The sequence below is a fragment of the Physcomitrium patens genome, chromosome 3, assembly GCF_059467195.1.
Source record: "Physcomitrium patens ecotype Gransden chromosome 3, ASM5946719v1, whole genome shotgun sequence".
Taxonomy (NCBI): domain Eukaryota; kingdom Viridiplantae; phylum Streptophyta; class Bryopsida; order Funariales; family Funariaceae; genus Physcomitrium; species Physcomitrium patens.
In genome coordinates, this window is record NC_143412.1 from 17,161,734 (window position 1) to 17,305,912 (window position 144,179).

General features: G+C 31.1%; 5 protein-coding genes and 4 long non-coding RNA genes across 20 annotated transcripts; 4 read left to right on the forward strand and 5 right to left on the reverse strand.

Moving 5' to 3' along the window:
- Positions 1-16,051: 16,051 nt before the first annotated feature.
- Positions 16,052-18,132, forward strand: LOC112280649 (uncharacterized). Its single transcript, XR_012217061.2, has 2 exons — positions 16,052-16,882; positions 17,577-18,132. It is a non-coding gene; the product is annotated as an uncharacterized LOC112280649 (long non-coding RNA).
- A 7,886-nt stretch (positions 18,133-26,018) lies between these two features.
- LOC112280415 (transcription factor TCP22) lies at positions 26,019-29,598 on the reverse strand. 4 transcript variants are annotated; one of them, XM_024515883.3, is made up of 3 exons: positions 28,733-29,598; positions 27,207-28,494; positions 26,019-26,900 (listed from the first exon to the last, which is right to left on the reverse strand). In XM_024515883.3, the coding sequence occupies exons 2-3, from the start codon at positions 28,366-28,368 to the stop codon at positions 26,854-26,856; spliced, it is 1,209 nt and encodes a 402-aa protein (XP_024371651.2). In that variant the 5' UTR covers positions 28,369-28,494; positions 28,733-29,598; the 3' UTR covers positions 26,019-26,853. The 4 variants fall into 4 exon arrangements, with proteins under 4 accessions (XP_024371651.2, XP_090105178.1, XP_024371647.2 ...); XM_090249052.1 differs by having other exon boundaries at positions 27,102-28,494; XM_024515879.3 differs by having other exon boundaries at positions 26,019-28,494; positions 28,733-29,597.
- Positions 29,599-52,554: 22,956 nt separating this feature from the next.
- LOC112280412 (LRR receptor kinase BAK1) lies at positions 52,555-59,489 on the reverse strand. Of its 2 annotated transcripts, none has more exons than XM_024515874.3 (13): positions 58,810-59,489; positions 57,482-57,620; positions 57,159-57,230; positions 56,711-56,854; positions 56,367-56,438; positions 55,963-56,034; positions 55,687-55,778; positions 55,374-55,484; positions 54,707-54,924; positions 54,170-54,296; positions 53,475-53,866; positions 53,186-53,278; positions 52,555-52,895 (listed from the first exon to the last, which is right to left on the reverse strand). In XM_024515874.3, the coding sequence occupies exons 1-13, from the start codon at positions 58,895-58,897 to the stop codon at positions 52,671-52,673; spliced, it is 1,845 nt and encodes a 614-aa protein (XP_024371642.1). In that variant the 5' UTR covers positions 58,898-59,489; the 3' UTR covers positions 52,555-52,670. The 2 variants fall into 2 exon arrangements, with proteins under 2 accessions (XP_024371642.1, XP_024371644.1); XM_024515876.3 differs by having other exon boundaries at positions 54,707-54,921; positions 58,810-59,342.
- A 1,922-nt stretch (positions 59,490-61,411) lies between these two features.
- On the reverse strand, positions 61,412-63,930 carry LOC112279652 (uncharacterized). The gene is made up of 2 exons (XR_002969088.3): positions 63,798-63,930; positions 61,412-63,688 (listed from the first exon to the last, which is right to left on the reverse strand). It is a non-coding gene; the product is annotated as an uncharacterized LOC112279652 (long non-coding RNA).
- On the forward strand, positions 63,108-65,213 carry LOC112279651 (uncharacterized). 2 transcript variants are annotated; one of them, XR_016502195.1, is made up of 5 exons: positions 63,108-63,208; positions 63,345-63,458; positions 63,563-64,115; positions 64,326-64,420; positions 64,533-65,213. It is a non-coding gene; the product is annotated as an uncharacterized LOC112279651 (long non-coding RNA). The 2 variants fall into 2 exon arrangements; XR_002969087.3 differs by having other exon boundaries at positions 63,345-64,115.
- Positions 65,214-81,557: 16,344 nt separating this feature from the next.
- On the reverse strand, positions 81,558-84,018 carry LOC149989536 (uncharacterized). Of its 3 annotated transcripts, none has more exons than XR_016502198.1 (4): positions 83,730-84,018; positions 83,070-83,460; positions 82,711-82,855; positions 81,558-82,362 (listed from the first exon to the last, which is right to left on the reverse strand). It is a non-coding gene; the product is annotated as an uncharacterized LOC149989536 (long non-coding RNA). The 3 variants fall into 3 exon arrangements; XR_016502197.1 differs by having other exon boundaries at positions 83,682-84,018; XR_016502196.1 differs by lacking the exon at positions 83,730-84,018 and having other exon boundaries at positions 81,558-81,693; positions 82,144-82,362; positions 83,070-83,675.
- A 13,757-nt stretch (positions 84,019-97,775) lies between these two features.
- On the forward strand, positions 97,776-99,407 carry LOC112279898 (uncharacterized). Its single transcript, XM_024514638.2, has one exon. The coding sequence runs from the start codon at positions 97,943-97,945 to the stop codon at positions 99,062-99,064; it is 1,122 nt and encodes a 373-aa protein (XP_024370406.1). The 5' UTR covers positions 97,776-97,942; the 3' UTR covers positions 99,065-99,407.
- A 204-nt stretch (positions 99,408-99,611) lies between these two features.
- Positions 99,612-104,429, reverse strand: LOC112279897 (pentatricopeptide repeat-containing protein At1g11290, chloroplastic). 5 transcript variants are annotated; one of them, XM_024514636.3, is made up of 4 exons: positions 104,287-104,421; positions 103,808-103,901; positions 103,350-103,579; positions 99,612-103,168 (listed from the first exon to the last, which is right to left on the reverse strand). In XM_024514636.3, the coding sequence occupies exons 3-4, from the start codon at positions 103,409-103,411 to the stop codon at positions 100,009-100,011; spliced, it is 3,222 nt and encodes a 1,073-aa protein (XP_024370404.1). In that variant the 5' UTR covers positions 103,412-103,579; positions 103,808-103,901; positions 104,287-104,421; the 3' UTR covers positions 99,612-100,008. The 5 variants fall into 5 exon arrangements, 4 of the variants coding, with proteins under 4 accessions (XP_024370404.1, XP_024370403.1, XP_024370402.1 ...); XR_002969158.3 differs by having other exon boundaries at positions 99,612-99,762; positions 99,903-103,168; positions 103,350-104,429; XM_024514635.3 differs by having other exon boundaries at positions 103,808-104,429.
- Positions 104,430-140,457: 36,028 nt separating this feature from the next.
- Positions 140,458-142,504, forward strand: LOC112279679 (putative pectinesterase 53). The gene is made up of 5 exons (XM_024514336.3): positions 140,458-140,900; positions 141,104-141,266; positions 141,406-141,612; positions 141,715-141,950; positions 142,065-142,504. Exons 1-5 carry the CDS (start codon positions 140,536-140,538, stop codon positions 142,210-142,212), a joined length of 1,119 nt encoding a protein of 372 aa, XP_024370104.1. The 5' UTR covers positions 140,458-140,535; the 3' UTR covers positions 142,213-142,504.
- The last annotated feature ends 1,675 nt before the right edge of the window (positions 142,505-144,179 follow it).

Sequence of the window (144,179 nt, forward strand, 5' to 3'; positions counted from 1 at the left end):
TTGGTTCCTCGAGCACTCTTAGTATAAATGGGTGCTCTCACCACCTAGGCAGTGTAGAGGCTCTCTTTCCAACTTGGATTCCTCTTTTGTTCATCTCTGAACTCTTTGGATGAATTTTTATTATTATTGAGGCGAGTCGCTACCCCTCCTCACGTTCTTTGTATGCCTTGCCTTCAATTTTCCATCAATTTCTCTCATAAAGTCACTTTAAAAATCTTGCACTTTCGGATACAAGTCGAAGAAGATCACTCCTCCTCGAGACTTACCTCAGCTATCGAATCCCTTAATTGAAGCCTGCCTCGCTTCACTACTCTTCTTTACCTAAAAGAAGTGGTTTGTAGTCACCCAATGAATAATCCGCTTAGGAAAAGCCAACCATTTAGGCCTAATTGCTCAAGGTCTTGTATCCGCTTCATATAAGCTTCACGAGAGTTACCTCTCATAAAGTCTCCTCGGACTGGAATCTTTTCAAAGTTGCTTTCCTGTTGAGAAATCCACACCACTTTTCCCTCTTCCTTTATATAGGTTTCCTCTGCGACCTTCTTCCTTCCTATTGAAGGAAAAATATCTTCATCTCCTTGGTACGCCACGAGGTTGTGCATGTTGGTTCACATCCATCAGTTCTTCAACTATTTCTATGTAGACCTTCTTTGTCTATATTGCCCAACTTTCTTATTGAAGGTCGTAACCAATCCTTGCACATGTCTCAAGTTTCGCTCATTAATCCACTGAAACTCATGTGGCAAATAACCTTTGAAAGTACATAGATATTGTACTCTCCTAACATCGGTTTATTTCTTATCAAGTATTGCCGATACTTGACCCATGGTTTGGTCCCATACCTCTTCTTGCGGTGGGATACGTGCTTTTTCTTTGTAAAAGCTTTTTTCTTTAGCCACAAATTTTTTGAGAATACTCACATGAAAAAACCAGATGCCACTTTAACCTTTCGAGGACATCTAACACATAGATATTTTTATATAGTATTCTCTCAACTAAGTAAGGCTCAGCCCATTTTTGGGTCCACTTTGGAGTAAGATGCATGGGGCACGTAAGGTTGTTTGTATTCAACCAAACTTATTCACCTCGCCTAAACTATACGTCTCTTCTATGCTTGTCGACTTGTTTCTTGTATTTACTCTGAGCTGCTACCAATCTCATTTTGGTAGTATCCATGATGGCTTCTCTTCGCACTACTCATTTTGTTCTATCTATTGAGTAAAATCTCAAAGTCAGCTTGTCCCTTTGTCTGATTTCAATCAAGTCAATTGGTTTAAGTGCCTCAAATCCGTGGGCTACTTGGAATGGTATACTACCTAAGGATTCATTTCGAGTCGTGTAATAACTAAACTCGGCTATGGACAGCCATTTGACCCAATCCTTGTGATCGCTTGCCACATAGTGCCTCAGATACATAGAAAGAATTCCATTAATTCTTTCAATCTGGTCGTCCCCTTGAGGGTATCATGTTGTTGTGAGAATCAACTTAGATCCTAACTTCCTCATTACGTGTTATCAAAACTATGTCATAAAACGGACGTCTTTGTCGCTTATGATCGAGGTTGGGACTCCATATAGGAAGATCTAAGAATCGAAGAAGAGACTCATCGTCAATTGCGGTGCTGTCTCCAACTCTTCTTTGGAGTCCTTCGGAAACATCTCTATTGCTGTGAATCTTGCTGTCTTACTGAACGTGTCCACTATGACTAAAATAGCGTTGGCTTTTCCACATCTTGGCAAGCCTGTTATAAAGTCTAATGAGATATCTCTATAAGGCATCGAAGGAATAGGTAGAGGTTTTAGTAACCCTACCTTAACTTGTGTTGAATATTTGTTCTTTTGGCACACCAAGCAACTCTTTACATATGCTTCAACATCCTCCTTCAATGATGGCAAGTAATATGAATGAGTCATATCTCTCAAAGTGATTTTCATGCCTCTGTGTCCCGAACATGGGGCATCATGAACTTCATACATCACTTTCCTTCTCCACTTACCAACTGAAATGTAGAGTCATGTTTGTTTGAACCAGATCAAACCATCTTTGATTGAAGAGACTCCCATAAGCTTTCTTTGCTCCTTGGTGGTTTTGGTATTAGAAAACACTTTCTTGATCTCCAGCGTACCCTCATCTATCTTATAGGCTTTTTTTATGCCTTAAAGAAGAAGACAATCGTCTTAATATACAATGGTATTGAGTGTCATGGTGTTATGTAACTTTGCTTCTAAGAACTCTTCTCACTTAGTGCATCTGGCACTAAGTTGTCTCTTCTTGGTTTGTGTATCAGTTCGACGTCCATCAAAATAATTACATCATACTACCTTAATTCTTTTGGAGATGCTTGCAATTTTGTCGTAAGGTATTTGAGAAAAATGTTGTCGGTGTATATCTTGATTGTTCTACTACCTAGGTAGTGTTTCCAAGTTTTCAAACAATGTACCACTGTGAACAACTCTTTCTCATGAGTTGGCTACCTCAATTGGCTACCATTCAATTTCTTACTCTCAAATGCAACGGGTCGTTGTTCTTGCATCAATACTCCCCTGATGGCAAAGTCACTCGCATCCATGTAAACTTCAAAATCTTTATCAAATTACGGATAGCACAACACCGAACTGGAAATCAATACTTCTTTAATTTCTTTGAATGATTTGTTACAATGAATGTCCCACTTAATGGACTTGTTTTCTTTCTTCGACAAATTTATAAAAGGTCCAGCGATTTTTGAGAAGTCCCTAATGAACTTCCAATAATAATTTTTTAGTCATAAGAAGGATCATACACCTTTCTACATTTTAGGTTTTTTTCAAGTCTAAATCGCTTGAATCTTTCTTCGATCCGGCTTAATTCCTTCTTTACTAATGATGTATCCAAGGAATTCCAATTCTTCTAAGTAGAAGACACTCTTCTCTTGATTTACATACAATTGATTTGTCTTAGTTTTATGAACACTGTTCGTAAGTATCTTTGATGCTCTTGTTCACTTTTCAAAAACACCAAAATGTCGTCAATGTATACGACTACAAACTCATCACTTTCTTCATTGAAAATCGAATTCATTAGTGTGGTAAAAGTTGTGGGTGCATTACATAAACCAAAGGGCATTACAACAAACTCGTAGGAACCATACCTTGTCCTACATGCTGTCTTTTCTATGTCCTTCTATACAATCCTTATTTGATAATATCGGCTCTTAAGATCAATCCTGCTGAAATATCTACTTTCACTTAGTCTATCGAGCAAGTCATCAACTCGTGGTAACAGGTAGTTTTTTTTCATAGTGATTTTGTTTAGAGCATGGTAATCAATACACATCCTCATTTTTCTATCCTTTTTGTTCACAAACAGGATTGGGGCTCCACACTTAATGTGCTCTCTAGCACTTTGAGATATAATTGAGGCTCCTATAGATGCAAGGCCACTTTAGTCTTTCATAAATTAATTCAAAATCTCACTTCTTTTAAAACATCTATATTATTTTTTAGAATCTACAACAACTCTATGATAGATCCAAAGAGTTATGTGTGAAGGTAACATTCATCCTTCAATTCAAATTATAAGATAGTCTTACATAAGAGTTACTTATAAATGGTACTATAAAGTAAAAGTAGCAAGAATAAGAACAAAAAAAAACACACACATACAAATACACACAAAACAAGTGAAACAAATATAATTAAGCAATTATATACTACAAAATTAATTACAATTTTTTTTTAGATTTTTATTTAATAAAAAATAAAAATAAAAAATAAAAAATAAAAAATAAAAAATAAAAAATATATTTTTAAATAGATAATTTTTTATCTTTTTATTGACATAAAAAAAATTCAAGTTACTATGAGTAAGTTATGATAGATTAAAGATAGAAGATAAATAATAAAAAAATTAAGTGAATAATTTTTACCTCAAAGATAATTTATTGAAGAAGTCAAGTATTCAAGTCTCACTAAGGCTCATAAGTAGTATAAATGGGTTGTTTAGAGAGGCCACAAGGCCTTAGTCATATCTTCCTATCTATATCTAAGGTGCTACCTTAGATATTAGGGACTTGTGCACCTTCATTTTTACAAGGACTATACTATCTGCTAGTCCTCCTATTTTCTACTAATAAAACTAATATTTTTGTATTTTTTACTTCTCTATGGTATTCAAAAATATCCAAGTAGCCTAGAAACCTTGTATGGCCTTCGAAACTTACTTCATTTCTTCATAATGGCTCTTAAGGTGACAAAACTCAATTTTACCAAGGTCTTAAAATCTTTTATAAAAATTCCTTAAAAAATTTAAATAAAATTTAAATAAATTCTAAAATATCATATAATATTTTTATAATAATAACATCTATTTGAAGCTATATTTTTTTATCTTGGTAATTTTTTATAGTTATAAGATAAATTTATATCTACTAAAAATCCTATTTTATATATAATTAATTAAAAAGACATGAAGTTCTCTTCATGCTTCTTCTAACTATTAATTAATCATTGATAGGATTTTTATAAATAATATATGTAGATAGAAAACTAATGAAGATATTGATTTTAATAATTAATCCTTTATACTTAATAATAAATAAAAATACTAAACTAACTAAGATAATTGCATCCAAGACTTACTAAGATTCCATTTTTATAACTTTTCTTCGAATAAGACTTTTGTAACTTATAAATACTTCTAAATTTTAATAAATAAGTAAATAGTCAAAAAAATCTTTCTAATCTTAATATTTATATGATTGAATAACTTAAAACTATATTTTTAACCAATCTACCAATTAAAATGCATTGATAGGACTTACACTATGATGTAGCATAAAAAGAAGCAACAAAAAGAGATTTTTAAAGACAAGTGTGGATCTTTAATTGAGAGAGAGATTTTGAAGTGTGAGTGTAAAATTCCACCCTTCAACTCAAATTACAAGATGGCCTCAATTAAGAGTTGCTTGTAATAGGTGGTGTGAAGTAGAAGTAACAAACAACAAGAACTAAAGAAGAATAACACAAAACAAGTAAAACAAGTGCAATCAAGCAATTGTACCCTACAAAACGAATCACAATCTATTCACTGGATTTTCATCCAATAAAAAGTAAAAAGTAAAAATTATATTTTTAGAAAGGTAATTTTTTAATCTTTTCAATGATATAAAAAACATGTAAATCCGATTTACTATGAGTAAGTTATGAAGGATTGAAAATAACAAGTAACAAATGGAAAGTGAAGTGAAAAATATTTTACCTCAAGGGTAACTTGTTAATAGATCAAGGGTTCGAACCTCACCAAGGCTCATATGTAGTGTATATGGGTTGCTTAAAGAGGCCTTGAGGCCTTATACTTATCTTCATACCTACATCCAAGGTGCTACAACCCATATGGGACTTGAGCACCTCCCTTCTTACTAGGACTATACTAACTGCTGGTCCTCCTATTTTCTACTAGTAGAATTAATATTTTTGTATTTTTGACTTCACCATGGTATTCAAAAACATCCAATTAGCCTAGAAATATTATGTAGCCTACAAACCTTGCTCCGTTTCTTCATAATGGCTCTCCAAGTGATAAAACTCGATTTTACCAAGGTCTTAAAAATTATCCTAAAAAATTCATAGAAAATTCTAAAAAAATTCTAAAAATTCCTATAATATTTTTTTAATTCTAATATCTATTTAAAGATATAATTTCCTATATTGATGATTTTTTTATAGTAATAAAAATTAATTTGAATCTACTAAAAATTCTAAATAATTTCTAAATAAATTCTAAAAATTCCTATAATGTTTCTATAATGCTAATAGCAATTTAAGGATATAATTTCCTATATTATTTATTTTTTATAGTGATAGAATAAATTTAAATCTACTATAAATTCTACTTTTTATATAAATAACTAAAAAGACATGAGGTTCTTTCTCATGCTTCTTTTAACTACTAACTAACATTTATAGTTTTTGTATAAGTAATACATATAGATATAAGATCAATATAAATATTGATTTTAGAAACTAATCCTTACTCCACAATAATAAGTAAAAATACTAAACCAACTAAAATAATTACCTCCAAGACTTACTAAGACTCCATTTCTTCTCCACTAATACTATTCTTCTTTCTTTAACATCTTCTAAGCACATCTTTACCTAATAATTTTAATTTTGGTACTCTACATGCATTCTTTTGTCCTAAAATAATTAGTGAGTTAATCTAATGACTCACATGAAGTACCAACACTTAAGCAAAAAATTATCTTTCCAATATAAGAGTATATATCCAAGAGAAGAAAGAGCCATCAATTCAATAATAATCTTTATAGCTTTGTACTGCAATGCCTTTCAAATGATACTATAATAATATCCATAAAAATTGTGGATTACAAATGATCAATCAAAACAACAATATGGAAGCTTTTCTAATACGAGGACAAAAATAGAAGGAGAAGAAGGCTTGACTATAGATTTTGTACAATTGTCAAATTCCAATGATAAAATGTAGCAATCATATAAGAAAAAAGATGAATTAGATACCATATCATCTCACTTATCTCTACCTTGTACATCACATTGCAACACTTTTAAGGAGACAGAAGGAAAAATAGGATACAACAAGGCCTAGTCCTATCAAAGAGCAGTAATAGAACAAGGCAACTAAATAAATCAGCAGGAAGAAAAAAACCTCAAATGACATCATCCAGCCGCCACCACCTCAAGAGCTTCAAACTCTTTCAATATAGAAGGTAAGAAAGAAAAAAATATATAAATATAAATATAAATATAAATACAAATAAAAATATAAATACAAATTAAGGTCTAAGCCGAATCTTTATTATAATAGCCATGCCTTGATGGTAGAGGCTAGAAATACTCAAATTCCAATACCTGACATTGAAAATCAAATAACAATATTTGATATTGATCAATAAGTGCCTTGTATCATCTCTGATATTGTATTTGTATCCATATCAATATTATATCTATACTATAGCTAATATTATATCTAATATAATATTCATTTTTATACCCAATAGGTTGTAATTCTACCATATAAAGATCATATATAGTTATATATAGACCTTCTCTAAATATTATATATATATATATATATATATATATATATATATATATATTATAAAATATTAGAATTATAAATATTTTAGATTTTTTTAATTATTTCTAATATACAAAAAAATAGCTATTTGATGCTTCTAAGATGCCTTCTACATAAGAAATTATACTAGATTTTTTATACTAATTATATTTATTTTATTAATAATATTTTTCTTATATCTAATTCCCTTCAATTAATCTTTACCTAACAAATGTAATGTCGACACTTACAATGTATTCTTTTGTTCTAAAATAATTAGTAAATCAACTTGATAATTCACACTATACCTATTTGAATAGTGAATAATATAGTGTAATGTTTAAATCAAAAAGTTATATAATTAAAAAAAATAAGTAGATCAACCCCACAATTAAATTCAAAAAGCCTTGTTACTACATATTTAAGGGAAGCTAGGATTAATATGTTGGAGAAGTTCAATGAAATAAGATCAAAATTTTAAGAATTTTTAAAATAAATCAAACTCTATGTAATACTACATCCTTTCCAATACATTGATGGATTCATTCAAGTTTGATTTATATGCACATTTCTATTTAGAAGTATTTTTTTTAATTTGTATATTTTTTAGAAAAAGATTTATAATTCTTTCATGATTTAATTTCAATCTTAAAAGTGTTTATGGCTATAGTTAGAGAAAGTGATCAAAAAAAGGTTATAGAGACCAAAATCTTATCTTTATAATAAAGATGATATTTTCATATTATAACATGACTACTATTAAATTAAATAAATAAAAATTAAAATAATATAAGTTATCTTATAGAAAATATTATCTTAGGTAAGTTGCTAATAGTCAAAGGATTGATTCTTGGTATATAGAAAGAGCATCCTATAGATATAGTAAAAATCCTAAACCTGGTCTTGGACGTTGTTAGATATTTTAGAATGATATTTTAAAAATACTAATATTATATTTCTTTACTAAGTTACATCATTGGTGCATTAATATTGTGCTTTCATATGCTTAAGTTCTTAAAAGATCTTCTTATAGTAATAAGAGATATTTTATAAGATTAAAAGAATTATGTGAGATTAAACGTGATTTAAGAGAGAAAATATTTATACAAGAAGTCTAAATAAAATACAAGACTTATGAAAAGTTTTTTGAGTGAAGTTGAAAGAGATTAAAAAGTAAAATCACTAATTTATTCATAAAAAAGGTATTTTAGGTTTGTAAAGTAGCAATACTTTCTTGTTGATTTTGAAAGCTCTATCTTTTCTTTTTTTGTATACTTCTTCCTTAGACATGGCTTCAAGTAAAGATGAGAGCTTGAGAGTGATTGAAAAATTTAGAAGTTATAATTTCTACCATTAGAAAAAAACAATGGAACTTTTATTGGCTTTATTGGATCTTTGGGACATTATTGATGAAAGTAAAGAGCTTCTAAGAAACAATAGTAATGTCATGGTGAAGAAAGAATGTAAACGTTGTGAAAGAAAGGCTTTTGAAATAATTACAACAAATACTGATGATGCCAATTTTTTACATGTAATTGCTTGCTATGGACCAATAAAAGCATAGAAGACTATTTATAATATCTATGATAGTAGAAACCTTACTAACATTCTATAGACAAGAAAGAAGTTCTTAATGGTAAAGATGGAAGAAAGAAATGACTTCATGGCTTAGTTCAATAAGATAAAAGCACTTAAAAATTAATTAATAGTTATTAATATGTCATTTGATGATAGAAAAATTATATTGATATTGCTCATGAATCTTTTGAAGTCCTACTACTACCTCATTGTGGCATTGGAATCTATTAACATAAAAGAATTTACTATGAATTATGTCACATCAAAACTTACTGGTAAAGTGACCAAGAAGAGAAGAAAAAAAAAAAAAACTTTATAGAGAAGATTTCGATCTATTTTTAAGATAAGGAAAAATTAGCTATTTTCACCAAGGTCATAATTTAAAAAGAAATGTAAAAAATTACTATATTTGTAAAAAAATATGTCACTTTTTAAAAAATTGCTACAAGACTAAGAAAAAAGATAGGAAGATTGTAAACATGCTCATTATAGTTTTAGTAGAAATGATTATACTTTCATGGCAAGTAAAGGAGCTTCTATGGCTGCCATGTCTAAGTGGATTATAGATTTGGAAGCTACTAAAAACATGATACTATATAAAAATTTATTTGACATTTATAAAGTAATTCCAGAAATAAAAGTTTGGTTGGAAGATAATACAAAAGTACAAGCCATTAGAATTGGCTCCATTATGGTGGAGATTATTGTAAAGAACCAGATCAAGAAAATCAAATTGAAAGAAGTCTTATATGTACTAAAAATGAAGAAAAATCTCCTTTCAATGAGCAAATTTGTATCATATGATTATAAGGTTCAATTTGACATGAATAGGTATTTTGTGAAGACATTAGGTAGACAATATATTGCCAAAGGCTTTAGAGATGGTAATATCTACTTCATCAATTGTAAGAAGGTCAATAGAGTTGAAGTAATTGTATTTATTAATTTTCCACTAGATCAAGTTAAGTTTAAAATTTGGTATCAAAAACTTATGAATGCTTAGAACATGAACGAGCTCCCATCCATGGTAAGTATCTTGGTCAATTCAACCATAATGCCATGATACTTACTTATAAAGGTTGTATCCAAGATAAACAACAAAAGACTTTATGTCTCAGTTGAGTTGCAACATATTTTAGCAAATTATTAGGAATTGTGCATTTTGATATTTGTAGACCAATGAAGACACTATTAATTGGAGGAGGAAGGTATTTTGTCACATTTATTGATGATTTTTTAAAAAAGATGTAGATTTATATATTTAAAGCTAAGAATGAGTGATTTCTAAGGTTTAAGGAATTTAAGGCACTTATGGAGAAGCAATATGAGTGCAAGATCAAAATGGTGTATATTAATGATGGTAGTGAATACATGTCAAAGTATTTTGATGAATTTTTAAAGATTCAAGGCATTGTAAGAAAAACCTCCATTCTTTATACTCTACAATAAAATAAAGCTATTAAAAGAAAAAACTATACTATTATAATAATGGAAAAGAATATATTTCATGTACAAAATCTTAGGCATGAATATTAGGCAAAAGCTATGATTACAGTAGTATATATAAGAAATAGTTGTCTTACAAGTGCACTCACATCAATGATTCTACAAGAAGCTTAGAGTAGCAAGAAATTTTGTGTTTCACATATGAAGATATTTAAATGCATTGCTTATGCAAAGATATCTAATTATATGAGGTTCAAACTTAATGCAAAAGGTACAAAATAAGTATTTTTTGGATATTATGAAGATACCAAGATATATAGGTTAATGTGTCTAGAAACCAAGAAAATTATCAAGAGCCGTAATGTGTAGTTTTTGAAACATAAAAGTGCTTATGAGTACTTAAAAATATATCTAAATCGAAATAATAGTATATTTGTAGATACATCTTAGAAGAATTATTCTTAATGCCATATTCCACATATCTTTACTTGAATCATATAAGACAATGAATATCTTGAAAAGAAGACAAATGCCACTTCTTCTTATAGAAGTGAATAATAATCAACAATTTGAGGTGGAAGAAGTCTTAAACTCAAGGTGGCACTTAAATAGGTTAAAATATCTTGTTCATTAGTACAAATATGATATTAATGCATGTACATGGAATTAATAAAGAATCTTATAAATAAAGCAAATAAAATTGATTTTTTTCATTGACGACATCTATCAAAATCAAGATAAAAAATAACACATCTTTACTATAAAAGAAACAAGATCTATATAAGATAGCATTCTATCTTTTATATTTTTTTATAATATTTGCGTATTTGTAGCATTAAAAAGATGGAAAATCAAAAACAACAAATTCAAATCAAGAGCTATCATTTGTTGATTTATTGAATAAAACATTAAGATTGTCATAGCCTTCAAGATGACATAATAGAAATAAAGATCTTTAAGAATGACATTTGATATCACAATTTTGGAAGAAACTCTCAATTTTTGGTGATTTTATTGGAGGTAGAAATGACTTTTGACAATATTTCAAATATTTTATTTGAAGAGAGTTATGAAGGCTTCAACAATGATTAAATAATAGGGTGGTCTTCCTACCTTGATATGAAATACTATTAATGGCTAAAAAGACTTATGAACCACCTTTAAAAGAAACAAAGATCAAAGTATATAAAAAATATAATTTGCTCCAACTTAGACTTCTTCAACATATGATGACTATTCCATATAAAATTAAATTCTAAAAGAGAAGATAATATCATAAACATATATATTTATCTAAATAAAAAATACTAAAAAGAAGGTAAATATAGATAGATTTGATATTATCTTATAATGTAGCTTCTTAAAAGCTTTATAGATATGTATTTGATTTTGTATATATTTATAGTTGATTGAAAGATTAGAAATTTAGCCAAGAAGTTGGCAATGTGTTATATGTATAGATAATTTGTAATATAAGAAAATAATATGGTGCACATATAAGAAACTTATTTTGCAAGATAAGACACATGTCATGCAAATTGAATATGTTTTGGAGGTCCTATAGAACGTCAATATGTAGCTCCTACTTAGATAATATATATAGAGGCAAGAATGAAGCCTTCTTTACTCTTGTCAACATCTTTCTAGTGCTTAGTTTTGTTTCAAGATTATTTAGTCTTCTTATCTTTAGCAATAGCCATTTGAGTTTAATATTATACCATCTTTGAGTGATTTTGTAATTTTTTGAGTGACACAAGAATTTATTGATTTTTTAGTTCTTTTTTAATAACACAATAGTGTATTGATCTTTTAGTTCTTTGTGATTCATGTCCTTGACATAAGATAGTGTGTTGTATAATTTTTGGCAAATATGATTTCCTGCTTTTAGTCTTAAATAAGTTGATTGAAGTGTTTGCAATATATGTGTATGTATGGATGTATGCAAATATGTATGTATGTATGGATGGATGTTTATATTTATATTTAAATATATAATAAGAATTAATATTATAAATATAATATATATATATATATTAATATTTATTATTTTTATTTAATATTTTATAGTTTTTATAGAGTATTGAAATATTAAAATAATACATTAAATAGATTAAATTTGATAATAAATTTCAAAGAATATTAAATTTGATTAATTCTAATTTAAAAATAATTTTATAATTATAATAATTATAATTTGTGAATTTAGTAAATCTAAAAATTAAAAATAAAGTAGAATAAAAAACTTATTATATGTTAATTGTGTAAGTATCAATTTAATATTTATTTGGACAACTTTGTTTAAATATAAAGAGAATATATTAATTTTTAAAAGGTGTTATGCTACTTCAATGTTGCAATATAGAGCCATCTTTGATGATGGTATAATTCTTTGTTAATTTTTCTTAAGTAGGTAGATAGATAGATAGATAGATAGATAGATAGATAGATAGATAGATAGATAGATAGATAACATTTAGTGATTTTCTTAATATAAGATATGTTTCTATGTATCTTCTTCTATGAAAGCATCATAAGATATAATTATGAATTTAATGTTTTATATCTTGTTAATGATATAGTGACTTTTTCAAGAAAGTAACTAATATTCATTTACACTAATTGGAATCAATATTTATATTAAAGAATTTGAAAGCTAATTCATTAAATGTTTAGAAGACAACTTCTAGCATTATTAAATTTTCTCTCTTTAAGGCAAAAAGCTAAATTTTGAGTTTACTTTTAAATATATTTCCAAAAATACTATTAGGTGGTATATCTAATAATTACAAATTTAGTTATAAAAATCAATATATTTTAACCCTATTTGTTTTATAACTCTCTTATAATAAATAAAAATATGTGGATTGCAATCATTGTTAAAATTATATATATTAATTTTAATTTAAGGTTATAATTCTTATTATAAATTAAATTGTTTTTTAATATTTTATATAAATAAATAAACAAAAGTTAAGTGTTTCACTACCACATCTTTAAAGTAACTGTTGTTGTGATGTAATATGACTATATAATGAAATTATAATCAAAATTAAATTTCTAATTAATATCTAATTATCTTAGTTCAATAATAATTCAAGGTATCTAAACATGGCTTTTATAAAAGCCTCTTAGGTTATTTTCTTATCTTAATAGTTAGTAAGTTGAAGGTTAATTAGTAATTTTATCTTCTAGTTGTAGAAACTCTTTTACTACCTTAAAAAGACCATAAATTGATTAAATCAGGTTAGAAGAAATAAATAATTAGTATAGTTGATATTAAGATTAAGTTGAGGGTAGGATTGGGCTAAAAAATCCTTAGGATAGGTTAGATTGATACTTGGGATCAACCATTTATGAGACAGGGTCGAAATCAGTCTTTTGGCCACTAAAATGACTGCCTAGGACAAAATAAGGGCATTTGAAGATCGAAGATTAGAATTTGAGACCTAGATTAGAGCTTGTTCTAGAAACATAAGGTTGGTTATGGTAGGATTTAGGAAGAGTTAGCAATTGTTATTGGAAGTCAAGATTTGTATTGGTAACTTGGGATTTATGTAATGAAATTAGGACTAGCACTCTTAGTTAGTTCGTAAAATTGGTGTCACATCTATAGTTCAAATTTTGACAATGCTTGGATAATTAGGTGTTCTAAGTGTATGTAAAATTTTGTGGTAATTCAATAGTGCAATTAGGAGATATATGGATTTTGGTACAAGAACATATCAAAAGTTAGCAATTTGAAATTGGATAGGATTTCTATAATATTTAGAGATCTACTAGACGGATCAAGGTGAAATTTGGCATAATATTGAAGGACTTGAAGATCAAGTTATGTACCAATTTTGAGTTGAAGTTAATAGTTGAAGAAGGAAAAATCACTGTTGGAACTTTTGCTTCACCTTTCAAATTGGTGGCCAAGTGACATCAATGTAGTTTTTGGAGGTTTTTTCACAATCTATAAGTTGGATTGGGCTGAAAATTCCTAAGCATATAGAAGATTCACACTGACAATTGCATGCAAAATTTCACATCAAGTGGATGGTCAGATTAGAAGTTACAGCTTGTCAAAGCTCACTCATTAGAGTTGGGGCTTAAAAGAAAAATTTAAATTGCTTAAATATGAAAGTAACAAGGTAATTGAAATTTATGTGTAATTGAAGCTACTAAGAAGAGTGTTTTTTAGCACTTTTGAATCAGAATTTGGATTATATTCTTCTCATATGGATAAAACCTATTAGGATTTCTTGGGTGTTTGTAAAACACAACCTCACCTTCCACAACTAGGTGCCCGGTGCATTCCCAAGCAAGACAACACGTAATACGACACCGTTGACAAGACTACACTTTAAAATTTACCAAATACATTTAAAAGATAATCCACCAATGTTAAATAATTCTTAACAAATAATAATGATTGTAAAATTCTGATATACAAATTCTGTAATTTTAAGTATAAGTATATTGCTCTAAGTATATCAGATTTTCCACTATTGCCAAGCTTCTCATTAATACAATATGACAGAAATTCAAGGAAGTAGGATTAACATCTGTCATGACGTGGGTTCGTAACTCATCACCACCACACAGTAGTGATCCTCGCTCATTGGGTAGTAGAATCTCTTGATCTCAGCGTCTGTTCTTCTGGGGTCCACTTCTTCATTATACACTTTATTGCTAGTATGCTCAATTGTGGCCACTACTATCACAGGGTTGTAAGAGTTGGGTTTCTCCTATGAAGTCCCTCTTCAGCGTTACTGACAATGTGCCACTCGTCGTTACCCTTCGTTTTTCGTACTTTTGAGGTTGTGCTCATTCTTGCGAGATCCATAAACATGAGCATGCATTCGATGTCATGCTTGGGATTTCTTGTGATCAGGGCGGTCTTCTTGAAGCTAGTATTAGTATTAGTGGTTTAAACAAATTTGACGTCTATTTGGTCTGTCTTTCTCAATTGGTACAACTTCTGTGTTTGTTAGGCTTCAGTCTCTATTGTACATCGACCTGAAGGATCGCAAATACCATAAAGCTGGAGTTGTAATAATCTCCTCAATATCCGCATAGTGCAGAGAGCGTTACCGTCGCTGTCACCTCAACGGAGTATTATCCTACAACCTGACTTCGAGCTCTGAGATAGGGTCACAATGTCAATCACGATGCTTGTTTTTAAAATCCAGGGCTTGGTTTGCAGTGAACGACGATTTCGACATAGTGTATATTTTTGATACAATCAAAATCACCGTTGGACACATACTATAACGGCCACTTCAGATGGCTATAAGATATGAGGAATGAGTCTAGATGCAGAATTCTCAGACAGGCGAGCCCTTCAGGGCTATTCGTTTTCTTTGTGGTACCGAGACGAAGGTGTATGATTTCAATATCTATAGGAGGTAGGTAAGTCTTTCAAGTCATTGTCCAGCAAACTACCATTATGATATTTGCGCCAAAGCACCAGGTATATACCTTGGAAGCATTTTAAACTTCCAATGCGAAGTCATGAATAACGCCCCTTCAGTAATTTTCTGGGAATTAGTTCATGAAGCACGCATGAAGAGAGTGCCACCGTATGCACTCTGATGTGTGCTCGAAGATTCTCTGCTACTTTCCTCACCTGATTCGCTCATAGTCCAAGAGAGGATTTCTGGAGATGACGTTCTTTTTGTATTCAGGAAAGGTCAAGCAGGGGTTTATGTGTAAGATTTGCGTGCAAAGTCTGGGTAAAAAGATTAGAAAAAGTTTTATTTGCCAATGAACAGAAGATTCCTCGGTCGTGCTTCCTACTGGACTCAGATGACTAAGATCCGCACGGTTTGGATTGCGGTGGGATTTTTTGGTACAACTGATGATAATTTATTCCCATTTAGGTTTTTTCCGTTTGGGCAGGGGTTCGATAGAGAACTAAGAGGATTGCCTTAGCTCTGACTCGACAGAATTTGACTGCACTGTTGGAGTAAGTTTCAATTTTCAGTTTTTTCGTAGAATTTGTGACCATATTTGAACTTTAAACAACTGGTCTGCATGATCTGTGATTTAGAAGCTGTCATGTAGTTAAAATAATTTGAATCACTAGATCAGTATGTGCTCTTTTTAAGGTTGCTTGTGGCAGGGAACAGTTGCGCTGTTGCTCTGGATTGAAACTCGGGTCGCTGTGAGGAGAGCCGAGTGTCCTAACCATGAAGGTTGCAAAGGAATCAAAAAAATTCTTCTCTTTTCTAATAAGTCCAATGGCTTCACACTACCCACAACTCTCACCAGCAGATTTCATAATTAAGAAGTTGACGCAATACTCAGTATTTCATCATGAACTCGAGATGGAGCAGGAATTGATTCTTGACAATCGTCAAAGTTGGAGCTGCGCTGTTGACTTGATGGAGAGCAAGTTTATTCGTGAAGTCCACAATCTCCATCCGCAAGCCCATTGTTCCTCTGATCCTGTAGTCTGTTTTCAACTGGTGACACATTAGTGTCCAACAAAGGTCATTGTGCAGCGTTGACGATCTGAGTCACATGACCCTTGTCTGCATGAGCTTAGATACAATTGTGTGCAGTGTGAGATTATAGTGAAAACTCACATGCTTCATAGGATATTCAAAACTGGGCTGTAGAGTTTAAGAGAATCGTCAAAGCTTAGTTATTTGCTGAAGCGAGACTTTAATGACACAGTAACTCGTGCGTTATGTGTGGCTTTCAGTCCAGAATTACGAGGAGGACGTTCACAAGTTGCTGATTGTTTATGAAGATTTTAGGGAAGTGCTGAGATGAGCATCCTGAATAAGGGTTTGTGCTTTCACATTTATGTTGGCGTTTTTTAGAGTAGGACGTTTTATCCATGTTAAATGCATTGGGCTTTACTACTCAAGGTGATCAATAAGCTCCAAGCATTAAGCTTATATACACTGCTCACGAAACCAAATAGGTAGTGGCTATTAATTGTCTAAGCAGCGCGGTTAGCTATTCATCCTAATATGACTGTCTTCGTATCCTGGACTAACTCTGTGACATGTGAGTTGTCATCGTTCTACTAATGACAAAGCAAGCGAAGAGGACAGTTCGCTTATTTCTAACAATCTCAATGTTACGCATGTCCGTTTCAGAAAGAGAGCGTGAATGTGGTATAGTGGGCCGTATTGCATCTCATTTGAAAGCTTACCCAATTCTTGTCTTCCCTGTGGCTCCGAAGGAGCTAATTGGATTGAAATTGGTCTACAACGCGTCTGTTCTCTCACGTTACATCACATGATTGCTCGCTGGTAGTCAACGCATTTAGGGGCTCTGGATTTCATATTTAATCTATATTATGTGAAAGTTCAGAGTGAAAGACAGAAGCTCAAAAATAATTCAGTTTATAATTTTGCAGAAACGGGTGACCAAATGTTACATTTCCTTCCTGAATTTAAATAGCACGGGTTGGAGTATTTACTACCTCACATACATACTTCGGCTTACTCGATTGTTTATCTTGTGCTGCCAGGGATAAGTCACGTGAATACATATCCTTTCCATGAAAATCGACATTAAGGAAAATTTGGGGTTCTTTTCCCCAGTTTTTTCACGAAGCTCTCTAAAGTTCTCCCTTGTGTGCCTGGCATCAAGGAAAATGTCGGCAAGTTTGCCAATCATCTGGTGTGGAAGTTCCGCAGACTTGCTTTTGTCTCCTGGTATCTTCTGTAGAAGAATTTTTTTCAACATAGAATACGTGCAACATTGAGTTTCTTGAAGAAACGTGCTGGAGCATAGAAGAGGAGCCAATTATGAAGAAGGATGAGACCTCCTCGGAAGAAAAATCTTCTTCAGTGTCGATTAAGCTCCGCGAGCAGCTTGTCTATACGTCGATGTCATCTAGATCCTGCTGGAAAAATGATGAGGTTTCTCACACGTAAGCTTTGTGGTATCCCTTAGTTGGTCATTATGCGTGGAACTTTGTCGTAGAGCAGAATACATTAGTTAGGACTGCGTGCTTTATGTGCAATATTGTGGAACAACGACCGCTGCTTGTAATACACATCATCGAATCACATGTTAGATGACTGGAAGTTTCAAAATAGGTTAGTTTATTTTAGGGTTGAATCAAGAGTTTGAGATTCCTTGCAGGTTCACAGGTTGGTGCTTAAGAAATTCTTAGTTCACCAATTACCTAAAGGTGAGCCTCTCATGGTTGGATATTGGGATTGGAGTAGCTGGGAGACGACGACTTGATTACGTACTGTGTGAAGTCGCAAACCACAAGAACTACGAACTTAAATTGTCTTCTGTACGTTACATTCTCTGTGCATACAACATTTGAACCTTGCACTGGCTCTTGTCAAATATGATGTGTGACGATCATTCGCAATTCTTGTTAAAACGGGATGTAGCTAAAATTGAGCACACATGGACATTTATCGACGTGGTCCTGGCCTTCATCTTCAGCGTGACCAGCTATTTCCACATCCTGAAACCATGCATCTGTTTGAGTAGAGTCAAGGCACTAGATCGTTGCTTCCGGAACGTCTCTGAGCTGTATTTTGGTCATCAACTTCCAGAAGCTTCAACACATGGATTGCATCAGAGGTTACGGCATACACGTTGTGCATAGTTCAATTCTCCCCAACATCGGAGCTTATATTCTGCATGATGACAATAGGTCGATTCACTGTGGAATGTAAAGCACATTCTAAAGGTCCGGAACAAGTCGGATTGCAAGTTAAGGTTTCATTTGTTGACTGACAGGTTGTTCTCACATTAGACCAAATGCTAGAAACCTGTCTGAAGGTCATCGCTAGAAATTACAATTAGAGAGAGAAGAAAAACAAAAATACAAAAATACGGATAAAGAAATACTTTTAAATCAATCAAATTGTTCGTATAAACAGTTGAGAGGTGTCAGGTTTCTGTGAGTTGCACAGTATCATTTATTCAATGCATTCGTGATGGAAGTTGATAGAACAGTTTCAACTGGACAGACAGTGAGTTTAAGAGTTTTGCAGATTAGAAGCGGTGTCAACAGAAATTGTTGCAGTTGTTGCTGTTATTCCTTGCTTCCTGAGTGCCATAAAAAGGCAGTTTAGTTGGATTGAGTAGATTTGAACTGTTGAATTGGGTTGTTGTCTACTTACTCACTGAATCGTGCTGTGTATCAATTTTTCTGCATGGCACCACTGTAAAATGGGTGCTTGAGTCCAGTGACCCTCAGGATGGTCGAGTTGTTGATTAATTGTCGGTGAGGCTAGTCAGTAAGGTTTTACCGACAAACAAAATATGTATACATTTCTGATGGAAAGTTGGACTGTATTGGTTGCATTCTTTCATCGTTAATTTCGATTGCATTTTGTTTTATTGCCATAATGCAAATGTAAATGTCTGTCAGTCAATATGTATATATATATATATATATATATATACACATACATATATACTAATTTAATATTTTACAACAATCATGCAGATTAGGAGAATAAATAGCTTTGGAGAATAAGTGTGTAGATATATAAATATAATAAAGTAATTAATTTTTTTAACAAAAATTGTGTTTAGTCCCACATATCTAATAACACACATTCAAATTTCAAATAGAATGTACAACTTTATTTAAAATAATTTCTTATACATAATAAATTTTCGGTTTTTAAAATCCTTTAAAAAAGTAAAGAACTAAAACCATTACTCACAACACTTCTCAAACCCAAATGTATGGTTTTCAAAAAAAAAAAAGAAAAAAAAAAAAAAAGAAAAAGAAAAAGCAGTATTCTGTGTACAGCTAAAACAAAGTCATGCACTTTGACAATCGCAAGTTAAACTTTTTTCTATTCCTTTTTTTTTTCTTTTTTTCTTTTTTTTCTTTTTGTGGCTTCAATGGTCGTCAACATGCCTATTCTAAGCACCTCAAAAATCTTCCAATAATGCAAATATACCATCCAATGATGCACATTCTTATTACCTAAAAATTCCATACATTAGATGGAAGTTAGATCAATATGGAATTTATTCGTTTCACACTTTAAGCTTTTCAACACATTCTTCTCTCTCTCTCTCTCTCTCTCTCTCTCTATATATATATATATATATATATATGATTACCCTTCTTCTTTCACCTACTTGCTTAGAAGACAAAGAGACAAGGAAAGATCCATATTCAGTCGAGAGAGAGGAGGGGGAATGCTTCCCAATAATAATGCATTATTATTCAAGGAAAGATCCATATGCAGCCCCTTGCCCATAAACTGATATATCATCCCATGTGGGTGCCCTAATTGATGGACGGAAGCATAAAAATAATGCAATGAACAAACAAACAAACAAACAAACAAACAAACAAATGCATGAACAACTAATAAGTGACTGAGGGAATGAATGCATGAACGAATGAAACTCTATTCTGTGTGGCATTTGTTGTATGGCAGTGGATTCTGTTTTGTTTTGTTTTGTTTTTAGTTTGTTTGTTAGCAGAATGATCATCATGGCTTAAAGCATGTGCATGATTGGGGTGGCATGGTGGGGCTCCTCCTTTGTTTCATTCAATCAATCAAGTGGGATCCACAGTCTGCGGAAACTGATTGAATGGAACTACCTCTCTCTCTCTCTCTCTCTCTCTCTATGACACATAGAGAGAGAAGAACTTTTCCTCACTCGGAATATGCTTCCCTGCCCAGCTCAGTGTATGTTTCCTGCCAAGCCAAGCACAAAATAAACAAATTTATGAATAAAACAAAATAAAATAAAGAATAAAAAGATACAGGGAGCCATATGGATCTCTATACAAAGAAGGTCTGGACAGCTACTATCCTGAGAGCCTAAAGGATGCCAAATTAAACTGTGTGCCAACCAATAAAAGTGCATAAAATCTACAAAACAAAAGAAAAGAAAAAGAAAAACACACAGAACAATAGACAGGAAGTGGATGGTGGATAAGAAAAGGGATGAGATTATTATCTTGGATTAGCCATGCACAGAGTTCAATTATAGAGAAGCCTTGATGCTAAAGTGTGTCTTCAAACAGCTTTAGCAAGTTTCAAACACCAAATGCACGCAGCCCACAAACAATTATCGTGCACCAACTCACTCACTGTGTGTGTGTGTGTGTGTGTGAGTGAGTGAGTGCACACACAATCAATCATGCATGCCCTGTCCACATCAGCCCTAATCTGAGGCCCTTTTTGTATTAAAGAAAAGAAAATTAATTTTTTTCTTCTTTTCATTTCTACACATGAAAGAATGCCAGGTCAAATGGTGGATGTGGCAGAGTTGGGCACAGTGGATAAATAGAGGTGGATTACATGAATGGCTGGCAGAATGAGTGAATAGTTGTGTGTGTATTTTACTAGAGCCCCCATTTCCTGTTATATCCCATTTAATGTAACAGCATTTTTTGTCCTTTGTTGTTGGAGACATGTGAGATAATCAAGGGTATACTTGTGGACAGTCATGAGTGTTCTTTTTCATGAAGCCTGGAGATTCTCATCTGCCACTTATGTTTGTGCACTAACAAGAGATTGTGTAATGAATGAATCACTAATGGGTGTGTGTGTGATAGTGTGCATGTGTATATATATGTGTGTGCACACATGTTCATGTATATATAAACAACAATGGAACCTTTCATAACCACAAATATATGTACATGTATGTGGGGTGAGATCATGCATGTACCTTTAATTATATTAATGAGTATATATATATATATATATGTATATATGTGCAAATTTATTTTTTGACAATCATAATTTCATAATTGGGAGGCTGAATCTACTTTGGTTGCTGCTGCTCATGTGCCAACAGCTTGTATCTAATATTTCACCCTTCTTTTCAGGCTTCACACTTCAATAATCCAATGCATTAATAATTTCGACAAATAGTTCTAGCCCATAATAATGAGAATAAATCATTGCTATGGTGTGACCATGTCTTTGCTTGACAACCCTCTTCCATTCATTGTTATTACATCATGCTAATGACATGGGCATGCACATACTCCCACCCCCCCCCTTCCATTCTTTTTGTTATTACTCTTGATATATTTTTAAACATTGAGGAAGTTAATTGAACAATATACCTGTGCTCAGAAGAGCAATTTTAATCATTAAATTGTGGTTGAAGCAAAAGTTGTTTCCAACTTCTAGCAAACCAATATATTAACAACTCATGTAGCAAATCAAGAGGGAGTAACATATATCTTTAAACATTTTAAGTACTTACATGCTACCATTATCATATTCAGGAGTGATACTTATAATTTAACAGATATGTATGCTTGTATGTATAAATGTAATATAAAAAAGGCATGCTAAAAGGATGGGCCAAAACCCCCAATTTATATATATATATATATATATATATATACCTACAATCTAAGTAATAAAATAAAAAACTTATAATCTATATACTCAGGGTGTTGCTTATGCCACCACAATTTGTCATCTATTACACGTCACCATAGTTTTTGCTACTCCCACCACAACTTATTCTTATTGGTTTTTCAAAAAAAAATTTATTAAAATTAAAATTAATATATTTTTATTGTATTTTTAAAAATATAAACAAAAAAAAACTAAAAACATATGTTGAATAAGTGACAAATTGTGGTGGCATTACTAATATTCTATGTTTAATATTGCACAAATTTGTAATAAAATACCACACATTTATATCAATCAATAATGCCTCTTAATTGCAAATAAAATAAGCAATCTTAATTATGTCATGAATTTCATAAGTATGGACAATATTTTGTTTTTTGGGAGACTAATTGATGCATATTCTCAGAGAAAAACAGATTAAAAACATTACAAATTAGAATAAGTAAATCAAACTATAATAACAGTATAAGAAATGAATGCTCATAAATAAAAATAGTTTTCTCCTTACCTGATTTGTACTATTTTAAAAATTTGTAAGTATTTGGCGTTTAAAAATGTTTTGAAATTTTCATATGACTCAATGTGTTTTTTGTTTTTTTTTTTTTTTTCTCTCAAAACTAACAATTTTCAATAGATTAAACATTTTTTATACAAATAAAGGGATCAACAAGGACAACAAACTACAAACTAAAATGCCTACATATACAAGTTCTAAATTTTGGTGCACTTAAATATTCATAAAAAAACATTTTTTCAATGGAATGATCAGTTTGATAACATCTATGTATGCATGTTAAAAAAATCTCACGGAATACCAATATTGTTTAGTACCATAATTTTTTGTTACTCTTTTAATAAGCACTTATCATTTGAAATATTGAAACTATTTATTGCTGTATTTTCATTGATATATATATATATATATATATATATACATACATACATACATGATAAGTGCTTGTCATGTATGTGTGTATATTTTCATTCCCCAGAAGGTTTTCATTCCCCAGAAGCATAAATCTTACAAACACACTTTCACGTATTTGAATTCGACCTGAAAGCAATCTAAAAGGATGAAAGCCATCCACATGGTCTTGGAAGTGCGATGTGGGATTAGGGTTTGCGAAGTCGAGGATTCCTACTTTGCACGTCGAGGCGGGCACGATAATTCGACGACGACCCATGTTTCTGATCCTCATTCATCGGGCACAAAAACTGCGGAGAGTCGCGCCGGATGGGGTTTTAAGAGCCACTGGGTTTAGTCATGAGGAATCTCAAACTCAGAGGAGAGTTCGCAGGGTTAATCAATGTTTCGTGGGATGCTTTCAAACAATTCTCTTTTTTGTCTCCTTTGTTTATGCTTGCTTGCGCAACTCACAGTACAGAGATGCAGTCGAGCAGCTTTTATGAGGGAATCATCCTTGTCACGCTTGTCATCACGTCGGCTGCTCAACAACTGCTCCAATAGTCCACGGCAACTTTTCAAAGCTGCTCATGTGAACAGAAGCAACAGGCAGTTGAAGTGCATGCTGAATTATTCTCCATGTTTCAGAGTGGTCGCCCACGGTTTAAGTTTGGAATACACTGTGGTTGAGCTTTCGGTAGATGGTTGATTGTAGGAACCTCCACCTAACGTTCAATGGCAGAAGAATTATGGGGTTCAAGAAGAGGGAGAAATTTTCCTTCTTGGTTGGAAGATCAGAAAGCTCCCAGGCTGGCTTCGGCACTCAGAGCCTGTGGCCTTGGACTTGGACTTGATCAGACTACTTTACAACGTATTCGAAAAATCTCTAGAATTATCCTACATACTTGAGGTTCTTACAGATACTCCTTTCTGACAATAATAGCACAGCCACTCTGTCGATCTCTTGACTTTGTCGCTGCTTCGAGATTCGATCGGAGGAATATTCATCACAAATGGAAAACCTTGTCCGCCGCACAAAAGCGAGGTAATTTAGAATAGAGATCCACCCATTGGTGCACGGAACTGCAGGGCGCCTCTTACATGCTACAGCCTGTTGAATTCAGGGCAGCCTGCATGGGTACCCCAAATCGACACCCAGTTGAACTGACAAGATAATCAGATGAATTCACTGTGTAGACATGAGCTTCACGGAGCAATTTGAAGTTAAGCTAACACTCCCTTATCAAGGTGAGACAAAGATGCACCGTAAGGGAAGCCTGCACATAGTGCGCTATGACTGGCGTCCCTGTAGATATGTCTGGAGAAAATGGATAAGCATTGTGTTAGGGCATATTCTGAGGCTATGGTAACTGAACGTTCAACTGGGGTTAGCTCCGGTGTGGAATTTAATGGGTTTAGGAAGAATGTAGTCAGGTCATCTGGTTTGAAGAACACCCCCTGTGTGATCATCATTGGAATCTGCAGTCTGATGGTCCAGTAGCAGTATCCAGGTGTAACTTTGGGAAGAGCCTCCTGCTGTTCTATCCCAGTTATAACTTAAAAGCTTAACGTTCTTACGATGACAATTTTTTGAGGAGTATAACTTAGGAGATTTTTTAAATTAAAATTAAAATCACAATATTTGGTGTTCTATGTTCGATAGAATCGTGGGTTTGAGAAGGTACTTGGGGGATTCTGTAACCGGAGGTCGGTGCTCCCCGAGCATTTTCCAGCAGGCCGCGTTTGTACTTTGCGGTGTGCAGTCGTGGTAGAATACTGAGCCAGATACCATGACGCTCTCTTATGGTAGACTCTAGCCCAGACACTAAATACTGAGCCAGGGCTTGTAGATGAGTTGAGCTCAATTTCACGCCCACGAAAAGCAAGTGCTGTGCCGTAAGTGTTGAAGCAGTGGCATTCCAGAGCAGGACCAGGAACGTCCATCGCATAACTCTTCACCTCGTTAGGTCTCCTGAAGGCAAATGAAATGAATATCTCTGAAGATCCCCCTGAATATAGAATAGCCGGTCATGTGAGTGTTATGACAGTACAATGTGAGAGTAGCATCTTGTAGTCGAACCGCGTGATCAGTAATCGGGCACAAATCAACCAAGGCACAAGCGCAAAAATATCATGTTAGTACTGTAACCTTAAGCTACATCAAATCTTGTGTGACCATAAGCAGACACTGCAAGGTTCAGTGCAAAAGCCATGACTAAGGAGAGAGTATTCCTCCCATTTCTGTCACGTAACACAGCGAAGTTAAGTCAAGAAGCAATATCATGCCAGACTTTCCAAACTGAAACAAGTTTCCTAAAAAATGCGATAATTATGGAATAGACACTTGAAGCGGCTTAGCAAGCACGGGAGAGAGCTGGGATGGGCACTCAGACTTGGACTAGTGTCGCCAGCCACCCAGCATGAACATGAAACCCTAGACGACTAGAGTGATAACAGAGGCATGTTGAGAGGCAACGTCAGAACACCAGGAATTTATTCTGACACTTTCAACATTCGCCCAACAACTGCCAGGACACGTTCAAGCTCCCGGTCTACAAGTGTGCATCGGACATTGGAATTAAATCGACAAGATCCAGAGGAAGAGGACCTGAACACAACCCGGACATGATAATAATACGAATAAGAATAATAGAGAAAAGGGACTGCAAGCAAAAAGGAAATTGAAAATCCAAGCGAACGTCCCTGAAGGGTGCGCACTGTTTTATAAGAAACAAACTCTACACAATACACAGTGGGCCAAGCAGGAAGAAAGGCTCATACTGGATGGGACAAGTACGCAAATCCCTGACCCCGGGGGGAGAGAATATTATTAAGTCCCGACAGCACCAACGGCTGCCGTGACGTAGACAAAGAATGACCCCTACTTGACACTAAGAGAACAACCTGTTTCAGCTATAAAGGTTTGGCTATCTTTTGGAACCTTTGGATCCGATGAATTATGGTTAATAAAAACACGGGGTCCTGGGGTGTGAGTGGGGGTAATGGATGCAGAACCCTGGTCACTCTGGAGCAGACCAGAGGCAGACGACCCAGCAGTGCGAGTTGCTACTGCAACCTCATCACCTTATTGTTTTTTCATTCCCTTTAATTGCACAGCAAAGGCGGGACTTCCATACGCAGGACTTCGAGTGTCGCTCTATTTCCAGATGTAGCACCATTGTACAGCAGCATCATGCATACCCCACATCTACTCTCTGCCATCATTTTTCTTGTTCGTTCAATACGTCAACCACGTGTGGCACCGACGGTCTATTTGGTACAATTCTCAATCTAAGAGACAAGAGAAAGTTGTCATTGTTACTCCTGATGACTGCCTCTGATTGTCTGCCCACGTGGTCCTCATAATTGTACTTCTCGCAGGGGAGAATGCTTGCCCGAAGCAAAACTTGCAGCCTCAGAAAGAAACTCCGCAGCTACTCCACACACGAGTCAGGAAAGTTATCATCATTGTCATCCTCACCATCATCATCATCCTCCTGTGGAGGAATCAGCTATTGCGAGCTGGTGTGATCGTCGCCGCTGTCGCCCTGTTGGTGCCCTGAGCCACCCATGGACTGATGATCAGGGGTCAAGTTGCGATAAGCATTCATTGCGGCCAGCATCCCTAAGTGCCCCTCACCACCACCACCACCAAGGCCTAACCCAGTGCCCGGCATCTGCTGACCCCCTTGCTGCAACAACATAGACCCAAGCGGCATATGATGACCCATATGACTGCCCTGAAGCTCTAGTCCCATACCTCCCTGAAGATTGATCCGCGGCATCAGTGCCACCCCACTAGGCAGCACTGACGCCGCCAATGGCACCATCGACTGTCCACTGCTGCTGGAAGTGGGTGCATTACCTTGACCACTCCCGCCACTGCCTCCCGGACCCAACTGAATCGACGTCCCCGCCGCTGCTGTCATTCGGTACTGTCCCGAGGCCGCAGGAAACGTCCAGATTTGTTGCTCAGACTGCCCCGGCATCACTCCTTGCGTCGCCCCTCCCTGCGATGCACTCATAGGCAACATCCATATCGTCCCCGGCATAGTTCCGCTACTAGACACGCCTGCACCTACGGGGGCCACGGCCCACATTGCTGCTGGCATCATGCTCGATGACCCTCCTCCTTGGTGCTGACCTTGCCCTACCTGCTGTTGCATGGATTGTCGAGCAGTTGTTCGCACAGGCCTAGCCGGCTGATCCGGATCCTCTTTCATCCGGCTCTGCAAGGGTCCGCCCCTTGGTCTCTTCCGCATCCTGCTATCTGAAGATTCCATTCCTTCTCCCACCTCAGACGGTCCCCCAACCAAGTCCTGGTGCTGGAACCCGGCCATCAGGTCGTGGCTCATCCCTGGGTCCCCATGCCCCAGGCTCATCCGCCGACTAACATCCATTACACGCTCGTCTGCACTCACCCCCCACTCACTCCTGCCCCGCTGGGCCTGTTCTTGCTGCATCCGACTCTGCATCTCTTCCGCTGTTGGTCCACCACCCGGCCCAGACAAGCCCAGACTACCATGCATTCCAGCTCTCCCAGCCGCTGCCACTGCCATGCTCGCGGAGCTTCGTATTGACCCCTGAATCGAGGATGCAATGGCAGGAATAGTTCCAGTTCCCGTCGCAGCAATAATGGCCTGCTCGGCTTTCTGTAGCAACCACTCAATTGTTTCACCGTCAGATTTGTGACCAAGCTCACGAGTGAGCTGAAAAATTCGCGCTGCGCATGTCGCGGGCATGCGAATGCGACGCCCACGCCCATCTACTTTGGTGTGTCTGTCTTTCGTCGAGGTTCGCTTGGGTGGAGGCTTTTTAGCGGGTGCAGCAGGCACCTGCTGTTGAGTTTGCTGTTGTTGGTGCTCTCCTGAGCCCCCGGGCATCGACATGCTACCCATACCACCCACGCCCCCACTAGATTGCCCCTCGCCGCCACCATACTCCTGTCCCATCCCTGCCATACCTAGCGCCGTGGACTCTACCTGCCCTCCTCCGCCTCCTACTCCCTGTCCTCCCATCGCCGCCATCGTTGCAGCCAGTGACTCGGCATTCAATTCTCCTTCCCTGCCGCTGCTAACGATTCTACTGGAGCGGCGGCTCCTACTCGCTTCTAATGATTTTGCACCAGCTGCGTCGTCAATTCCAACTCAGACCTTCACCAAACGCCCACGAGGATCCCTCTCAAAAACCACCGATGCAGTATGCAAAACTAGGGACTCACTTGCGGAGATCAGACCCCGCAACCCCATCTCAACAAATAAACACACACACACCCCCTCCCCCTCCCCAAACAAATATTTTATAACCCCACTTTCCCCACAGTCTCTCTTTATTTAACAATTGCTCGGCAGAATTGAAAATTTAAGGATATTCTAGCATACCATATCATACCTTGATATAACTTAGACACCTCTCCTGCGAATCGTCGTCACCAACTTGGTCACCAAGCCCATGATCTCCTCCTCCTCATCCTCATCCCGCCACCATCACTACTGTAACGTTCCTCTGATCCAACGCGAAACCAACCCAACCGAAACCCAACCCCGATTTGCTGGTTCCCCCTTTTCTTTTCCCCCAATATTTTTTCCTCTTCCTAGGCACCTCCCCTCACCCCTCACCTTTCACCAGCGATCATCTTCATGGTTACCGGACCTCTTTCCACCCAGCGTTCACGTCGCAATCCTCCCCCACGGAAACCAGAATAGCGCCATCTGCGCAAGAGAAAGCCCCCAGAATCTGTCATGGGTGGATCGCCCGAAGTCCCAGCCGCGGTTCAACTCATGCGCACGACCGCACCAGAAGTAGAACACACGAACGAGGCCAAGTAAAACCCACTCTTTGTATGCGCAGCCGAAGGATGGTGGTGGTTGTTCGGATCTAGACAAGCGCGAGGCCTGGGGATTGCAGCTGATAAAGATGCCGACGACGGTGTGCGTGAGCAGGGAGAGAGGGAAAGGGGTAGTGATGACAGCGTGTGAAGGGAGGGAAAAGAAAGACAAAAAAAAAAAAAAAAAAAAAAAAAAACACACACACACACACTCACACACACACTCACACACGCAGAATAAGAAGAAGAAGGTCGGGGAAGGAAGGGATTGCATAGAAAAGAGCCGGATGGATGCTGGTCGGGGAGGAGGAGGAGCGTGTGGCGGGTGATGCGGGCGCAGTCCCGAACACTGCGCGAGATCGAGAGAGAGCGAGAGAGGGAATCCTTCGCAAGAGTGCTTGTTTGCTTGCTTCGCGATCGCTGATCGACGGGCAGCGAGCGAGCTCCATTATTTAGAGGGGTTTCATTCTCCCCGCATCATCGGGCAGCAGGGGTCGGGGAACGAACGAGGTCAAAACTAATAATAATAAACCACTGAAATGGACGCATCGGGAGGGAAAGAAGCAAAAAAAAACACTGAAATTTCAAAAAAAAAAAAACATAAAGCCAGAAAGCCAGAAAGGAAAAGGAAAGGGTGGAGTAGGGTAGCGAATCAAAGCGTCGTCCGTCCCGTCCTGCTTATACTACTGCTACTTACTACCCACCCGTGTGTCACTGCTGCTGGGCTTCTGACGAGTGAGCCAAAGCCTGCACACACACACACCATTGGGGAGGGGAAAGGGGAGGGGGTGTGTGTTATCATTTATTATTGCTCTCTCTCTCGTTCTCTCTCTCGTTCCCCTTCCGTTCCCAAATCCCCCCCCCCCTCCACAAACACACACACATGCATAATACATTTGATCTTCTGTGGTAGCCAGCAGCCCAGCTTTCAGTTTACTCCTTTCCTCTCGTCTCGTCTCCTCTCTTCTATGAATATATTCATATCCTTCGTTTCTCTTCTTTACCCACCATTCTCAACTTTTCTGAACACTTGATATGGAATTGTATGAAATCTTTATTATTGTTATTCTTATTTTTTATTTTTTATTTGGATTTTAGAACATGTTAAAAGTAACTTATATTTGGGATTGAAGCAGTTTGTTTTTACATGAATCTATATTTGCTCTTGTTAGAAAAAAAATTGTTACTATGTAAATATAAATTAGTAAAATAAATAGATGAATAGCCTTCTGAAATGAATGAGAATAAAATGTGTTAATTATGTAAGTGGTCGTGTGAATATAGATGCTTTGATCTTTTATATTAGCTGGCAACTAAGTTTGATCAAATTAAATCTGATTTCATGTACTTTTTTATTTTTCAAATTAATTCGAATTCAATACCAATCTTACTTTGATTTTGGAATGCTAGATCGGAATAGATCTGTTAAGTTTTTGTTGATTCATAATGTTAAATTTGTACCTAGTTTCTGAATTATAAAAGCATGAAACAATTATTCACAAATAATTATTCTTTACATTGGCAATATATTTGTTATAAAAAGAAGTGAAGTTCAGCATAGTAATATTATATGGAGATACCATGGTTATAAGGTATTCTTTTCATTTTATGTGAATGCTATTATTCAAAAATATAAAATTTTGAATATCAAACAGAAAAAAAAAAGAAAAAAAAAAGAAAAAAAAAAGAAAAAAAAAATAGGGTTTAACATTAAAATTAAGAAGTATGTAGAGTATATGTTTCTATATTGAAATTATAATAAATTTAATCAGTTTCAGAAATGAATATACTTATGCAATATATTGTTTGTATACAAATTCTAAGTGTTTTCAGTGTTCTTTTTCATTCCTTTGACATGACATTCATTTGAATTGTGCAATTTTTTTAAGATATCACTTGGTTAAACTAAATAGATTAAAGTTGTAATATTTTCATATTTTACATACCAAAATAAGAAGGTCGGTTTGAAATAGATTAGTTTCAAAATTTGAAAAGTGCTATTAATATATTTGAAAATAAAATAAAACACATATTAGACACCTTAGAATATTTGTTGAATGCATATATTTTAAAAGTATATTTTAAACGTCTTGAGAGTAAAGATGTATGTACACACAAAATTAATCATAAGCTATACACGTTAGATATTTTTTACTACTATTATAATGAAAAATAATCAATAAGATACAAAGAGAAAGCCAAATGCAATGACAATCTGAAAACACTTTGCATTAGAAGATACAATTATTCAAAAAAAAAAAAAAAAAAAAAAAAAACGTGCATAGTTTCTAAAGAAATATCATTGAAAGTTTTAAGAAAATAATATAAAATATTATGCATATAAAGACATTACTATTAATGCCCAACCAACACAAATTCTAACTCCAGGCCTCATTTTAATTTTAAAATTCTATAAAACAATTACTCTGATATTCTTAGTTTAGGAATAGGAGTATTTAAAGTTCATTTATATGCTAAGCCTTTATCAATTATCATATGAATTCATAAATGCAAAAACTAAAAATTGTGGCCCTCACCCCAAACAATGAATCCAAACCTGGTTTCAACAGTTGATTAAGGCCATTACTTTTGATAATTATAATTTTTTTTCATTATTCACAAAAACTATGATTGAGGTCGACTGTTTGTTTGGAGTGTTTTTGTAAAAATTTAATTTTTGCCACCACAGTTTGCATCTATGGAGTATGGTATTACACCATAACTGTGTTACATGAATCTGTTTCTTGTATAATGTAATTGCTACATGATGGAATCATCAAATCTAATGTTTGACAGAAGATTGAACCGAGAAGCAGGGAAGATGCCGCAGATTCCATGCACTCAAAAATGCTAACTTGAAATAATGTTCCCAGGCATAATCCTGTGGAGGTATCACCAGATTCCACTCTTTTATACACAATAAGCAGCACAACTGTAGCCCGAATTCTTTCACCCCAAAACCACCACTACCCACAAAATAAAACAAACAAATAAATACAAATGATCGGCCTAGATTACAGCAACTCCTGCGTATCTGCGGAGAGAATTGGTCTTCTGAGTGTTTTGGAGTGTTTTTTTTTTTTTTTTTTTTTTTTTTTGTTGTTTTTTTCGAAAATTTAATAAAAACGAATGAAACGAGGGGTTATATTACAAGGGGTGAAGTGATGTCCAATGCAGGAAATGGTGTGGCTTCCTCTCTTGTCTCAGATCTCTCTCTCTCTCTGTCCCCCCCCTCGTGAGGGGCTGACGCTGGCAGAGCACGAGGAGAGCAGGCAGCCACTGTGGGGCATGAGGAACGGACCGGGTGACCCAAAAATCACGGGTGGGTCACATTGGCCACTTCCTCTCTCTCTCAGTGGGTCCAGCACTCACATTCTTTCTCTGTGTGGACGAATTCTGGGCGAAGAGGAGAAAGAGAAGAGAGTCACCTAAAAAACAAACAATACATGCCTCCCACCCCCCACCCCCACCCCCACCCCCTAAATCAGTCATGGGAACGCCACCCATAATTGTGGGCACTTCGTTCTCAAGCCGAGTTCCCCATTTCTCACATACTATTAATTCCCCACATTCCATGACACCAACAACAACAACACCCTATTTCTCCTCCCTCCTACATTGACAATGGCTCCGCCGACCCAACTCTTGAACTCCACACAGTTGGAAAACATCATTAAGAATGATTGGCGATAGGAAATTTTACCCTTCAGAAAGTGCCCAAATAATAAACCTTGACAATCCACATCCACTTTAATTAGGTGGAGAGATTTTTCCATTTGTTAAACACATGTTTCTAAAACAAGATGACATGAAACTGTTGGATTTACGTCAATTATATAAAAATAAAAACAAAAAGCATGCGTTGGTTGTTGTTGTTGTTGTTATTTCTTTCCTTTTCTTCTTCCGTGGGATTTTATTCGAGCTGAGTTGGCTTATCCACTTGTCATGTCGCGAGCCAATCGGGTTGCGCCAGGTCACTGGACAGCGGCGCATATATCCACGGTGGAGGGAAGGGGACCTCCCCTAAAGCCGTGAGGGGAACACCAGGGCTATTATTTGGAGTAGATGCAAAGGGGGGGGGGGTAGGGCTGGATATAGTCAAACCGGGAAGAGGAGGGAGGGCCAATCCAAGTGGACCCCTCGGAGTTGTGGGGGAATGCAGTGCTGGGTAGATCTCTCTTGACTCGTTCTTCATGCCGTGATTGCCTTCCTCTCCCCCTTTTTACCTTTACCCCTGGGTTAATAAAAGTAAACAAATAAATTACTATTATATATATATATATACATTTTACCTGGGTTCGGACCCTTTTCACACTACCAGAACAGAAACCCCTCTCGTCCTACTCCTAGTCCCCCCCCCTGCCTTCCCTCATTGAGAGATCATTTGGACCCCGTTGCTTTTTCTTTTCTTTTCTTTTTTTTAAAAAAAAAATCATGAGTCACTTTGCCAGTTGGACCTTGAAGAAATCTCAAGTAATTCCCTACAATTTTTAGTCTTTTTTTTATCTTTCCTTTCTTTCTCTCTGTGTAATTGGTGAATGTGCTAGAATAGTGTGCTTTTTTATCCTGAAAGACATGAATTGATAATAACTCAATTCTTGAAATAATAACTGTCTTTTTCATGATAAAGTTGCCAGCCATGAGAGAAAGAAACACAAACTTGAAAAATAAACAAGCGTAAACATGGAATTTTAAAAACGACAGATTAAGAATATACAACTATTCTTAAATTCAACAAAGTCATGCATTTAAACCTATATCTGGGATTTTTTATTTATTTATTTATTTTTATTTTCTCTTCCTTTATTTTTTGAAGCACATTTCAGTATTTTTGCTACAAGATACAAATCATGCTACATTCAAAATAAATAAATAAATAGTGTATATTTATTTTGATTTAGATAATCACAATTATAGCTAATTATTACTGTTACTTTTAGTGGGTATGTGCAAACATTGCAACATGATCAAAATCATGCTCAGAAACACACACTGTCATCACAGGAATGAAGTAAAAAAGCCAAAAGAAAGGGGACAGAAAAAGAAAAAGAAAAAGAACCATGTCAACAATATGAGTGGAGGAGCCAACACCATGAACACTTTGAGTAGGGGCTAGATTTGTTGGTGTTTTTTTATTATTGTTGTGTTGTGTTGTTTTTTCTTTTTGCTATCTCTTCTCCACTGTTTTTTTTTTAAATATAAATTTCTCTACAGGAGGGGAGGAGGGACTGTGAGCTCATTGCTGTTGCTACTGATGATGCTGCTGCTGTGTCATCATTCCCTTAGGGACTAGTGCCAATCAGTAATAATGGTTGTTGTTCAAAGTCATTAAGTCCCAAGTGCCAAAGTCACTTTGTTGTTGTGGTTGTGGCCCCAGCTTCATTACGAGTTGAGAGACAGGAAAGGGTTTTAGGGCTAGAAAATGGGCTTTCCTCTGGGTTTGAGCTTCATGGGTGCTGGCTGGGCACTGAGCCAAGCTTTGCGGGCATGGAGCAACAAAACCCACAACCTGCAATGCCTGCCCTCCTTTTTCTCTCCCTCTTTTAATTGGCACTGCAAGCTTTTTGAGTGAATCAGTGCAATGCCTACTCCAATCTATCTCTCTGTAAATATAGAAGAAAGAATTCTGTTTGTTAATATGTTTGTCCAGCTTCATCAATCATTGCATGTTGCCCTCAAAAAGCACTGGGTACTCAAAATTATATCTTGATCCTCGCTGCACTTCAACGCTTTTTGGGGCATACTGATTTCTATTTAATATTCTATTATTTATTAATCTTCTTAACCATGAGTTGCTCGTTCTATTATTGAATGTTTAATGTTTGATTAGGGATTTTGCAAAAACAAATCGATGATTTCAACCATAGAGTGCAACATTTGTAAATAGCATATATAATTTTTTTGACACGCGTACATACATGTTTCGAATCTGATATACTCTCCGTTTTGGAAATGACTAAAATAGATTCGAAACCAATGAATGATTACACTACCGCTTGTGATTGTCTAAACACTTGAATAATGTGTGCAATTATTATTATTATTATTATTATTGTTTAGACAGGTATGAGCAATGAGGCTCGCAGATCCTTGGCTTTCGTTTTTCTATCCATTTATTCAGGTTTCATTGTTGCAATTGTGATCATGATTGTGATTATTATTAGTATTACTATTATTATTACCACAAAAGCTCCCAAAGTTTGATCATGCTGTGTCAATTTCTCAGTTAGCAACTGTGAGTTTCTGCCAGGCCTTGAGTCAGAATGTAGATGTACTCAGAGTGATTGCTGCAGAAATTGCAGCTGTTATCAGACAAAGTATTGCTTTCTATTCTATGTGGAAACAGAAATACATATGTATGTATTTGTGTATTTTCCCCTACACATTTTTGGAAGTGTTTGAGCAATCTAAAAGAACAAACAAACAAATAAACAAACAAACAAACAAACAAGTTGATTACTCTTCAATAATGTCCCTGGGACAATTTAGAGAACCCAACTTGTGGGTGGTACATTGTGGGATGGGTTAGTATAGCCAGTGTTTGACCCGATGTGAGTCTCTTACTCTTTCTATGTATTCATTTACAATAAACAAACAGACAAACAAAAAATTGTTATTGTTATACATTGCACAATATCCATAATATATACACACACACACATGTATATATATATATATATATATATACATGTGTGTGTGTGTGTTTCTTTCAGTTTTTAAGGATCACAATTTTCTGTATATATTTTTGGTTGTGTGCTTGATTAGTCTCACAATCCAACTTAGGAAAAGTGTACATACTTCAGCATGTCATTTGTTGTACACAGTTTTGCCACCCACTAAAAATCTGATGATTTCGTTACACACATTGACCGTTACATTTACACACACATTCACACATGCATGTCTTGATGTGTTGGTGCACAATGAACTTGTAACAAAACATAATAAACTGTTATATCAATAAAGCAATATTTCAAAGCTTTTGGTCTTGACTCATTTACCTACAAAACCTTTGGAATAAAACACTAGATTATTTTAGGGTTCTTTTGGCACTATGTCAACTCCTGCTACTAATGCAAACTGTGCATCAGAATAACATACCATTGCTTGTTTGGGGGAATCAATACTGTGGTGGAGCCACACACAGATACCAATTGCTTGTTTATCCTGCAGTCTCAGTGAAGAGGCTTGAAGCTCACTCCTTTTGGTACTGTACAGAGCCTGTGGCTAGCTTCCTTCATCTGGTCACTCTAAACGGGTGGTGGTGGAAATAGAATAAAGAGTCATTTGAATCTGCCAATAACCCTAAAATGCTCCCCTTGGGTTGCTTCAATATTGTGCTGCTCAGCTCAGGGAGACATGGTCCATTCTTCTTTGCTTTTTAATTTCACAAAATGCCTGTGAGAGCCAGTCAAGCATTTCACAGAAGAATGGCTCTCATCCCACAACCCTAACTCCTTTTGGAGAGTGCAACCATGTTGTGAACTAACTAACTGATATGTATCTGTATAATTTAGAAGCCAAGGCAGCATGCCTAAGTTAGTAGCTTTGGATGGGTGAAGGACTGAATGGGCTTCTTTGATGTGCCCAGAGTGGGGTTTATTCTTATTATTATACAGGAGACAAAGGGGAACCTGAGGAGTTGACCTTGGACCCCACAAACTTGGTTGTGGGTGTGTTGGTCCCACTGAGATTGTTGAGGAAAAAGAAACAGATTGGGATCCTTTGTTACATTCCTGAGCATGTGTTTGATGTTTTGCAAATTCAGTGGATTAGCTCATGCTAGTTTCTTAGAAGTAAGAATGTGTGTATTATGATAATCCATGCAAGTATGTACTTCTAAATACTGGTAGCAAGGAGTTTTTGCATTTTGAATGTGTTCACTATGATCTCCACATCAATTGCACAAGGAAACTTCAAAATCTATTGACCAATGTCTATCCAATATTAAGCTAGTACAATCAAAATCATTGTTTGATGTATCAGTAGTGTTAAACTTTAATGTTATACTGCTGTCATAGAATAGCATCTCTATGATGCAGAAGAAGATGAATATAGATGAATTAATTCAGTTTTTTGTTGGGCAAGGCTGAAACTTCCAACCCTGCTTTTGCTGTGGGTTTGATGCCCAAGCCTGGTCTGCAAGCAATGCAGGCTCTGAGTGCTAAGTCTTGCCCACAAACAGAAGCCTTGAGAGAGTTTTCTTAAAGCTTACTTCAATTATCAGTCACAACCCCACCAAAATCATTTAGAGGGCGGTGCAAAGTAATCATGCCATGTCAGCAAAAATATTGTGAAAACGAAAGTTTTATTTATTAAATTTGGTGTCTCCACATATTAGACATTCAATTTTAGGTGTCTGTCTGTCTGTATGTGTATTTGTGTTTGTTCTGTTTTTTTTTGTTTTCACAAAGTCTAGTTTATCAAGCAGGAGGGGAGGGTATACAATTTTTTTATTTTGTGGCTGCCTCTGCATATGAGACAAAAGGGGTGAGAAAGAAAAAGAAAAGATAAAAAGATGAAGATACAAACAAAAATTCTATAGTTATCCAATTTTTTTCTACCTTTCTTCTATATTAACAAAAAGACATTTTAAAACTAAGAATTATTAATACACACACACACACACATACATATAAATATATATATATATATATATATATAAACTTTACATCACCAATTTAAACAAGTTTGCATCAAAATGTCTTCAAAACTTGAATAGTGAATGATAGTTGAAAGAGAAATAAATAAATATAAATATAAAAAATATATATTCATGCTAAGCAACACGTGTATCCACTGGAAAGAAAGGGAAGATAATTTTGCAAACATGGGTGGTGCTGACATAGCAAAGCAGGGCCCCAGTGGAAGGGAGAGAGTGAGGTGACTGACTTACTGACTGCCTGACTTGTCTGGTTTGCTTTGCTTGCTTGCCTGCCTGTATGTATTGTTTTGTTTTGTTTCATCCCCCCCTTTCCCCAGGCCATGTGACAACACTATTGGAATCAAGCTTACTGTCAGACCCATCAGCATAACATGCCTGGCTCATCCTCCTCTCCCTCCCTCCCTCCCTCCACAGTCATGCTCCATTATTATTATAATTATTCTTACTTATTACTTCTATTAATACTTCTACTACTACTACTACTACACTTGCTGTGTTGGATCTTTCTTCTCACCCATCAGGCCATGTCTCTCTCTTGCTCTCTCTCTGCTGGTCAGCTGGCCATAGATTCTCAATGTATACAGTCTGAGATAGACATGTTCTCACCAATATGAACCAGTACTCTTTTTTCAGTTTGTAAGAAGATTAATCATAATTAGAAGTAAATAAAAAAATGTGGAACTGGATATTATTATTTGTTCTGCATGATAAAAAGTTGATCAACTTGATTTCTGTATAGAGAATCAATGTGTGGTTTGGTCAATAGGTTCCTGTTGAATACCACCTTAAAACATGCAGTTTTACCTTCTTCATTTCATCACCTAATGAATATATATATATATATATATATATATATATATAATTGCAAATGTATTTGGGCACACATACTTGATTACTATTTCCTTTGATCTTTGTCGGGGAAAAGCTATGTAGGCATTCATACTTGTGTTCCAAGTGTACCAAAACTTGCAGAGAGGTGTTGGTTGGGGGCCCTCTTGCTCCAACAAAAAAAGCACACATACACACACATGTATATGTGTGTGTACAATCTCTTTCTCTATTTGTTTATAATGAAGAGAAGGAAGAAAAAAAACATAGACAAAGTCATGACTTGCTATCCAAGGTGCAAAGAAGAAGAAATCAACAGCCTCATTGAACTGCATCCTTCCTTGGTTGTGGCTTTCATGTATAGATATATATATATATATATATATATATATCTATACATTTTGACTGATTTTTTCCTAGATTCCATCATACCTTGAAAATTCTTGGTGGTAATCTTGATTCATGAGCATGAAAGCAACCAAAGATGCTTAACCATTCATCACTATTCCTTTTATTTATTTACAGGTTGTAATAGTTTCCAGTGAAGAGTTATCCTTCTGAAAAAGGTGGCAGATCCTAATGGTTTTGAGTCATTTACAGAAGATGTTCGTACCTAAGCTCTTTCAATGTGTATGTGTGTATATACATACACACACATATATATATATATATATATATATACATGTACACACATATACAGTCAAAATCTATCACAATCTTTTTTTAAATTGTGTTTGTAAGAACATTCATTCACATTAATACCATTCACCTGGTCATATGATCATATTTTACAGAACATGATACATTTTTTCACGTACTTTTATTTAAAATGGAATAATTAACATAAATATTCGAATTAAAAAAAGAAGAAGAATATGATGCATAGCATAATATTGGATTGGATTTGATTTTTTAATAAAAATTTAAAAATTACATGGTGATTGAAATCAAGTACTTTATTGATGCTCATATATATATATATATATATATGTAATTTCTCATAATTTAGTATGTGTCTTAAATGTTTTGAAGATACTAGAATTTTGCTTGTACTATTAATTCCAACTTTAAATTATACTATGCAATTTATCTTTATTTCAAAACTTTGATGGATAATTTCATTTATTTATTTTAGATATAATATTAAATAGAAATAAGACTTTTTTTTTAGTATTTTTTCCAATATAAATTAACATCATAGAGTATTGTGTTTGTAAGGACTATGGACATAAAATACATAATTTAAATAGTAGATTTTTATGAAATAAAATTACATGATTTCTAATATTTTAAATTTATTTTTCATTATAAAAATAATTAATAAATTTGTATTTTTATATTTGCTAATTTTTCTTCCCTTTCATACTACATTAATCAATTCTAAAACTAAAGTGGATTTTTTTGCTTAAACACAAAGAAAGAAACTAAAGATCTCTTTAAATTCACATCTATATGTGTTGATTACAAGTGTATTCATAATCATTTTTTATTTAAAATAAAAAACTCAAAATTACCACATATAAAAAATAATATATTAGAATTAGTTAAATATTCAAATATCATTCTAATAAAATTTTAAAATATTTTTGATATTGAATAAAATAAATAATTCTATTATTTAACTAATTCAATAGATTATATATATATATATATATATATATATATACATGGTTAATTTAATTTAATTTAATTTAATTTATTTTTTTATAAAATATATTAATAATTTTAAAGATATTTTTGTACTTAGAATATTTTAAAAATATTTTTAAGTATTTATATATATACTTTGAAAATAAAATTTCTATCTTAAAGAAATTTTTAGCATTATATTTAAAAAACATTCCTTAAATTTATATAAGATTTAGTATATATATTTTTTTAAAAGATAATTTTATGGTTTTAGTCTTATTTAAATTTATTATTTTTTACTCATTTCTAAAGATGACCTTCATAAATCTAATATTTAATATTTAAAAATTATTTTTTATCAAACATATATATATATATATATATATATATATATCTATATCTATAAATATACATATATATGATTTTATAAATGATTTTATAGCTATATACATAATTTTTAATATTTTAAATTCAAAATTATTAATAAAGATTATAATAAATGTTTTTTTTTTTTTTTTTTTTTTTTTTTTACTTACTAATATATTGATTTTTTTAAGTATGATGTATAATATCATATTATCAAAATTATATTCTGATAATTATATTTCAATAAAAATAAAAATTTGATATCTCAAAAATATACTTATTTTATTTTTTTATATTTTTTGTATAAATTTATTATTTTAATAATTAAAAATTTTAATACCATCACTAAAATTATATACTATTTATAATAAGATAATAGAATTAAGCTAAAAATATTTTAATTAAAGTCTTAAATTAATTTTAAGATTCTTATAAATACTTATTTAAAATTTTAAAACTTGAAATAAGTGAAATTATCAATGTGGTTTATATAAGATTTTATTATAATTTTTTTTTAAAGATTATGTTCCACATTTGAGGCCACCAGAAATCTTTAGATATTAAATCTAAAGTCTTGTTGTATGCAAAATGTCATGTTGTTGGGAAGTTGTAACAAGCTTAAATAACATGTAATCATGCTTCATCTTTTAGAATATATAAGCAATTTTTAAAATAAAGGAAATTATTCTTAAATTCAAACTTAAAAATATCATGAAATTTTGAAGAATTTTTCTTAGTATCACAAATGAGAGGATCAAAGGACATACTTGATTGAACTTGCTTAAAAAAAGTTGAATCAATAGTTATTATTGATTTCATTGGTTAAAGGTGAATTTTCTTTAACTTCAAAAAAATGCTCCGTTGTTAGTCAAAAAACTTATCTCTTTATTTTGATACAAGATTAGATCATTTAAAAAGAGTATTCTACAAATCTTGTTATTTTTTTGATTGATAAGTGATCTTTAATTTGAATCTCAACAAAGATATACTCTAATGGACTTAGCAACAATTTAAAACACGTATTCACATAAAATAGTGAAGGTTCTTCTGATCTGTATACGCAATGACTGGACTCAAAGTGCCTTCTAAATAATCGCACCATTCTTGAAACAAATCCATAATTACAAAAAGTTCTTTATTGTGGATCTTATAATTAATCTTTATTATTGAAAATTTTCTTAAATAAAAAGCTATTAGGTGAGGTTTATCATCTATTACTATTTGTGATAATATGGCACTCAAAGCAAAGTTTGATGGATATGTTTCCATAAAAAATTACTCAGAAAAGTCAATGATGTGCTAGAAAGTAGCATAATATATAAAAATAATATGAAATTTTATAAAAATTTAAATTATAAAAAACTTTAAAAAATTAAAAAAATTAAAAAAAATATTATTTAATTTGTTTAAATTTATAAGTTAAATTTTGCAATTAAAGATAGAAGATATAGGATTTATTAATAATTTAGAAAGGCTTTGGTATCAAGATATATTAATAATATTTTGACTTTTAGACCATCCCATGTACATGGATAAGGCAATTTGATAGTGCAATAGATACTTTGAATCAAAGACTTATATAGTTGTAATTGTCTCTATGAGGTTATTATTAAAACCCTCTTCTATATTCTAATTGTATATATGTGCTTCTAATAAGAAAAAAAAAAGTTGTCTTATTTTGAATCATAGGACTAAGGTAGTAAAAGCTATAGCATTAATTGGATATGAATTTAAAGGAGAGGTGATTTTTTCTTAGTAAAAATGAATATCTAAGAAAGTATTGAGTTTTTAGATTTTGAAGTAAAAAACATAAAAAGATTTAATGGATGTAGTACTTACAAAATATACATGGAAATTATTGGCAATTGTCATAATGTGGGTGAAATAGAGATTGATTATGAAATATGGTGGTTGGAATAATATTTAATTTGAAAGGATGTACGTTTTTAGATTTTATGTACTAAAAGTGCATTAATCAAGTGTGGTAAGTATTATTGTAGTTGTGACATTATTTCATGGGGTATCATATAAAGAAGTGATCAAAGTTAAATGTGGTTAAGATATCTAGCTTTGACTTTCTTTTTTAGAAATATCTATATTATGTAAATAAATAGAAGTAGATAAAATATGTTAGATAGATAATATCTTTTTTAGAAAAATAAAGGAAATTACATGGATATAAAATAAATCTTTAGTTTTTTAAAAATATAACACATGATTTTAAAACTTATGTCAATTTTTTTATTTTTTTATAAAAATAACTTTAATTTACTTTATAAGGCTTTAAATAAGAAAAAAAATAAATCATCAAAAAAATCATAATATAGATATTTTTAGATAAAAATAAAGAATATCTTTTAAAAAAATTATCCAAAAAACCTTAGATTTATATCCAATAGAACTAGTTGTGATCAAAGACTGAAACTAAACCCTAAGACATAAAACCATGTAGTTACAAAAAGTGTAAAATTATATTTTAGTCGAAGAATGAGATTAGAGAGAAAATTTGACAAAATTAATTTTAGTATTGGAATTTAGTAATTTAAATAGATAAAAAATTTATAAGAATTTTAAAAATTTAAGATTATTTTGGATAATTTTAATATTTTGTAAAATAAAAAAGATTTATATTTTGGAGAATTTTGTAATTTTTTAAGATATTGATAAAATAAGTATATATATAAATTTTTAGATATTTTTTTTAATAAATTTAGCTTAATTAGAAGGTTAGATCAAAGGTTATTGAAACTCAAAGAGGCTATGATCTTAGAAATTTGATTTTAAATATTCATAAAGCTTATATTATTATTTTTTTGGTTTAAATTGAATTAATTATTTTCATACTAATAAACCTAATTTTAAATAGTTTTATAAAATTTTGAAAGCAAATGAATGGTGCAAAAATAAGCTATTGATTCTTAAAGTCTGATATCAAGATTGGAGATAAAAGACAAGTAATATTCCAATAGATTAGGTTTTTTTTCCTCCAATTAAATATTTTAATTCTTTTAAAAATTTAAAGTGCTTATTTTAAAATAAAATACTTAAAAATTTAAAAAATTTACATTAAAATTAAAAATTATTTTAATAATTATTAATTTGTTATAGAATATGGTTAAAATTTAATTAGGTTTTATTTAAGATTTTTTTATTATTTTTCTATAATTTTTAGAAGGCTTATTTAAGATTCTTTATAATTTCTTGAGAATGTTTTTAGGATTGATTATAATTTTTAAAATATTTTTTGGATTATTTAGAATATCTTAAATTTTTAATTATAATTATTAAAGGTTATTTAAGTTTTATTTGGAATTGATTAGAGTGTAATAATATATATCTATATTTTTTAAAAAAATTGATGGAATGACCTTAAAAAATATTAAAAGTTTATTTAAGTTATTTAATATTATTAAAAGATATTTTCAGGTACTTTATTTATTAATTTGGATTATAATGTAATTTTAAGATAAAATTAATTACTTCTACAACTAAATATCCCGTACATTTTTAAGCTAATTTTTATATAATACAACAATATGTTAAAGATATGAATCACAAAGAACCAAAGCATTAGTGTATTCTTATTTCATTATAAAAGAGTAGATAATCATTAAAATATTGTATATTATTAAGACTAGAATGGTTTTTGCCAAAAATAAAAAGACTAGAGATTCTTAAAACAAGACTAAGAACAAAAAAAGTATTGAAAAGAATAAAAAAAGATTCATTCTTTCTTTCATATATGCTATCTAACTAAGAACTATGTAGCAATGTTCTATAGGATCTTTGACACGTAGCTAACTTGTAAGATAATTTTTTTATATGTACAATATGTAACCAACTTGTCGACTAAGTTTTCAACCTATCAAACAAATATGAAATCAAATCTGCATCTACAAAGCTTTTCACAAGCTTTTTTATCAGATATTATCAAATTTATTGACCTCTACTTATTTCTACATAAATTCTTTGATCTAAATAATTTTTAAGGTAAATATGAATCTTAGTAATATTATCTATTTTTTTAGGGACGAATTCCATAAAGAGTGGTCATCACATGTTCAGGAAGTTTAAGAAGTGATAATTTGTATTTTTCACATATTCTAATTTTTTTTTCTTTAAAAATATTTAATAAGTTTTTTCAACCATCATTATATTTTATACGAAGGTAAAAAGACTATCGTGTCGTTTGATCATTATTGAAGCCTTTGTAACTTCTTTCAAATAAAACATTTAAAACACTATCAAAGGTAGTTTCTTCCTCAAATAATTTCATTAAACATCAAAAGTTTCTTCCAACATTGTGATATCAAATATTTTGTATCTTAATATCTATTAGGCAAGAACATGTTATTCTTAAAGGTCTTCATTTTTATTATGTTTTCTTAAAAGTTATGAAAATGTAAATGCCTCATCTAGTAACTTAGTAAATAGTAGCTTCTAAGATAAATTTGCTAGTTGTTGATTTTTTATCTTTCTAGTACCACAAATATACAAAAATTACAAAGAAAAATAAAAGATATTATATAATCTTTATTAAACCTTATTTCTTTTATAGTAAAAAAAATTTGATTCTTCATCTTGGTTTTGATGAATATCATTAATAAAAATATAAATCTTCTTTGATATATTGGTAAGATTTTTGTCTAACTTTCATAAGTATTTACTAATATCATATCTGTACCAATATACTAGATAATTTAATATTGTTTGACTTTGCCTTGAGTCCAAAACTTCAATCTAAAATTCTTGATTATTACATATTTTTATAGGAAGAAGTGACATTTCTCTTTTTTTCAATATATTCATTAATTTATATGATTCAAGAAGAAACACATCAAAAACAAGATAGATCTTCATAAAATCCAATAGGTGTAATCTATAAGTAATTTAATTTTTATATTTTCAAATAAAAAATGGTCCAAGTCTATATTAATCTAACTTGTTACAATGACAATTAATCTTAATATTACAACAAAATAACCATGTCTTTTTGCCAATATAGAATTGAGGTTATTCCTTGTAATAAGCATGTGGATTGATCTTTTGTTGTTTTTGAGTTATTTTTAATTGAACCTTTATTGTTGCGTGTAGTTCTAATAAATAATTTGAAAAAACTTTTGCTACTAGACTATCAATTTTTGAAAAAATTAAAATATCAATTCATGGACAATAATCATAATTAACATAGAAAGATGTATGCTAAATAGAAGAATTTACTATATTATTATAAGAAAAAATTAATAACAAAAGAATTGTCTAATCATTTTAATGATAGTTGATAATACATCTCATATATTGTCTCAAAATTTAATTCACTTATTTTTATTTGTCCATCAATTTAAAGATAAAAAATCAAAGATAGTTTTATATCCACCTTCAATATTTTAAAAGGATTTTCTAAAACCTTGATATAAATTGAATCCTTCTATTTGATATAATATCTGTTAATAATTCATAATAGCAATAAATATTGTTAAAAAAAAAAGCTTAAAAATTGTTTTACCTATAATAGTATTTGTATATAATAAAAAATATAATATTTTGATAAAATAATCTATTGTAACAAATATAAAGTCATAAGAACTTGAAATTGAAAGATCCATGACAAAATTCATAGAAATAAAAGATTATAATTATTTTAATATAGATAATTGCTAAAAAAGTCCATAAGATCAATCATGAGGAGATTTTTATCTTAAAAAAATAAAATAGATTATTTTTAAATTTAAACTTAGAAATATCATGGGATTTAGATAGATTAATCTTAATATCATGAATGAGAAAATTTAAAGACATATTTGATCGAATTAAATTAAAAAAGATTAAATCAATATTAAATATTAATTTTATTACTTAAAAATAAAATTACTTTGGATTTAAAAGAATATTTTGTTCTTGATTAAAAAAAATTATGTTTTTTTGTTTTGATATAAAATAAAAGTATTTAAAAAGAGTATTTTGATAAATTTGATTATTTTTATAATTAATAAGTGATCTTAAATTCAAATCTTCACAAAGACATTTTGTAATGAGTTTGGTGGCAATTCAAAACACATGATGATATGAAAAATTTAAAATTCTTGTAATCTAAATAAAAAAATCACTAGACTTATAGGACCTTCCAAATAATGACATTATTTTTTAAATGAATCTACAATTATAAGAAGTTCTTTGTTCTAGATCTTATAGTTGATTTCAATTACTAAAATCTTTCTTGAATAAAAGGTTATAAGATGGAATTTATCATTTTCTCGTATTTGTGATAATATTGCATCTAAGGCAAAGTTTGATGTATTTATTTTTATAAAAATGCATTTGAAAAATCAACACAATATTAAATTAGTATAAAAATAAAAATTATCTTCAAAGCTTCAAATGATACTTTATCTTCTTTATCCCACTCAAATTTGTCTTTATCAATAAAATTTGTGAATAAAATTACAACTTAAATATTTTTTTGATAAAGTTCCAATAATAATTGATAATTTTTTTTTAAAAAAAAAGATTTTTTTTTTTTATTATTTATGATACCATCAAATTTATGATAGTTTGAATTTTCTTAGAATCCATTATAAGTGCATCATTTAAAATAACATATTATTAGAAGTCAACTTGAGTTGTGTAAAATAAACACTTCTTTATTTTAATATGTAATCTTACATCTTTTAAAAAAATTATATACAAAGAAAATAAAGTTCATATTCTTTTGTGTTTTAAAGTAGATTAAAATATTATCTAAATAATAGATAAAAAAATTATCTAAAAATTTCTAAAAAAATCACTCATTAGATATTAAAAAATAACTAATATATTTGTGAGTCCAAAACATATAACATTATATTCAAAATTCTTATACTTGATTCAAACTATAGATTTTTTATTCATTTTTTTAATATATACCAAGTTGTATGCTTTTTATAGATCTATTTTAGTATATATCTTTGATTTATTTAACTGATTAAGAAATCTTATTTTTAAAAGTAAAAAATACCTATTATTAATATGAAGACTATTTAGGATTTGTCCACATATATCTACAATTATCTATTATTTTTCTTTACAAATAAGATAAAAGTTCCTAGTGGAGATTTTGAATGGTGTATAAAGTTTTTAACCAAGGTTTTATCAATATACTCATTGAATGAAATTCATTTTGCAATAAGCTATAGATTCTAAATAGGAGTTAACTTCTTTTTTGAAGATCAATTGAGCAATTATGAGAATGATGATTTGGAAGTATATTCACATTCTTCTTTTCAAAACTATTTAGGTAATCTTTCTATTAGCTTGGAATGTCACTTGAAGTCTTTCTACCAAAAAATAAAATATGGCATAAATAACAAAAATTGACTCATTTTTTTGCAACATACATACAAGTTCTTTCACCTATCAACAAGTATATGGATATACTAGACTTATGATTTTTTACTTCGATAACAAAAATCTAGGTTATAGTATAGAAAAAATTAAAATTATAAGAAGTCAAGTTTATTTGAGGATTATATTTCTCTATCTATAATAAATCTAAAATAATTAAGTTTAAAAGAGATTTTATAATATTAAATACTATTTAATTATGACAACTATTAATTTTTACTTTTATATGAATAATTTTATAGATAACATTTCCAAAAGATAAAAGTAACTATTTATGATTTTTACATGTATGGGCTTAGTTTTTTTGACAATATATATTTCTTATTTTTTAATAAAGCCTTTTTTTATAAAAATAAGGTGAAGCTTTTAAATCTAATAATGAAAAGACTTTATAATTTTTTGATTCTAAACAAACATCTATAATGAAACAAAGTGAAATATTAGAGAAAAAAATATGATCTTCATTAGGTACTATATAAGATTCTTATTAAAAAATAATTACTATAATTAGATAAACTTATTTTATAATATATTATATTTTTTAGCAACCATTTTTTTTAATTTGTGATTGTATTACATCTTTGAATAATGTTGAGCAATGTGCTTAGGTTTTGTACAATACATGGACAATCTTTTTTAACAATGTCAAATCTTTTCTTGTTTAGAGAGAGTTTTAGTAAGTATGATATCACTTTGATTGTTCTTTTTCAACTAAATTTTTGTACTTTGCATTTGTTAAAAAGTCAATTGTCACATGCAATTGCTTGAGCAATAAATTATTTTAATAAATCTATTCTTTATATTGCCAATAATAAATCTTAAACATTATCTTTTAATCCATATCAAAAGTAGTTCATAAGGACTTTATCATTTTAATCTACATTGTAAGCAAGGTTTTGGAATTCACTAATATATATGATAGCTAAACATAATCTTTGTTGTGAAGATAAGAGTATGGTCTTTTTTACTTTTTTTGATCATTTTTTAAAAATGTGGTTTTAAACACTTCCAACAATGAATTTATATCATATAAGAAATGTAAATCAATTTTCATCAAAAATACAAAGTAAGAAAGCATTTCCAAATAAAAATATACTTATGAATCTAACTTAATTAAATCTTTAAAATAATATAACCTTAGATAAAACTTGACTTGTTAAAAAAAAATCTTCAAAATTTTGATCTTATTACATCAAATTCCTTCAGTATATTAATCCTTTCTTCTTCATACTTACAATAGCAAGACTTCTCACATTCAATTGTGATGTTGGTCTATTTGCTCTTTCAACTACATAATCTTTTAGCATAGATATTGAATTTCATTCTTGACTTCTTCCATAGATATAAGAATAATATCTCTATGATGGATATTGATAATATATTAGATTTCCACCTTAAGAGTGTTAGCAAATTCCTACAAATTTACAATAGTTACAAATCTATATTCACTTTTGCCAAATATAGCATCAATAATTTTTTTTTATCTCTATAATAATCAATTTTTATAAATCTATAAATCAAATTAAAAAAAGTTAATTTCTAATCACTAATATTGAATAAAATTTTCTATAAAGAAATGTAGTTTATTCTCTTTTTTAAAAAAATCAATATTAAAAAATAAAAATTATTAATTTAAAGGTGGATAGTCCACAATCTTTAAAACACAACAAAAAAATTTCACTAATTCACTCACTTCTAAAACAAAACAAGAATAGTGAAACAACACTCTTATCAAATTATCTAAGATAGAAATCACAAAGAATCAAAAAATCAATATATTCTTATGTTACTAAAAAAGATTAAATAATCACTCAAAGATGATATAACATTAAGTCCAAAATGACTATTCCAAAAGATAAAAAGACTAGAGACTCTTGAAACAAAACTTAGAATAATAAATGTATGATAAGAGTAAAAAAGGCCTGACACTTATCTCCATATTTACAATCTATTTAAGAGCTATATGGCAATGTTTTGTAGGACCTTTAACACAAGTCTAACTTGCAAGAAAAATTTCCTTTATGTTTTCCATATAGGTAACTTTTACCACAAATCACCAACATGTATAACATGTGGTTAAGTTTTCAACCTATCAATTACATACAAATACGTATAATGTCAAATTTGCATCCATAAATCTTTTGAAAGGTATTTCTATAAGATATTATTGAATTTACATACTTCAAATTATTTCTATCTAATTCCTTTAATCTAAGTAAATATGTATGTCCATGATATCTTTGGACTTATTTTTCTAAATATAAAACCAATTCATCAAGACTTCTCAATTTCAACAAATCAAAACATATAAAAGTTGTAGTCTTTGATCTTGTCTTCTAGGTAGAAAGTGCTCTTTAATAACAAAGTTTTTATTCTTTTATATTCTATACAATATACACATGCAAAGTAGTTATATAACATCAACCGAGAAAATTTTCTTAAAATAGTCTCTAATATTGATGTATTATTATCTATATAATTACTTCTTTAAATTTTTAAGATTAATTAATAATTTATTTATTTTTAAATTTTCTATTTTAGAAACCTTACTATCAATCTTTTTACTTTATGAAAGAACTTAAATAATATCAATCTTTTTAGTGTTAAGGTAATGAAATTTAATTTCAATCTAATTAATCTTTAGCTTTAATTTGTAAATTTAGAAACTTCTTGACACTAATAAATTCTAAAATTCTAAAAACTCTCACTTATTTGCTTATGTTATCATAGTTCTTTCATAAAGTAATGATTTGAAAACATCTATTAAAATTGATATAAGAAAAAAAAATGATTTAAGAAAAAAAATAAGAAGAATAAAGAATAATAAAACAAAGAAGCTTAATATGTCTAATATAAAATTAAACATATATATATATATATATATATATATAATATTTTAAAAATTATTTTATATATATCCTTCAAATATCTTAAAATATCAAGGATACTTACATCCTTGATAATAACAAATATACCCCTCATGGTCATATCCTATCATATACAAGTCATACATTTGCTATTATTAAGAATGTAGGAATATTTTTGATATTTCAAGGATATATATGAAATTTTCTATTTTAAAACTTATTTAGTGTCTCCTTGAAATTTCTACAGTACTACCTAAATTTCAAAAAGTAAAAATTCAACTTAAGTCCTTAGTGATCAATAAATCGAAAAATCAAAAATTAAGAAAAGCATGGACTCCATGGCATTTCATCTTACAAAATAAAGATTAAATGCTTGAAGCAGCCTGTAGTATATGGCAACTAAATGGAATTCGTTTAAATGATGACAACTAGCTATGAAAAAGGATTCCCACTAAACATTATATTCAACAATATTATCAATAAAAATGTATTATATAGAATGATGTTGGTGACACTTATTTATATTTACATAGGGATGCTTTAGAGGAATTAAATATTCTTTATTGGTTAGATTTATTGAAATTTTATGATCCAAAGTGTCAAACTAGTACGTCTTTTTTTATTATTATTATTATTATTTTTTAACTAAAATTAATTGATAGAAATACATATTGATAATTATTATTCTACACTCAATCAGACTAAACTAGTATGGTGAAGTTGAAGCAGTATGGATCAGATCTTGATAATCTGAAATAAAAGTTAATTAAACTAAATAAATAAAAATAAAAGTAAAATAATTTATAATATCAAAAAGGTGATATTTTACAAAATTAATTTTGATGCCAAAAACTATAAATCATTGTGAGCTTTTAAATGCATAGAAAAAATGTAAGACTATTCCATGAGGTTACAAAATGAAAAGTTGAATTTAGCATTCTATTCGCTTAATTTTTGCAATATATCAAAAATATTATTCTAAAATCAAATATCTTTTAAATAGTTCAAAATCTCCTCCATTTTTATGTATTTTAAAGATGTTCATTGTAAATTCAATTTTACTGTAATTTTAAGAGAAAATTTCATATATACCCCCAAATATTTTGAAATATTAAGAATATCCCTACATTCTTAATAATAGCAAATGTACCCCTCATTGTGATATCCTAACATATACAATGGGTACATTTCTTATTATCAAGAATGTAGGGATGTACTAAATATTTCAAGATATTTAAGGGGTGTATTTGAAAAAAAGTCTATATTTTATATTTTTTAACTCAATATTACAAATAATACAAGATATGCATCATGTTATGATTTGGAATATGTCTCTTAAATCAAAGAAGCACATGATGACTATTAAAATTATAAATAAGACCAATAATCAATAATGGTCAATAAAAATGTAGTTTTTGCTGATTTAGTTGTATTTTTTTGTATTTATTTATCATCTATTTATTTTAATGTAAAAAAATATATCAAAAAATATATATTTTTAAAAAAAAGTAAAAAGAAAAAATTCTTTATTGCTGTTAGTTTTTTGCAATATTATAAGCTTCAAAGTCTAATAAAATCTTAAAACATAAGAATACAAAATCACAATTCATTCTTTTTGTATTCTTACTTGATATAAAACAAAAAATGTGGATTGTATGTAAATGCTTACTAAAATGGTAGCTTACTCATGAAGCATGAATGCAAATAAATTAACAAATAAATAAGGTGTTTGCTAATTAATTGTCCTAAATCTGAGATAACATTCTACTATCTTGGCCCTGATAGTTCAAGAGCTTGCATGAAAGAAGAATTAGAATCTAAATTCCATCCCACAGGAAGATGAGGCATGTCTAATGCTTCTTGGTTTCGTTGAACTTCTCTTTGCTCCCACTCTGCCCATCGCTCTTCTAAGCCTTCTCCTTCTAGCATATTTACTACTTCACTCATTTTTGGTCGAGATGTAGGATTATTCTCCGTACACAACAATGCAACCTATTCATTCAAACAAAATTAGGTATCACAAACTTAACAGAACATTTTAATATATTAGATTTTGTTAATAAGATTAAAAATGTTGAAAACAAATTAATCAATATAAATATATTAAATAATTACTTTATAGATTAGTTTAATGTAATTACAAATATTAATAATAATAACTATAGATTTCATATAAACTATTCAAAATTCTCTACAATAAAAATCATGTATTATTTATTAATTTATAAAAAAGTCTTATAAATTAATAAAATAATTGAAATTTTATGGAGTTAAGAACTCACCTTTAGCAACTCTTTAATATCATTCATGTTGTACTCTTTTAAGTGAGGATCTATCATTTTCTCCACATTATTTTCTTTTTCCAATTTTCGCACCTACACAATAGAAAGATAAAAAGGGAAAAAACAAGTAAAAGTTAATATAAAACAAAACGTCTTAAGTGATTTCTTTTCTCAATTTAAATTTTAAAAATTAAAAATTTTGATAACTTTAAGATTGTAAATTCTTAATTTTTTTGACGTAAGAAGCAATAAAGAAAGGCAACACAAGAGAAAAGGTTAAGAAACTTACCCAATCCAAAAGCATCACATCATCATCTGCCAAGCGAGATAAGTTTAGAGCACTTTGTCCAGTAATTAATTGTAGCAATGTAATTCCATACCCATATACATCTGTTTTTTCTGATGACTTTCCACTTGACATGTACTCCGGAGCAATATGGCCAATTGTTCCTCGAATTGCTGTAGTAACATGTGTATTTTTAAAATCAATAGGCTTTGCCAAGCCGAAATCTCCGACCACAGCTTCAAATTCATCATCCAAAAGAATATTGTCAGCTTTGACATCACGATGAATAATCTTAGGATTACATTGTTCATGCAAATATGCAAGACCTTTAGCTGCTCCTAGAGCAATACGTTTCCGCATTTGACAAGTCATAGCAGGTGCTCCATGGTCAGTTTCTGCAACCATTACAAAGAAAAACAAAACAAAAAAATAAATTAGTTAAGTAATGTTGAAAATTTTACCTGTTTATATTCTTAAATAATAATGCTAAATTGTTACTAAAAATTGATCTTACAATAAGATCCACAAAGCACATGTTTAAAATAATAAATTCTATTATTCCAAAAATTTATTGCTAATCCAAACTAACACAACGTAAGAATTTTTATTGGTATAAATTATTATTTTACATAACACTATGTAGAAATTTTAAAATATTAGATTAACACAAGAAGGTTTTTCTTGGTCAAAGAAAATACTTTTTAATTGAAAAGAAACACTTCTGTTTGCCATATAAGGATATACAAGTAATCGCTCTGTAGGAGTTGTGCACAAGCCATATAGTCGCAATAAGTTTCGATGTGATGCCATGCTTATAATTTCAACCTAAAGAACCATCCAACAAGTATTAAATTAGTTAATCTAAGTTAAGACAAAACTTTACATTTACATAACTAAATTTACAAGAATCACATTTCATAATATATGATAACCATTTATAAAGCTAACTAGAGTAATACATCCAAATAAATATTTAATTACAAAATCTTTTTTAAATATATTATTTTATCAACCTATAAGTAGAAGTGTATAGCTATTTTGAAGTATTATTAACAAGTATATGTTTTTCTTCAAACTACTAAATCACATATGAATGCTAAGGTATAAAAAAAAATATCCATGTGTACAATATTTATATTAATCAATCATCTATTAATTAAAATAAAAAAGTAAATACATCTATTTAAATAAGATAAAAATCTAATCTTATTGTAAATAGGCAAGACAATGTTTACCTCAGTTTGAAATTGTTTTTCATTTCCAATGCTACGACTTTCCAATTTAAGACGCTTGATTGCCAATTGAGTTCCATCAGATAATACTCCCTTGTATACAATACCAAATCCACCACGTCCTATTTCATTCCTACTACTAAAATTCTCAGTTGCATTTTTTAGTTGTGAAAGAGTAAAGCGTGTCAATTGTCCTAAGTTTACTCGAGTATCTTCTTCTGCTGTAATTGCCAAATCACACCACATCAATTAGTTCTTATATATATTACACTTTAGAAATCTATACATGTCACATACAAACAAAAACTATACATACTAATATTAACATCTAAATGTTAATAAGATTTAAAACTAAATGTAAGACTTCATGTAACATTTATTTCTATAGTTTTTAAATATATTTTAAGTTTTTAGTTTATTTTATAAAAAAAAATATTAGTTTGAAGGTCTTATTTCAATTAATCTCAAATAAATACACAAACACACATATTTGTATGCGAAGAAAGTCTTACCATTTAAAGATAACACATAATAATATTCTTATTGGTTTTATTTATAATAAGTAAAATTATTAATAAATCTACTTACTTTTATAATAATTTAAATTTTATTACTATGTCTTAGATAATTCAATGATTTTTGTGATTAAAATTTCTATTTAAGACCTCACCAGGCACATCAAAGAAGGCATCACTAGGATGGCGTCGCTTGCACCAAAAGCACAAACCACCAACACTTGCAAGAAACACAATACCTCCAAGTGCTCCTCCTATTATAGGTCCTACAATCATAAAAGTTCCACACATTTAATATTATTGAATAATAATCACATAGTCCATATGATTTTCAAATTAAAAATAACCAATTCACATTACAAATGAAATTGAATAAGTAAAAATAACAACATCTATATATATATATATATATATATATACACATATATATACATATATATATATATATAGAAAGAGAGAGAGAAATACCTATTGAAATTGATGTTGAACTTGAACGTGGTGGATCACCAACACATTGATTTGCAATTTGATCTCCACATAACAAAGGATTCCCTGCAAAACTTTACATAAAAAAATGCCATAAAGATGTAAGAATAAACACCAAAATTATACTTATATTCCAAATTATTAAAAATTCAACTCAGATAACAAGTCACAATCAAGAAGTTTAGTGTACATTTAAGATGCAAGTTTTATTATAATTTAGTATAATTATTAAAATATTTGTAAAGTTATAATCCTTACTTGGATGAAGAAGCAGTTCCAAATACACCTGAAATTGGAATTCTCCCTGATAGATTATTAAATTCTAAGTGTCTGCAAAGAACCATAGAATACCACTAATTATCAAAACCTATTTGTATTACTTTAAAATCTAGATTGCATTTTTAATCAAATAGAAAAAAGAATCTAATCAAGATACTACTTGTACAAAATTAGAATCATATTAATATAAATCTTCTTAACATATTTTAAATTCCAAATCTAATAATTATAAATTTATTTATTTATGTTTTATGTATAGTTTTACTTCTATACTTAATTGATTATTCTCTAATCTATTTTTTTATAAAATAACATATCTTAACATTCCACTTTAATTAAATTTGAAAAGTCTTAAACATAAAAGTTTAGTTAAATGCACTTACATATCACGAAGATTAGGAAGGGCAGCAAGTTCTATTGGAATAGATCCTGAAAGGTGATTATTGTTCAATTTACTACACAAACATCACCACCAAAGTAAAAAATCAATTAGAAACTATGTCCAAAAATGAAGTACTTGGTTATTTTTTACTTAAAAAAATTATAACTATAGTGATACCTATCTATTACAAATCATTAAAAAACTACATTGACCAAGTTTTATACATGTACTCTTTGGTTCCAAGCTAAAGAAAACATTATACTAGTTAATTAAATATATATATGTTAAAATAGCTTCTTAAAAATATAAATAAAATAAATTAGTTTAAAGAGAAATCAAACTTACAGAACGTTTAATTTAGTGAGATTGCCCAAAGTACTTGGAATGGATCCAGAAAGATAATTATTGGAAAGGTCTAAAAAGATAAGTTCTGAAAGGTCCCCCAATGCTTCAGGTATACTTCCATTGAAGTGATTATCAGAAAGAATCCTTCAAAAAAAATATATATATAATTTTAATCTTAAAACAAAATACATATATACATATGATATAATATTTTATGATAAATATTTAAATTAATGCTTTAAAATAATATTCATAAAAACACACTTCCAACAATGGATTCAAATATAAGTAAAAGTAATGTATATAAATAAATAATATACATGCCAAATTTTATGTCTAAATAAGTCGCAATCTCTTTTGCAATAAAGGATCAAGAACTTGGAAAATTGCATTATAAAATTCACTCCTACAAGCTTACATTTTAACACAAGCAAATTTTGATACTTACAATGAATTCAATCTTTTGATTTGTCCAAATTCAGGTGTCAATGTCCCTGTCAAATTAGAACTTCCAAGACCTCTACAATAAAAATCACAAAGGTGTTAATTAGATACTTTTAAACCATTTTAAAAGTAGATAAATTAATCAAAGAATTCAAGAATTCAAAAAAACACAACAAAATAATCAATTCTGTGATTTTAATTTTTAAATCTAATACTATTCAATTAAGTAAATTCTACATTTATTAACATAAATAAGTTTTACATAAATATTTCAAAAAAATCAAAGTACATATATTTGACAAGAGTATATCAAGTGTATAGCCTCACATTCGTATCACAAATCCATCTGGATCACAAGAAACTTGGTCCCATGGATTTGTATTGAAACAGGGATCACTTCCTGACCAAGTTCTTAGCTTATCATTTGGATATTCCAATTGTGCTTTCCAATCAATCAATATTTTTCCTACAATAACATTTACAAGTTGTCAAATCATATGCATTAAAATATTTTGTCTTTTATTCTAATAAAAACATAAACCTAAAATACAACATGACAAATCATAATATCAATCAATTAATAACCAACAAAAAAAACACCACTAAACTCAAGTTGCATTTTATACTATATTATAATTCAAACTTGCATACTTCCAAAAAAAATACAATAAAACAAAACAAGATCCCATTTATATAGGCAAAATCTTCTAATAAAGTAAATAAATAAGATACTAAAAAAGTTACAACTTTTTGTGTATTTGCTCATTTCTACCGCAAAAGAATAATCAACATTTTAAAATATCAAGGTCTAATTCAAAACACTATGCTACCAAATTGATATCACAATTGACCAAAATCTTGCCTTGTATAAACAACCACTCAAAACCAATATATTGAGGCCCAAGGAACTAACTATGGCATATGTTCATCACAAGCCCTGAACTTGGGATGTAAATCAACTCAAAGCCATCTCTGATGAAGATTCAGAAGATGCACTCTGTTAGCCACAAGTCCCGTTGCATTCAATCAGGCTCTGCTGGAATTGTCATCCCCTATCACTAGAAAAGCTTTCACTCTGAAGCCATCATTTGATGCATCTGGGTGTGATGTGAGTATGTATATAAACATGTATATAAACACGCACAGCCATGGCTCCAACGTGGATGACCTGGTACTGTGGTCGATCGATTAGGGCTAAGGTCTGTGACACCTCATCCCACCACCACCACCACAGAAAGGACAGGAAGCCCTACCACCACGATACCCCCCCCCCCTCCCCAATACATACATCCTCATGGCTTGACTATGGCTTGCCCGCTGCACCACGCCGACGGTCATGGGGCTCTCTCCCTCACCACGTATCCCTCCCCACCCTACCCATGACCACGACCATTCCAGCATCCCAAATCACCGACCTTGCAGCAGCAGCAGCAGCCTCGTGAAACTACTACTACCCCCGAGAGCCTACGAAGATTTCGTTCCTATTCGACCCTCCTCGCTGCCACCGTTCTATTCCTTCCTTCCTTCCTTCCTTGTCTCCCACTCCTACTACTACTTGCATCAGCTTACCACAAGTTCGTCCTAGGCAACCATGTACGCATGCACCTACCTCACACATGACCTTTACAAATTCAACCCATGGAGAAACAGCGAACCTTCTTCCACAGTCGCGCGAACTCCATTCGACAAGCACAGCAGTAGCAAACACCAGCACTGCAAGCCCTGGCGATGAAGAGACTGCATCCTTTACTCCAGCCACCACACCCCAACCCCGCCTCCTCCTTCCCCGACCAATACCGCTAACGGCACTTCTCCAGCTTCGTCACTCCACTTCATTCACCCGCATGCTCTAGTCTTCTCTTTGCCCACACCTCCGACACCACCACACAACAGCACCGCCGATCCCTACCCCAACCAAACAAAGTTCTCGCAAAGCACCGACCTCCGTCCGCATCCCGTAAGAATCCTTCTCCACTTCCTCGAGATCCTCAATCTCCGCAAAAATAGAAACCCTCGGCTAACGCTCTTAGCTTCCACCAGGTGCCGATCGACGACCACTCGAAACCGATTAAACTATTCCAACCTGTGTCCGAACGAACATGCGGAATGAGTTTCGACCACAGTTCAACGCAAATGCAGCGTCATCAGTCCAGCACGGCAACAAGGAACGTGCAAGCCCTCCATTCAGAAACAGTACCGACAGCTCTACGCGGGGAAACGAATCTGCTTACCCCTTCTCTCTGACACTGCAACTGTACTCAAATCCTTCCTTCCCCGAAGCATGTCGCCTCTTCTGTCATCCAAAATGGTGTCCTCCCTCGTTGTTTCCGTTTCTAGATGCTTCACCTTGGTTACTTTCGCTTCATTGGCCTGATTATGACCTAAGGATGCGTCGCCGCCGAGGGCTGCCTACGACGTCGACCATTTCCGCTCCACTCCCGAGATAATGTGTATCATGTGTGTCCATCTGTCTCTCTCGATCTGGTTAACTGCCAGCTCTATGCCCTTCTAGGCCTAAATTAGAAAGCTTGAAGTTTTCCAATTACTTTAAAAATGACGGATCGAATTGAATCAAAGCGCTGGTCAACGGATATTTTCAATATTTTTCAACAGACCATCCAAATTGGGTTTCGCATGTTCGATACTCTATGCTGCGAATTAGGGACCTAGTGACAATTAGGGCTTGCACCTGTTTATTTGTGGGAGGTGTTCGATATTAATCGTGTGCATGAGCTGGTGAAGGCACGGTCACTGGGTCAGGGTTAGGATTAGAATGGTGAATGAGAGTGTGAATTGATTGCAAATGCAGCCCAGCGGTGGGATTGGATTTTTCGATGGGGTTAGAAGGGCAGCTCAGCCCCAGTTCAAGGGGGCTGAGTCCAACATCTGTGCAAGAACTTTCGTCGACATTATAATTTTTTTATTTTTATCTTAGTTCACTTTATCCAAATGCAGGATGTGCACTCATGACACACAGAGGTGGGGTAACTCTTGGAATGGATGCTCTGCTTAGTGTTCCCCTACTCTTGTGTGTGACCTGATTTATGTATATATTTATTTATATAGATCACTAACAAAAACTTGTATTTTTAAGCATGGTCTTATCACTTGAAATTTGAATTTATTTTTTTAGAAATAATTCATGTGATCAAAATTTAATACTTTAATTAACAGATTGTAAACAAAATATAAGGTGATAAGATAACATTGGATTCTTATGTTGTCAAAGAAGTCAAGAAATGGTGACAATCTATACTTTACAAAATCACAGTAAAAGGAGTTTTACTTTTAGCGGACAAAGTGAGAAGCCGCAACTTTCATAGGTTGTGATTGGTAGAAATAAGAAAGTCTTTTTTGATTTGCGTTACACTTCCGAAGAATAAAAAATTTGTGAAAAGAAAAAAAATAAAATGAAGTAGAATCTGATTTTCACAACATTTTTTTTTTCCTCCAATCACTGAGAAAAAGCCTAGTAATAATTTTCCCAAAAATTTAAGAAGATGTATCAAGAGAACTAAAAATACCAAATTTAAATAATTCTTTTCGAAATTTAAATAATTCTTTCTGAACTACCATATTCTATTATAGCTAAAAAATAAAAATAATCCATATAGTGTACCTTTTTTCAATTCATATCATCTCTAAAAACTAAGGCTTTTGGTGTACAAATTTTCTTTTTTAATTGAAAGACCACCTGGCAAAGCTAATGAGGAACCCAGAGAAGAAGGGAACAGACAGAGACGAGTAAGATGGGGATACGTGGATGAATAAATGTGTTCCGATGCCATCGTCATCCACCAGGACCTACCAAGCAGTGTTTTATCATCCATCCATCCCAGCCTCATAGAAGCACCACTGCCAACACTGAGCCTCTCTCTCACCGCTGGACTCTCTGCTACCGCCATTCTCCACCTGTACTAAACATATTCCACGTGGTGCAAAACTCGCTCCCACCAAGCCGCCATAGTCATCGAAGTTGGTGTCCATGCGAGTAAAACGTGCGCGCGCATTTCTAGACAAGGGTTTGCGAAGTTGCAGAAGGTCATGATTTTGCCATCGTTGACGAGTTGGGGAGTTTTGTGGTTCGGTGCTGGCTGTGAGGTGCGAGATCGGCAGTCTAACGACATCTCAGGGTTGGCAAGTGTCTGAGGTCAACAACATTGCCTACGATCGCCATTGAGGAACGCTTCGCTCACGTGTACCTATCGCTCACCTACATAATTTGTAACGCCTGTGTCCGGCGATGACTTGAAAGACCCTAACCCTGGACACAGAAGGCAGGTGTCGGATTGTTTTGGCGTGATGGCAAGTTTCTCAATGATGTGTCTACGCGGTCAGTTGCTAGGGTTCCCGCAAGGATGTTTCCTGCGTGATAATATCTCCCAGCAATTTCTCTGTGAGGGCTCAACGCGGTCGCCGGTTTTTGTTACAGAATCTCCGGGTAGTGAGAAGAGGATCTGATCTTGTTGGGTTCTTCGAATAGCTAAGTGGTGGATTGTTCGAGGAGATAATGGAGTTGCTTGGTGCACCGGATTGACAGAGATGTACAAAAACGTTTTGCAACTATCAAACTTTTTTTCTTCGATATTTTGCAGTATTGATGTGTTGAATGAAGATTGAAGCATGCATGGTTTACCATTGCTCCAGCTAATAACATGAATACATGAGTTCGTTAATAACAATTGTACTCAAGAAACTATGCAAATGACACTATGTTGCATTCTTAGACTTTGCGTTTGTGTATTTAACTCCATTATAAAAAATTCATAGAACAAGATTTTAGAACACATGTAAAAGATTCAAACATCTTCATAGTGATTTATAGTTGATAACCTGCTTGTACACTTCCATCCAATAGTGAAATAAATGAATACAACAGTATATTTATGCTACAAATTGATTGCAAATAAAATTCATATCAATAAATAAACAAAGATATAAATGGAAAAGTAATAAATTTAAAATTTATTCCCTACGATACTTTAAATCTATGGCTTTTCTTTTAAATGTCAGAGAAATTTGAAGTAGTGTTTGAATTGTTATTTTTATTTTATTGAAGCATAAAATACTCAACAATAATTTGTGTAAATTTTCAAGAAATAAAAACCTCGGTGATAAATAAACTTTGTGTCCTGTAGTTCATTATTGATTTTGCAGATCAGACACCCAGTTTGCGATCTGAACTTTTTATTTCATTCACCCGAAAAAACATCCCAGTTCCCAGCGGGGAACGCATGTGCACACACCTCACCCAAAGAAACACGAAGCGCGAAACGAAGGGCGATGAAGATCTAACGGCTCGATAGCAAGCGAGCAGGCTTCAGGATCAAAGAAGCGCGGAATTTTAAACAAGAACTCCCCGCTTTGAAAACAGATGCAACGACCGCCGCGAGCAATTTCACTACGGAAGTAGATCACACATAGGGCACATTGATTGAGAAGTCGGTCACTAATTTACACCGCGGTCATGTAGATTTTGTGACGAAGACGGGAAACTGCGGAACTCTTGGGAAACTGACATTTGTCAATGTATTATTTCAGCGCTTCCAGAAGCTGCTGTGTGTCTCTGCATCTGTTACGTCGGTCCAGTCGTGGCAATTGAGAACCGCCGCTGTAGAATTCGGACTGGTAGTGGAATAAGCTTGAGGGATACGAGCTCCATGTTGCGTTCATGCAATTTCTAGATGTCTCTTACTACGTTCTGAATGATATGGCTCTAAAAGTTTTTTCCTCTGTGCCGCATTTGCGGAGAATAAACGTGAGAAACAACAAACTTGGAGCAGATACTACCGGAGGTCAGAATAATTGGAAGATTTGTTCGATTTGAATTGTTTCAGCGGCAGGAAAAGTCTATCCTCCACTGGCGTCATGTCACTACGTAAGCTACTTCCTAAGTTAAAAATTGACTGTTCTTCCTTTCCAATCCTTATTCAAACTAGCAACATGATATAGAGTTGAAGTTTTCAAAGGTGCTGAACGATGGCCCCTGATTAGCTACCATGGCTTGAGACGCTGCATCTACACAATGAACATGTCGAATGTATTTCAGATCAGGTGAGTATGAGATGTCTGGCATAAACAGAGCTTTTTAAAATACTCGAGAAAATCCCTTTCTGTAAGAGCATGCAAAGTTGTTAATAATTCGTATCTCTAATCAGCCACCGATTGTGACCATCTATCTCTTTTTCAGATCATTTTTTTGTTCAGACCATTCTCTCGGTTGGAGACTCGAGAAGTTGAAGAGAATTAGATTAGGTAACACCACAAACATACGGCCTTCGGACGGATGTAAAAGTTGAAGAAGGTATAACTTACTGCTGCCCTTTGAGGATCGTATCATAAAGTTCGTTATTATCGCTAGTATGTGAACATTTTCTTCTGTCAGCTCTTAAACAATCTATCAAACAGAGACATGAGAATCTGTTGCGAACTGGAAGCGGAGGACCCAATCGATGCGACTTATATCATTTTCTTGCATGGAAACTCACGAAGACCAGAGAAGTTGATTGCCACGTTCGTTACCGATATTGCAAGCTGCAACGAGAGAGATAAAAGTAGGTCAAAACTGGATCCTAGTGAAAATTAAGATTGTAACTAAAAAAGAAAGCTGATGCTGTGCAAACATTGAAGAATGATGCCCTACCTGTAAGCTGAAGGTTCATGACCAAATTAGCCGTGTCTGCGACACCCACCAGCAGATTCCAAGATGAAAGTACACATAGGACAATCTATAAAATCTTTTGTCCCTGCTAAAACTATGTTCACTTCAGAATTGGTTGGTGATGACGCTCTCAAAGCGATAAATCATAATATATCACTTTGCTAACACATGCATTCTGCGAAAACAGTCTTATTAATCCTAATACGCAGGGAATCATTGGTTCTAACAACAAAATTAAAGCAAGACAAGAGCAGAGCAGGCCTGTAGAAGAAGAGGTACTCGATCAGTCTTGTTGCCCAGGTGAAACGTCTATACCTTTAAACATTCCTGCAGCACATGGTGGGTCTTTGGAGAAATATCCATCATCAATATTAAACCTTGGTCACCTTCGGTGTATGTTGAGTTATTGAAGATGAAAGCCCCTTTCAAAATGCTTATATTCAACGGTCTCTGGTAGCGACAAACTCTTACTTTTCAAATGTGCTTGCTCGCCCATTTTCCACTCTACAGTCACTAGAGACCATGGAGAAAGAAGTATTTGTTAATGACAGAAGTCTTTGAAACGATATCGTCGGTGCTTTGAATAGGAAGACTCGGTGAATGAGGTACTCCAACTATTCCCACCATAAAATACATTTTCCCATCTCCAAAGATAATGCTGTCAGATTGTAGTAGTCAGAGCTTAAATGATTTAGTGGACTTTATCGGTCAATGCAGGAAATAAAAAACCTCAGGACCGCAAAGTCCTGCAAAGTCGTGCCGTCCCAAGCTTAATCTTCTGAAGCAGCACCAAAAATCTTGTTGCGACTGAGTCTTTATGACTCTGTACTCGTGCTTCATTTAGCATTCCAAATGATTTACAACCCAGATGAGTTGTTGAAATACACCCAATTCCAGTTTCAAATGTTCTTAAGTGCAAAGCTGTTGATACCCAAGAGTCAACTGGCTTGGCAGTCTTTGGCAGGCAAGCTTAAATGCTATGAAATAAGCAGTGAACTTATGCTGCTATTCAACAAGTAACTTCACTGCCTTCAGCCAATATTCACTGTTTAAAATATATTCACCATTACTGAAACTTAGCTCACAGCCATGATTAAGGGAGCTGCAGAAAGAGATGGAATATTTCTCTTTGTAAGCACAGCCACTAGAAATGCAAACTAAACTAGAAAGAGGTCTTCCTCCAAATCAAGCCATGTGAATAGAAACTCATAGACGTGTCTTGCTCATTATAAAAATCTAGGTAAAAAAAAACTGGTGTTTATCTGCGGATGCATCGGATATGATAACATTTCAGCATATAATATTCGCAAAGGCACAGCTAGTCGTTCAATATTATAGCAAGCCTTCAAATTTTCTAGACTGTGAGAAGTTGTACATGATGAAACGTTGGAATGCTATAACAGTTGTTTTATCATCAAATCTTCACGAATATCACGATTGTTGCAGGCTAGGACTTAGAAATTTCGAGGTGCGAATTATGTGTGTAAGAAGAGAAACATCCTCATTCCCTATTAGTTGTACGTCGCTAGGCCTTTGGATACACACTGATCGGTGCACCCCGAACCTGCCGGTGTAAAGACTTGTTTCCGTGCCCCTACCATGAACACTGATAGACTTGGCTCCCCAGCATCAAAGATTCAGCAGTGAGGGATGTGCACAATTCTAATCTTGAAAGCAGCCCACTCACAGATCTAGCATGGGCGTAACTTTGAAAACAAGAATGCATGGTAGCAATGATAATAACCGAATCCTAAGCCTACTGCGTTACTAGAAGACGGCAGAGAGTAATTAGTTACACCCTTAGGAATTCAATCGCTTTCAAACTCCTCCAAGTGGAAGATCTCCGATCGTTGTCGAAGGAGCAAAGCGTAATTTTCCACGGGGATAAATCTCTTTCTTTTCCAACAACGGTTTTCTTACGTCGTCATTTTTGTACTTGTAGTCTTCGCCATTTGTGCACAATTGCCCAGATCATTAGTACCCCTTGCTGCATTGCCTTGTTCTTCTACCTGCAGGCTCCTTCACAGTAACACGAACTTTTCATGAGTAGTTTTCATCCATTACTAGTGTATCTGACAACGAAGGTCCATCGATGTCAATAATTCTTCGGACCTCATAAACAGGGTGTTCAGACGCACCAGCATTGGTGTCAGAAATTGCAGTAATTGCATTTTAATTAGCAATATTCTAGGTGGAGTAATGCCTCTCTATTTGTCGAAAAGCCAATACAGACAAATACCGATACAGATATCTTGTGGTCTCCTGTTACTACTGCAGACGGCTTCACCATCTACTTCTTCGCCATTCCCTGTGAAAATTACCGAAGATTCTGAGAAACCACACCATCAAATGAAGAGGATGCCTATCTGTGCACGAATAAATACGCGAGGTGTGTTGCTCAATTCAAAACGAAACTGATGTAGAATCAAGTGTGACAATCGTTACCATGAGGGTAGGATTTAAGAGATCATGCCAATGATGTTCCAGAAATTAGCACCCATATTTCTACATTTACAACTGTCATAAGTAGCACCTTAGTGAAAACGAGCTGTTTTTCATGTATGTTCAACTTATGGAATGTGTTACAGAATGTTTCCTAATGTTTAACTAAGTCAAAGTCAAAGAGGAGAATCTTCAAATCACTTTTTTTCAAATGAAATAGTGGTATAATTCAATATGCTTAAAATTAATATAAAAAATGATTTTTTTATGAACTTAATTGCACTTATATTATTGCAATATAAGTGTACATCTATTTTTGTTGGTATAGATGCAACCTCAATGTAAGCTTCTTTTGCTAAAGCTTGATATTCAATTTTAATTGTAAATATAGAAACAATTGTTTGTTTTTGTATTTGCCCAAGATATTGCCATTGTCACAAGTAAGAAAGTAAAGTCTCTTATTTTATAGCAAGAATCCTTATAAGTTCCCTAATTTGTATCAATGTAGTCATAAAATTCTAAAATGAAATGATTTTTGAAAGAATTAGAGTGATTAGAAGAAGAATTGTATTAATGGATAATACCATAGTTGATTGTAAGCCATTGCAAGATATAAAGTATTATGAATCAATGAACATCTTTTGGATAAAACATAAAATGGCTTACAAATCCAATTGCATATGAAAGATGTAGTTGTAAGTTGACAAAATATAACAAATGTCTAATTCTATGATAATAAAATTGCTAATGAAAGTCCAAGGTGTTGCTATAAAAGAAAAAAACAATAACCTTTTTAGGAATAGAATTGCAATAGGGGCACATATTTGTATTGATAAATATTTACTAAATATACTTAATTTGATAGAAAAAAATCTTATAATAAAAAATATAAATTCTATTTCAAAATTTTACTTAAAAAAATTAATTAATTTTATTTTATATTAATTTTTTTAATAGTAGTAATTTGATCTAAATAATTTAACAATAATATATTGTTGACATGTAAGAGGACATTGACTAGAGTTGTTTCTTTGCGGATGTAATATAAATTGTGATTGGAGACACTATAACACCAAAAATTTGAAGAATGTAGGAATTTTTTCCTCATGGCATGCATCAAAGCTTTATTTAAGTTTATAGATGGATTTATTTTATTTTTAGACTATATTTCCTTTTTCAAAATTTTAAAAACTTTGGAGGTTGTAGCATGTAGAATTTTTTTTGTAAGTACATCTGTATAGAGAATTTTTTTGTCAAAAGAATAAAATTGATGAACTAATGGTGCAAAGAGTGCTTTATATGACTTTTAAAGAAAAAGTTTCTAAGTAATTCATACTATATTTTTATTCACAACTTTTAGCAACTAATTGAATTTTTAGATTAATATAAGTGGAATTTATATCAAATTTAATTTAAAGAACGTAATGGCATATAAAAAATTTGTTGCTAAAAAAATAATATTAATTTTTAAGTTTGATTTTTATTGTAAGAATTAGGTTTAGCTAACATTAATTTGTGCCATCTAGAATAAAAAAGAATTTATTGTATACAAATATTTTCATTAAAAGATTCTAAAACTTCTATTGAATAATTACTTTATTATGTTTAAATAAAATAAAGGTAACAATAATAATACTTAGATGAAAAGAGAGCAATTTAGTTAGAGGTGATTAAATTTATTTTGGAATTCATTTAGATAGAGTAGAAAAAAAATTTCTTATATAAGTAGAGAAAAAGATTTTTAATTTCACATTAAAAAGAATCTTCAATAATTTTGATTTTGTATTGATATATATATATATTTGATATAGTGTAGAATTGAATCAATGAGAAGTAGTTCTAGTAAATTTCTAAAAGAGGTTGGTGCAAGACTACTAGACTTATTTGCATTTAGAAAGATAAAAAAATAATCTTTTATAAAATAAGAAGTGTATTTTGAAAATTCACCAAATTAATGTTTATTAACCAAGATATCTTGGCTAATTAGAATCTTATAGAAAAATATATGAAAGCAAAAAAAATCTTTATTTTTCTTTTTATAGCCTACAAAAATACAAGCAATAGATTTAGAACAAAAATTCATAAGTTTTTTCTTAGGATTATGTACAAAAATATTTGTTCTAAATATTAATATATGTCAAAAGTTTAAATTCTTATTAAATAGATTTTTATAAAGACGAATAAATATAAGAGATTTTGTAGAATTATAATTTTGAAGTATTTAGAAGATCAAATTACTACTTTTCACAAGTAAGTTGACAACTTAAAATCTATTGATATACTCTAGATAGCTCTAACAAAAGTCACTTTTTTCCTTGTAATAATATCATGTTACTAAGGTAAGCATGCAATATTATCAAGGACATAAATTTTAAGGAATCAAAAACTCAATATACTCTTATGTAATTCAAAATGAATAGATATTTACTTAAAATTAATATTATATTAAAACTAGAATGACTATAACCAAAGAAAAAAATACTAAAAAGTTTTGAAATAAGATTAAAGACTAGAAAGGCATTGACAGGAGTGAAGAAGGCTTTTTTCTTATCTCCATATATACTATCTAATTACAAGCTATATAAAAATATTCTATAAGATCTTTGATATGTATCCAACTTATGAGACATATGTTTAACTTATAAGACAAGTTTCATATATGTGCGCCACATAATTAGCTTGTTTGATAAGCTACTAGTATGTACAATACATGGCTAATATGTTGGCCAAATTTCTAACTTATCAATCAACTACAAACATATTTAAAGTCAAATACACATCTATGAAGCTTCTAAGAAGCTTTGCCATAAGATAATATTAAATCTACTTATATTTATCTTCTATCTAATACTTCTTATCTATGTAAATATGTATATCCTTGACGTTATCTCCCTCCTTCTTCCTCCTTTCTTTCCTATTGGAAACAAGTTCCAAAAGGAATAAAAATCATATATTGAGAAAGTCTAAGATGTGAAAAATTGTATATGCCATATACTTTGATCTTTGTTTCTTTTGAAGGTGGTTGATAGGTCCTCTCAACTATTAATAATGTCATATACTAAGGCAAAAAGACCACCTTGTTGTTTGATTATTATTGAGGCTTTTAGAACTCCCTTCAAATAAAACATTTGGAACACCATCAAAGATGATTCCTATGTCTAATAATATTACCAAGTATCAAGAGTTTCTTCCAAGGTCATGATATCAAAGATATTGGATTTCACCATCTATTTGAAAAAACACATGTCATTCTTGAGGATCTTTATTTCTATTATATTGTCTTAAAGATTATAACAATCATAATATCTTATTTGATGTCGTGTTATATGAAGTCTTGCTTGAAAATACGTCAGATACTTGATTATGGAAGGAAAAAGAAATTTGCAATAACAAGTCCTGACAACTTTAATAGAATCATATATATATATATATATATATATATATTGCAATTAAAGCTTAATAAATATAATAAAATATTGATCAAGCCTAATTAAAATTTTAAATAAATTATAAAAAAATAAAAAAATCATAAAAAAATAATAAAGAAATCCTAATGAAATATAAAAAAATATGAAAGAAAAGAAAATAAAAATAAGGTTTAGGAAAATCCTAAAGAAATCTAAAAGAAATCCATAAGAACCTTAAAAAAATATATATGAAATCCAAAAAATATTCTTAAGAAATCTTATATCAATTTTAATTAGATCTTAAATCCTAAATAAATTTTAAGCAGATTCTAAATTCTAAATAAAATCCTAATTGAACCTTAAAATCTAAATCAAATCTTAATAAATCTTTAAATAAATCATAACTAAAACCTAATCAATTTAAACTAACCTTAACTAGAACTAAACCAATTCAAATCAAAGCTAGGATATGTTTAGAACCTTAATATCTATTGATTAAACTATTGATCTTACTTAAAATTTTACATACTTCTTAATCTCTTAATTAACAATAAATATAACAAATTTAAAGAGAATCGAACTTAAGAAATGAGAGAAAAACCTCATAATCCACTTAGGTATTGATTGGCTTCCATCTTTGATGTTAATGTTAATCTTTCAATAGTAATAATTTCTAATTAAATTATTAACTTTATTTCAAATTTTTTATAAGTTTTGAAAATTAACTCAACTATTAGTTCTAATAAAAATTACTATAATCCAATTAGTAGATTATTACAAATCTTAGATAACCTTACAAGACCTAAAATCCAATTTTTGAGATCCTAATTCATTTGAACTTTAATAACGTCCAATCAAAATTTTCAATTAAGTTCAAATTTATAATATATTCTTAAGACAACTATATTCACAACTTTACAAAATCTTATCTATAGATCTACAACAAAATTTATGTAATTGCTTAAATTATAAATCTTATTTTATTTTATAAAATCCAGAGTCATCCAAAACAATCTTGTATTTGCAAAACTCTTACAAAATCATTACAAACTCAAATCACTTCAAATTAATGCTTTAAAATATTCTATGAAGTCTTCTTCCAAATTCTACTCTCTAATTTGTAAAAGAATCTCAAATTCACTATACGTATATAATTTTGTGCCTTGGAGACTAATTTTGACCTAAGTTCATAACCAATCCTCTTTGGATATCAATTTTTATTTTATTAAGATAATTTTTGCTAAAATAAACTCGTAATTCTTTTTTATATATGTCTATATTCTTTATTTTTTTAATCTACCTTATTTTATCTTATTTATGGCTCTATAAACTAAGTAGAAACCTACTTTGAAAAAAGATAGCATTTGCACTTTTAGTTTACTATCTTTTGACTTCTATATATATTTCTAAGATAATTTGTTATAATATTTTGAAATAAGGTCTTCTAAAATATAATATTTTTTTTACTCTTTTATTTATTAGTTATGTTACATCATGACACTAATAATTCCATCTTTTTAATCCAATAAATATACAAAACTATAAATAAGGATAGAAAGTAGAATGTAATCATTCATGAACTACATTCTTTTATATCAAAGATTTTTTATGCTTCATCTTGATTTGGGTGGATGTCAACAATTAAAAACATCAATATTCTTTACTATGTTTATAAGATTTTTGGACAACTTCCATATGCATTCATTAATATCATATCCATTCTAACGAATAAGATATTCTAACATATTTCAAAGCTGCTTTGAATCTAATACTTCTTCAATCTCATATTGTTAGTTATTATCCACTTCTATAGAAGGAGGTGGCATTTGTTATCTTTCTAATATATCTATTGTCTTTTATGGTTCAAAAAGAGACACATAGAATATAGTATGGATCTTTATAGACTTTAATAGATACAATTGGGAAGCAACTAGATTTTATTTATATACAGGAAATGGTCTAAATCTATAATAATCCAACTTGTTACGAGAGCAAATAGTCTTAATATTATGATAAAGTAATCATATCTTGTTGCCAACATAGAATTGAGATTGTTCTTTGTAATAAGCACATGCATAGATCTTTTGTCATTTTTGAGCTCCTTTAAGTTGCACCTTTATTATTACATGTAGCTCTAATAAATAATTTTTCAAATCTTTCATTGCAAGTCTATCAATTTTTGAAAGTCAAAAGTATAATGTCATAGATAATAACCATAATTGACAAAAAAAAAAATTTATTGAATAAAAAAAATCATGTTATTATAAGTAAATTTTTTAATAATAAAAAAATTATCTAATTATCTTATTGGTAGTTGATGATACACTTCAAATACTACTCTAAAACTTGATTCACTACCTTCGTTTGTCAATCAACTTGAGGATAAAACATCAAAGATAGTTTTATGTATATCTTTAAAATCTTAAAAAGAGCTTTTTAAAATCTTGATACAAATTGTATCCCTCTATCTAATATAATATTCTTTGATAATCTATGATAAAAATAAATATTGTCAAGAAAAATCTTAGTTATTCTTCACTTATCATAAATATTGTATATGATACAAAATGTGCCATCTTTGTGAATCAAGCTACTATTACAAATATAGAGTTAAAAAAACTTGAGATTAGAAGATCTATAATGAAATCCATATAAACAAAAGATTGTGGTTATTTTGGAATAGGTAATGATTGAAGAAGTCTATAAGGTGAATGACAAGAAGTTTCTGATCTTAAATAAATGTCATATGATTATAAAAAATCTTTAACTATCTTTTTTATTTGAGGCTACTAAAAATCTCTAAATATTAGTTCGAAAATTTTGTTGTATCCAAAAATTTTGGTTTTTAGAAAGTTTTGAGGAGCTTAAAGAACACATAATTGTACTTTATTTTTTAGAATGTATAATCAATTTTTTAAAATAAAATAGGTTATTTTTAAATTAAAACTTAGAAATATTATAAGACTTAAAAGAATTATTTTTAATATCATAAATAAGAAGATTAGAGGACTTATTCAATTGAACTTGCTTGAAAAATATTGAATCAATAGTTAATATTTATTTCATTGCTCAAAGATAAAAATGCTCCAACTTCAAGAAAATTATTTTTTGTTAATCAAAAGTTACCTTTCCTTCTTTTGATATAAGATAAGAATATCTAAAAAAGACATCTCATAAACCTTGTTATTTTCTAAGTTAATAAGTGATCTTGAAATCAAATCTTAATAAAAACATGATTCACCGAGCTTAGCAACGATTCAAAACACATGCCAATATTAAGTACTTGAGGTTCTTGTAATCCATATATACAGTGACTAGATTATAAGCACCTTCTAGATAATAATGCTATTCTTAAAATAAGTCCATGATTTCAAAAAGATCTATATCATAGATCTTATAGTTAATCTTGGCTAGTGAAAGTTTTCTAGAATAGAAAGCTATGAGATAGAGCTTGTCATCTATTGTCATGTGATAATATAACTATATAGTAAAAAATAAAAATATAGATGTTATTATAGAAGAACATAGTAAAAAAATATAATAAAAAAATAAGAATAAATGATAGAAAGGTAGCAAAATATTTATTCTTAATATTATCTTTTTATAAAAGAATCTTCTATTCACTTAATAGAAGCATAAATGAACCAAATCAAAGTAAATAAAATAAAAAATGACATAGACATGTGTAAGAAGGAGTTAAGAGTATATTTTAGCAAAATTTACTTCAAGAAGCTAAGAATTAATATTCAAAGACGACCAATTGTCAACCTAGGTTGAAATCAGATCCTAAGATACAAAACTATGCACCTACAATGACTTCGAAATTCTTTGATAGAATAAAGAGTGCAATTTGAGAGTAGACTTAAGGAGAGATTTTTGGATGTTTTTTTTTATATCAATTTAATCAATATTACATTTTTGAAGGATTTTCAAAATTAAGAGTATTCTCAATTGATTTAGATTTTGAGAAATAAAAATATGCTTATAAATTTGAAGGTTTCTTGAATTTTTTAATATATATACAAGTTAATTTTGGATAATATATTGGTATATTAGTTATTAATGTGTATAAATGTTTTAAGATCAATCAAATAATTAAATCAAAGTGTATGAAGGATTTTATAGGTTGAGGTCTCAAAAATTGACCTTTGAAAATTAGTCAATATTTTTAAGATCTTTAGTGATTTTTCAATTGGATTGAAGTGAATTTTTTTTTTATGGATACTAGACTTAATTTTTAATATTTTAGATAAAATTTGGAAGCAATTCAATGGTTCTAAAAGGAGATATTGGTATTGAAAGTTTAGCATTCACGTTGGAGTAGGAGGCTGTTTAATACTTGATTAGATTATCTTGTATTTCTCTCTATTGATAAGAGTAATTTTTTTCACCTTTCTTATTTTTTTTTAATTAAGATACTAGAAAGTGTAAAAATCTTGAATTTATATTAATACTTTGTTCATTAATTTTTGAAGTTCTATTTTTCTATAGGATTTGTTAAATATTTGTTTAAAATCTAAGATTTGATTAGGATTTGATTAGGATTTGATTTTAGATTTAGTCTAGGATTAGGTTAAGATTAGGAGTTTCTTGAGATTTGGTTAAGAACTTGACTAGGGATTGATTAAGTTTGTCTAGAGTTCGTCTAAGATTTGTAATTTTATTAGGATTTTGTTAAGATTTGATATAGGATTTGATTAAAGTTCAATTAGAGTTTCAAATAGAATTTGATTTAGGGTTTGATTAAGGTCCAATTAAGATTTCAAATATGGTTATATTAAGATTTTATTTTAGGTATTTATTTAAGAATCTTTGTTGTTTCTTTTTAAGTTCTTAATTATAATATTTCTTTAAGATTATTTTTATTTTTTTAAAGATTTATTTTTAAATTTCTTTAAGTTTTCTTATTATTTTTCTTTGAGATTAGTTTGGAACTTCTTTGTATTTCTTTTATAACTTCTTTTAAATTTACTTTGAATTGGTCAAAATTTAATCAAGATTATTAAGGTCTACTAAAAGTTATTTAAGATTCTATTAGATTAAATAGAATTATTTTTGCATTTCTATTTATCTTCTTTAATTAGGCACTGTCGTATAATGTGAAGTCTTACTTGAAAATGCATCAGGCACTTGGCTATGGAAGGTAGAATGGAAATTTCTACAAAAAATCCTAATCCTAATAGAATATTAAATAGACTCTAATTAAATCTTAATAATACTAAATAAGCTTTAATAAAATTCAAAAGAAACCTTAAAGAAATTATAAGAGAAATAATAAGAAATCTTAAAGGAGTTGAAAGAAAATCCATAATAAATCTTAAAAGAATCCTTAAGAAATCCTAAAAATATTAGAATAATCAAAAATATATCTTAAATAAATCTCAACCAAGTTCTAATTTAATTCTTATTAAAATTTTAATGGACTTCAATGAAACCTTAGACAAATCCTAAATCCTAAACTAAATCTTAGAGAAATTCTAAACCCTAAATCAAATCCTAGACAAACATTAAATCCTAGACCAAATCCTAGATAAATCCTAAATCCTAAATCAAACCCTAAAAAAATCCTAAATCTTAAACCAAATCATATACAAATCCTATACTCTAAACCAAATCCTAAAAAAATTCTAAATTCTAAATTAAATCCTAAAAAAATCCTAAATCCTAAATCAAATCTTAAACCAAATCCTAAATCTAAATCAAATCCTAACCAAATTATAACCAACTCAATCTAATCTTAGTATTATTTAAATCCTCAATATCTATCAACTAAACTATAGATCTTGCTTAAAAATTTAGATACTTCTTAAAAACTAAATTAGCAACAAGTATATAAAATTTGAAGATAACTACATTTACTAAATCGAAGAAAAATCCTTAAATTTACTTGGCTATTGCATGGCCTCCTACTCCAATCTAAATGTTGAATTTCTAATATCAATATTTCTTTTTTAAACTATTCAATTATTCTCAAATTTTATATATATGTAGTAAATTAAGTCTATTACCTTCATGTATAAAATTTATCTCAATTCAATTAGTAGATTGTTGAAGAACTTAAAAACCCTAATTACCTTTTCAAAGTCCAATTTTTGAGACTTCAACCTACTTGAAATTCAATAACCTTTATTTCAACCATTTTATTAAGTTTCAACTTATAGCATATATTTTAAATAACTATTTTCATAATTCCTCAAAATTTGAATTGTAGATTTACTACCAAACTCACAAAATTCTCTAAAATATAATATCTTTTTTATTTCACAAATTCCAAACTCACTCAAAATAATTGTGACTTTACAAAGCTCTTGCAAAGCCATTATACACTCAAATCACTCAAAATCAATGCTTAAAAAAATTCTTTCAAATTTTCTCTCTAATCTCTTTCTTTGATCTCCAAAAGAACCCTCAAGTTGCCATACGCTCCCAGTTTTGTATCTCAAGGTTTGCTTTCGACCTAAATTGATAACCATTCTTCTTTGGGTATTAAATTTTTTTCTTTTGAATTAATTTTTACTAAAATCAACTCTTAACTTCCTTCTACATATGATTATATCTTTTGTTTTTTTAATCTATTTTTTTTAATTTTATTTATAGCCTTAAAAAATAAGTAAAAGCTTACTTTATAAAAAAGTAGCATTTACACCTTTAGTTTTACTTTCTTTTAGACTATTGTCTATTTTCAAAGATAATTTGCTGGAATATCTGAAGTAAGATCTTCTACAATATAATAATTTCTTCATCCTTTTCACCTATTAGTCATGTTACATCATGACATACCTTGGTGCATTTTCAAGCAAAATCGCTCATAATACAATATCACTTCTATTTGTGACAAAATTTCATCCATAATAAATTTTGATGCATCTATTTCTATAAAGAATGCCTTGAAAAATTCAATATAATACAAAGTTAAAGTAGAAATAAATGATATCTTTAAGGCTTTAAAAGATGCTTCAACTTCTTTACTCCACTCAATTTTTTTTTACATGTCAAACGTGTAAGAAGAATACCAACTTGAAAAAAGTTCTTAATTAAGATTTGGTAATAATTGAAAAATTTCAAAAAATATTATACATCTCTAATTATTTTTGGAGCCTTTTAATCTATAATAGTCTAGTTCTTCTTAAGATCTATTATAAGACCATTATTTGAAATAATATATCTTTGGAAGTCAACTTGAGTAGTATGAAATACATACTTTTTTACCTTGGCATATAATCTTGTATTTGTTAGTTTTTGTAATATATAACAAATATGAAGTTCATATTCTTTTATATTTTTAAAATAAATTAAGATATTTTCTAAGAAATAAATGACAAAGTCATGAAAAAACTCACAAAAGATATTATTTATTAGATGTTGAAAAGAAATTGGTGCATTAATAAATCTAAAAGGCATGACATTATATTCAAAATGTCCATACCTGATTTAAAATATAATTTTTTATTCATCTCTCTTTTTTGATGCGTACCAGATTATATGCTATTATAGATATATTTTTATATAGATCTTTGTTTGATTGAATTGATTAAAAAATCTTAAAATTAACATAGAATATACTTATTCTTGATGGTGATCTTATTGAGTTTTTAATATTCTACACACATTTAAAAAGATTTGTCTTTTTTCTTCATAAATAAGATAGGAATTTCTACTGAAGATTTCGAATGGTGTATAAAGTTTTTAGCTAAGTTTTTATCAACGTTCTTATTAAATGCAACCAACTTATTTTGTAATAGGCTATAGATTGGTCTAAATGGAAGTTGAATTCTTTCTTAAAGAACAATGGAATAATAGTAAGGATGATATTTTAAAAAAATATTTACATTTTTTTTCCAAAAATGTCTTGATAATCTCAATATTGGCTTGAAATTTTATTTGAAGTCTTTTTTACATCAAAAACAAGTGTGACATATATAGAAAAAGTTGATCATTCTTTTATAGCATGCATGAAAGCTCTCACACCTATCAATGAAGATTTGGAGATATTGGACTTATAAATTTCTATTTGACTAGAAAAATCATAGACTAAATTATGAAAAAAATCAAGATTATAAAAAATCTATTTTATATAAAGATTATATTTTTTTTAACTATGATAATTCTAAAATAATTTAGCTAGAAGAAAATTTAATCATATTAGATATTACAAAGCTATTATAACCACTAATTGCTATATCTATAAGAACAGTTTTATAAGTGATATCTTTGGAAGACAACAAATAATCATCTATTACTTCAATCTAATAAGGCTTCAATCTTCCAAAGCTTCAAAAGCTCTTTATAACCTTTTAAAATCTAATAAAGTATTTCCCCAATCTTTGTTGGTTTTAATCTTCAATCTTCTTAGGCTCTTAAATCTAATAAAGCTAAGATTTTGTGATTTTTTGGTCCTAAAAAAATTTCTACTATAAAATAAGGTAAAAGATCTGTAGAAAAGTTAGGATCTTTATCCATTATTATACAAAATTTGAGCTGTACAATCACTATTATAGCTGAAGAAATTGGTTCTTCAATACATTGTCTTCTTTAGAAACCAAACTCATCATTTTATAGTTGTATTGTTTCTTTGGATAATGTTGAGCAATGTGCTTAAGTTCTCTACAATTTAGGTACAATCCTTTTTGATGGCATCAAGTCTTTTTTTACTTAATAAGAGGTTTAAAATGTATAATTTTAATTTACTTAGGTTTTAATCTTGATGAATAAGCTCTAAAAACTTAGAAGGTATTGCTATGACTTCACTTGTATTTCTCCAATAAAATCTTTATTCTTAACATCTTTTAAAGAGTTCATTATTATATGCAATGGCTTGAATAATAAATAACTCCATTGAGTTTATTTTTGGTATTGTTAATTTTAATGTTATCATTTAATCCATACCAAAATTTATTGATAAGAGCCTCACTACTCTAATCCATGTTACAAGCAAGGTTTTGGAATTTAATAGCATATATAGTGGCTGAATGTGATCTTACCGTAAAGATATAAGTTTGATTTTTGCTATTCTTTTCCAGTCACTTTTTGTATATGAAACCATGAAGACTTCCAAGAATGAATTTAAATCATAAAATAGTTGTGAATCTTTTTTCATCCAAGGTACAAATAAAAAAAAAAAAAAATACTTTCAAAGAAAAGTGTACTTATAAATCGAACTTAAGTAAATCTATGAGGGTATTGAGAAAGATGCAACCTTAGATAGAACTTTATTTGTTGTAAAAATCTTCAAAACTTCAATCTTATTCCATCAAACTTCTCTTGCATACTTATCATTGCCTCCTTCAAACTTATAATAGTAAGACTCCTTAGATTTAGCTATGAACTTGATCTATTTGCTTCTCTCAACTGATCAACTTCTTAGTGTAGACTTTAAACTTCATTTTTGACCTCTTCTATAGACATTGGAATAATACTTCCATAGTTGATTTTAAAGATACATGAGATTTCTATCCTAAGAGGGTTGACAAGCTTGTAAAGATTTGTAAATGGTTGTCAATTCCTTCTCACTTTTGTCAAGAATAGCATCCATAATTTTTACTTCCATAAGAATTCAAACAAATCTATAAGTCAAATTAGAAGAAGATAATCCGCAACCTCCAATATCAAATGAAAATTTCTATAAAGAAAGGTAGTCCACTTTTTTGAAGAAAATAATCATTATCAGAGAACTAAAATATTAGATTGAAGGTGGATAGTTTACAACCTTCAAAATACAACAATAGAAGTGGAATAGTTCATTCACTTCTAAAAAATAGATAAGAATAATAAATTAGAGCTAATAACAAACTATTAGGGATATGAATAAAAAATTCAATACTTTCTTATATAACTCAAATAGAATAGATATTGACTTAAAATTAATATAGTATTGAAACTAGAATGGCTATTGTCAAAGACAAGAAGATTAGAAAGTCTTGAAATAAGATTAAGGACTAAAAAAGCATTGACAAGAGTGAAAAAGGCTTTATTCTTATTCTATTTATACTATCTAATTAGAAGCTACATGACAACATTTTAGAGGACTTTTAATATGTGTCTAACTTATAAGATAAGTTTCATACATATATGCCATGTAGTTAGTTTGTTCCATAAGCTACTAATACTTGTAATACATGGCTAACTTGTTAGCCAAGTTTCTAACTTATCAATTAATTACAAATACATCTAAAATCAAATACATGTCTATAAAGGGTCTAAGAAGCTTTGTCACAAGTTAATATCAAATCTATTTAAATTTATTTTCTATCTAACACTTCTTATCTATATGAATATATATGTCCACAATAAGTAATAAGTTATCTAATGATATTATTTTGTTCAATGAATTTAAAAAATTTATGAAACAAATATTTTTTTCTTTGATTAAAACAAAAACAAGCACTATATGTTTTGAGAGTTATTTCACTATTACATTTCAAATGTTCCAATAAAGCAAGAAAATTTAATTTTTTTATCTAAAAAATATATCCAAGTGTAATTCAATAATTTATCAATAAATATAAAAAATATTATATCTTTTTTTCGAAAATAAATAAAAAATAGTCCATAAATATCAAAATATATTAGTTGAAGATGTATGCCAATAAAAGTAGAAATTTAAAAAAAATTTGCATAATTTTGTTTTTTATTTTATTTTATTTTATTTTTATATGTAAGATTAAAAAAATAATAGCTTCTTAATGAGAATTAGAAGCTTGAAGCCAAAATAATTCTTTACCATATAAATTAGTTGTTTATAATTTGGATGACAAAGTCAATTTCGTTAAATGGTTTCTAGCAAATCACAATTGTGAACAATTAGAAGAATGAAATTAACAACATTGCAAGCAATGAAAGACAAAAAGATGATAGAATCAACTTTGTAAAAGAAATTAGAAGGATTTCTATGAACAATAAGAATTGGTTTGCTACAATTATTTTGGTTTAATATAAGAAAATGATATGAGATAAAGACAAAAATGTTGCTTCCATGATATATTTTTTTAACCAAAAATAAGTTAATTTTAATAGATAAAATATAATAAATATTGATAAGAAATTTATTGTTAGTAATAGAGATACATCATTTGCATTTATTAAAAATTTGGAGCCTCTAACAATAATTATGCTTAAGTGAGAGCTAATAGACTAGAATTTCAATAGGATCTTCTTTGAATTTGTAAAGCTCAAACTTGCTCTAAAGTCTATGATTGAATTATCTTAAATTTGACTCATCATGACTATCTAATTGATTTTTTTTAAATGAATTGATTTTATCTATATTGCGAGAGTCGAAATTAAATTATCTTTTGGTTGCATTTTCTTTCTTATTTTTCATATTAATAATGATTTATTAGATCTTCTATAATTGAGTAAAAGCCAAAGATTTAAGCTGAATATGAGCTTATTTAATTTTGTACTTACACTCTTAATGATCATATTAATTACAATATGTATAAATCAATATTTTTTCTTTCTTCTTTGATAATTTAGTAATGACATAAATAGACTTATTTTTCTTATATAGATTCTTCTTTGGTTGAATAATAAATAATATTTTTTTAATTAAACTATCAATTTGATAATTTTGTCTTTGCTCTTGACATATTGTTTAAAGTCTAATAAAGATATTTTAAGATTTGATGTAAATATTGTATCAAAAGTGATTTAAAAGAAGATCCAAGATTTGAAGAGACCAATGAAAGTAATTTTATTCAATGTATGTTTTTAATTTTTGTCATTAACTTCTATAAGACCAATAACAATTCTATCAATATTGAAGAGATATTCTTCAGAACTTGCATCATCTATTGTCTTTAAAGATTTGAGTTCTTTGCAATAATCACTTCTTTGAAATACTAAAAATTAAATTTTTTTCTTCAAATGTTACCAAAGAATGTAGAAATCTTAATAATAGAAAAAATCTTTATGTATATTCAGCTCATGGAATTTATTACAAAATGTTTCTTATTACTTAATCGAAGAGAAGAGTCTTATGCCTTCTATCTTGTATATATCTGCATAAATCTGTATAAACTTGCATGAATCTGCATAAATCTAGGAAGTAAGAGAGGATCAGAAGAGAGACTAGGACCGTTAATCTCTTATTTACATTGTTACAGTAATCCACTCCTAAGAAGTTCCCTATCCATGTGTTAAGATGCTTCTTCTAGATTATACTAGTGGACTACTTCGAGGATGGAATTCTAAGTGGCTGTGCTTGAGCAAGTCGCAACACTTAACAAATGTTTTAGTTGAAAAGACAAGAAACCTTGACAATTCAAATCACTTTTAGGACATGATACCACAACCAATGCAAGCATTTTAGGAAGCGTCATTTAACCCCAGATCGCGTTCTATGACTAGCACCCTCTTCAATACATGAGCCACAGGTGAAATCGAAACGGCAGCACAGCTACATACACAACTCATGGTCTCAGAAAGTCCACCTGAAATCCTAATGCTTGCAATTGGAAATCAGCTTTCGAAAATGTCACCTCAATTTCTCATGGAAATTTCTGAATTTTTCTTGTTAAAGTCGTTGAGTTCTTGGATGTGGACGAGATTATTTCCGTCATGGTTTCCACTATTTAAAATTCTGCTCCTCCCGCTCCCTTCATTCCAGTGTGACAACTAACATCAAGACACACAAATTCTGAAGGACATCTCGCAGTTACATCCGAGCAGGGGCAAATACCTTCCAGATCTTTGGGTTTCTGCAATCCAATAAGTGGAATAAATGAAACAAGCTTTTAGTTACAAGTTCACAAAATAATGCTACAGTACAGCATCTACCAAGTCTATACTAATTTTTCAACTCCAGATGGTATATTGATGATGGTATGACTTGGGCAAACCATTTCTATGTCGCGCAGATGAAAGAAGAGAAGATGAAAGAGCAGTGTATGCCAGCAGAAATGCACAAGGGAGGAAACAAGACGCTCAAATAAGGAAGGATATCAGAATTGAAGAGGATTAAAGTCACACAATGAGAGTGGTATTGGGCCACAATGACCAGATGATATTGGAACTGAGAATTGAAGACAAGTGCATAAGGCTCAAACCCCAGTGTTGTAGCAGGTAACGTGAATATGATCTCTTGTTCCATGTACGCAATCAGGCCGTGGTTTAAATAAATCCATCAAAACCATCATTCGTGACATCCTCAACCATCTGGGGGGTGCCTTCCGGAACCAAGTCATACGTGCCCTGAGAGATTGTACTCAGCAGCCTCCATTATGTTTCGGAGCTTAAACCCAGGAACTAATTAGATGACCTCAATTACAGCAACTCCTCAGAACAAAAATCAACTGACGCAGACAAGAGCTACACAACAAAGCTGCTCACGTAGGGACCACAGCGAGGGAGGCTCCACACTTACCACATGAACGAAAAATCCTCAGACCATTTTGCAACAACCCACCTCATCAATCTGCAGACGTCTTCTTTTTCACTCCTCTTAATTCCATTCTCCTAATATCCTCTGAGGAATGTCTTTGGAATGTTTCACTCCCTTGAAATCGAGCAATGGGCATTAATGAAGGGCCCATGCTGTAGAAAAACATGAATGATCGTTCTACAGGCAATCCCTGAGTTCTTCCACCTCTGTACCTCAACAACACTCATGGCTCCTGCCTCCCCCATCATCTTTCCTATGCTTCGCTCTGTGCACACATACCTTCAATCTTCAGGATTCGTGATGTTGCGCAAGATTTGTCAGCATTTTCAAATTCCTTGCATTGACGCCAGTGACGGAATGACACCATCGCCTCATATCATGTGGGGAACTTGACCTTGGTTTTGAAGAATGCAGCCTACACATGACGAAAACATCAAAGAACGCTACGTTGCAACCCTAATTTCTAGCCTGGAAAATGTTAAGCTAATATTCAACCCTAATACTGTGCAGCTCATGTTTGCCTATGCAACTTTGCTGTGCACAAAATCCACGTTAGAAGATGGAAAGCATCGAGACCCAGCTGTTGAAACACACATGCTTCAACTTCTTAGGACTGCTTTATTATGTCTTGTGCACCTTCTCATTCAATACATTTCAACGGGTTAAGCTTCAACGAGACACCACCTTCAGTAACCGAAAAGTATGGAGGATTTCAGCTTACTGTTCAACAAAAACTGTTTAGCAATTAAATAATATACATTATGAGTTGGTATTCGCATTTGCTATTCAAATGCAAAATTGCAAGATTATGATTTTTGGATAAAGAAAATATATTATTCGTTTATGTATATTTTGATATATTATTTTTATTAATAATGAAGTAACTTATATTGATTAAAATACAAATTTAAAATATTATTATATCAATTGTCACTTTTTTTTTTGTTTAGTCTTGTATTTAATTAATGACATTCTATAAAAAAAAAAAATTAACCATTTTTATATATTTTCATGTTTAATTTGAATAAAATTTAACACAATTAAAAATTAGTGCTATGCAATTTAAAATTTAATAAAAGATTTGAAAGTTCAGACATAATTATTTTGAAGAGTAATATAAATTATTTTACTGAATTTCTATTACGTGCTTCACTTAATTTACAATAAAATTATATACATATTATTACATCTATTAATAAATAAACCTAATTTTATTTAAAATCATAAACAAAAATAAAAATAATACCAAAGAATTAAACTCGTTCAATTTCTAAAGAAACAATTGTAATTAAATAATGTTCATAATCAAAATCTTATAAAATAAATTAAATATATGGATTAAATATAAAAATATATATATATGTATATATATATATATATATATATATATATATTAATAGTTATATTTAAAGAAATTTTCCAAAATAAAAATAAATAAAGAAGTATCAAAAAGATAAAAATAAATAAATAAATTTAATATTTTAGATAAATCATATAATTAATTTTTATATTAAAAAAATCTAACTTAATCAATTTGTTTTAATAGTGTAGAATAATTTACAATTACAAATACCAATTGAATAGCTAAAATTTTAAGAAGTCTTTAATAGTTTATTAGCCATATAAAAAGTCACTTTTAAAACACTTGTTATTATTATTATGATTATTATTTGATTTTTATAAAGAATCATTTTTTATTTTTTAATCTATTTTAAAATCTTAATTATGAAGCTAAAATAAAATTTAAATTTCTTAGTAGAAGATATGAAGTTCTAAATAATTGATAATATTTTTTTATTAATATATATAACTAGAGACAATTACATCTTGAAACAAAGTTGATTATATTTTGCTCTAATATTTACTATAAATGTTTTATTTAAATGGATACTACAAAAGTATATATATATATATATATATATATATATATATATATATATATTAATTTTAAAGGCATATATAAAATTTAAATTATTTTAATGTTAAACTTGTGTATTTTATATTCTAAATGTACTTAGAAACATATTATTATAAAATTTTAACTTTTTTTTAAGAATTTAGTAGGTTTTAACATATTATATCTATATAAATCTAAATTTTAAATCAAAATATGTTAAAATATATATTTTTATATAAATTTTTAAAATATATATTTATATATTACTAATTTTATTTAGTTAAGAAATATATGTATATTTAAATAGAAATAATTTATTAGAATTTTATTAATATAAAATAATATGTGACTACAATAATTTTAAAGTAGCATTAAAAATTTTAACCACATAATATTATGTATGTTTATATATATATATACAAAATATATTTATTATAAAAATTAAGGATTTAATTTATGCATGTTTTAAGCAATACTTGTAAAAATAAAAATTAGATAAATAAATAAATAAAAATATGTATATATATATATATATATATATAAGAATGCTAAATTGACCCTACTAGCCATTAATTCAATTCTTCCATCAAAACCAACATTGCACCGTCCATTTTCTATCATAATCTCTTTGTTTTTTGGCCCAATGTTCTTGTTCCCTATCACAATCTCCTTATTGTCATGTGATAACATAACTGTATTGTAAAAGATAAAAATATGGATTTTATTATAGAAGAGACTAGTAGAAAGATATAGTAAAAAAAACATGGATAAATGATAGGAAGGTAGTGAAAACTTTTAGTATTAGTATTGTCTTTTTATTAAAAAAAAAGAAAAAAAGAAAAAGACTTCTATTTACTTTCTAAGACCATAAATAAGAAAAAAAAAATAAATTAAGATAATAAATTATATAGACAACTTTAAGATGGAGTTAAGAATAGTTTAAACAAAGTTAATTCTAAATACCAAGAATTGATATCAAAAGAAGATTAGTTGTGAATTAAAGTTAGAACTAGATCCTAAAGCATATAACCATGCACTCATAGCAGTTCTAAGGTGCTATCACAGACATACACATGTAAGCTAATAATTATATGTATAAATAGGTAGAAGTAACTAAAAGTAGATAAAAATAAGTTAATTCTTTAGTATTTGATATAAAAGCTTCTTAGAAGCTTCATAGATGCTGCTTTGACTTTATAGGTGTCTTTAATTGACTTTTTGGGATTAAAAACGTGGTCAACAAGTTCGCCATGTGCCACACATGTTGTTAACTTGAAGACCAAGCTAACTACGTGGCCTACTCGTAGAAAAACTTGCCTTATAAGCCAAGGCATGTATCCTACAAAGTCAACACATATTGGAGGTCCTATAGAATGTCGCCACATAGCCCTTAGTTAGATAGTATATATAGATACAAGAATGAAGCCTTTTTCACTCTTGTCAATTCCTTTCTTGCTTCCAATCTAATTTCAAGGGTCTCTAGTTTTCTTGGCTTTTGGCAATAGCTATTCCTGTTTCTTTCTTAATATATATATCAAATTATTTCTATTTTGTCACCTTTCTTTGAGAGAAGTCTCACTTGTTATTTATCTTTATCATGTTCTTGTCCTTGACAGATTGAGAAGAGTACACTTATAATATCAGAGCTTTATCTTATCTTGATTAAGAGTGGATTATCTCTTTCTCTTCATAAGACATAAGCATATTAGAAGTTGCGGATTACCCTTTCTAAACTGATATTGTCTTTAGTATTTTCTTTGTTCTCAAATCCTCTCTTCTATTTGTCTTGAGCAATATTAGACATCTTCTCTTTTTTAAGTGTTATTATGACAGAACTTGCTGAAATAAAGAGTACAATGGCACAAATGCAAGAACAATTGAGGGAGTTAATGCTTGCAATGTATCAACTCAAATTACCACTACAAGGAGCAACAAGATTGGCAAGAAGTGAAGATATTGGAATGATTGAAGTTGCTTCGATATCTACACCAAATCATGTCCCTTTTCCTATGGTGGAACGCCCTTCTAGTGTTAGAAAACCAAGAATTGCCCTATCCGAGAAGTTTGATGGCACCAGATCAAAGTTTAAAAGATTTATCAATTAAGTACAACTTGTGATTAAACTTCAACTCCAAAGCTATTCAATTCCAGGATCACAAGTTAGATTCATTGCTATGCTCCTTTTAGGTTCAATATTATCATAGTTTTCATCTTTTCTTGAACGACGAGATCCAATATTAGATAATCTAAAGGCTTTTTTAGCAAAGTTTCAATCCATGTATGGAAAACATTATGCAATTCGTGCTATAACCAATAAGATCCATATTTTACGATAAGGCAATCGATCAGTAACATTGTATGGTTCATAATTTTGACAACTTGTAATTGATATCAAATAGGATGATGCTACATTTATTAGCCAATTTCTCTATAGATTACAATATGAGTTAAAAAAAATTAATGCTTAACTTACTTAATCCTCAAACATTGAGTCAAGCAATTGACTTTGCTGTGAAGTGCGACAATTGCCTTTTTGAATTCCGATCTGAGAATCATACAAGTACACCTCAATATAACTAAAATTCAATAGCAACACCAACATCTCTTCAACACATACATTCAAAAGTAGAAGATATGTAAATTGATGCAGTACGTTTCAAATCTCTTACTGAGCAAGAAAATACTTGTCATTGTCAAGAAGGATTATGCTTATATTGTGGAGAACCTAAGTACACTGCTCAACATTGCCCAAAGAAGCGGCGCAACCATAAAATAAGGAGTACGGCGATCAAAGGAGATAGCATGTCGAAAAATAAATTTATCCAACTACAATAGGGACCATGCGACTGGAAGCTTGTACAATGTCTAGTGAAGGACTTATCTTCTCTTCAAAACCCTCTCCATATTTTATGATAAATATTATTCTAGGACCCAAACATCTTAAAGCCTCTGCCTTGCTAGCTTTAGGAACCTTAGCATGTTTCTTAGATGAAAAATTTGCTAAAAGACATAGTATATTTTTAGTAAAGAAAACTAAACCTGTTCATGTAGAAGTCACAGATGGTCATTCGTTGTCTTCAAGAGATGTTACTCATGAAACCCTTCCTATAGAAATAGCAACTAATGGTCATAGTAGCACTTTGTAATATTTAATATCATTAGATCTCCTTCTAATCTAGTCATTTTAGGTTTATCATGGCTAAAAAAATATAATCCTAAAATAGATTAGACTTCTCATAGTCTTGACTTTTTTGAAAGTATAACTAAGAGTGTAGTTAATCAAGTAGAAAGTCATAAGTCTAGTATAATTAAACATATATTTGTAGGTGGAAGTGCTTTCTTGCATGCTGCAAAAGAAGAATCACTTTGTGTCATTTATGCCACACTTGTTTCTATTGGTGGAAAGACTTCAAGTGGCATTTCAAGCCAATATTAAGATTTTTAAGATGTATTTGAGAAAAAGAATGCAGATACTCTTCCAGAACATTGTTCCTATGATTGCTCAATTGACCTTTAAGAAAGAGCACAACCACCATTTGGACCAATCTACAATTTATCTCAAAATGAGTTGGTTGAACTCAAGGAGTATATTGAAGAAAATTTGGCCAAGAACTTCATACGCCATTCCAAATCTCTAGTTTGAGCTCCAATTTTATTCGTGAAGAAAAAAAATGGATCATTGTAGATGTGTGTTGATTATTAAGGATTCAACAAAATCACTATCAAAAACAAGTACTCCCTACCTTTAATATCGGGACTTTTTGATTAGTTGAATCAAGCTAAGATCTATACAAAAATAGATCTATGGAGAGCATACAATTTGGTATGCATCAAAGAACGAGATGAATGGAAGACTGGGTTTCGAACAAGATATGGATATTTTGAATACAACATCATACCTTTTAGACTTATAAATGTACTAGCAACATTCCAACATCTAATGAATGATGTCTTTCGGGAGTTTTTAGATGATTTTGTTATATGTTACCTTGACAATATCTTAATCTATTCTAAGAACTCAAAACAACATGAACTTCATGTTCGTCAAGTATTACAAAAACTAAGAGATGTAGGACTCTATGCCAAGATAGAAAAGTGTGAATTTTACACTACTCAAGTCAACTTTTTAGGATACATCATTTCAAATGATGCACTTATGATGGATCTTAAGAAAGTTCAAACTATTATGGATTGGAGATTCCAAAGATGGTAAGAGATGTTGAATGCTTTTTGGGATTTGTCAACTACTATCGGATCTTCATCAAAGACTTCTCTCAAGTTGTAGCTCCACTTACACGTTTGACTTGCAAAGATAAAATTTAATGGAATCAAGAAGCAAAAGTAGCATTTGACGCTTTGAAGATAGCCTTTGTTTCTACACCAATCTTGTATCGCATCGATTTTTCCAAGCCATTTTTTATGGAAACAGATACATCAGATTTTGCTTTGGGTGCCGTATTATCACAAATGGGAACAGATGATAAACTTCACCTAATAGCTTTTCATTCCAAAAAAATTTTAGCAGCCAAGATCAACTATGAGATCTATGACAAAGAACTTCTTGCAATCGTGGATTCATTTCAAGAATGGTGCCATTATTTATAAGGTGCTTCTAGCGCAGTTACAGCATATACAGATCAGAAGAACCTTGAATATTTTATGTTAAGACGTATTTTGAATTAACGCCAAGCCTGTTGGAGTATGTCTTTGTCAAGATTCGAATTCAAGATCACTTATCGACTAAAAAAACAACAAGGTTTGTTAGATGCTCTCTCTAGATGATCTTATCTTGCACTAAAGGAAGGAGATGCTACTTTTGATCAACAACGAATAATTCTCTTGAAGCCAAAGCATCTTCATCTTTGAGCAATAAAATCAACACTAATTGTTGATTCAACTTTCATTAAGCAAGTTCAGTCATGTATGTCTTCTGATTCTTTTATTCATGATATTAAGGAAAATCCTTCAAAGTCTCATGATACTTCTAAGTTTGAATTGAAGAACAATCTATTATATTTCGAGGGACACCTATATGTTCTAGAAGATGAAGCTTGATTATGTGTTCTTCAAGCTTGTCATGACTTTTTAACAAGAAGACATTTTGGATACAATAAAACTTTGGAACTAATATCCAAGGACTTTTGGTGGCCACAAATGTGGAAAGCAGTCAAAGATTTTGTACAATCTTGTGATGTTTGCTCAAGATCAAAAACTCCTCATCATCGACCTTACGGACTTCTTCAGCCGTTATCCATTCTAGAACAAACATGGTCTTCTATTTCTATGGATTTTATCATGGATCTTCTAATCTCAGGTTCTTATGACTCTATATTCGTGATAGTAGATCGTTTTACCAAGATGGCATATTTTATATCATGTATAAAATCTATCACAGGTAAAGAAACAACTAAGCTCTTTCTTAAAAATATCTATCGCTATCATGGATTATCCAAGGATATTATATTGGATAAAGGAACTCAATTTCTATCAGGATTTTAGCGGACTCTTTTCAAGATTCTAAAAGTGGATATAAAACTATCTTCAGCATTCCATCGTCAAACTAATGGAGAAACGGAACATGTTAAATAAGTTTTGGAGCAGTATTTAAGATGTACCATTAACTACCAACAAGATGATTGGACAACTCTTTTGCCATTGGCAGAGTTTGCTTACAATAATATGGTACATTCTTCTATAAAACAAACACCTTTCTTTGTTAATTATGGTTATCATCCACAACTTGATACTTTTGACTTTTCAAAAGTTGATAATCCTGCTGTGAGAGATTTCACAATTCATTTGTCAGAGATACATACAACGATGAAGGCGAAGTCAAAAGAAGCTCAAGAATAACAAAAGGTCAATGCGGATGTCTATCAAAAGGAACAACCACCATTCTACATGGGTGATTAGGTATGGTTACTTTGTCGCAATATCAAGACCACTCGTCCTTGTAACAAGTTGGACTATTGAAGGCTTGGACCATTTTCTATTTTTGTACAAATCAATCCAATTGCATATAGTTTATATCTACCAGAGTCAATGAAAATCCATCTAGTATTCCACGTGTCTCTTCTTGAACTATACAACATTGTAGACATACCAAGAAGAAGACAAGCTCTACTTCTTATAGAAGTGGACAATAATCAAGAATTTGAAGTGGAAGAAGTCTTAGATTCAAGGCGACGCCGAAATAAATTAAAATATCTTATCCATTGGTGCGGATATGATACTAGTGACTGCACATGGGAGCCAATAAAGAATCTTGCAAATGCAACAAAGGCAGTGGAGGCTTTTCATCAATGACATCCATTAAAATCAAGATGAAAACCTTCTTTATAAAAGAAACAAGATCTAGGCAAGATAACATTCTACTTTCAATCATTGTTTTTAGCTTTTTTGTAGTTGTGACGGTGAGCAGATGGAGAATCAACAACTAGGGGATTCGATTGAAGAGCCTTTGTTTGCTGACTTGTTGGACGAGATATTACGATTGTCACAACCTTCAAGACGACGCAATCGAGATGAAGATCTTCAAGAACGACATATTCTTCCTCGAATAGATGGCAAAATACAACGCGTTTGGTATCATGACCTTGGAAGGGACTCTCAATGTTTGGTGATTTTATTGGAGGTAGGAACAACTCCTGATGTTGTTCGAAATATTTTATTCGAAGGAAGTTATGAAAGCCTCAACAATGTTCAAATAATTGGGTGGTCTTCTCGCCCTGGTATGGGATACTACCAATGATTGAGAGGCCCTATCAATCATCTTCGAAGAGAACAAAGATCAGAGTATGTGGCAAATATAATTTGTCGCATCATAGATTTCATCAACATATGATTATTGCTCCTTGTGGAACTCGTCCCTAGAAGGAGGGATAATATTACGGACATACACATGTAAGCCAATAATTACATGTATAAATAGGTAGAAATAAGTAAAAATAGGTAAAAGTAAGTTAATTCTTTAGTATTTGATATAGAAGCTTCCTAAAAGCTTCATAGATGCTGCTTTGACTTTATAGGTATCTTTAATTGACTTTTTGGGATTAGAAACGTGGTCAACAAGTCGGCTATGTACCACATATGTTATTAGCTTGAAGGCCAAGCTAACTATGTGGCCCACATATAGAAAAACTTGCCTTATAAGTCAAGGCATGTATCCTACAAAGTCAACACATATTGGAGGTCCTATAGAACGTCGTCACCTAGCCCCTAGTTAGATAGTATATATAGAGACAAGAATGAAGCCTTCTTCACTCTTGTCAATTCTTTTCTTGCTTCAAGTCTAGTTTCAAGGATCTCTAGTTTTCTTGGCCTTTGGCAATAGCCATTTCAGCTTCTTTCTTAATATATATATCAAATTATTTCTATTTTGTCATCTTTCTTTGAGAGAAGTCTCACTTGTTATTTGTCTTTATCATGTTCTTATCCTTGAGAGGTGCTTTGATTGATTGAAGAGAGAGAATCAAAAGCAGACTAATAAGAGGTTTTTAAGAGTAAATTTATTATAAACTAGAGGCATACTAAGTTCTAGAAAGTTTTTCAAAGTAAGAAATTTACTTAATGAGTTTTAATTTTTGAGAAAAAATAAGAGGTTTACAAATTTAAAGATTTTGTGAGTGTTATAGAATATTTATTTATAAAAAATTATGACTTTATTATTGTACTTATCTTAAATGTATTTAAAAATTTTAATACTGATTAAATAGTTAGTTTAAAGGATATATGAGTTTTTATTGGGTTTAGGTCTCAAATATTTAAAATTTAGGATTAGTGAGATTTTTTTAATTCTAAAAGATTTGCAAGTTTGATTGATGCAGAAATTGATAAAAAAAATTTAGACTTATAAATCTATATACTAGCTTATTTTGAAAGAAATTAAATTATTTAATAAAAAGAAATTGCTACTAAAAGATCAACATCTAAGTTAGAAAAGAAGAACAGCCAATATCCAAGATGTTTAGAAGCTTTTTCTTTTAATTGGTGATTTTGGTTTTTTTTTAAATTATTAATTTTTTGTGAATTAAAATGTATATAAAATTTTAATAAAGATCAATGGTTTGATTAATATTTATTGAGATTTAAATATAACTATAAAAATTAGTTAAGATTTACTTAGGATTGATTAGAATTTGATTAAAACTTAGTTAAAATTGGTTTAAGATTTGATTAGGATTTGGTTGGATTTTATTAATATTTAATTAAAATTTGATTAAGATTTTTTAAAATTTATTTAAAATTTTTTTAGAATTTTTTAGAATTTTATTAGGATTTGTTTAGATCTTCATTAATATTTAAATAATATTTATCTAGAATTAATTCAAGATATATTTAAGATTTTTATTTTTAGTATTTTAAAATAATTCTTATTATTTTTTTAAACATTTTTAAATTTTAATTTTTTTTATTATTCTTTATTATTTATTTAATGGTTTTATTTTAGTATTTTTTTAAGATTACTTTATTATTTTTCTATAAGATTAATTTAAAGCTTTTTTATGCTTCTTTAGTAATTTCCTTTAAACTCCGTTTGAATTTGTTAAAATTTGATTAAATTCATTAAGGTTTAATTAGAATTTATTTAAGATTCTATTAGACTTGTTAAGATCTTGTTGTTGTATTTTTCTATTTACCTCCATGGTTGGATACTCATTGTATTTTCAAGCTAAAATTCATGTTATACAATATTATTTTTATTCTAATCTCTTATTATTCTATTTTTCATCTATGTCCTTCTTTCTTGTTTCCAATCCTTATTCTACATCTTTTTTTTTTAGCTTGCATTCCTCATCTTAACTCCTTTGTCTCTATTTCCAATCTCCGTTTCCCATATTTGAATAGTAGTGTAGTGGATGGAAATTTGAGCGCAGCAAGGCATATGAAAGATGTCTTATCTTATCTCATTTCTTCTACTATTCTTATAAATTTATCCAACTCACTCCTCTACTCATTCATTTTATGGTAGCAATTCCAAAATTTCTTCCTACTAGTCCATCGCATTCCTTAAGTCCATTTATTTGGCCAAGTTCCACATAATAGACTTCTTGGCTCTTAACGCCAATCTAAATAGAAGATATTATTAAGTAGGGAGTTTGGTTAGGATAGCACATCTATTAAAAAATAACATATGTATTTTAAGATGAATTCAACAAGAACAAAAAACTTATGTCGAACAAAAGAATAAAATCTCATTTGATTTTGATTTTTAGTAAAAATAAAAATTGTAAAAGCGTGGCCTATCAATCCTTTAGTTTTTTGGAATTTGAAGCTAAAAGTGTTAAAAAAATTACTGCATAGATAATTGACATGTGATAGCTAAGCATTCATATTGACTTTATTTTTTAATCTTTTAGTGTCAATATTAAATGAGGGTTGTAAGGTATAGAGTATAAAAGGTCCAATGTAGTTAATTAAAGTCACTATAGAGATTTTGAAGTGGGAACAAATGCAAGACGCATTGCAAAGATTCAAATATAAGAAAAATAATGACTTGATTGCAAAAAAAGAGTATTTATTTTTTTGCTTTCAACTATTAGACTTCTTAGAGCTACTACAATTAGTATTGGGTGATTTCTCTCATTATTTTTATAGGGGCTAAATGACATTTTTTTAATATTTTGATAGTTGTGTATTAAAATTCAAATATCATTGTCTTGTGGATGGCATTACTTATATCAATTTTTAATCTATTACTTAGAATTAACATTCTAATTAGTACTATCTAATTTAAATTAATTATAAAATCATAGTAATATAAAATAAAATAAAAAATATAACTTTTTGATGTTGTCTTTTGATTTTTATAGATTTAATTTTTTAAATAAATCTATAGTCATTTTTGTCATTTTATTACTTTGAAATTAATACTTTTTTTATCTTTCATAAAATTTAATACCTTATAGAAAGGAAAATTTTAAAATTATCTAAACTTTTATTAAATCAATCTACATATCTGAACTATCATTGCATCCTTTTAGCTACCATTTCTATTTTCCATATTCCTAGCTATTGCTCCCATTCCTCCATTCTTCTTATTTCAAGTCCTCCTCCATAGTCCTTGTTCCCAACCTTGATTTTTCCAATCTTTGTCCTTGTTTTAGCAATGTCAATGTGTAGAATTCATAGACTAGTCTTATATATACTTGGCTCAAAGTTTAAGATGGCGGAGAAAATCTTTGAAATTTGGATCTTATAATTGAATCAAAGTATGTGGATCATGAACACAAATTCATAAACTAAAATAAAAGACTTATAAATGAAAATAAAATTATGAAAAAAATTGAAGTAAAAGAGTATAAGTATCTACTTGCAAAATATGACAATAATAACTTCTTCTCTATCATGCATTAATCTCAAAATCGGATTGAAACAAGATTCTAAATTTCTTAAAAATTGCATATCTATTTATATTAAGAATTACTTCTTTTCAAATGCTTTGAGACCTTGAACATTTGAATAAGACCTTTTTTGGAGAAGGGCAATGTTAATCTTGAAACTTGTATAATAGGATACATAATGCATAATAAGCATCCTTTTAGATGCCATTTTAATTGTTTCAACAAGAGTTTCTTTTCTTTGAATCCAAAAGTCTAAGATGGATAGAATAACATGATTAAGGTTGTGATTCCAATATGATAGAGTATACAAGGAGAGAATTTTTTGGAACATCCTCATATTATAAGTTGTGCAAAAAAAAACACATAATCACTTGAAAATTCAAGCTTACAATATCTTGATGCACCACCACAGTACTCATAAAAAAAAACATTGATCATATAGAAACACCTATAAAACAATAACAATGCCACTACGGCTTTAGTTCTTTCTTTCTTATTTAGTCTATGGTGAGTAAAGTAGATTCAAGAGCAATAAATTCACGAGTTTATGAGCTTGTGGTCACAATTTGTATGCTCTAATTCAATTGTTGGATCCAAATTCTAAAGCTTTGTTGAGCTGCCTTGAACTTTGAAACGAGTATATACAAGACCAATCTATGAATTCTACGAAGTGACATTGCCAAAACAAGGATCTTAGCTAGGGAAGTTAGGGCTAGGAATAGGGGCTTGAGATGGAGACTAAAGGGGTGCAATGATGATTTAGATATGTAAATTGATTTAGTAAAAGTCTAGGTCATTTTAACATTTTCTTATAGAAATTATATTGAATTAAGAAGTTAATATTGTAGCATATAATTTAACATTATCATGTGCAAATCACAAAAGAAAAGAAAAGAAAAGAGAAAAAAAAGAAAAAAGAAAATCACAATGTAAATAGAATCAATTTTTAAAATTAACATTCTGAAAATAATTTTATAATTCTAAAAAAAAATTAAATTGAAATTTTCTACAAGCATTTGAAAAAGAATTATTTGAGTTTAAGATATTTTTATTTTTTTTGTTGATTTTTGTTAAATTGATTATGATAATAATTACAAAAAATAAATATGAATAAAATAATATGTATATATATACATACATACATATTTATGATATTATTTTTTAATTATTTATAAATAAAAAAATCTTATTTTTTGAATAATTAAATTTATATTGTATTTTTATACATGGATTTAATTTAATTTTAATTAGCTATATTATTTTAAAAAATATTTAATTACTATAATCATATAATTTATCTTCATTGATAATTATATATATACATATTAAAGTCATAATTTATGAAACTTAGAGTTAGAAAATTAATTACACAAAATAATTTATATAAAACTTCAATAATTCAAAATAATAATAATAATAATAATAATAATAATTTTTTATTTGGATGATATGGTTTGATTCTTAAAGAGGTTATTTTCTTAATGATTGTTTCTACACAATCATAATGTCTATTTGAAATATGAAATATAAAATTAATTTTCATTTTTTATATACTACACTGTAATTAGTTTTTACATTTACAAATTGTTCTTAAAAAATTGATTACCCTTAAGATAGAAGTTTCATATTTTTTTCCTATAGCTAATGTGCTAATTTGTCCCACTTTTATTTTTAATCAACAGGTATATTAAAAAAAATAAAAAATACTTTTAATGGTGTTTTTTTTATATAAAAAAAAATACATCAATGAATCCTTCTTTGACAATATTGTATTACCGAAAAAATAAATCATACTGATTTATTTGAATCTTACATTGATTTATTAGTTGTTTGGTAAAAAATTAAAATTAAAAACTAACAACATATTACCTGATTCCATTTATTTTTTTAATATCACAATGAAAATTTAAAAAGTGCGATAAAAATCCTTAATTTCATAGCACAATTACAATATGTTAGACAAACTGTATAAAAGTTTTTATACAGTTTATAAAAACTTTATATTACTTTTCATTGTAATATCTTACTTTTCACACCATATAAGTCTTTATCTATTTAGTTTTTTGTAATTTTGATGTTGTTTGAGTCGTGTTACAAACATTATAGTATTGAAAAATCCTCACAATGTAATCTCTCTCTCTCTCTAAATAATATATATATATATATATATATATATATATATTGGAATTAAAACAAAACAAAACAAAACAAAACAAAACCATGCAATATCTTCAATTAACCAAGAAGAAGATTAAACAAGAACAAATACAACGGATGAGAGGAGCACGGCATACATAGTTTATTTTCATTTTTATTGATTTTATTATTATTTATTCAGAAATCATTCTCACTTCCACACCAAAATGGCTCCACTGCAGAATTAATCAAGCCAAATGCCACTCACTCGTCGTTTTTTGACTACAAGAATGACGATGGATCGTGCCAACACCCCCTCCCCCCTCGCAGTGAGGGAGGGAGCGAGCAAGCGAACGAAGGAATGAATGAATGAATGTGTGACGTGACGTTGTCAATGTGCGAGACGGGGACGGGGCCGTGGGCAAGGGTTTGATCGAGCTTAAGCTTGTGCTGTGTGCGCGTAGGAGCTTAATCGAGCGAGAGAGGGACAGAGAGAGAGAGAGGAGAGAGTTGCAGGAGCTATGGAGGCTTTTAAGGAGAAGGGGAACGAGGCTGTGCGCCGCAACGACTACAGAGCCGCGGTGGATTTTTATTTGCGCGCCATCGAAGCGGGAAGGGATTTGCCGGCGCAGGAGCTTGCGCCGTTGCATTCGAACTGCTCCTTTGCGTATTTGAAGCTGAACGAGCTCGCGGAGGCTGTATCGCAGGCTGAGAACGCTGTGGCTGCCAAACCTGATTGGAGTAAGAGCCACTTTCGTCTTGGAGAGGCACTTTTTATGTCGGGGAACTATGAGGGCGCTGAGAAGGCGTATGCGAGGGCATCGGAGCTCGCGGTGGAGGATCAGACGTTGAAGAAGAAGGTAGCCCTAGCTCGGGAGGCTCTATCAGGGTTTTACTTTCGGCAACTGCTGGCGGGGCGGGACTTCGCCGTGAACGCAGGAAATATCATTGAGCGGCAGATTTTTAGTAGCGCAAAGCAGATGCAAAATTATGTTTATTTAATCGGCGATGCGAGGACGCGGGAGGCGGTCGTGGTGGATGCGGCGTGGGATGTGAAGGGGATCAGAAGTTTTGCAGCGGGTGAGAATATGCGGTTGGTTGGAGCTGTGGTGACTCATTATCATTTTGATCATACTGGTGGTACTCCGCCACCTCCGTTTGACCAGCTCGGGATCAAAGTGCCCGGGGTTAGAGAGCTCGCAGTCGAAGATAAGCTTCCCGTGTACGTGAACAGGAATGACGCAACTACCGTGATGAATTCGAATGGTGTTCCCTCTGAGAATTTGACTCCGCTTGACGATTGTGCTGAGGTATCTATCGGCAGCGTGAAGCTGAAATTCATTCACACTCCAGGGCATACGCCTGGCAGTCAATGCGTCCTCATTGAGCGTCCGGAACGTGGCATCTTGATTTCGGGTGACACTCTCTTCATTGGGAGTTGTGGGCGTTTGGACCTTCCTGACTGTAATGCCAAAGCTATGTACACCAGTTTACAGGAGAAGATTGCCGCTCTGCCTACCACCACCAGGGTTTATCCAGGCCATGATTACGGAGGTCCCTACACCACCATAGCTCGGGAAAAAGAGCAGGGATTTCTGAAGCCCATGGAGGAGGGAAAATGGTTGCGCATGCATGGTCACTGATCTTATTTTCGGCATTCTATTTTGGTAGATGCAATTCTATTTATTGCTGTAAGTCATGTAGGGACTTAGACTATTGTTGTTCCATGTCCTCACTTGAAGTTAGGGTTTCGTGTTTAAAGTATAGGTAAAGGGGTATATTTTATTCTTGAGCAGTAGTTACAGAAAGTAAAGAAATTTAGAATCGGCCCGTTATGCTCCTGTCGTTTTAATGAGTTCTGGTTCAGATCAATTTGGCTGTAAAGGAACTAATGATACTTGTTTGTGTTCATCACGCTCTGTATTTGCAGTCTCCGGGTTTTAAGGACATTGCAACTTGTAATATAATGTGATTACTTTCATGCGATGTCAGACGTTTGATCACGATTAAGGTCCCTGCCATTTTTACCGATGTATGATGCAGAGATATGTATGATGCAAAGAACATCAATTATCGATGTATGATGCAAAGAACATCGACATATTTAAAAGTGCGCAACTATCCGACACAGACAAAAGCATTGAGGATAACTCCTTAGTAGGGTCTTGGTCACAATGCTGCACGAATCTATATGATGCCGCACATCCATAATTATGTGCAATATTTCAATCCCAAATCTTGGTTTATGTAAATCATAACCTGTGACATTGAACAGAGTCGTTTATCGCAACTACGACCATCAAGGCTTCCAAAAGCGCACGATGTCCCTTCTTTAGATTGTCTGCACCATGCCACTTTATAATAAATCTTTGGCTGTAGAATCACCCAATAGCTAAAGGTGGGCCTAAAAGAGCTTTTGCTCATAAAATACGAGTAACTAGAATGTATGATAACAAAAGTCAGTCTGAGGATGTGCCATACTTTGAAATTTGCACGAAGTGAGAAGAGATTCATCTCGTGTTTCAGCATATGTCGAAATTGTACAAAATTGCCGGCCACTTCTCTTAACATTTCAATTCACAGATGGTCACCAATAATCTCCGCATGAACAAATACCGTCTTTGAAGTTGTGAAAGCAATTGGGATCCCTCACAAAAATGCCACGGTTGTACGCCTTTGATATGAATTTCAGCATTCTGTGGCTAGGATCAGTCACCGGAGAATCCGTAACACAACGAACTAAGACCCCAGGAGGTGTGTGTTCGAGACCATATGCAACAGCCAACAGTTCTGGGCAGTGAGAGAACAAGCGTTCCTTTTCCCGGGAATCATTGGGTGCATAATGAGGATCCAGCAAAAACCCCTTGTCCATCATCTTCCAGACTAGCTCTTCGATTTTATCCTCAACACCAATTTGTGGGCTAAAATGGTTTGTCATGAAAGTATGAAATTCACTGTTAACCTCAATCGTGCAAGATTTGGGCGCCAAAAGTCCTGCCTCTCTCATAGTGGCCTTTATTACAGAGACGTCCTCCCACCTCCCTGCTGCAGCATAAATATTCATCAACTGCTCACAAACTGCAGGCGAAGATTGAGCCTTGACATCAAGTAGATGCTCCACGGCTGTTTCCGCAAGTCCCACATTGTGGTGGATTCTACATGCTACCAGAAGAGACTCCCACATTAAAGCATCTGATTCAGATGAAATTTCCTCAATGAACTCCTCAGCCTCTTTCAGAAGACTGGCACGACCAAGAGCAGCAACCATGCAAGCATAATGCTGCTCTGATGGCTCCATGTTCCACTCCTCCTTAATAGATTCAAGGAAGTCAAAGGCTTGCTCTTCTTCACCCAGTTGAGCATATGAAGACAAGATGCTTGTAAAAGTGGCCTTGTTTGGTGAAATGCGAGCCCGTAGCATATGTTCATAATATTCTAGAGCAACATTTCCTTGACCATTCTGACAGTATCCAGCAATCAAAGCATTCCACGAGTTTGTATTTCGTCTAGACATCTTCTCAAAGACTTCATTGGCAGAACTAAGACATCCACATCTTGAGTACATCTCAATAAGAGCGTTACTCACACGGGTATCTGTCTCCATGGCAGCCTCTTTCAACTGCGTATGAAACTTTTTTCCATGCTCAATAGCTCCCAATCTCGCACAAGCATTTAACACACTAGTATAGGTAGCACTGTCGGGATTCACACCTTCCAATCGCATTTGTTGAAACAATTTTAAAGCATCCTGACCATGGTCACTGTGATTGTAGGCAGCCAACATCGCATTCCAACACACCACATCTTTCTCTTGAACATTCTTGAATACACTGTAAGCATCGCGCAAGCTCCCACACTTTGAGTACATCTTAATGAGTGTGGTTAAAATCCGAATATCTTTCTCTAATCCAGCCTTCTCCACAAGACCATGAATCTTTCTGCCTGCATCTAAATCCTCCAAGTTGGCTATAGCCCTTAAAACGTTGATAAAAGTGTACTTATCCCCTTTGCCTCCCTCACTCTTGTATTTTATGAATAAATCAAAAGCCGATCCGTTTGCACCATGCTGGACATAAGCCGCAATCATCGCATTCCATGACCCTAGATCCCGCCTTCGGATTCTGTAAAATACTTCCCGGGCATCTGCTAGTTTTCCACACCTCCCATACATACTGATGAGAGCGTTTGCGACAAGGTTGTTAGAAAGCATTCCCCATTGATCAATCTTTCCATGAATATATCTACCGCGCTCAAAATCTTCGGGGCTAGTACATGAGTTCAAAAGCGTAATAAAAGTTACATGGTCTGGGATAACATCATCCCGGCGCATCTGCTTGAAGACCTGAAAAGCTTCCTTTTCAGAACCATGTCGACAGCAACAAGCAATAAATGCATTCCAAGAAACGGCATTTTTTTCTGGCATTTGATTGAAGACTTTGCGTGCTTCCTCCAGACTCCCACACTTCGCATACATGCTAATCAGGGCAGTTGCCACAGTCACGTCTGCTTCCCAAGCAGTGCGTACAATCTGGGAATGGAGCTCTTTTCCCCGATTTAGATCTGCCCGATCTGCACAAATAGCCAAAAGACTTGCATACGTGAACCTATCGGGCTGGAAACCTTTCTGTTGCATGTCTCTAAAAAGTCTGAAAGCCTCCTCCATGAAACCTTCACCGTACCCTGCAATCATAGCGTTCCAGGAGACTCGATTGGGGCTCCGCAAGTTATCAAATACTTGACGTGCATTTGCTAAGCTGCCACACCTTGCATACATGCTAATGAGGGCATTTCCTACAAGCACCTCTTGCTCAAGTCCAGCTTGCTTGATATACGCATGGAGCTTTAAACCCTGCTCCAGATCATTGGGGTTGGTGCATGCACCAAGAATGCTGGCAAAACTAACTTTATTCGGCTGGGTTCCACTTCGAATAAGTTTTTGAAACAACACAAATGCCTCCTTACTGTCCCCATGTTGCACATAACCAGAAATCATTGCAGTCCAAGAAACTACATTCCTTTCTCGCATTTCGTTGAAAACCTTGCGTGCAAGTTCAAGGCTTCCACATTTACAGTACATGTTAATAAGAGCAGTTGACACATTAACGTCCGATTCATATCCAGCTTTTGTAATATGGGAATGGATTTGCTCTCCGAATTCGAGAACTATTGGGGTCTGACATGCACTGAGGATGCTTATAAACGAATTCTGATTCGGCTTCAACCCCTCCCGTTGCATCTGATAGAAAAGGTCGACCGCTTCCTGACCCCGTCCATGCAGAGCATATCCAGATATCATCGCATTCCAAGAAACCACATCCTTGTCTTCCATGGATTGGAACACGTTGTTCGCATCCTCAATACTCCCACACTTTGAATACATACTTATGAGCATGTTATTAAGATAAATATCGGGCTCGAACTGAGCACTTCGCATGTGATCGTGTACCTTCTTGCCTTCAGCTAGAGATTTGGCTTGAACGCACTCCTGCAAACGTCGGGCGTAAAAGTTCAAGTTTGCTTGAACTCCTCTTTTACCCAATAACTGCACTCCACCCCTGATAGATTTCCCCTTCCACGTATTCCTCCCAACCTTGGCAGATGCATCCCAAGTACTACCACTCTCTTGAATTCTTCGCCTCCCTTCATTAGGAGTGAGTGACATAGGTGTAGAATTCCTGAAATATGCTTTGCCATTGTAGCACCACTGCCTGATACCTATAAATCGAGATGATTGTACTCCAAGCACCCTGTATAATCGCATTTGTTAAACTCTGCAGCTTTTTACAAGGTTTTCACCGCTCCAGATAACTAATCTTCATCACTGTAATTACTTGATAGACAAGCAAAGACTTGCATTACAAGAAAGATTCAAAAGCTGGCGTGTAAAAAACACATTCCTGGAGAAGAAATGTACTGTTAGTATCCTACCTCGTAAGCAACAGCGATGAAACACTTGTCCAAAACCGCGGTGATGGCTGCCGACCGTGCATCTTAATCCAGTGCTTCACCACTGAGCACTTTACAATTGAATCACCTACTATTACGACTACTAAATGCCCTCAAGGTTTCGAGCATCGCCAGAACGACTAACTGAATCGCTCAATGCGCAATAAAACCAACTAGGATCTGATCGTGAATAAGGATGTTAACTTCCATACCTGCAAACCAATCCACAGTACTTCTAAGCTCCACAGTTGAAGGGTTGTACAACGTGGTGATGGCCACCTCGCCTATGTAATGGGGAGAGGATGACAATTGACAAGTGTCGCAGCAGAGAAAGAGAGACCATAGCCATCCCCGTCTCGACAACCAAGCTGTACCTCATCCTTCCCCTAAACCATTTTCCCTTCTTTCCACTGTACCAACTTAGAAAGCTCAAGACCCACCTCACATTCGCAACGTATTCCGCCACAAACCAGCTCAATCATGTCTCCCTCCCGCAGTACACCGGAAACAATATCTGCGACGATCTCTGCCAATCTAGTACACCAAGCAACTCCATTATCTCCTCAAACAATCCACCACGTAGCTATTCGAAGAACCCAACAGTTCATCACTACCCCGAGATTCTGTAACAAAACCCGCGACCGCGTTGAGCCCTCACAGAGAAATTGCTGGGAGATAGTATCATGTAGGAAACATCCTTGCGGGAAACCTAGCAGCTGACCGCGTAGACACATCTGTGCGAAACTTGTCATCACGTCAAAACAATCCGACACCTGAATTCAGTGTTCGGGGTTTAGGGTTTTTCAAACTCATCGCCAGCTACATGCGATCGCGATTACGCAGGTGAATGATAGGCACATGTGAGAGAAGCGTTCCGCAAAGGTGATTGTAAGCGGTATTGATGGCTTCAAACACTTACCAACCCTGAGATATCACGTTAAGAAGCCGGTCTCACGCCTCCCAGAAGCACTGAATCACAAGACTCTCCCACGAGGCAACAATCTAGTGTTAAAGCATAACAATCCTCTACAACTTTGCACGTTTAGACACATTTCGCTAGCATTGACACCAGCTCAGATGACTATGGTGGGAATAGAAAGAGTTTTTTACTCCTTGTGGCATAGGGAATTGTGAGTGACATAAGGTCCATTCAAATCGGGCCTGGTCTATGTAACTTGTAGTGATCTCCTATGTCTTTGTAAATTCATAAATAGCTTTGATTTGATATGGATTCACTCATTGTTATCTTTTTTTTAGTTTTTGTATTTTTTAATTTTTTTTACCTTAACTAATATATTTTTTAGATACAAAATTTTAATTCTATTTTATTTACTTTTTTGTTTTGGTGAAAGAGATCCATTTTGCTACCACATGTCTTTTCTATCTTTATTAATAATGTTAATAATATTGTATGAATTGTTAAGGTTGTTAAAATTTAAATCATTATCAACATGAATTTTATTAGAAATTTTGATATCCAATCAATTTGATGGATAAAAAGGAATCAATATCAATTGAAAGCCTAACAAATTGACACTAGTTATTTTAACCTCAAATCTCTAATTAATCATTATTATCACTTTTTTATGAAATATTAAGTATATTATATAATAATGTTTGTAACAATGATAATTGATAAAAAAAAAGGTATTTATTACATAGAAGAATACATTGTATTAATATAAACAAACTCTACCAATGGCAAGAGGGTTCTCCAATCATCTTATTGATAATTGATGGTATACCTAAAATATTGCTCTAAAACTTGGTTTATGTACTCTATCTATCTATCAATTTGAGGATAAAAGGCCAAAGAATTTTTTTTGTTCACCTTTAGAACCTTAAAAAGAGTTCTCCAAAAGCATGATATAAATTGAATCCTTCTATCTAATATAATATCTTTTGATAATCCATGATACCGATAGATATTGTCAAAGAAAAGTTTGGCACTTTCTTCATCTCTGATAGATTTTGTGCATGGTATAAAATATGCCATTTTGATAAAAAAATCTACTATCACAAATATAAAATCATACAAACTTGAGACTGGAAGATTCGTAATAAAATCCATAGAAATAAAAGACTATTTTGTCCATAGATAATAATATTTTGGAGGTAATATCCAAATTGCTAGAAAGTCATTATGTCCTTAAAGAATATATAAATATGCTTCCCCTCCTGGAACATATAAGCAGTGTTCAAAATAAAGTAGGTTGTTCTTGAATTCAAACTTAGAAGTATCACAAGACTTAAAAGAAGTATTCTTGATATCATGAGTAAGAAGATCAGAGGACATACTTGATTGAATTTGCATTTGTTTCCATAAAAATTACCTTTGAAAAGTCGATGCGATATAAGATTGGTGCAATATTAAATGCCGACTTCAAGGCTTCAAAAGACGCTTTAGCTTCTTTATTCCAATAAAGTTTGTCTTTACATATAAAACATATAAGAAGAGCTACAACTTAAAAAAAATTCTTGATGAAGATTCAATAGTAATTAATAAAGCTCAAAAAGTATTACATATCTCACTATTTTTGGAATCTTCCAATTTATAATAGTTTGAATCTTCTTTGGATCCATCATAAGTCTTTTATTAGAAATGATATATTGTAAGAAGTCAACTTGAGTAATATGGAATATATACTTTTTCAATTTGGCATATAATCTCACATCTCTAAGTTTTTGTAATACATAATGAATATGAATTTCATATTTTTTTATATTCTTAGAATAAATTAAAATATCATCTAAGTAATAGACAATAAAATCATCTAAAAACTCACAAAAAATATCATTCATAAGATGTTAAAAAGCAGTTGGTGCATTCGTGAATCCAAAAGACATGACATTATATTCAAAAAGTCTATATCTTATTTGAAATGTAGTCTTCCATTCATCTTTTTTTTTAATGTAAACCAAGTTGTATGCTCGTTGTAGATCTATTTTTGTATAGATCTTAGCTTCATTTAGTTGATCAAGAAGTTCAGATATCAAAGATATAGGATACCTATTCTTAATAGTAATCTTATTGAATCTTTGATAATCTACATACATTTTTAGTGATCCATCTTTTTTCTTTACAAATAAGATAGTAGCTCGAACAAGAGATTTCAAATGACATATGAAATCCTAAGCTAAGTTCTTATCAATATATTTCTTGAGTTCAGTCAATTCATTTTATAATAAACTATAGATTGGACCAAATGGTAGCTGACTTCCCTCTTAAAGGTCCATTGAACAATCATATGGTCAATGCTCTAAGAAAATATCTGCATTTTTTTTTTCAAAAATATCTTAAAAAACTTGATATTAACTTGAAATGCCACTTGAAGTCTTTCCATCATTAAAAATAGGTGTGGCATAAATAATAAATGACAATCCTTCTTTTACAATATACAAGAAAGCTTTTACACCTACGAGTATAGGTTTGGCTATATAAGACTCATGGCTTTTTATAAAACTCTTAATAGTACTCTGAGAAAAATTAAGATTATGAAAAATTTAATCTGTTAGAGAATTATATTTTTTTAGCCATGATAAATTTAAAATGATTGGATTAAAAAGAGACCTAATTATATTAAAAATTATACAACTATTATGATTATTTATTGCTACATCTATAGAAAGTATTTCATGAATAATATCTCCAAAAAATAATAGATAGCAATATATGACTTCTACATGTATGGGTTTTTTTTTTTTTTTTTTTTTTTTTTTTTTGTATTAATGATATTTTATGGCTTTTGGTAAACTATTCATTTAAGAAACAAGCTGAGATTCTTGAATCTATCAAGGCTTAGGCTTTGTAATTATTAGGTTTTAAATACACATCTATTATAAAACAAGGAGAGGGTTGTGAGGAGAGGATAGAACCTTCATTTGTACAAGATTATAGCTATACGGTCCCTATTGTAGTTGGACAGATTTATTTTCTGACATTTTTTTATCTTTGACAATCATACTATTCATTTTCCAATAGCATCATTTCTTTGAATAAAATATTGAGCAATGTGCTTAGCTTTTCCACAATATAAATACAGTCTTTTTTAATAACGACAAGTCTTTTCTTGTTCAGTAAGAGGTTTAAAATATATTACATTAATTTACATGTCTTCTACTTCTAGATGTTTAGATTGAGAGGCCATCAATGTTGTCATTGAATTATAATAGCATGGAGGTTCTCTTGTACAATTCTTAGATTGAAACTCAAAAAGCCAATTGTCACACTTCACAGCAAAATCAATTGCTTGACTCAATGTCTAAGGATCAGATAAGTTGAGCATCAATTTCTTTATTTCATATTATAATCCATTGAAAAATTGGCTGATAAGGGCAACATTATCCTACTTGATATCAGTTATTAGTTGTCAAAATTGTGAAGCATGTGATATCACTGATTGATTGCCTTATCGTAAGATACAAATTTTATTGATTGCAACAAAAATTGTATCATGTTTTCCATACATTGATCAAAATTCCGCCAAAAAAGCCTCTAGATTATCCAATATTCAATCTCGTCGTTCAAAAAAAGATGAAAACCATGATAATGCTAAACTTGAAAGAAATATACTAATGAATCTAACTTGTGATCTTGGCATTGGATAGCTTTGGAATTGAAGTTCAATCACAAGTTGTACATGATTGATAAATCCTCAAAACTTAGATCTTATGCCATCAAGTTTCTTAAATAAGGTGACTTTAGATTTTTTAATACTGGAAGAGTATTCTACTATAGAAAAAAGGATGTGATTTGGTGTAGATATTGAAGTGGCTCCAATCATATTTGTATCTTTACTTCTTGCCACTTTTATTGTTCCAAGTGGTGATAAACTAAGTTGATGCATCGCAAGCATCAACTCCCTCAATTGCTTTTTCATTTGTGCTATTGCACTTTTTATTTCAAGAAGCTCTGCCATGATAATTTATTTTTTTAAAAAAAAGATCTAATATTGCTTAAGACAAGTAGAAGAGAGGACTTAAGAACAAAGAAAATACTAAGAACAAAGAAAATACTAAGAACAAAGAAAATACTAAGAACAAAATTAGTTTGGAAGTGAAAGTTTTTAACCTATCAATTACTTATAGACATATATAAAAGCAAAACAGCATCTATAAAGCTTCTACAAAGCTTTCTATAAGATATTATCATATTTATCTACTTTGACTTACTTCTACCTATTCTTATTATCTAGATAATTATCAAGGTAAATATATATGTCCGTGATATTATTCTCCTTCCCAGGAATGAGTTCTACAAGGAGCAATGATTATATGTTGATGAAGTCCAAGATATGCCAAACTATATTTGCCACATGCATTAAACTTTGTTCCCTTTGAAGGTAGTTTATAAGTCCCTTTAACCATCAATAATGTCCCATACTAGGACGAAAAGACCACTATGAAATTTGATCATTATTAAAGCTTTAATAGCTTCCTCCAAACTTAACATTAGTAATACCATTAAGAGAGGTTTTTACTTCCAAAAGTATCACTAAACACTAAAAATCTCTTCTAAGATCGTGATACCAAATGCATTGTATCTTGCCATCTATTCGAGGAAGAATATGTCATTTTTAAGGATCTTCATCTCGATTTTGTCATCTTGAAGGTTATAATAGTCGCAAAATTTCATCTAGTACTTTAGCAAATGATAGCTCTTTAGTTGAATCTGCTTGTTATTGATTTTTCATCTCTTAATCACTAAAAAATCCAAAAAAAAAATAATACAAGATAGAATGAAATTTCAATTGGGTTTGCTTTGCTTTATAGCAAAGAATTTCTTGATTTTTTATCTTAATTTTGATGGATGTCGTTGATGAAAATCTTTAACTTTGGCTGATATATTTGCTAGATTCTTGGATGGCTCCCATGTACGTTCATTAATGTCATATCTATGCCAATGTATGAGATATTCTAATCTATTTTAGCACAACCTTGAATCTAAGACTTCTTCTACCTCAAATTCATCATTATTGTCCACTTCTATAAGAGGTGATGGCATTTGTCTCCTTCTTTATATATCCATTGTCTTGTATAAGTCAAGTAAAGACACATGGAATACACGATGGATTTTCATAGACTTTGATAGATGTAATTGATAAGCAACTGGATTGATCTATTCACAATTGACAAATAATCCAAGCTTACAATAATATAGCTTATCACAAGGATGAAATGTTTTAATATTACAATGAAGTAATCATATCTTATTCCTCACATAGAATTGAGGTTGTTCCTTGTGATAGACATCCCTATTGGCTTTTTGTCGTTCTTGAGCTTTTTTTAATTGTGCCTTTATTGTTGCACGTAGCTTTGACAATCGATTTGCTACATCTTCCACTACAAGATTATCAACTTTTAAAAATTCAAAAGTATCAAATCATAGATGATAACCATAATTGGTAAAAAAAAGGTATTTTTTGAGTAGAAGAATGTATCAAATTATTGTAACCAAACTCTGCCAATGACAAAAGAGTTGTCCAATCATCTTATTGATAGTTGATGGTATACCTCAAATACTACTCTAAAACTTGATTTATTCCTTTTGTTTGTCTATCAATTTGAGGATGGAAAGCCAAAGATAGTTTTATATCCACTTTCAATATCTTGAAAAGAATTCTTTAAAATCTTGATAAAAATTGTATTCCTCTGTTTGATATAATATCCCTTAGTAATCCATGATAACAATAGATGTTGTCAAAGAAGAGTTTAGCTGTTCTTTCACCTGTGATAGATTTTATTCATGGTACAAAGTATGCCATTTTAGTGAAATGATCTACAATCACGAATATAGAATCATATGAACTTGAAATTAGAAGATCTATGATAATATCCATAGAGACAGAAGACCATGGTTGTTTTGGTATAAGTAATAATTAGAAGAGTCCATAAGATCGATGACAAGGAGTTTTTGAACTTGAACAAAGATCACATGTGTGCACAAATTCTTTAACAACCTTCCATATTTGAGGCCACCAAAAATCTCTAGATATAAGTTTCAAAGTCTTATTATATCCAAAATATCTTGTTGCAAGAAAATAGTGACGAGCTTCAAGAATACGTAATTGTACTTCTCCTTCTAGAATATATAAGTATCTTTTGAAATAGAATAGGTTCTCCTTAAACTCAAACTTAGAAGTAACTTAAGATTTAGAAGAATTATTTTTAATATCATAAACAAGAAGGTCTGAGGACATATTTGCTTGAATCTGCTTGAAAAAAGTCAAATCAATAATCAATGTTGATTTTATTATTCGGAGATGAAATTATTTTGGCTTCAATAAAATTATCTTTTGTTGGTCAAAAGTTGCTTCTTCTTCTTTTGGTGTAAAATAAGAATGTCTAAAAATGACATCAGACAAACCTTGTTATTTTTTGATAAATAATATTGAATTCAAATCTTGATAAAGACATGTTCTAATGAGCCTAACAACAATTCAAAACATGTGCTAACATGAAATATTCGAGGTTCTTATGATTTATATATATGATGACTGGACTTAAAGCACCTTCTAAATAATGATGCCATTCTTGAAAAAAATCCATGATTTTAAGAAGTTCCTTGACATAGATTTCATAATTAATCTCTGTTGTTGAAAATTTTCTTGAATAAAAAGCTATTGGATAAAGTTTGTCATCTACTCCTATTTAAGATAAGACTACACTCAAGGTTAAGTTAGATGTATCTGTTTCCATAAAAAATAATTTAGAGAAGTCGACACAATGCAAGATTGGTGCAAAAATAAAAGCTTTCTTCAAAGCTTCAAATGATGCTTTTGCTTCTTTACTCTACTCGAGCTTGTCTTTACAAGTTAAGCATGTAAGTGGCATTACAACTTGAGAAAATTTCTTGATGAAGATTCAATAGTAATTGACAAATCCCAAAAAACATTGTACATCTCTTATTATTTTTAAAATATTTCAATCCATGATTGTGTGGATTTTTTTAGGATCCATCATTAAACCATTATTTGAAATGATGTATCTTAAGAAGTCAACTTGAGTAATGTGGAATACACACTTTTTCATCTTAGCATACGATCTCGCATCTGTAAGTTTTTATAATATATGACGAACATGAACTTCATATTCTTCTACATTCTTAGAATAGATCAAATTATTATCTTATTAATAGACAAAAAAATCATCTAGAAATTCACAAAAAACATCATTCATAAGATGTTGAAAAGCAACTAGTGCATTTGTGAGTCCAAAAGGCATGACATTATATTCAAAGTGTCCATACTTTGTTCGAAATGTAGTCTTATATTCATCTCTTTTTTTAATGTAGACCAAATTATGCTCTTTATAGATCTATTTTTGTATAAAATTTAACTTTATTTAATTAATCAAAAAATCTAGATATCAAAGGCAGAGGATATCTATTCTTGATGCTAATCTTGTTAAATCCTTCATAATCCATACACATTTGTAATGATCTATCTTTTTTCTTCACAAATAAGATAGGAAGTCCTACATGAGATTTTGAATGGCATATGAAATTCTTGGCCAAATTTTCATCAATTTACTTTTTGAGTTCAATCAAATCATTTTGTGATAAATTATAGATTAGACTAAATGGCAGCTGAGTTCTTTCTTTAAGATCGATTGAACAATCATATGGACGATGCTTTGGAAGAATATTTGCATTTTTCTTCTCAAAAATATCTTAAAAATCTTAACATTGACTTGGAATTTCACTTGAAATCTTTCCATCATTTAAAATGGGTGTGGCGTAAATAATAAAAGATGATCTTTTTTTTGTAGCATGCAAAAAAGCTTTTGCACCTACAAGTATAAGTTTGGCTATATTAGACTTATAGCTTTTTATTGAATTAAAAAAATTCTTAATGATGTTTGAAAAAAAGTCAAGTTTATAAGAACTTCAATCCATCACAAGATTATACTTTTCTAACCACGATAAATCTAAAATGATTGAATTAGAGAGACATCTAATTATATTAAAAATTACTCAACTATTATGACTATTTATTATTACATCTATAGGAAGTGTTTTATAAATAATATGTCCAAAAGATAATGGATGATCGTCTATGACTTCTAATTGTATGAGTTTAAATTTTTGTACTAACTATATATTATGACTTTTAACAAATTCTTCATGTAAAAAAATAAGTTGAGGCTCCTAAATCTATTAAAATAGAGGCTTTGTGATTATTAGATTCTAAATGCATATCTATTATAAAACAAAGAGAGAGTTTTGAGAAGAAAGTAGGAGCTTTATTAAAAATTGTATAAGATTCCAGTTACATGGTCTCTATTGTAGTTGGATAAATTCATTTTCTGATATGTTTTTATCTTTGACAACAGTACTCCTCATTTTATAGTTGCATTATTTCTTTGGATAATATTGAGCAGTATGCTTAGCTTTTCTATAATATAAACATAGTCTTTCTTGGCAATAATAAGTCTTTTTTTGTTCGATAAGAGGTTTAAAATATACTATATTAATTTACATGTCTTTTACTTCAAAATATTTAGATTGAAAAGTCGTTGGTGTTGTCATTGAATTGTAATAACGTTGAAGATTCCTTGTGCAATTCTTAGATATAAACTCAAAAATTCGATTATCACATTTCATAGCAAAGTCAATTGCTTGACCCAATGTTTGAAGATTAGATAAATTGAGCATTAATTTCTTTACTTCATATTATAGTCTATAGAAAAATTGACTGATAAGTGGTGCACCATCCTACTTGATATCTGTCACTAATTATGAAAATTAAAAAACGTATAATGTTATTAATTGATTGCTTTGTCATAAGATACAAATCTTATTGGTTGCAACATAGATTCCATCATGTTTTCTATACAAAGATCCAAATTCTACTAAAAATGCTTCCAAATTATCAAATATTATATCATGTTACTCAAGAAATAATGAAAACCATGATAAAGTAGAATTTGAAAGTAGTATTCCAATAAACTTGACTTGTGATCCTTGAGTTGGATAACTTTAAGGTTGTAGTTCAATCACTAGTTGTATCTGATTGATGAATCTTCAAAACTTAGAATTTATACTACCAAAATTATCAGACAATCCAATTTTTGGTTCCTTGAAACTTGAACAATGTTCCATTGTAGGAATAGTAGTATGACTTAATGTAGATGTTGAAGCAACTCCAATCATCTTTATATCTTCATTGCTTGATAATCTTGTTGTTCCTTGTGGTGGTAGACTGAGTTAATGCATTGCAAGCATTAACTCTCTCATTTGCTCTTGCATTTGAGCCATTGCACTCTTCATTTCAGTAAGCTTTGCCATATTAACACAATAAAAAGAAAGGTGTCTATTTTCACAAAATATAATCATCAAGAATCAAGAAAAAAAATTCTAAAAATAATATTAGTTTAGAAGAGGGTAATCCTTAACTTCTAATATGATTATGTCTTATAAAAAAAAAGAATAATCTACTTTTAATCAAGAAAGAACAAAGATCTGATATTGTATGTGTACTCTTGTTAATCTGTCAATGACACAAACTTGAAGAAGATACATAAACTTATGGAATTTGTATCAAAAGAAAAGTGACAAAATAAAAGAAAGTATATATATATATATATATATATATATATATATATATATATATATATATATATATATATATATATATATTCAAGGAAGAATTGGAATGGCTATTGCTAAAGATTAGAAAACATAAGACGCTTGAAACTAAACTAAAAGCAAGAAAAGAGTTGACAAGAGTAAGGAAGGCCTCACTCTTGCCTCTATATATACTATTTAACTAAGAACTATGTGGCGACATGCTATAGGACCTCTAGTACGTGTCCAAATTGCAAGACACATGTCTAATTTCTAAGGCAAGTTTCTTAGGTGTATACCATATGTCCAACTTGTACTACAAGTGGTTAATATGTCGACATGTGGCCTCCTTATTGGCCAAGTTTTCAACCTAGCAATCACCTATAGATATGTATAAAGGCAAAGCACCGTCTATAAAGTTTCTAAGAAGCTTTCTATAAGATATTATCATATTTATCTATTTTGACTTACTTCTATCTATTCTTATTATCTAGATAATTATTAGGGTAAATATGTATATCCATGACATACCTACATCCACAGTGCTACACCCCACATAAGACTTATGCACCTTCCATTCTATAAGAATTACATTTATTGATGGTCCTTACATTTTATGCTAATAAAATTTATATTTTTATATTTTTTTACTTCACCATGGTATTGAAAATTATCCAATTGTTCTAAGAACCTTTGAAGGCCTTCAAATCTTATTCGTTTTTTTTATAATAGCCTCCTAAAAAGATAAATTTGTTATTACTAAAATCTTAAAAACCACTCAAAAGATTCTTAAAAACTTTTAAATAATTTAATAATAAAATTTAAATATTTATATAATTTATTTATGATAAAAATATGAAATTAAAGTTTATTTTAATATGTGGTCATTTTTTATAATAGTAAATTTAATATAAATAAAATAATATTTTTTATATAAAAAATAATTTTTTAGCTGATTTAAATTGAATTTAAAGACATAAAATTCTTTTTTATGCTTCTTTTAATTATTAATTAAATTATTTAGGTTTATATATGTAATAAATTTAAATAATAGGCAAATTTAGACATTAGTCTTAATAATTAATAATTATTATCTAAAAATAAGAAAAATATCAAATCAACTAAGATAATTGCTTTGAAGATTTAATAGGATTCTATTTTTATAAATTTTTCTTTAATAAGACTTTTTAATTTAATAATATTTTTAATTATAATAAATAACTAAGTAATTTAAAGACTTTTTAATCCTAATTTATTTATATTTGAATAATTTAACCATTATAAAATATTATTTTTAATTATAAAAATGACTTTTTTACATCTCTTTTTTATATTAGTAAATTACAATGATTTATTATATATTAAATAAATATTATAATCATATTTTTAAATATATTATTTAAAATATAATAGTATTAAAAAATACTTTAGTTCTAAAAATAATAAATATAAGGTGTATCACATCCTTAAATATTTTTATAGCATAAAACAATGTCTTCAAATATAATATGATATTTTTTTTATTATTTTTAGTTTTTAATAGATTTTATCAATATATTTTTAATATAAAAGTTTATTTTATTTTTTTATATTAATTTTATATATTGGTATTTATATTGATAATCTTATAAAAATATTATAATAATTTAACTTATATTCTATCAAATATATTTTTATTACTATTTTTTTAGAATCAATAATAAAATTGTATTCATCTTTGATATATAAATTTAATGTATTTGAATTAATTTTATTTTATTATTCTTTTTAAACAAATATATCTTAGATATATTTTAAAAAAATCCTATTAATAAATATCATATCATATTATATCTTTTTAAGGCTTGTATATACTATATAAGTGCAACTAATCTTTTAGACAGAAGGATATTAAATTAGTGACTTTTGTACTTTATATAAGAAATATTAGATTTGACTTGGAATGATATGTACTTTAAAAGCATTCTTTACAAACACCTTTATTCTTCCTTTTCAAAAGATTGTTTCTAATTTTTTTCCACTCTCTTTTAAATATATTATACCATATTTGGAAAAAACACAATTCTATTGCATAGTGCCTTTGTAAAATCTTTGCATTTATCATAGACATACATATTTACTCTAATAATTACCTATATGATTAAATTGAAGTAGATAAAAATAGATTAATTTCATAATATCTTTTTAAAAAGCTTTTTAAAAACTTTATAGATGGTGCTTTGATTTTATATGTATTTATAATTAATTGGTAGGTTAAAAACTTGATTAACAAGTTAGCCATGTGACACATGTGTTAGTAGCTTGTGGAACAAGCTTACTATGTAGCGCACATATATATAACTTGCATTATAAGTTAATTTATGTATCTAAAAAAGTAAACACATATTAAAGATCCTATAGAATATTGCTATGTAGCTTCTAGTTAGATAGTATATATGGATGCAAGAGTGAAGCCTTCTTCTTTCTTATCAATGTCTTTTTAGTCCTTAATCTATTTTTAAGATTTTTTTAATCTTCTTGTCTTTGACAATAGCTATTCTAATTTAATACTATATCATCTTTGAGTATTTTTTTAGTTCTTTTGAGTGACATAAGAGTGTATTGAGGATTTCTTTCTTCAAGATTCATGTCCTTGACTATTTAATAAGAGTGCTAACTTTTATTCTTATCATATTTTAGAAGTGAGTGGATTATTCCACTTCTATTGTTGTATTTTGAATATTTTAGAATATTTATTTTAAAATAAATTATATAGTTTTCTAATATTAAATTTTGAGTAATAAAATCAACATTGATTATTGATTCAATCTTTATTAATCAAATTCAATCAAATATGTCCTCTAATCTTCTTATTCATGATATCAAGAATAATTCTTTTAAGTCTCATGATACTTCTAAGTTTAAGTTCAAAAATAATCTCTTTTATTTCAAGAAATAATTATAAATTCCAATAAGAAAATCATATTTATATATTCTTTAAGTTCATCATGACTTTCCAAAAGGAAGACATTTTGAATACAATAAGACTTTAGAGCTAATATCAAGAGATTTTTGGTGGCTTTAAATATAAAAGGTAGTTAAAGACTTTGTACAATCATGTGATATTTGTTTAAGATCAAAAAATCCTTGTCATTGATTTGATGGACTTCTTCAGCTATTACTTATTCTAGAACAACTATGATCTTCTATTTCTATGGATTTTATCGCAGATCTTTCAATCTTAAGTTCATATAATTTTGTATTTGTGGCCTAGATTTTTTTTTATCACAATAGTATATTTTGTATCATATATAAAATCTATCACAAGTAAAAAAATAGCTAATTTTTTTTTTGAAAATATCTATTACTATTATGAATTGTCCAAAGATATTATATTAGATAAAAGGACTCAATTTATATCAAGATTTTAGAGAATCCTTTTTAAGATTGTAAAGATAAATATAAAGCTCTCTTTGACTTTTCATCCACAAATTGATGGGCAAATGGAATGGGTGAAATAATTTCTTGAGTAGTATTTAAGATATACTATTAGTTATTATTAAGATAATTGGATAACTCTTTTATTGTTAGTAAAGTTTTCATACAATAATTTAGTACATTCTTCTATTCAATTTGTGTTAAGGACATGAACTGAAAGATGATGCATAAATCAATAAAATTTATATCAAAGAAAAAGTCACAAAATAAAAATAAAGAAGTAGATATATTAAAAAGAAATTTGAATGGCTTATTGCCAAAAGACGAGAAAACTTGAGACTCTTGAAACTAGAGTAGAAGCAAGAAAAGGGTTGAGAAGAAAGAAGAGGGCTTTACTCTTGCCTCTATATATATTATCTAACTAGGAGCTATGTGGCAATGTTCTATAGGACCTCTAATATGTGTTGACTTTGCAAGACACATGCCTTAGCTTATTAGGCAAGTTTTCTATGTATGGGCTATATAATTAGCTTATTCTTCAAGCTATCAACATGTGTGGCACATGGCCAACTTGTTGACCATATTTTTAGCCTAAAATATCAATTAAAGATATCTATAAAGTATCTAAAAAGCTTGTTTAGAAGAATTATATTATAGAATTTACCTACTTTTATCTACTATTATATAAATCATATAAATAATTATTAATTTACATATATATATATCTATGACATTACTCCCTCTTCTAAAGATGAGTTCTACAAGGAGCAATTTTTATATTTTGAGGAAATCTAAGATATGATAAATTATATTTGTCACATACTCCAATCTTTGTTCTCTTCGAAGATAATTGATGGATCCTCTCAGCCATCGATAATGTCCCATACTAGGGTGGGAAGACCACCTTGTTATTTGATCATTGTTGAGGCCTTTATAACTTCCTTTAAATAAAACATTTAGAACACCATTAGGAGTTTTTTCTATCTCTAATAAAATTACCAAACATTGGGAGTCTTTTCAAAGGTTGTGATATCAAAAGCGTTGTATCTCGCCATTTATTTATAGGAAGACATGTTGTTTTTGAGGATTTTTATCTCAATTGCATTGTCTTGAAGGTTGTGACAATCGCAATGTTTTATCTAACAAGTTAACAAACAAAGGCTCTTGAGTCAAATCTACTTGTTGTTGGTTCTTGATCTCTTTAGCATCACAAATACAAAGAAGCTACAAATATAGATTGAAAGTAGAATGTTATCTTGCTTAGAATTTGATTCTATCTTCATTCCATCTTGATTTTTATGGATGTCATCAATGAAAAGCCTCCACCTTCTTTGCTGTATTTCTAAGATTCTTTGTGGGCTCTCATAAGCATTTATTAATATTGTATCTACACCAATGAATAAGATATTCTAATTTATTTTTGCTTTGCCTTGAATCTAAAACTTCTTCTACTTTAAATTCTTCATTATTGTCTACTTTTATAGGAGGAAATAGCACTTGTCTTCTTTTTGATATGTCCACTATCTTGTATGGTTCAAGAAGAGACATGTGGAATATTAGATGGATTTTTATTGATTTTGGTAGGTGTAAACAATATACAACTAGATTGATTTGTGCAGAAATGGAAAATGGTCCAAGCCTATGATAGTCCAATTTATTATAAAGACGAGTAGTCTAAATATTGCAACAAAGTAGCCATATTTTGTCATCTATATGGAATGATGGTTGTTCCTTTTGATATACATCTACATTGATCTTTTATTGTTCTTGAGCTTTTTTTAACTGTACTTTCATTATTATATGTAGCTTGAACAAATGATTTGCCAAATCTTCTATTGCAAGATTATTAGTTTTTGAAAAGATAAAAATATCAAGTTGTGGATGATAATCATAATTGGTAAAGAAAGGTGTTTGTTTTGTAGAAGAATGTATTATGTTATTATAAGCAAACTCTACCAATTGTAAAAGAATTGTTTGATTATCTTGTTGATAGTTGATGGTACAACTTAAATATTGCTCCAAAACTTGATTAACATGCTTCATTTGTCTATTAGTTTGAAGATGGAATATCAAAGATAGTTTTATATCCACTTTTAGAATCTTAAAAAGAGTCTGTCAAAATTTTGATATAAATTGAGTTCACCTATCTAATATAATATCCTTTGATAATCCATGATAGCGATAGATGTTATCAAAAAAGAATTTAGCTACTTTTTCACTTGTGACAGATTTTGTACACGGTAAAAAATGTGCCATCTTGGTAAAACGATCTACTATCATGAATATAGAGTCATAAGAACTTGAGATTAGAAGATCCATGATGAAATCCATAGAAACAGAAGACCATGGTTGTTCTGAAATGGATAATGGTTAAAGAAGTCCATAAGGTCAATGACGAGGAGTTTTTGATCTTGAACAAACATCACATGACTAAACAAAGTCTTTTATACTCTTCTACATTTGTGGCCACCAAAAATCTCTGGATATAAGTTCTAAAGTCTTATTGTAACTAAAATGTCATGTTGTAGGAAAGTCGTGACATGCTTGAAGAATACATAATCGTACTTTTTCTTTTAAAAAATATAATTGACCTTTGAAATAGAGTAGGTTGTTTTTGAACTCAAACTTAGAAGTATCTTAGGACTTAGAAGAAGGATTCTTGATATTGTAAACAAGAGGATCATAAGATATACTTGATTGGATTTGTTTTATAAAGGTTGAATCAACATTCAATGTTTATTTTATTAGTCGAAGATGAAAATGCTCTAGCTTCAAGACAATCATTCTTTGTTAATGAAAAGATGCATCTCTTTCTTTTGATACAAGATAAGAATGTCTAAAAAAGGCAACTAATAAACCTTATTATTTTTTAGATCAATAAGTGATTTTGAAATCAAATCTTGATAAAGACATGCTTCAACAAGCTTGGCGATAATTCAAAATACGTGCTCACATAAAGTATTCAAGATTCTTATAATTTGTATATACAATGATTGGATTGAAAGTGCTTTCTAGTTGATGATGCTATTCTTGAAATGAATCCACAATTCTAAAAAGCTCTATGTCATGAATTTTATGATTAATCTCGGCTACTAAAAAATTTTTAGAATGAAAAGCTACTGAGTGAAGTTTATTATCTGTTCCCATTTGTCTTAATATGGCATCCAAAGCAAAATTTGATACATTTTTTTTCATAAAAAATACCTTAAAAAAGTCAAGGTGATATAAGATTGGTGCAAAAATAAAGGCTAACTTCAAAGCTTCAAAAGATGCTTTAGCTTCTTTACTCCACTCAAGTTTGTCTTTGCAAGTCAAATGCGTAAGTGAGGCTGTAACTCAAGAAAAGTCTTTGATGAATTTTTGATAATAGTTGATAAAGCTCAAAAAGTATTAGACATCTCTTACCATTTTTAGAATCTTCTAATCTATAATAGTTTGAACTTTCTTAGGATCCATCACAAGTCCATCATTTGAAATAATGTATTAAAAAATTGACTTAAGTAGTGTGGAATACATACTTTTCTATCTTGGCATAGAGTCTCGTATTTCTTAATTTTTATAATACATGTTAAACATGAAATTCATGTTCATCTATGTTTTTAGAATGGATCAAGATATCATTCACATAATAGACAACAAAATTATCTAAAAATTCTTGAAAAATATCATTTATTAGATATTGAAAAGCTACCAATGTATTTGTAAGTCCAAAAGGCATGATATTGTATTCAAAATGTCCATATCTAATTCAAAATATAGTCTTCGATTCATCTCCTTCTTTAATACGTACTAGATTATATGCTCTCCATAGATCTATTTTTGTATAGATCTTAACTTGATTTAGTTCATCAAGAAGTCTAGATATCAAAAGTAGAGAGTATCTATTTTTGATGATCTTGTTGAGTCCTCGATAATCAACACTCATCTACAATGATCCATCTTTCTTCTTCACAAATAAGATTGGAGCTCTTGTTGGCAATTTGGAATGGTATATGAAATTCTTGGCTAGATTCTTTTCAATATATTTTTTGAGTTCAGCTAATTCATTTTATCATAAACTATAGATTGGTCCAAATGGTAGTTGTGCTCTTTCTTGAAGGTTAATTGAGCAGTCATAGGGATGATGTTCTAAAAGAATATCCATTTTTTTCTTCTCAAATATATCTTAAAATTCTTGATATTGACTTGGAATGCCACTTGAAGTCTTTGTATCATTAAAAATAGGTGTGGCATAAATGATACAAGGTGATCTTCTTTTTGTAGCATGCAAGAAAGCTCTCACATCTACAAAGACAGGTTTTATTGTACTAGACTTATGACTTTTTACTAAATTAATTTCTCTTAATTATACTTTTAGAAAAGTCAAGAGTACGAGAAATCCACTCTATACAAAGATTATACTTTTCTAACCATGATAAGCCTAAAATGATTTGATTAGAGAGAGATCTAATTATATTAAAGATTAGGCAACTACTATGACCATTTATTATCACATCTATAGGAAGTATTTTATGAGTAACATCTCTAAAAGACAATAGACAACTATCTAAGACTTCTACATGAACATATTTGATTTTTTGTATTAATGGTATTTTATGATTTTTAACAAATTCTACGTCTAAGAAATAAACTAAGGCTCCTGAATCTATCTAAGCAAAGGCTTTATAATTATTAGGTCCTAAATACACATCTATTATAAAATAAGGAGACGATTTTGATGAGAGGATAGGATCTTCATTAGAAATTGTACAAGATTCTGGCTGCACGATCTCTATTATAGATGGACAAATTTGTTTTCTGACACATTCTCTTCTTTGACAACTACGCTCCTCATTTCATGGTTTTGTCACTTTTTTGGACAATGTTGAGCAATGTATTTAGGTTCACTATAATATAAGTACAATCCTTCTTGACGGTGTCGTACTGTGGTTCAGCTACTATATGAAAATAATGTAATTATGTACTTAATATATAATTTATTAAGTAACATGATAAGAGCCATGTTAGTAGATTTTAGTTGGTTGTAGGATATAATTTGATTATTACTTTAAGAAGAGGTTGTTTAAAAAGATTACTATAGAATTTGTATAACTTTAATTTCTTTTGATAGTGGCTTTTAAGATTGGTTTTGGTTGATAGTAGCTTCTAAATATTTAGAGTCACCTTTGTTAGACATTGGTGACATTTAAAAACTTATTTTGGTTCTTTTATTTGGTGTTTACAGCATAAATTATGTAAATCTTATAAGAAAAAGGATTGAAGAAGGATTTTGGTAGCAAAGGGAGGAATTAGGGCACCAATATAGATGAATGGAGATGAAAAATAAAAATCTCCATTCCTATTGGTCAAAAATCATGACCAATGGGCTTTGAGGAGGCTGCCCGAGGCCATATTAGGGATTAGGGTTAGTTTCTCGAGGCCATTCGAATTTTGAAAGCTAGGGTCAGAAGGTTTAGGTTTTTGGTTAAGGTTTTGGTGCAAGTTTTGTGACATTTGGGGTTTTTATGAAGAAGTTATAGGCGCTCAAAGTTAAGGTGTTAGTTTTGGACCTACTGTCACTTTTTTGGGCATAACGCACGCGTACGGATAGAAATTGAGGATCGGCGACTGTGACTGAAGAGAGCACTTTTGCGGCTATACTTTTTACATACTGCTTACTGGATTCCAAGTTGGGATGAAGGAGTTATTGGATTTTGAAGTCAGCACATGCAATCTAAGGGTAGTAAGTAAACCGATTTACTAGTGTTTGTCTCTTGAGCTATATCTTGAGCAATTTTGTGAGATTTTGGCTCAAAATTTCAAGGAATGTGTAATTTAATTTTAGTAAACTTTGTGCATAAGTTTTATGACATTTGGAGTTCGGGTTTTTGAGATATAAGGAAAATAGTTTTTCGGGTGCTTGTAAATTAGGGTTTGGAGTGTCTGCTAGGGTTTCTTAGATGCCAGAAGATCGGGAGTGAATTTGCAGTTGGTTTTTTTTGTGATACAAGTTAAGAGTAAATTCTACCTATCTTGTAAATTTGAAACAAACTGAATGGTTCGATCAATAGTTATGATTTTCTAAAGTTCGGCACGAGAAAACCCTTTGCGGGAAAAATATGTTTTGAAGGGATTTTGTTATATTTGGAGTTTCATACAAAAATAAAGGAGTTTTGGAAGCCAAGAAAAGAATCATATAAAGGTTTAACGTACACTTTCTACAACTAGATACCCACTGTATTCCCAGATAGCAAATCACGCCATACGACAATGGTGATGAGTCTTTTCTCGTTCGGTAAGAGATTTAAAACGTATTGCATCAATGTGCATATCTTCTACTTTTGAATGTATGTATTGAAGAGATGTTGGTATTGCTATCAAATTTTAGTAACATTGAGGCCCACTTATGCAATTCTCAGATGAAAATTCAAAAAATCAATTGTCGCACTTCATAGCAAAGTCAATTGTTTGACTAAATGTTTGAGAATCAGTAAGTTGAGCATCAATTTCTTTACTTCATATTTTAATTCATAGAAAAATTAACTAATAAGTGCAACATCATCCCACTTGATATCAATTATAAGTTGTAAAAATTTTAAAGCATATAGTATTACAGATTGATTGTCTTGTCGTAAAATATAGATCTTGTTGGTTGCAACATAAGTTGCATCATGTTTTTCATATATGGATCAAAATTTAGCAAAAAATGCCTCTAAATTATCCAATATTAGATCTTGTCATTCAAGAAAAGATAAAAATCATGATAGTGCTCAACCTAAAAGAAATATACCAATGAATCTAACTTCTGATCTTGAAGTTAAATAGCTTTGAGGTTGAAGTTCAATCATAAGTTATACTTGATTGATAAATCCTCAAAATTTGGATCTTGTACCATCAAACTTCTCGGATAGGACAACTCTTGGTTCTCTAATACTAAAAGGATGTTCCACCATGGGTGGAGGGACATGATTTAGTGTAGTTATTGAGGCATCTCTAATTATCTCGATATCCTTATTTTCTGCCATTCTTGTTGATTCTTGCAATAATAAGCTAATTTGATGCATTGCAAGCATCAATTCCCTCAATTGCTCTTGTGTTTGTGCTATTGTATTCTTCATTTCAATAAGCTTTGTCATAATAATATTCAAAAAATATCTAATACCACTTAAGACAAGTATAAGAAAGGATTTAAGGATAAAGAAAATATTAAGAATAATATTAGTTTAGAAGAGAGTAATCCAAAACTTCTAATATGATTATGTCTTATCATGAAAAAAAAATAATCTACTCTTAATCAAGATAAGACAAAGCTCTGATATTGTAAGTGTATTGTTGTCAATCTATCAAGGATATGAATTCAAAGATGATGTATAAACAAATAAAATTTGAGTCAAAGAAAAAGTGATAAAATAGAAATAAAAAAGAACGTATATTAAAAAGAATCTCAAATGGCTTATTGCTAAAAGACAAGAAAACTTGAGACTCTTGAAACTAAAGTAGAAGCAAGAAAAGAGTTGACAAAAGTAAAGAGGACTTCATTCTTACCTCTATATATACTATCTAACTAGGAGCTACATAGCAATGTTCTATAGGACCTCTAATATGTGTTGACTTTGCAAGATACATGCCTTAGCTTACAAGGCAAATTTTTTTATATATAGGTGATATAGTTAGCTTGTTCTTCAAGCTATCAATATGTGTGGCACATGGCCAACTTATTGACTATGTTTTTAATCTAAAAAATCAATTAAAGACACCTATAAAATCAAAGCAACATCTTTGAAGCTTCTATAAAAGATATTATGGAATTGACATATTTTTACCTACTATTATCTAAATCATATAAATAATTATTGGTTTACATGAGTATGTCCATGACACTTTGCCAATTATGGTTATCATCCACAACTTGATACTTCTATCTTTTCAAAAGCTAGTAATCTTATAATGGAAGTTTTGACAAATTATTTATTAGAATTACATGCAACAGTGAAGGTGCTATTAAAAGAAGCTCAAGAATGACAAAAAATCACTGTAATTGTCTATTACAAATAACAACTATAATTCATCATAGGTGATAAGATATAGCTACTTTGTTACAATATCAAGACTATTTGTCCCTGTGACAAGTTGGACTATCATAGGATTGGACATTTTTTTATTTGTGAACAAGTGAATCTTGTTGTTTATCAATTATATCTATTGGAGTTTATGAAGATCCATTCCATTTTTTACATATTTCTCCTTAAGCCATATAAGATAATAAATATCTTGAAAGAAGACAAATGCCACCTTGTCCTATAGATGTGGATAATAATCAAGAATTTGAGGTAGAAGAAATCTTAGATTCAAGGTAGTGCCAAAATAGATTGGAATATCTTATTCATTAGTAAGAATATGATATTAATGAACACATATGGGAGTTAGTAAAAAAATTTATAAATATAAAAAAAAAAATTGAGACTTTTCATTAATAACATCCATCAAAACTAAGATAAAGAATTGCAAAATCTATTAATGATAATGACTACTCCTTATAAAAATTGTCTATAAAAGGAAAGATAATATCATAGATATATATATATATATATATATATATATTTATTTTAATAATTATCTATATAATTAAATAGATATAAGTAAAAATAAATCAATTTTATAAAATCTTCTAGAAAAGCTTCCTAAAAGATTCATAGATATTGCTTTGATTTTATAAGTGTTTGTAATTAATTGATAGGTTAGTATCTTAGTCAACAAATTAGTCATGTGACATCTGTGTTAGTAGCTTGTGGAACAAGCTAACTATATGGTTCATATAGACAATTTGCCTTGTAAGTTAAATCATGTATTAGAGATCAAAATCAACATGTGTTGGAGGTGTTAGAGATATTTATACGTAGTTTAATAAATATCTACATGATTAGATAGAAGTAAGTAAAAATAAATAAAAGTAAGTTAATTTTATAATATCTTCTAAAGTAGCTTCTTAGAAGCTTCATAAATGTTATTTTGATTTACATATATTTATAATTGATTGATAAGTTAGAAACTTGGTTAATAAGTTAACCACATGTTGATAGCTTGCAAAACAAGCTAATTATGTGGCACATATATAGAAAGCTTATCTTATAAATACATGTTTTGTGAAGTCAATAAGTTTTGGAGGTCCTATAAGACATCGCCATGTAGCTCCTAGTTAAGAATATATATGGAGGTAAGGGTGAAACCTTCTTCACTCTTTTCAATTCTTTTTTAATCTTTAGTCTTATTTCAAGACTTTCTAGTCTTCTTATCTTTGATAATTGTAAAATAGGCAAATAAACTTTGTCGTAAGTTACTAGTTGGTTATTGATAACCTTGAGAATTAGACTGATGGTTAGACAATTTAGTTGGTAACAATAGGTTGTTAGTGGAATAAATGGTTAAGAATTCAAAAGGTCATAATCTTTGAAATCTGCTGGCCGACGGTCCATCTTTTGGTAGGATAAAGACGTTGAAAAAAGAGAGATCAGGCCCAGACTGTGATAGTCATAAGTCAGAGTAAGCTTGGTGCTATCTCTTTTTATTTCTTTATTGTTGACAAGTAATGGATAGTTTTTTAATACTAAGAAGTTAGTCTGGAGTGCCAGATTGTGAGAGTTATAAGGTGAGATATTGAATTCTGTGTGATGAATTGAGAAACTGAATACAATAGGTAAGCTAGAGATCAGTAATTGAATATATATAAACCACAAAGAGAGTAAGTGGGAGATGAACGGATAAGAATATGAAAGTATTGTTAAATTGATAGTCGTAGAATGGATTATGGGTTGAATTAAGACAGAAGTAATAAGCCTTGCTATTTTATAGTTGATAATTGATTTCAGATAGCCAAAGTACAGTCAATTGTGACACTAATAGACCCAATTCATATAACCAGTCTTTTTCCATGTTCGAACCCACCTCTATTAGTTCAATTGCTTTGGTATATTGAAGCTTGAACACAACGAGAACAACATTTTGGTGCCGCTGCCTGGGAAATGATAACAATATGAAATATTAGAAATTGATTATATGGGAGATGGAATTATATGTTGAATGAGAACGTGAGAAGAACCAATTTTAGAGTTATAAATATGTGAGTTATAATTCAAGGCAGTATTGATTTTGTAAAGAACAATGAAAGATTATGAGTGATAATTATGAATGGGAGGATTATCAAAGAATTAATCGACAAGTGAAAAAAAGACAAGAGCGATTATGCTTAAGAAATCTCCTAAGAGAACAATAAAAAATAATTATAGGTCCAAGTAAAATCAAAGGAAGAAAAATTCAAATTCAAATAGCAAAGAGACTAGTGATAATACCAATGGTCGCAGGAGTGCCAAAAGTACCAATTACAGTACAAATGGGAGCAATAGGAGACCGAACTACAAGTGTGGCACCATTACCTACTTTTAGTAGTTGGTCGGGCTCTGATCTCGATCACTATATATTTCAATTCTTGACAACCTGCATGGCTAATAATAGTAGAACTAAAGACATTTGATTGAGATGGTTGCTAGTAACTTTAAAAGATACAGCTTTTGAATGGTATATTTGGCAACCAATGGGTAGATTTCTTAATTGGAAAGCCTTGAGGAATGCCTTCCTAATCCATTTTAGACCAATTGGATTTGAAGATCGACTTAGAGAAAGTTTTATGAATAGCAGGATATTTGCGGAGGAATCAGTGGAGTCCTATTATGGCCGGATCGTTGATATACTTCGTAAATGGATAAATAATCAAATGCCAGATGTGTTTATATTTTCCATATTAATCAATGGTTTGCATACACCAGAATTGAAAATGTTTATAAAAGAGGCTCGACCAGCTATGGTAGAGGCATCATTGGCACGAGCAAAGGTGTGGGAAGAATGTCATTATGACCAATTTTTAATAGTAGAGGCCATGATGATTCCAAGTTTAGAAAGCCAACAAATACAATTGGAAAATATGTCGATGGATAATTATCCATAAATGGCTGCATCCAACATGAAGAATGTAATGTTGCAAAAATCAATTAATGCTACACCACTCCAGGCAATAGCGCCAATAACAATGACACCTTATTGTACATTGCCAACCTATCAACAACCGAAGTTTGCTCACAAATGCGACTGTTAAATATCTAAATAAAGCCTTGTTATTAAATCTAATAAAGAAGATGGAAGAATTGGCCGTGAATATGGCTAAAGACAAGGAGAAACGACATAAGCCTTTTAATACGAGATCTAATGTATGGTGTAATAATTGTAAGGGACAAGATCATTTTGATACAGAATGTCCATCATCCAAACAAACAGGTGTTCAATGTATATTTTGTGGAGGAAAGCACCCTACCTAAAACTGCTGGCATTTACAAAGGCAATAACAGTTCAATAACTAGATGATACAACTAATTCAATGGGATGTTAATCAAGTACAGACTGGAAATATGGATGGTTGGAATAGTAATCGCTCAAATCGACCTAATCATGGCTTTGGAAATTTTCAAAATACTAATTATAATCCAATTTATGGAACAAAGATGTAGAACGGTGGAAATAATCAAGGAGGTAATCTCCAAATTATACTAATTCAGCAGTCTAATTCTTGACCAATAGTAACTGATCAACCAGGATCATTTATTATGGCTACCTGGAATCGGCCTAGTAGATATATTCCAGTGGAGACTCCAAGTGTACCTAATGGTGTAGGTAAAAAATCACTACGTTGCTATAGATGCCGGCAAATTGGTCATTATGCCAGTGAATGCCCTAATCTAAGGTTTATAGATAAATATGCTCCAATATTTGGAAATTGCAAGCAATCGGGTCATTTTTATTATCAATGCAATGTTCTATTTAATCCTAATAATCATGATCAAAAGATACAATCGACTATGCAAATTGTAGAGGAAAAAAATAACGGAACACAAGAATCACTAGTTCATCAGGTAGAAGTAGTCCAAGATGTCCATATAAGAAGTCAATAAAAAGGAAAAGGATCAATTCAACATTTGGATGATCCTGAAGCGAAAGACCAATTGGACCTAATTATGGGGCCATTCAATCCAGGTCTTGACATGGGCCCCTTACTCAATATAAGACCTGAATCGGTTGTGCACCCCAATGAGGTACTAATTACAGAGGCTTTGATTCCGTGTCGAGCTATTCCGTTCTCTATACAGTTTCGAGAAACGTTCTTTCCATTGAAAGATGCTCTAAGAGGCATGAATTCCAAGGAACCAATGTTAGCCAAATTGGGAGAACAATCTTACTCGTTGAAAGAACCAATTTTACAGACTCCGTCAAATTCTGTTCTAGTAGCTTTATCAATTTTCAATATAGAGAAAACCAATTTACCTACGTCAGTGTCTAGGACTGGGAAGAAAAAATGGACATTGGAAATTACCACTAATATAGAACCATATGATATTCTAAAAGATTTGGGCACCATATAGCCCACGATCTCTATGAAGCAACTATTGGCAGTAGCACCTGAGTGCCAAACTATCTTGAATTTCTCATTAATTTGTTGTAGATCTCAAAATAAAGAAATTCGAGAAGTAAGTTTGAATCCCGATCCGAGTGCACCAATGATTGATGTCTCAATTGATGGAGTGTTATTATCAGGAGTGCAAGTAGACGGAGGATCTAGTGTAAATCTTATGAATGCTGCTACAATAGAGGAGTTGGATTTGGATCACTTATTGCCTACTACAGTAGTTTTGAGAATGGATGATTCCAGTCCAATTAAACCTATGGATATTTTACAAAGTATTGATACAATAATTACGGAGATTACCTATAAAATTGATTATATTATTTTCTGATTACGAAGCTCTATATTCTCATATCCAATTTTATTGGGACGACTGTGGTTGTATTAAACTAAAGCTCAAAATGACTGGGATCATGGTACATTGACAATTGAGAAAGATAATGATAAAATTGTGGTTCAAATGTACCCTATCCAATATCACGGAGAAACTCAAGTTGTCAGTTCATAATTCACGTCAGATTGTGAAGATGAGTCTATAGAAGAAGAAATTGGTATACCTGACCCAATTTATGCTGATACAAGGTAAGTTGTTGAGTATACTAGAATGAAATACCAATGCAAGGGACTGAGAGAATACTTAGTTCCTCTAGATGTTATTGACGATTCTGATCATATGATTGCATATTAGATGAATAGACAGGATGTTAATCACGTGAGTACTATGGAACTGGAATTAGAAAGTTCTAATTTGTCAAATTTTATGAAAGATTTTGGAATTGAGCAGAACATTATTCTAGAGACTCCTGAAATTCCACGATGTCAATCAATTAATTTAAATACAGGGGAGGCTCTCCAAATCATTCAAATTTATGATGGTATAAAAGGCAAAGAAAAAGAAATTTGGGTAGATTACTTTTTAATGCATAAAATTGCTTTCGTTGCATTGTATGCGGATTTGAAAGGAATTCAAGCTGAAGTTTGTGAGCATCAAATTATATTGGAAGAGAACGCTACACCAGTATGCCAAAGACAACATCGACTTAATCCAAAATACTCACTTATGGTAAAAGAAGAGGTGGATAAACTCTTGGAGGTTGGATTTATCTATCCAGTTCTTTTCAGTGAATGAGTTTCACCAATTATTATGGTACCGAAAAAGAATGGAAAAGTTTGCATCTGTCAAGATTTCTACAAATTAAATGTGGCTACCAAGAAGGATTATTTTTCTTTAACATTCACGGATAGTATATTGGATGCTGTGACTGGACATGAATGTTATTCATTTCTTGATGGATTCTCCGGTTATAATCAAGTTAAGATTGCCAAAAAAGACCAGTTAAAAATTACTTTTACTACGGATTGGAGAACCTTTGCCTATAAGGTTATGCTGTTTGGACTTTTTAATGCACTAGCTACATTTCAAAGGGTAATGATGCAAGCATTCCAAGATTATCTACAAATTTCAATGGAAATATTTCTAGATGATTTTTGTACATTTAGTATGAGAGCCAGGCATTTAGAATGTCTAGGTCAATGTTTGAATCAATGTGCCAAATATGGAATTTCTTTAAATTCAAAAAAATATCAATTTGGTGTATCTTCTGGTAAACTATTGGATCATATAGTTTTGATGGCAAGCATTGCTACAGATCCAGATAAAATAAAGATTATAGTAGAATTAAAGCAACTAGATATTATTATGGATGTTCAAGCATTTGTTGGCTATGTCAGTTATTATCGGTGATTTATCTATCTATTCGTAATTATATGCTTTCTCTTCATAAATCTCTTCAAAAAACCACCAACCAATGGGACCAGTCCATTTTGGATAAAGGAATGTACAATTGCATTCGAAACATTGAAACAAAAATTGGTTTTAGCACCAATATTGGTGGCACCTTGTTGAACAAAACCATTTCAAGTTTATGTGGATGCATCTAATATCGTAATTGGTTCTGTGCTAAGCCAAAAAAATGACCAAGGTTTTAATCACCCTATTTATTATGCAAGTCATGAATTGGTAGCAACCGAAAGAAATTATATAACAACCGAAAGAGAAGCATTGAGGATGATTTATTTTGTACAAAATTTTTGACGTTATCTTCTTGGTTATAAATTTATTTTCCATGTCGACCATGATGCTTTAAAATATATGATTAATAAGCCTCAATTGAGTGGTCGTATTGCACAATGGATTTTACTATTGCAAAAATTTGACTTTACTATTCAAGTGAGACTAGGAAAATCACATACTTATGCGGACCATTTATCTCGGTTATCAAATATATTGGATAATAAATCCATTAACAATGCACTATCCAATGCAGAACTCTTTGTAGTAGATGTAATTACTCCAGAGTATAGTGAAATAATTCAATACTTGACATTTCAAACCTTCCCACCCAATTTTAATGAAAAGCTTAAACGATGCTTAATATTAAAATGTGCACCTTATACGATGATTGGTGAAGCTTTATATAAAAAAGGCAAAGATGGAGTTTTACGACAATATATTTATCAAACTGAAGTACGTACTATATTGGAAGGTTGTTATTTGGACAGTTGTGGTGGATATTTTGCAGGAGACAGCACGGCTCGTAAAACTTTACAGGCTCGTTATCGGTGGCCAACAATGTTTGCAGATGCCTACCAATTTGTGTGTCATTGTGACCCATGTCAAAGAACGGATCGACCTATTGGAACTTCAGCAATGCCATTGGTACCAATTTTGGCTCAAGTACCTTTTAAAAAATGGGAAATTGATTTTGTGGGACCAATTGCACCAACCTCGAGAAATGGAAAAAAATAGTATATATTGGTAGTAATGGATTACGTAACAAAATGGGCTGAAGCAGTAGCTACAAAAATCGATAGTGCAAGTACACTAGTAATCTTTTTGTATGAAAATATTATTACATGGTTTGATTGTCCATAAAAATTGGTTAGTGATGGAGGAACTCATTTTATAAATAGTACAATCGAAGCACTTATCGCTAAATACGAGATAAAACATCGGAAGACTATACCGTTATCGTATGGCATGATTTGCTATCTAAAAATATATTGGGTATCTAGCTGTAGAGAGTGTAGCTTAAACCTTTATATGATTCTTGTCTTAGCATCCAAAACTCCTTTATTTTTGTATAAAACTCCAAATATAACAAAATCCCTTCAAAACATATTTTTTCCAGGAATGATTTTCTTACCTTGAATTTTAAAAAATCATAACTATTGATCTAACTGTTCAGTTTGTTTCAAATTTGCAGGATAGGTAAAATTCATCCTTAAATTTTATCACAAAAAAAAACAACCACAAATTCACTCCCGATCTTGTGGCATCTAAGAAACCCTAGCAAATACAAAAAACCCTAATTTACAAGCACCTAAAAAACTATTTTCTTCATATCTCAAAAACCCAAACTCCAAATTCTACAAAACTTATGTAAAAAGCTTTATAACAAGATTGTATACAATCTTCGAAATTTTGAGCCAAAACCTTGTCAAATTGTCTAAGATATAGCTCAAATCACAAGCATAAGTAAATCGGGCTACTTACTACCCTTAGATTCTAAGTGCTGACTTCAAAATCCAATAACTCCTTCACTTCAACTTGGAATCCAGTAAGCAGTATATAAAAAGTATAGCCGCAAAAGTGCTCTCTTTAGTCGCAGTCGCCGATCCTCAATTGCTCTCCATATGCATGCATTATGCCTAAAAGAGTGACAATAGGTCCAAAACTAACACCTTAACTTTGAGGTAGGAAAATGTAGCCTTAAATGGATATTAGCATTATAAAAATATTATAGAAATTTTCAGAATTTTTTTAGAATTTTTTAGGAATTTTTAGAGCAATTTTTAAGATCTTAGTAAAAATGAGTTTTACCACTTTGGGAGCCTTTATGAAGAAATGGAGCAAGATTTGAAGGCCACACAAGGTTTTCAGGCTAATTGGATGTTTTTAAATACCTTAGTGAGGTCAAAATTGCAAAAATATTGGTCCTTCTAGTAGAAAATAGGAGGACCAACAGCTAGTGTAGTCCTTGTAGGAAGGAAAATGCACAAGTCCCATATAGGTTGTAGTATCTTGAAGGTAGTTAGGAGGATAAGACTAAGGCTTTGTGGCCTCTCTAAAATACTCTTATACACTACATATGAGCCTTGGTGAGGCTCGAACCCTTGATCTATAAGCAAGTTACCTTTGAGTTAAAATATTTTCACTTCACTTTTCAATTCTTTACTTCATATCTTTAAAACTTCATAACTTACTCATAATAATTCGGATTTACATGTTTCTTATGTCATTGGAAAGATAATAAAATTGAATATCCAAAAATATACTTTTTAATTTTTTTCTTTTACTTTTTACTAAGTGAAAATACAGTGAACAGACTGTGACTTAGTTTTGGGTGTTGTAATTGCTTCATGTCATTTATTTCAATTGCTTTGTGGTTGTTCTTCTTTTGTTCTTGTTATTTGCCTACTTCACTTCATAACACCAATTACAAGAAACTATTAATTGAAGCCAACTTGTAACTTGGATTGAGGAGTAGAAATTTACACTCACAATTAATAGAATAAATACTTGATCAAGAAGTTAACTATGTATTGATAGCTTACTAAACAAGCTAACTGTGTAGCACACATATAAAAAATTTGCCTTGCAAGTTAAGATACATGTCTTGTAAAGTCAATATATTTTAGACGTCTTATAGGATATTCTCATGTAACTTCTAGTTAAGAGTATATATGGAGGCAAGAGTGAAACCTTCTTCATTCTTGTCAATGCCTTTGTAGTCCTTAGTCTTATTTCAAGACTTTCTAGTCTTCTTGTTTTTAGTAATAGCCATTCTAATTTAATAATATATCATCTTTGAGTGACTTTCTAGTTCTTTTCATTATCATAATTATGTATTGAGGATTTCTTTCTTCAAGTTTCATATCATTGATTGGAGGTCTAATAGAATACCGCTATGTATCTCCTAGTTAGAGAGTATATATGGAGGTAAGAGTGAAGCTTTCTTAACTCTTATCAATGCCTTTTTAATCCTTAGTCTTATTTCAAGATTTTCTAATCTTGTTATCTTTGGTAATAGCCATTCTAATTTAATACTACATCATTTTTGAATGATTTTTTAGTTCTTTTGAGTGACACAAGAATGCATTGAAGATTTCTTTCTTTAAGATTCATGTCTTTGACAATACTTTATTTTTAAATAATCTATATTATTACACCACATGTACTTGTGCATTACACTTTTCAATGGTTTTTATTTTTATTTTTTTAATATTCTTAATGATTGATCTTTTTCTTAAAGTTTAAAAATTTTATTTATAAATTTTTTATTTTACATATGATTTTATTAATATCTATTTTTTATATATTTTTTATGTAGCGATTGAAGATTAAATCATAGATATAGGATGAATAGCAAACATTGTTATCTTAGATGTTTGCAATGGTCTTTGGATACCTATCTTGTCTTTTTTTCATTTATCTTTTTGACTTCATCTTACTACTTCTTTCACATCTTTGCAACTTTTTGCCAATTCTTCATCTTTTTCTTTATCTTCAACCAAAATTTCTAACTTATTTTACAATTCTTCCTTAGTTGCTTAAAGAAAAAGATCTACTTTGCTTGTATCTAATAATTAATTTTTTATCTTTGTTATATATAATTATTATCTTTCAAATTCTTTCAATAATTTTGTTGCTTGAAGATCTTTCTTTGACCTTTCAATTCATTCAAAAAATATTTTCTTTGTAATCTAATTACTATCTTTTAAAAAATATGCATCCTTAAATTTTTGAAATTTTTTTCATATAAACCTCCAAAATATCCTATAATAGACTTGACTTGATTTTTTATAAATAGAGCAAAAGTTAATTAAAATTGATCAATTTTATCCACAACCATATGTAAAACTTTATTTATTATACCTTCTTTGTAATCTATAACCTATTGCTATTGAATAAATAAAGCAAAGGATTCAATCAAGCTAATAAAGATAGGATGAAAATACATATCTTACATTCTATTAGTAGCTCTACTTGTAGTTCCACTTCCAACTCTACTTGAAGCTCTAATTGAAGTACCATCTAGAGATTCTTTTGTGACTTTTTTACCTTCCTTCTCTACTATTCAAATAAACAAAGAAAAAAAAAACCACCTTCTACTTCAAACTTTTTATGCTACATTCAACAAATATGTCATGTTATATAAAAACTATCTTGAAAATACATTAGGTATCTTACTTTAGAAGAGTTTGAACTTACCTTGAAATTTGATTCACAATCCAAAATAATACATAAAGTATTCTGTGATTGTAAAATTCACTCCTTAACCCAATTATAAGATGGGTTCAATTAAAAGTTGCTTGTAATAGGTGGTGTGAAGTGAAAGTAGTAAGAACAAGAACAAAAGAATCAAAACAAAAAACAAGTAGAACAAGTGCAATCAAACAATTATATATTATAAAACTAGTCACAATTTGTTTACTAATTTTTTATTCAATAAAAAATAAAAAATAAAAATAAAAAATATATTTTTAGAAATTAAATTTTTTATATCTTTTCAATGATATAAGAAACATGTAAATCCGAGTTACTATAAGTAAGTTATGAAGGTTTAAAAAATAACAAGTGAATGAATGAAAAATTAAATAAATAACTTTACTTCAAAGGTAACTCGTTTAAGAGATTAGGAATTTAAGCCTCACCAAGGCTCACAGGTACTATATATTGGTTTTCTAAAGAGGCCTTGAGGCCTTAATCTTATCTTCCTATCCATACCCAAGGTGCTACAACCCACATGGAATTTGTACACCTCCCTTCTTACAAGGACTAGACTAGCTGTTTGTCCTCTTATTTTCTACTAATAAAACTCATTTCTTTGCATTTTTCAACTTCACTATGATGTTTAAAAACACCATGTTAGCCTAAGAACCATGTATGGCCTTCGAACCTTGCTTTATTTCTTCATAATGGCTTCCAAGGTGATAAAACTCATTTTTACCAAAGTCTTCAAAATTGCTCTAAAAATTCCTAAAAAAATCTTTAAAAATTCTAAATAAATTCTAAAATTCCTATAATGGTTCTATAATATTAATATCGTTTTAAGAATATAATTTCCTATCTTTATAATTTTTATAGTAATAAAATCAATTTAAATCTACTATAAATCCTACTTTCTACATAACTAATTAAAAAGACATGAGGTTCTTTCTCATGCTCCTTCTAACTACTAACTAACATTTATAGTTTTTCTTATAAATAATATGTATAGATAGAAGGCGAATATAAATATTGACCTTAGTAAATATTTCTCAATACTCAATAATAAATAATAAATACTATACTAACTAAGATAATTACCTCTAATACTTACTAAGACTCTATTTCTTCTCCACTAATACTATTTTCCTTCATTTAACATCCTTTAAGCACATCTTCACCTAACAATTGTAATTTTGGCACTCTACATGTATTCTTTTGTCTTAAAACAACTAGTATATCAATTTGATGACTCACATATTTAAAAACACTCTTTGGCATCTTTGAACAATTCAAACAAGCTTATAATTATCTTAAGTATATTCTATCAAATATACAAAAACCTCATATAAATCTTATATCATTTTAATTGATTATAAAATAGTCTTTAAAAAAATCTTTAATATATTTTAAATAAACTCTAATAAAATTCTAATTAAATCCTATTTAAATTTTAATGAAATCCTAATTGAATCCTAATCAAATTTTAATTAAATCCTAACCAAATCTTAAATTATAATCAAATCCTAAATTCCAAATCCTAGTCAAATCCTCAATCCTAAATCTTAGTCAAATCCTAAATCCTAAATTGTAACCAAGTCCTAAATCCTAAATTCTAGTTAAAGTTTAAATTCTAAATTAAATTCTAATAAAATCCTATGAAATCCTAACCAAATCCTACAATAGAGTAAAACATCAAAAACTAACAATTTAATTTTTGATTTCAACTCAAAATTTTCACATCTTTCAATTATTTATTTGAAAATAAGTACAAATAATTTGAAGAAGATTGAACATACCAAATAGAAGATAAACCTCATAATCTGCTCAAAAACCAACCAACCTCTTTCTCCAACCTTAATGCCAATACGTCACAAATCACACAAATTTCTAGTAACTACAACATGCGATATTTCACAGAAACACTGCAGAAAAGCACCATCATACTTTTTGAAGACCTTTTGGTCTCCGGTGGCTTAACGGTAATGAAATAGCACGATGCGCGTGGATTCTCGCAATGTCCTTGCGGCGGATCGCGTGAGCTCCGCTTCGAAAATGGCCGTAAGCAACCATTGCTCCAATTGCCCGAGCCGTGGGTGCGAGCAGGATGCCGCGGCGGTGAGGAAAAAGCAGAGGCAGCCAAAAGAGCCAGAAGCCAAGAGCATGACAATGAGCTCCAAAATTCTCTAGTTCACGTACCCTCATAATCTTCTGGTTCTCGCCCCTTTCGATGTTGCATTCTTTCACCGCTGGCCCTGCATTGTCTACTGTCCTTTGTTGATCAGGCTATTCGCGAAGACAGCGGGTGAACTTGTTGGGTCGCACAAAATTCAGTGTGGATGGTGGGTGCGATGCAAGCTCTCACTCTACATCAGTAGTCGAGATCTCTAGTTCGTAGCGATTCAACGTGGGGGTCTATAGCGTCGATTCTATGTTCAAGAGGTGGTCGACTTCGTGTTAAGCAGATGCGAAAGTGCGGCTAGTGGACAGGAGAACGAGGTCGCTGGGAAATTACTGTATGATCCGCTGCGGATTTCTCATGAATGCCAATAGAGACGGTTTTTTTCGGAAAAGGGGAGATGGTCTTTTTCTCGACGTGGACGTCTATCTTGGCAGCATCCAGTCCATGAATCTATCATGACATGGGCAGCATTTCCCGGACATGATCGAAAAGGGATGGACTTGACAACAATGGAGCTGTTGGAATGCAACCATTTCTTTTCAATATTATGATGATGCGACGTTGTCATGTGAAGCAGAGGCTCACCCATTCACGCAAACGAATCTACATGTGACCACAACAGTGCGACGTCGACCTTCACGGCTGTGCGTCATCAACATCTTCACCGCTTCAACCTTGAGGGTCGTCACACTTATTGTCGACGGAATTGAAGTGGGTCCAGCCGCGTCCACCTTGAGAGAGTGATTGGTCAAATCATTCACGAAAATAAGTACTATCATGGTGATGCAGCTAGCTCCGAAGAAAAAAACTCCTCACACTGCATCACAATCTACTGGCAAGCCTAAACGGATAGTGGAAGCAATTTTATAAGTAGTCGAGCGGAAACCGCCTCGGAATCTGGATCGCGGCAATGTCAGCAATCATCTATCTTTTTTTTTTTAAGAAAGAAAGAATTTGAGATTTCATAATTCCAATAAGTGATGTGTGATTGGTCCCACACAGTTGAAGCTCGTCTGACAGATTTGGGTGCACACTCCTCCGCCTAGATGTCCACATTTCGACAGTTTGATCGATAAGATTTTCGTATATTCTTCAAAAAGGATTCTGTCACCAGCCGGATCGCCGCCCTTTCTATCCCATCTCGTTGTGGAGAAAAACAACACACAACTACCAGTATTCTGACGCAGACTTAAGGAAACTGGTTCGCTGGCGAGGAATGTACCGTCTTAATTGCAGCTTTCAGGAACTTGCCGCGCCTTGGCGTATCATAGCCGGAGTAACCCAGCTCCAGATAAACTATTCGCACATATGTTTGGCAACATGTCAAGTACAAGTCCTTCACAGTACAATCATTCATATAATTTCATAAATCAAGGGACACAGAGCATCCACTAAAGATTCAAATCATGATGTGGGGTTTCCTGGTTGAAAATTTGACTTCCAGCTGAACTTCCGGATGCACCATTATTATTTCTGGACGCCATCAGAAACGGAACTCTAGTGCATCCAGCGACTGAATGTCCTGCTTATTTCGCTAGTCGCTGGATGCACTAGAGTTCCGTATGCAATGCACCACTAATTTCGCTATCAGACTATGTCTTCTCGATCTCACAAAATCAAATGAGATTCTTTCAGAAATGATAGAGAAAATTACATCCGCATTTCGTGCTTTCGATCAAAGTTGTTGCACACATATCACACCAGGTTCTACTTAGAATCCCAGGTAAAACTGAGAATTCCAAGCTTCCTCATCACTGGGCCAAATCTTAATCTCTGCAGATGTACGCTCGGAGGTGCTACCCTGCAATTCCCTAACAATATGGCAGACTGATCTTCTGTATGACTCATAAGCGGCTAGATATTCACGCTGATGCCGATGTTCGTTGCTATGGGTCTTTCATGAGATGGAAGGAGTGTCCCCGCTCTGCTAAGCAAGTTTTATTCCAATAGCAGCTATTTCAAAATTCTAAGAAGATTTAAAACGTTTTCGATATGATTTGACCAAGGATTCAACCTTCAAATATCACACTTGTGTAAGTTTGCACCACCCTCCAATCATTGTCAACCACACCCAACAAACCTAGGGCAATTATTTACGCTTGTGTTCATGTGTGTTGGATGTGTATGTATGTGTAAAGATATATATATATATATATATATAGAAGCATCCCTTACTTGGTCAAAGACAGACACATCATACTGTGCTTTGCAGATAAAACTGCTGGTGCTAGTTTTCTCATTGAACCCATGATGCAGCCCACCAGTAGGCCCCCGCTTAGGCTTGTCGTGTGGGCTATGCTGATGCCCCTGATATGGCTTCAGGCCGTCGTCGGCCAGAGGGATCCCTTCAGATTAATCACGGATCCTGACAGGACATTAAACTGGCGTGCTGTGGAGGCAGACTTCTTGACTTGGGTTGATCGAGTGGAGCATGACTATGTTGAGAGCGTCAGAGCGGGTGAGGCTGTTCTTGGATGCGCGGACCATAGCATTCTCGCTGGAGGGAACACATTGGTTGTTGGTGGGGGAGGCTACCAGAAAGTTCAAGATGCAATTGACGCTGCTCCGCAAGGAACGAGAACGGTCATTCAGATCAATCCAGGAACTTACAGGTATGATCAATCAGTCATCCTGAATGCCGTTGAACAGTTTACCTTTTCATGTGATATGCTTCATTTCTTTGAAGGCTCCATTGATCAAGAGGAATCCAGGTGCTTTCTCAAAATGTTCGAGATTTAAAATGCGAGCTGCAGATGAACATGAAATGTTGCTGATTTGAATTCGTCTTACTTTACATATGTGTGTTCATATGCAGAGAAAAGATTCTGGTGCCTAAAAGTAAGATTCTCACGTTCCAGGGGATTGAAAACCCAATTCTTTCCTGGGGTGACACAGCGAATTCGGCCGGAAGCACTCAAAGCAGCGCCTCTACAACAATTATGGCTGATGATTTTATTGCAAATGGAATCATTTTCCAGGTTGGTCTGTTAAATTTCATGTCCAGTTCAATTTAGCACACTTCCAGTGCAAGAAAAAATTTATTCATGAAATTTTCTGAAACTATGTTGAACATCACCACCAATCAGAGGTTGTTAACATTGCAAAGGATATGTGCAGAACACCGCCCCTGCGCCCCCAGGTGGAGCGATTGGGAGACAAGCAGTAGCAATGCGAATCGCCGGAGATAAAGGAGCATTTTACGACTGCAAATTTTATGGAGCTCAAGATACGTTGTATGATCAAGAAGGTCGCCATTACTTCAAAAACTGCTACATTGAAGGTTCAATCGACTTCATTTTCGGTGACGGTAAATCTATTTATCAGGTTCGAACCTTATCCAATTCACATGATTCCAAAGTCAAAACGTCGACCAGTGGTATTTTCATTGCAACACATCCACTTGAACTCTGTTCTCGATGCTTGCAGAACTGTCATCTGAATTCCATTGCACACCCTGGGAGTGGTTCCCTAACTGCCCAGAAGAGGAGCGGCGATGAGGACACTGGCTTCTCTTTCGTGGGATGCTCCATCACTGGCACAGGTCCCATATATCTGGGACGCGCTTGGGGCCCTAGCTCTCGAGTCGTCTTCATCCAATGCTACATCTCCGACATCATACTGCCAGAAGGCTGGTATGACTGGGGCGACAGCAGCCGGCAGAAGTTAGATCCCACTCACCCTGCAATCCCATTAACCTTTTCATTGATGTTAATATTACGCGTGGTACTCGATTTTTCCGATGCATCAACTTGAACTGTGTCTGTGGAGATTCTCAGGACAGTCTTGTACGGGCAATACCAATGCTCCGGTCCAGGCGCCAGCGAGAGCGGCCGTGTGGGTTGGTCACATGAGCTCACTGCCGGTCAAGCAATTGCATTCTCCAGTGTGAGCTTCATAGATGGCAACCAATGGCTTCATACGTGACTCACTCAACGGCGCTGCCATCTACCATGTCTGGTCAATGGTCTCAATCAGCACTCATCGCTCACCCATTTGTTCACTGGAAGGAGCGATACCATCAGCGTGAGGTATAGAGCAAGGTCATCACCGGCACCATTGTAACATAGTGACGAGGTCACATGTTTGTGTGTATCTCTCGTGATTGCTTAGCATATCAGCACATCTTCCTTCATGCCACAATGTACAAAATTACCAATAAGGCAGTCTGAATTGTGCTATGTACTTTAATGAATATATACACTTATATATATATATATATATATATATATACATGTATGTGTGTTGCTTTTGCATTGAAGCAGTTTGATGAAGAAAGGGTGCAAAAGGACGTCAGAATCACGTGCCCGAAGGGTATATTGAGACAGAAGTTTTGATGAGCTCTTTTGACACTGATATTCTATTTAATAAGATATTACATCTTTAAAAAAACTACAGATTTTAATTCAAATTAATGTCTGCTAATAAGATATATAATTACAATATATAAACATATTTGTAATATAAATAAGTACATTATTGTACAAATATTGTATAGATTTATATGAAGTATGGTTGAAGCTATGTATTGTAAAGTTATATTGCAATTAAGTTTTTATTTATTTATTTATTTTTAAATTAAGTAATTTATTTATTCAAGTAAAATCTTATTTAGTAAAAAATATTTATATTCTTCTAATTTTAATTATTTTTTAACCATCATTTAGATATTTTATCTTTAAATAGAATATCAAATTTTTTGCAATCTATATAAAGTTCTAATTTTTATATTTTAGATAAATATTGATCTTTGTTATTAAAGATACTAATATTAAATGAGTAATATTGTATAAATCATCAAACATCAATAGAATCTTTAATTAATCTATAATATTCAATTATATTAATAATTGACATATATAGACAGCTTCTTTTACACTTTCTAACAAGACCTTATATTTTCCTTTTGTGGTACTATATGAGAGTTACATGTCTTTTATTTAACCAAAATGTAGGAGCTAAAGCAAGTCTAATTACATAAGCTCAAAGTGATCTTCTTGTAGCATGACACTATGAATTTACATGTTATCGTTTTTGGAAATGCACCAAGTTTCTGACAAGCCAATTTCTATACAATTTATAAGTATCCAAGAAACTTAATATATTTCATTCTTATAAGAAGAGTATAATTTGAATTTTAATTCAAAGTACTTAAATCTAATACAACGTGGTCAAAAACATTCTTCTTAGTAATCTCAATTATATATAAACTCCAATTTCCTTATTACTTTCATAATTAGGTATTATTGATTTTTCTTTGAAAGCCCTCCCTAATCAATAAGCTTTAGTAAGTTGTATCTCCTAATCTAACTGTCACTTGAAGCAAAACTTTACACACAAATGCCACTATAAGTCTTTTATGTGCTCAAAAGAATTCATGCCACTCCAATATATAGATCATGAAAAAACATCCATAAACCACACTGGTGTTACTTGACTACCAACTTGAAAGTTGATACAAATGTTCCAATAGTGATTTCTCCTTCATCAACCATTAACTTCAACTTCAAATTGGTATATAGCCTGAACTTCAAGTCTTCTAACACCATGCCAAATTTCACTTTGATTCTATAAGTAGATCTTCAAATATCATAGAAATCCTATCCAATCCTAAACTATCAACTTTTGATACCTTTTGTATCAAAACCTAGATATCTCTCAACTACACTATTAGATTAACATAAAATTTTACATACACTTAGCACATCTAATTAATCAAGCATTGTCAAATTTTAAATTATAGATGTGACACCAATTTTAAAAACTAGCTAAGAATACTAGTCCAAATTGTATTGCATCAATCCCAAGATATCAATACAAATCCTGACTTTGACAACAATTGCAAAGTCAAACCAAAGCTTTTCAAAATAAGCCTTATGTTTCTAAAACAAGCT

What these genes read in the sequence shown, in the direction of transcription:
- LOC112279679 (XM_024514336.3), top strand. Translation starts at nt 140,536, where the DNA reads ATGATGCAGCCCACCAGTAGGCCCCCGCTTAGGCTTGTCGTGTGGGCT. An exon ending in ACGGTAAATCTATTTATCAG is followed by an intron (nt 141,613 to 141,714) that starts GTTCGAACCTTA and finishes CGATGCTTGCAG; the next exon opens with AACTGTCATCTGAATTCCAT. An exon ending in GGCGACAGCAGCCGGCAGAA is followed by an intron (nt 141,951 to 142,064) that starts GTTAGATCCCAC and finishes GGAGATTCTCAG; the next exon opens with GACAGTCTTGTACGGGCAAT.
- LOC112280415 (XM_024515879.3), bottom strand. Translation starts at nt 28,368, where the DNA reads ATGGCGGCGATGGGAGGACAGGGAGTAGGAGGCGGAGGAGGGCAGGTA.
- LOC112280412 (XM_024515874.3), bottom strand. Translation starts at nt 58,897, where the DNA reads ATGCAGTCTCTTCATCGCCAGGGCTTGCAGTGCTGGTGTTTGCTACTG. An exon ending in GGAACTGCTTCTTCATCCAA is followed by an intron (nt 55,779 to 55,962) that starts GTAAGGATTATA and finishes TTTTATGTAAAG; the next exon opens with TTTTGCAGGGAATCCTTTGT. An exon ending in AAAAACAATTTCAAACTGAG is followed by an intron (nt 54,297 to 54,706) that starts GTAAACATTGTC and finishes ATGGTTCTTTAG; the next exon opens with GTTGAAATTATAAGCATGGC.
- LOC112279897 (XM_024514635.3), bottom strand. Translation starts at nt 103,411, where the DNA reads ATGCACGGTCGGCAGCCATCACCGCGGTTTTGGACAAGTGTTTCATCG. An exon ending in TCATCGCTGTTGCTTACGAG is followed by an intron (nt 103,169 to 103,349) that starts GTAGGATACTAA and finishes GCGATTATACAG; the next exon opens with GGTGCTTGGAGTACAATCAT.
- LOC112279898 (XM_024514638.2), top strand. Translation starts at nt 97,943, where the DNA reads ATGGAGGCTTTTAAGGAGAAGGGGAACGAGGCTGTGCGCCGCAACGAC.